Source organism: Miniopterus schreibersii, assembly GCF_964146895.1.
Source record: "Miniopterus schreibersii genome assembly, chromosome: 12".
In the NCBI taxonomy this organism is placed as follows: Eukaryota; Metazoa; Chordata; class Mammalia; order Chiroptera; family Miniopteridae; genus Miniopterus; species Miniopterus schreibersii.
In genome coordinates, this window is record NC_138112.1 from 3,364,513 (window position 1) to 3,467,031 (window position 102,519).

Genomic DNA, 102,519 nt, shown 5'->3' on the forward strand with positions numbered 1-102,519 from the left:
TAGCTGCTGCAATTGGGACTATTCTTTGTTTAAGTTTGCAGTAGTACACTCATGCTCAGTAATTCCTCATTTTTTGTAAAGACCAAATTAGTGAATTAAATGGGGGATATGTTAGGACCCTAATCCCTGCATCTTTTAAGCCTTTCAAAGTGACACAAGTGTCTACCATTCCCTTTAGGATGCGGTATTGTTTTTTATTTACACTCTTAGCTGGCCATCATAGAAAGTTTCAGGGGCTTCCGCTGGCTTTCCATAATAGGCCAAGGAACTGAGGTGAGGATTCCGCCAGTTGCCGTGTTCATGACTGTCCCCTGGGCCATTTGAAAGTCACGTGAGTTGTAAGACAGTGTACTTTGTCTTGCTGACCTGTCCTGGGCATTGCAAGATGCCAGTATTTGGTCGATTATATGCCTCCAGCATCCCACACAAACAACCTACATATTTCCAAAATACCCTCTGGGGAATGGTACCATCTCAGTTGAAAATCACTGTTCTAGAGCCTTCCTCCATCCTGGGCTCATAGAACCTAATCTCTAGTTTCTTCCCAAAATGAACAGAAGGAGGCAGCAACTGACTAGGAAATCAGCATTATGGGCACAAAAGTGCTGGCTGTGAGAGGACGGCTCCTCTGAACTTTGCCTTCAACCTGCCCCACAAGCCACTAGACCAGTCGGAAAGCTCACTCTCTTTGCTGCGAGTTATGCATGTTCTCCCCTCTGATTTCCTAAATGGTTCCCCTCTCCTCTCAGATTCTAGCAGACTTGCAGCCCCGAAAGCAGTGGCTCTATTTTTATTGAGGATTATCATTTAAAAAAAAATTGTGGTAAAATACACATAACATAAAATGTACTATCATAACCATTTTAAAGTGTACAGTTCAGTAGTGTTGAGTATATTCATATTTTTGTGCAGCTAATCTCCAGAAATCTTTTCCTCCTGGAAAACTGAAACTCTGTACCCATTACACACCAACTTCCCATTCTCCCCTCTTTTCAGCCCCTGGCAGCTACCATTCTACTTTCTGTCTCTCTGAATTTGACGATTCAGGGCACTTCATGTAAATGCAATCATACAGTATTTGCCTTTTGGTAACTGGCTTATGTCACTGAGCACAGTGTCTTCAAGATCAAGGCTGAACAATGTTGCATCGTATGTGCGTGCCCTCTTCGTTTACCTATTCATCTGTCCACAGACTCTTGCTTGCTTCCACTTTTGGCTATAAATAGTGCAGCTACAAACATGGGTGCACAGATTCCTCTTCAAGACCCTGCTTGCAATGCTCTGTGGGTAAATGCCCAGAGTGGAATTAGTGGATCAGGTGTTAGTTCTATGTTTAATTTTTGAGAAACTGCCATATTGCTTTTTAACATTTGACATTCCTCCCAGCAGTACACAAGTTCCACATTCTCCACAGCCTCACCAACACTTGTTTTCTTCTTTTTTTAAAATCCTCACCCAAGGATTGTTTATTGATATTTTAGAGGGAGAGGAGCGAGCGAGAGAGAAACATGGATGTGAAAGATAAACATGGGTCAGTTGCCTCTCGTAGGCGCCCTGACTGGGGATCGAACCGGCCACCTAGGTATGGGTCCTGACTGGGGATGGACCCTGCCTCCGTTTGGTGTCCACGACAACACTCCAACCAACTGGGCCACCGGCTAGGCTTGTCTTTTTTTTCATAGTAGACATCCCAATGGGTATGTTTCATTGTGGTTCTGATTTGAATTTCCATGAGGATTAGTGATGTTGAGCACCTTTTCCTGTGCTTGTGGGTCATTTTATAACTTCTTGGGAGAAACGTCTATTCAAGTCCTTTGTTCATTTTTAAATTGGGTTTCTTTCTTTTTTGTTTTTGTTAAGCTGTAGGAGTTCTATATATATTTTAGATATAGCCCCTTATCAGATATATGATTTGCAAATATTTTCTCCCATTCTGTAGGTTGCCTTTTCACTCTGTTGACTGTGTCCCTTGATGTACAGTTAAAAAAATTTTTTTTTAAAACATATCTTTATTGATTTCAGAGAGAGGAAAGGAGGGGGAGAGAGAGAGTTAGAAACATCAATGATGAGAGAGTCATTGATCGGCTGCAGCCCGCAACCGGGGCATGTGCCCTGACCGGGAATCGAACCCCGATCTCCTGGATCCTAGGTCGATCCTCAACCGCTGAGCCTCGCCCGGCCAGGCCAGTTTTAAATTTTGATGTAGCCCAACTTTATCTCTTTTTTCATCCTTTGTTGCCTGTGCTTTTAGCGTTAGGAAGTGAACCCATTTTATTGCCAGACTAGAGAGCGCCTCAGGCTGGGCAAGGGGGGAGGACGGGGTCAACCATTTGCCAACCATTTGCGTCTCACTTGGCTGTTGACATCACCTCTACATCTGAAATGTCAAACTTTCTCGCCTTTTATTTTTTCTTTGTATTGTCTGCAAAATATTTCATTGAATAGCAGTATCATTATTTATCCAACCAATCCTCTTCTGTGGTCATTTAGGTTGTATGTAGTTTTTTGTTTGTTTGTTTGTTTTTTAAATATATCTTTATTGATTTCAGAGAGAGGAAAGGAGAGAGAGAGAGAGAGGGAGAGAGAGAGAGAAACATCAATGATGAGAGAGTCATTGATCGAGCCCGCAACCCGGGCATGTGCCCTGACTGGGAATCGAACCCCGATCGCCTGCATCCTAGGTCGACGCTCAACCGCTGAGCCCCGCCCGGCCGGGCTTGTTGTTATTTTAAACTATGCTGCAACAAACATCCATGTACCTACTTCTTTCAGCAAGCATTCTGCAGGATAAACTCCAAGAGAGATTGCTGGACCAATGGATATGTGCAGTTAAAGTTTGACAGATATTTTCAAATTGCCTTCCCAAAACATGGTACCAATTTATAGTCAATTAGTATATGAATGTTATTGTTTCATCATAACTTTGTCAACACTGGGAATTTTTTTCTCTTAAAAAGTTTATTTAGGCCCTGGTCAGGTAGCTCAATACGCCAAGGTTGTGGGTTTGATCCCGTCAGGACACATACAGGAATCAACCAATGAATGCATAAATAACTGGAACAATAAATCAATGTTTCTCTCTCTCAAAATCAATAAAAATATTTATTTATATTTTTAGAATTAATTTATATTTTTAAATCAAAATACCATGACAAATAGTACTGCAGGCTTAAAATGAAAGCCAATAAGCTCCTGCCTGCCTCCTCCATTCCTTAAGCCATCTGCAGTTAATTTTTGTGTATGTATGATGTAAACAAGAGGCTAGATTACATGTTTTCCCCATACAGTATTTTTCTAAGCTCCATAATTAAAAAAAAAGTCTTTAGTGATTTCAGAGAGAAGAAGGGGGGGGGAGAGAGAGAGAGACATCAATGATGAGAGAGTCATTGATCAGCTGCCTCCTGGACGTCTCCTACTGGGGATCGAGCCCGCAACCCGGGCATGTGCCCTGACAGGGAATAGAACCCAGATCTCCTGGATCCTAGGTTGACGCTCAACCGCTGAGCCACACCCGGCTGGGCTATTTTGTTAGATTTTTGTTGGATATACTCTGATACTCTAGTAGGTGGTATCTTTTTTCTTTTTTTTTTTTAAGCTATGTTTTTAGTTGCTTATTGTTGGGGCATAGAAATATTTATAAATGTTATGTATTTATAAATGTTATGTATATTAATCTGATATCTTCACTGCTAAATTGTCCTATTATTTCTTATTTGTTTATTTGTTTATATTCTTTTGCTTTGGTAATGTGAAAAATCATGTCATCTGCAAACAATTACAGCTTTGTTTCCTCTTCTAGATCTATAAGCCTCTAATTTGTTTTCCTTCTTGTGTGCACGCGATAGGCCTCTGATCCAAAGCTGTTCTGAACAGAAGTGGAAACATGGCCATTCTTCTCAGTTCTGAAATTGGGAAGGAATCTGCTATCCCCCTTAGCATAATATGTGCGGAAGGATTTTAGTAGTTACTCTTCATCTGGCCAAGAAATCCCCTCTAGTTCCAGTTTACAAAGAGTTTCATCCTAGATAGGCCTGGGGTTTAGTCAGTGCTTTTCTACTTCTATTGAGATGGTCGTCATACGGCTTTTTTCTTAATCTGTTTACATAGTGACTTGCATTAGAGATTTTTCTGATACTAAACCTCTTTTGTATAATTGGATAAGTCCTACTTGGTGGTGACGATTCTTTGCTAGGTTGGATTCAATTAGCTAATATTTTGTTGAGAATTTTTGCCTCTATTTTCATTAGTAAAATAGGCTTAAAATTTCCTTGTTATAGTGTTTTTATCTGATTTTTGTATCAGGGTTTTATTAGGCTGTCCCAATGAGTGGTTGAACAGTATTTTATTTCTTCAATATTCTGGAAGAATTTAGCTTTTTCTGGCATGTTAATTCATTTACTACCTATTTACTTGTTTTGCAGCTTCTAAAGTTTTGTCCCATTAAAAAAATATGTTTTTATTGGCTTTAGAGAGAGAGGAGGGAAAAGGGAGAGAGAAAGATAGAAACATCGATGAGAGAGAAACATCCATCAGCTGCCTGACGGGGAATCGAACCGGCAACCTCTGGGTGCATGGGACCAACCAACTGAACCGCACTGGCCGGGTGACAACTTTTTTTATACTCACCCAAGGATGTGTTTTTTATTATTGATTTGTTTTAGAGAGAGAGGAAGAGAGAGAGGAAGAGAGAGAGAAAGAGGGAGAGAGACATCGATCAGTTACCTCCCACAGGCATCCAATGGGGAATTGAACCCGAAACCTTTTGGTGTGCAGGACGATGCTCTAACCAACCGAGCCACCCAGCCAGGGCTCTCCCATTTCTTATCTGCTGTTATCTTCATATTTTCCTTGTGTTTTATGGGTATATGCCAGTTTTGTAAGGTTTCAAGAGATAAAGGAGATAAATATGTATGTGTTCACCTTGTTATGTTTAACCCAAAATCTAGTATCTCTATTTCTTTTTCAACTTATGCATTTAGCTGTAAAGTTGGATAAACTGAGAGTTGATTTTATAAAGAGTAGATTCAGGTCTGAGACTGAATATTTAACTTTAAATTATTTATTTTAATGGAAGAGCCAAGAAGCCTATATAACATAAAACAGTACACAATTCAAAAAATAACTTACCAACCTAGCAGAAATACGCACCCCCAATGCCCAGATCGTGGCCTGAAATACAATACTGTTTCCCACTAAAAGTAATCAGGGATCCATGAAGAATTGTGGATGATTTCAGGTCTAGGGCAAGAAGTGTGCAAAATGAGCTTGGAACATCTTGTTGATGTGTCTAAAGGACTGCCGTGTGAGAAATTACCCTGGTGCTGTAATGGCCTCCTAATATACTATATAACAAGCAACCCCAGAGATCATAGAACACAATGGCTCACAGACAGAATTAAGATCCTTGTATCATGTGGTTTAATTAAATCAACTAAAAACTTTTAGTGAGGAGCAATGTAAAAGAGAACCTGTTAGGATAGGGTACAAACTGGTGGAAGACCCGCTTAATGTGAACCCTCTGTTATGTAATGTTTTCTTTTTTCTTTTTCTTTTTAACTTTTAAAAATTTATTGATTTGAGAGAGAAAGTGCGAAAGAGATTTGTTGCTCCACTTATTTATACATTCATGGTTGATTCTTGTATGTGTTCCAGCGGGGACTGAAACCGCAACTTTGGCGTATGGGGACAACACTCTCACCAACTGAGCTACCCGGCCAGCGCTGAATATTTTCTTCTTCTTCTTCTCCTTCTCCTTCTTCTTCTTTTTAAAATTATCTTTAATGTTGAAAGTATTACAGTTGTCCCCCTTTTTCCCCCCATTGATCCCCTCCACCCTGCATCCATCTCCCTCCCCCAGGCCTTCACCACACTAATGTCTGTGTCCATGGGTTATGCACATATGTATATAAGTTCTCTGATTAATCTCCCCCCCTACTCCCCCACCCCCGCCTCCCCACTGAGATCCCTGTCTGTTCCCTGCTTCTATGTCTTTGTATCTATTTTGTTCCTCAGTCTGTTTTGTTTATTAGATTCACATATGAGTGAGATCATGTAAAACTGAATCAGAAAACCTGAATAGGCCAATAACAATTGATGAAATCGAAGCAGTAATAAAAAATATCCCAGCAAACAAAAGCCCTGGTCCAGACGGCCTCACAGGGGAGCTTTCTAATTCTTTAAGTTGTAGGGTTAGATGGTTTACTAAAAGTTTTTCTTGCTTTTTGAGGGAAGCCTGCAGTGCTATGAATTTCCCCCTTAGGATTGCTTTCATTGTGTCCCATAGATTTTGGGTTGTTGTGTGTTCATTTTCATTTGTTTCCAGGAAGTTTTTGATTCCTTTCTTGATCTTATCGGTAACCCATTCATTGTTTAATAACATGTTATTTAGCCTCCATGTGTTGTTTGAATGTTTTTACTGTAGTTGACTTCTAATTTCATGCCCTTGTGATCTGAGATGCTTGATATGATTTCAATCTTGAATTTGTAGAGACTTGCTTTGTGTCCTAACATGTGGTCTATTTTTCAGAATGACCCATGTGCACTTGAGAGGAATGTATATTTTGCAGCTTTGGGATGAAATGTTCTGTAAATGTCAATTAAATCCATCTGATCTAGTGTGCCATTTCCAGCCACTGTTTCTGTGTTGACTTTTTGTCTGGATGATGTCCAGTGAAATCAGTGGGGTGTTAAAGTCCACAACTGTGACTGTATGGCTGTTGATCTCTCCCTTAAAGTCCTTTAGGTTATTATTCATAGGTCCTCATTTATTGCCATTTTAATTCTTGATGCCTATGTTTCTCTCTCTATTTCTTCTTCTTATTACAGCAGTCCCTTTAACATTCCCTGCAATGCTGGTTTGGTGGTGATAAACTCCTTTAACCTTTTTTTGTCTAGGAAGCTCTTTATTTCACCATCTATTTTGAATGATAGCCTTGCTGGATAGAGTAGTCTTGGTTTCAGATCCTTGTTTTGCATTACTTTGAATACTCCATGCCATTCCCTCTGGCCTGTAGAGTTTCTGATGAGAAATCAGCTGACAGCCTTATGGGAGCTCCTTTGTAGGAAACAGATTGCTTTTCTCTTGCTGCCTTTAATATTCTCTCTTTGTCTTGAATTTTTGGCATTTTAATTATGATGTGTCTGGGTGTGGGCCTCTTTGGGTTCTTCTTTCTTGGGATTCTCTGTGCCTCCTGAACTTGTGTGACTTTTTCCTTGACCAGGTTAGGGAAGTTTTCTGCCATTATTTCTTCAAACAGGTTCTCTAACCCTTGTTACTTTCAACCTTCTCTGTCACTATTCTGACACAAATATTGTTATGTTTCATGTTGTCTTACAGCTCCCTTAAACTGTCCTCCTATTTTTAATTGTTTTTTCTTTTTGGATCTCTGATTGAGTGAATTTTTCTACGCTGTCTTCTAATTCCTCAGCTTCCTCTAGTCTGCTGTTTATTCCTTCCAATGTATTCTTTATTTCTGCTATGTCATCCTTAATTTCCCTCATAGTTTCCATATATATTTTTCATGCTATTGAGCATCCTTACAATCAGTATTCTGAACTCTATATCTGATAGATTGCTTATCTCCACTTCATTTAGCTCTTTTTTTGAAGACTTCTCTTGTTCTTTCATTTGGGGCTTGTTTTTTTGTCTCCCCATTTTCGCTGCCTATTTGGGTTTGTTTCTATGTATTAGGTAGATGTGCTAGGACTCTCAGTCTTTTTGGAAGGTCTCTGGTGCAGGCCAATGCCAGATGCTGTTTGTGATTGGCCTTGTATATACCCTGTTTGGAGCTATCAACAACCCTAGGCCTGAGGTCTCTTCTGCTGGGACTGAATGCATTTGGACAGGACCAAGATGCACACCAAAGTCTGCTTTTCCAAGGCCTGGGTACAGAAACAGATCAGGCAAAGACTCAAAGCACTCTGAGGTCTGCTTCTGATTAATCTGATTCTCTTAATGAGCCTCAGGCTGCAGAAACTGCACAAGGTGAGGCAGCTGATTGTTATCAGTCTCTTAATGAGCCTTAGGCTCTAGAAACTCTAGGGTGTAGGGGGAGAGGTTTGGAATCCAGAGGTATGCCCTCTGAGCTCTATCTCCAGAGCCCACAACCCTAGATTCTCCTCTCACTTCTCTAGTATACTCTGCCCTCCCTCTGCTGGAGCCTGAGGTGAGTGGCTGCACATGAAACTTTATGCATTGGCACTTTAAGAGGGTGCCTGCATTTCCAGCCATCTCTCCCTGGCAGACAGAAACCCAGCTGTTTTTCACAGCCAGATGTTATGTGGGCACCTTACTCAGTTCTGGTACTCTGGGCTGGGGAGCCTAGCCTGGGATTTAGACCCCAGAGTTCTCAGTAGGAACCCCTCACAGCTGAGTTATCCCTCTGGACATTCAGCTGCTGCCTGTGGGAGCCCAGCCAGCCCTCTTGCGCCTCCATACTTCCTACCCATCTCTATGTGGTTTCCACTTTTCCTCCTTGGCTATGAGGGTGCTCTCTAGCTCGTCTTCATTTGCAATTGATTATTCAGGATGGTTTTTCCATATTTTAGTTGTAATTCCAGTTTGGTCCCAGGAGAGTGTCAGTGCAGCTTCCACTCAGTCCACTGCCATCTTTAATCTCTGAATATTCTTAAGTAATACAGCAAACACACCTTACAAGGATTCAAGAGCCAAGAGCCAGTTTGAAGAGGCTACCACTGGCCAAAGATGGTATACTCTTGAGAATCAGTAAGGATAATATCTGTAATGTTTGAAATGCATCAGATCTGTTTAATGTCAGGAATTTATAATGACACTATAAACTCAAACAAAAGTATCTCTAATTGGTAAACATTGGGCAATGCTAGTGAACCAACTCATTGTGTTCAAAACTGGTTTTTCCTATATCAACTATTCCACTGGTAATCATTTAGCAGATGAGGGAGTTCTTCTTCCTGGAAATAGTCATAATCTGGTAAATGAAGCAGGTGTTAAAGAACAAATTTAACCAAGTAAAACTGAAGATCTAATTGGCTTTATTAAGCAATTTATGAATCAGACAGCATCCCATATAGCAACTAGAAGGGCACTCCAATGAGTTGTACAAAATGGAAGGTTTTTTTTAGACAGAAAGAAGGTGGGGCTAGAAGTTAAGAGAGTGGATTATTTCAGGCAAGGGCACCTTCCCTTTAGGCAGCAGGCATTGGGAACATCCTGCCCAGGGGCCCTATATGGCCCAAGAAATCATCTGGTCTGGCCTTGCCAAGGCAACCACAGGCTGGACTCAAAATTCAATAAATCTAGGGGCTTTTTTCATAGCTAATTTTTAAGTTGATAATTTTGTATGGCCTAAGAATGATGTTATAAATATCTAAATGGCCCTTGGGAGAAAAAGGTTCCCCACCCCTGTAGGGAAAGGCAGGGAGTCTTATCAGTCAGGTGACCTCACTAATGTTGAATTGGAAATTCCCGATGGATTGATTTAAAATTTGATTTCTGGGAGAGGCTGACACTGCAATTAGGCTAGTTATTGAGTTTTGATTTGGTGACGTGCTTAGCAAAAGTGACTTCAATTTGGCCTGTTGTTTCTTTCTTTTTTTAAAAACAGGAACGATAGAATTAGAGCATCACCATTTTGCACCACCTAATGAATAAAGGTCTCTAGGCACTGGGCATCAAGACTGCTAACGTCACAAAAGAAGACAACCAGACATGTATCCCTGGAAGGAAGAACGCAATACCACCAGTAGGGAGTTTTGCTTACAAAAAGCCAACTCTGAATCTGATTGAGCCTTAGTTCAGACTACTTCAATGATTGTTTCAAGTTCTCGGCATCACCTGACACCTTGGTAGAAACTCAAATTTTCAGAACTCACCTCAGACTAGAATCAGAAACTTTGGAGATGGGGTCCAGGAATCTGTTTTAAGAAGCCATTCAGATGATTCTGGTGCCTACTGAGGGCTGAACACCACTACTCTAAGTCCAATACTAATTTATAGGAAACACAGAGGAAACACAGAGGAACACATTACACAACATCATGCGATACAGACAAAAATCCAGACTGGAAAACTCTGTCAGACATATGACCCAGTTTTCAAAATGAAAATTGCAGGGAAATAAAAGAGATAAAGGGGAACCTATAGATTAAAAAATACTTAGGAACTATATGGACCAATTGCCAATTTTGGACCTTGTTTGTACCCTAACTCAAATAAATAAACTGTAGCCTTGGCCGGGTAACTCAGTTGGTGGGAGCGTTATCCCGATATGCCAAGGTTCCAGGTTTGATTCCCAGTCAGGGCACCTACAAGAAGTGACCAATGATGCAGAAATAAGTGGAACAGCAAATCGATGTTTCTTTCTCTCCCACTCTCTCCCTCTCTAAAATCAGTTTAAAAAAATAAAAAAAATTCTAGGTTTCAGACCGTTAGGTTTCAGAGGTTTTGATCATTCATGCAATAATTAAGACTTATATCCCCGGCTCGGTAGCTCAGTTGGTCAGAGCGTCATCCCAATATACTAAGGTAATGGGTTGGATCCTAGGTCAGGGCACATATAAGAATCAACCAATGAATGCCTATAAGTAAAACAACAAGTCTTCTCTTTCTAAAATCAATAACAAAAAGACATAATGAATGAAAGTAGGAGACACACTTGGACTATTATTATTTAATATGTTACATTATACATATTCAAATAGAATTTTTTATACGTAGTAGACTCTATTTGCTCCTCTCCTTTCAGATGGCTCCCAGGGTGAAAAACAGAGAAAGGTGAGAAGCTCTTGTTCAGTGTAGATTTTTTTAATCACGGAGATGATCTTTACTTGGATACAAAAGTAAAGCAGAGTGAAAGCTGGGACTCAGGTTTAGGTCTTCACCCTTGGAGCTCTTTTGGGTCCCAGCAGAGGGCAGCCCACACTGCACAGCCTCAGTGGAAACTATTCAGTCAGTGTGCATTCACTCATTTAGCACGGAGCGACCACTATGTGCTTCACAGTTTTAAGTGCTGGGGATACAGAGATGAGTGAGAAACGGAGCCTGCCTTCAAGGGGCCCAGCCCAGCGTGGAGACAGACGTGTAGAGCAGTACCGGTGGCACAGCGCAGGAGGGACTGTTGCAAAGCTGTCATGGATGTACACTGTAAGGGAACTGTGGACTCTTGCTCCAGGGTCAGGGGAGCCTTCGCAGAAAACAAGCTTAATTGTGAAAGGCGAAGAATGCATAGGGTGGACAAAGCAGACCGAATGCTATGTACAGGTACATAGCTGGAGGTGAGGATGAGCATTGACCGGTTTGTGTGTGATTTTGCACGTGGTGAGTTTTGTAAGCTAAGAACAAGGGTCAAGGAACCTGGGCAGTGGGGAGAGGGGCTGGGTGGTTGGCAAGGGTCAGATCACGAAAGGCCTACTCCACGAAGAGGGGGCCATTTCAGATGCGAGTCCAACTCCACAACTGTATGGGAGTTCTTAAAGCAAATTTGGTAAGGAACTATTCCCCTATCATAATTATGCACAAACCGGTTTTTCGTTTTTTTAATGTTTTAAAGGATCCTCAGGGACCATTCACCTACTTTACAGGACCCTCATTTTCGTGATTTTACAACCAGTGCCCAGTGCTCAGTGTGGTCACTTACTTTCTCACTCTCTTCAGATTTGAGCTACATCACTTTAAAATGTGTGTCAAAAACTCACTCTCAAAAGCAGGAAGATCTGCCATCATTAGGAATCGCAAGAAAAATTGTGGTTCATGCTTCTAAGGCGATCCCAAAAGAATCGCTCAAGGATGTTTGGAAATGTGTTGGCATCATTAGGCTGAAATCTGGCCCTCAAGGTGACAGCTTTAAAGGTGAGTTTTAAAAGCAAAAATAAAAGAAGACGTTTCCTCTGGTTCCTGCTAGTGTGGTTCAGCAGGCATTGACACTCAGGGGATGCAACCCTGGGGCAGGTTGGAGAAAGGAGCAGTGGTGCTGAGACTCAGAGTCTCCCTCCCAAAGCCTGAAGCCCGAACCCCAAGCCCAGCAGCAGCACTGCCCGTCCTGCTCTGACTCGCCGTGAAGACTCACGTCCTGTTTGCCCGGACAGCAAACACCCTGCGCCAACAGGTCCAACCTGCTGGCTCCTGAAGGTGCAGCCTCAGTGGGGAGTGGAGGGCAGAGGCTGAGAGGCTGTAGCTGGCTTAGCACCCGCTTCTCAGTATCCGATGGATCAGTGATGAAAGAAAGTGGACCTGAGGCTGTGCAGGCTTTTTGGTGAAGAACAACCTGACTTTGGTTCTGTTTCTGAGGAAGACTGAGTTTTAAGGATGAAGCATTTTCAATCAGAACAGTAGACTCTTAGAATGCAAAGGGCTGGAAGGGTCCTTGGAGGCCACCTGGTCCAATCCCCTCATTTACAAACGTGGAATCTGAGGACCCAAGAGTTTAAGATAGGGAGCAGCAAGGATGGAAAAGACGACAACACAGGGTGAGCCAGCTCCGGTGTCCTGGGACAGTCCCGCTTCATGCCTGATTTTTCAGTGTAAATATCAACTCTCAAAAGCATCCCAGTTTGGACAATAAATTACATGGTCACCCATGCCCTACCTTAAGAGCAAAGAAGCGCTGTGAGGAGGCGGAGAGCAGTGAGAAGGCAAGTTAGAGGGAAGAAACTTTGAAAAAGGCACGGAGATGAAAATGAAGGAATTTAGAAATCAGATTTCTCTCTCAGCGATTCTGTTGCTAAACTACATTTTCTCTCATGAGTTTTTGCTTCTCAAGATAAACAGAGACTAATCAATCTAAACTTTAAAATCTTAGTTAATTTGGAGTTTCTTATTACTAGTGCTATGGTTAAGTTCTGTTTGGCTCTTACAGACAAATTACTACAAAGCATATAAAAATACTAAAGAAAAAACTAGATTAAGGAAAAAACTAAAAATTTTGGTGGTCTTATTTTAGTGAAAATAACAACCTGATTTTGGTTTTGTCAAGGGGGAATCCTAAACGTCTCATTTCTGCCATCTCAAGCTCGGGCTACTTGCTCACCAGTGTTGACTTAGCACCTGCTGTTTTAAGCCTTATGTTTGATCCCTGAGACCAGGCACTTTTTTCAAGAAGCTGATAAACTTGTAATGACCATACGTTACAGTATTTCATAAGAATGCCACGTCTGCCTGCGGTTCGCAATTCCGTGCTCCAGTGTTCCTTCATCCACACGCAAGGTCACTGGTGTAGAGAGGCCACCTTCTTTTAAGCTCAAGTCTTTATTTTCATACTTATGGAAACTGCTCAGTGGATTTTCATGAAGTGAACATGCTCACGTGACAAGCAGGTTGCGAAACAGCCGTTCAAGGATCCCAGAAACCAACCTCATGCCCCTTCTGGTTACTGTCCTCACACAAGGATAACCACTAGGCCACCTTTACTGCTGTAGGTTAGTTTGGCCATTTGTTGAACCCAATATAAATGACATCATATAATGAATATTCATAGAGTTTCAAAACATGTAAATTCATTGACAACATTAACAGAGTGGATTATTTCACCAAAAGTCCAGACTTTCTGCTTCTTTTTAAAAAGTTGCACCCTGGAGAGAAACAAGCTGGCTGCGTAGGTAACAGCTGCACCTGCCGCCTCCCACAACCACATCAAAATTGCAACTAAAATACAGAACCACCATCACTCAGAGCCTCCTGAACCTGGCTGCACAGAAGCCCTACAACCAGGGAGCTGAAGGGGCACCGAGACCGGGAGGAGGGGCGGAGATGCGGCCCCAGGCCCACAGCCAGTGCCGCGGGTTAAACCAGGGAGGTTTCCCGGAGGAGCGAGGGGTCCAAGCTCCACAGCAGGCCCCCAGCCCAGAGCTCCAGGGCCGGGAAGAGACATCCCCACAACTTCGGGCTATGAGAAACAGCGGGGACTGTCCCTGAGGGTCAAAGAGGCTGCGGGAGCCCCAGCAGCTCCTCTTAAGGGCTCGAGCACGGACTCACTCGGACGCTCCCTCTGAGCCCAGTGCCCCGCAGCAGCTTGAAAGGACCCAGGACACTTGGGGAGGAGCTAACCTGCCTGAGATCCGGGTGAGAAGTGGAGGGGCAGCTTTCTCCCAAGCAGAGGAGCTGGCAGAGGCCCTGGCTCCTTTGGCGAGCCCTCCCCGCAAACAGCCGGCAGGCAGGCCCCATATTTGAATCCCCAGGACCTGACTCACACCTTTGGCCCTGCCCCTTGATTCCCAGAGGCCCCGCCCCTCCCACCTGCAAGCTCATCCAGGCCATTTCCAGTGGCTTGTCTATGCAAGTGGCCTCTTGAGCCCCATGCTTAGGACTTTCCTAAAATCTCTCTAACAAGCAGCAGCATGCCCTATACAGCTTGATAAGTGGCCCCAGGCCTGGCACTAGCGGCAGCCTGCATTGGTTCATAGTTTGGCCTCTCCTGGACACCTCCAAGCCCAGCACAAGTAGCAGCCAACTACGGTTTGCTGTGTAGCTCATGCTGGGTGGCCCTGGGCAAGGCACTGTCAGAGGCTGACTTTGCACCTCCTGGGAGGCCCCAGAGACAGTGCACCTGATGGTCAGACTCAGCCACACTGGATTACAACCTCATCGCATCCACGAGTGACACACTCTAGGGGTGCACTTGGTGAACACCAAAGCTCCACTGAAGTAAATCCTGCTCCATAGGGGTGTCTCCAAGCACAGCAGCTCTTTGGTTGTAGTTGCAGCTGGTCTTCATAGCCGATTGACCTGGGGGTCAATTCCTCCTAGTGATGCCCACAGCAACCAAAGCTCAACTACAGCAGGACAGTGCACACAGCACACACAGGGAAGCACCTAGAAGGCCCAGCTCAGGTGACTGGGGAGGCTGAGCCACTGGGCCCTATAGGACACCTGCTACACAAAGCCACTCTACAAATTCCAGGAGACATAACACCTCTACCTAATACATAGAAACAAACACCTGGAAGCAGCCAAAATGCAGAGGCAAAGAAACATGTCACAAACGAAAGAACAGAAGAAATCTCTAGAAGAGGAACTAAATGAAATAGAACCAAACAAACAGATACAGAGTTCAGAATTTTGGTTACAAGGATGCTCAAGGATATTAGTAAGACTATTACGATAACAAGTGAGACCATCGATGACCTAATAAAATACCTATCAGAAATGAAGGCTACGTGAACTGAATTGAAGAATAATTTACAGGGAATCAACAGTAGAGTAGAAGATGCTGAGAATCAAATCAGCAATTTGGAACATGAGGAAACAAAAAGCACCCAACCAGAAGAGCAAAAAGAAAAAAGAATCCAAAAATAGTGTAAGGAGTCTTTGAGACTACTTCAAGTGGCCCAACATTCGTATTATTGGGGTACCAGAAGGAGAAGAAAGAAAGCAAGAAATGGAAAACCTATTAAAAAAAATAATTACAGAAAACTTTCCCTACCTAAGGAAAGAAATAGACGTACAAGTCCAGGAAGCACAGAGGGTCCCAAACAAGAGGAACCCAAAGAGGACCACAGCAAGACACACCATAATTAAAATGCCAAAGGTTAAAGACAAAGAGAGAATCTTAAAAGCAGCAAGAGAAAAGCAGTTAGTTACCTACAAGGGAGCTCCCATACAACTGTCAGCTGATTTCTCCACAGAAACCTTGCAGGCCAGAAGGGAGTGGCAAGAAATATTCAAAGTGATGAAAAGCAAGAACCTACAACCAAGATTACTCTACCCAGTTCTATCATTTAGAACTGAAGGTCAGATAAAGAGCTTCTCAGGCAAGGAAAAGCTAAAGAAGTTCATCATTACCAGACCAGTACTACGTGAAATGTTGAAGGATCTTCTTTAAGAAGAAGCTAATGAACAAAATAATATGACAAACTAAGTGGATGCAGAGACATTGACGCATACAACAGACGATCACATTTCAGAAGGAAGAGGGAAAGGGGGGTGGAGAGTGGGAGGGGATTGGCCAAAGAAGTTATATGCATATGTGCATAACCCATGGACACGGACAATGACGGGATGAGGGCCTGGGGAGGGGGTGAGAGTGAGGTGGATGGGTCATTTGGGGGGAAAAAATGGGACACCTATAGTGCTTTCAACAATAAAGATAAATAAAAAAAAAAAAAAGTTGCACCCTGGCAGCTCATTTGTTTAGAGCGACAGCAAGATACGCCAAGGTTTCAGGTTCAATCCCTGTTCAGGGCACAATCAATGAATGAATGCATAAATAAGTGGAACAAAAAATTGATGTTTCTCTGTCTCCTCTTTAAAAAAAAAAAAAGTGACAGGTTCCTTGTGGTGATGAAAACATTCTGTATTTTGACTGAGTTAATGACAGTATCCTGATATTGCACTAGAGTTGTGCAAAATGTTACCATTGGGGGATGCTGAGTGAAGGATATATGGGATCTCTCTGTGTTATTTCCTTAGCTGTACATAAATCTAGAAATATCTCAAAATAAAATGTTTAATTAAAAGTAAAAAATAATATATTAAGAAGTTTAAAAAAAAGTGACAATACTAGGCCTGCCTTTCTTTAAAAAAAAAAAAAGGTTTTTAAAATTGATTTTTAGAGAGAGAGGAAGGGGGAGAGAGAGAGAGAGAAAAAAACATTGATGTGAGAGGGAAACATCCACATGGCTGCCTCCTGCATGCCCTCTACTGGGGATCGAGCCGCTTGTGCCCTGACCAGGAATTGAACCAGTGACCTCTCAGTGCACAGGACAACACCCAACCAACTGAGCCACACTGGCCAGGGCTAGGCCTGCCTTTCTTGTGTCAATAGCTGGCTGGAGCTGGGGAGCAGATGCATCTGTGGATGGGGACACGTTCTCTCTTGTTTACCACGGTCCCCACTCACTTCTTCTTATTTCTTCACAGTTGGCCCAGTTTCACAATCTCCTGTCAACTTCCGGGTATGGGTCAATGCTAGACAGAGGGGAGAGCTAAAAACTCTTTTCCCACATTTTCCAGGCACGTACTAGTTCAAGATTGAAATTCTTCAGTTCAGCTGATGGAGATTCTTTCAGAGTTTGGCATAAGCTTTCCTCTATTTGATGTCTTTGTAAGAGTCCTGGGAGGAGCTGCATGGAGATCTGCTAGCCTGATGCCATTTAAAATCAGAATTACCATCATGTAATCATTATCAGTGACATTTTTCTATTTTTTATATCTCTAGTTTCTTAACTGTCTCTTCTTTCATCTGTTCCCCCACCCCCTCAATTGGCAACCCAAGGGTGATCCCTTTGCTACTGACCTTCATGACCTTGAACAAGTCACTTTATCTCTCTAGGATTCAACATGCCCATGTGTACAATATAGATTGGGCCTGTCAGTGTTTCCTAAACCAGTTCTCAGCAAGCTCTAATGCATGATCAATACTTGGTTCTAGTGTATGTGTTTAGCACAAGGCTCACACCATATGCCTCCTGCCATTCAATTTGCAGCTCCCGTTAGTGTTCTCTACCCCATACAATGAGTCTTTCGATCATGGCCTTGGATATTGCAGCAATGTCAAATTACTTATAATAATAGCTTTAAACAGTCTCAGGTTTTGTATTTATCTTCTTGAGGACAGTGTCAATTTCCAGATAATCTGCAGTCCACACTTTGAGAAGCACTGTCCCCAAGTTTTTCAGTGAAGAGAAAGTTCTAGAAAGATTAATAGGCGATGTGTAAACAACACCCCCCTCCCAGAGTTGTTTCATGTTAACATACTGTAGCTAAAAACAAAACAAAATTAAAAATCTGTTTAGTTTTATTTAACCTAACATTTCTTCTTGAGTATGGAGTCTTTTTTCATTCAACACCTACTCAAACCTTGAGGAGTGGTGTTTGTCTGAATGCCATTTAGGGCATGTTAGGGTCACAGGTCTTCACGATTTCTTGCAGCTCTGAGAGTGTGACGCCTGATCCTCACTCTCTTCCTGTCTCCCTTTATCCCTTGGGACAGACAGTTCCTTCTATTGAGTTGCAGACTCCACACTTTTCCCACTTGTGATGTCATCTCAAACCTAATGCATCTGCAGCCCCCTTTTCTCCCTGAGACAATTGCTGGAAAACAAGCAAACACGAAAAGGTGGAGTTGCAATATATCAAAGACCCTGGACAAAAAGTTGCTGAGGCTGAGGCCAGGAGAGAACAGAATTGCTGATTCAGATTTCAAGTCAGGTCTTGTCGCAGGCTGCTTTAGTAAGCCTGCACTTATTGCAAATTCATCCTGTAAGCAGGCTTATTGCAAGGTCAGCTTTCCTCCAGGGAGCTTAGGTCTGTTTTCAAAGGTAAGTGCACTGTCTCAGTGGTTATGGAGCAGCACACATGAAGGTGTTGGAAGGGGTGAAGCTCTTTTCCACCCAGCCTAGGGCAGGGTAGTTCATGTGGAGACTCCATCTTTTGATTAACCAGCAAATTATCCTCCATCCCGTTTGCTGTTCGACTTCAGTGAGTGCTGGATGCCACCACTTTTGTCTACGCTTAAATCCTTCAGTGTGTGTAGAGCTCCTTGATAATGTCTACTACTTTTAGAAAAAGGCAAAGCCTCCTTAGCATCTCTGACAAATCCCTATTGCCTTTCTCTTTTCCTCTCATTTAAAATTTCCATTACTTTCTATGGTAAAATTTCTCTTATATTAATAGAATTTAACCGAAAACCCTTGTAATACAATAGATACAAAAGAATCCAACCATCAATAGCTCCTTTCCTCCTGTTCTGCCTCTTACAACCTAAGTGTACTTTGTAGAAGAAGGATCGGAGATTTTAGAGTTAAAGCCCAGCTGTGCCATCTCCTACCTATGTGACCCTGGGCAAGTTACTAAATCTCCCAGCCTCATTTTTCTCCTCTGCAAAGTGGGAATATTAATAAAGTACTTTCTAAGGTTTTTGTTAGCTGTAAAGATATTAAAGGTAAGTTACGTAACAATTCTACCCCTACTCCCCAAGGGCAAACATTGTTATGATTTTCCACCAGAGATTAATTTTGCCTGTTTTAGAACTTCGTAAAAGCGGAATCGGAGTGTGCAGTGCTTTGCACCCGGCTAATTTTATTCGCCATCGTATTTTTGAGATTCACTCCTGTGATTGTGCGTGTTGTTTGTTCCTTCTCATTGCTGAGTTGTCTCCCATTTCACGAGTATTCCAGAGTGTTATCCATTTTTCTGCTGGTGGACCCCTGACTGTTCCCAGTTTGGGGATGCTATAAATAAAGCTTCTGCGAACCTTCCCATACAGGTTTTTTGTGGCTATATATACCTTCACTTCTCTTGGGTGAGTACCCAGGAGTGGAGCTGCTAAGGTGGTTAGCTTTATATTTCCATATAAACTGCCAGCCCTTTCCCAAAGTGCTCATGGGAACAGTTTTCAATACCTTAAGTATAACTACAAAGAGCTAGATTTACTTAGCATTTTCTAGGGGCACTGAGCTAGAGGTTTATTTAAACACAGTATTTCACCTGATTCTTATATGATGCCTATGGGGCAGATACTGTTTTTCTCATTTTACCTGTGAGGTAATTAAGGCACAGAGAACTAAATAACTGCCCAAGGTCACACAGCTAGTTAGTGGCCAAGCTTGGCTTTAGACCTAAGCAGGTCAAACTCCAGCTTCTGTGCCTCATGCCTCTTAGTATGTGGTAGCAAAAAAAAAAAAGAAAAAAAAAAAGAAAAAAAGAAATGGCTATTTCTTTTCTCAGAAAACAAATTACTTTCCTAAGAATGAAAAGTGGTCATGGTAACCAAAAGATGCTGTGTTCATCAATAAGCACAATATAAGTGTAAACACTCAGTTGTTATTAAGATATGGTACGGATGCTGAAGAGAAAGGTAGGCGAACGCTGCCATCGAGGCCCCTTGCTCGCCCTCGCAGGGGAGGTTCAAAGCTGTCTTCAAGGACGCACCACTGCTCCAGCCCTGTGCAAACCCATAGCTTCTCTTTAGGATAAGAGGAGCTATTAATGAGAGAAGCTGCTTAATACGAGCACTGTCTCTCCTCTGTAATTAGGAAAGGAGCCTAAGGCCTTCCTGGACAGGCGTAGGAGCTGCAGTGAGGCGGGAGATAGGATGGCCCGGGGCGCCCAGGGCTCTTCTGCGCTATTAGGGCTCAGCCTCGGATCCAGACCTACTGGGAGGATCCCTAGGGAGCTTGAGGCAAGGCGGAGGGCCAGCGGGAACACACCTCCTTTCCTGGGGCCAAGAGCCACCTCTCATCTGGGACTCTGACATCCTCAGCTCCCTCTCTCATGTTTAAAGAGCTCTCTAAACCAGAGGAAGGCTTTTTGTTTGTTTTTTTTGTTAAAAAGAGGTATAGATAGGAATTGTTGGTAAGGGAAGACTGGGAGCCCCTGAGTGTTTTGAAAGCTCAAGTTAAGTTTCTGCCTTTATTCTGGCTCCTAGGCCAGGGCTTTATGAGAAAGCTGGTAGTGTGTGGTGGCTGAGGTCCCGAGGTTTCTCTCCTTGTTTCCCCTCATGGATAGTGAGGACCCGCAACACCTGAGCCCTGCCTCCCTCTTCAGCCCCCTGGCCTGCCACCCCTCCAGAGCTGAGGGCTGGCTGGCAGGTCCAGTGGATGCCACAGTCCCACCCATTTGTCCCAGCAGCAATACCTTTTCCTCCTCTCTTTCCAGAATTCCTATTGGTCCTTTAAGGGTTCAGTCCAAAAGTCACAAATACGCTAATTATTTACTTACATACACACGTCACTTCTCTTCAGATTCTGATTCCCCCTACCCCCGGGCAGAAATGTCTCATTTACTTTCTATGTCTAGCCCAGCATATAACAAAAATTTAATAACATTTTTACTAGTCAGAAAGACATGCACAGAAACTTTTGAGTAAACACATACTCTATTTGAACTACCCAGAGAGCTACACTGTTTACCTTGCCTCACAGAATGCTGATTTCATCTTGTGGCGAGAAAACCATTTTTCCTAGGATGTTAAGACAAGAGTTTTTACAAAGATTGCTCAGGCCAGTGTCCTTTGTCTCCTGAGTTCCCCCCTGGCCAGGGTCGAGGTACCCGGTAGACACATGTTTGGGACATGTGCAGGGTGTGGGGACAGGTGGGGAGCTTTCTGAACCGCTGGTGAGTCACAGACTCCCCGACAGCATTTTCCCCGGGAAACTTGAGAACCAAGTGATGTCTCTGAAGACTTCACTTTTTTTTCCTTTTAGTCTCTAGAATTCCTCTTCCTTTTCTCTCATTTGCCTCAACACTCACTTATAACTTAGGCCTTACCAGAGGCCTCTGGTTTTGTTTTTTACGATTTTTACAAATATTTGGTTTATTTTAATAAAGCTGGTACAGACATGGCCATTGAAAACCCATATCCTAGGCCAAAAAGTAGAAATAAAATTAAAAGAGCGTGTTCTGCCACACACACTTCTGCACGAGCAACTATTAACTGCTAACGAAAACGGGCACTCCTCCGGGGGGTTCTCCCGAAGCGCCCTTGGAGTTCCTCTGCACAGTCGCCTCGCCTGCCATCCTGGCTCCAACCAGGCACCCCTCTTCCCTGGCGCAGACCTTCAGCTTTGAAAAGCGCTCACGTTGAGGACAGTCGCTTTCCACAGCTCAGTTCTCTGAAAACTCCGGCCTCCCGCTGACAGTCGAGTGGGCGGTGGGGGGGAAGCAGCCGTGTGCTGGGCGTCCAGCCGTCGGAGGTCTGTGCCCACACTCGCAGTGGCCACCTGGTTGCCACAGCCTGAAAGGACAGTCCTGGGAAAGGCGGCGCTGTGCAAAAGGAGGGGCCGTGGGAAGGGGCTGGGCTGGACCACCCCAGTCAGCACAGTGAAAACACAGCGATGCACAGTGGGCACTGGAAACCAAACGACCAGGTGTTTCAGAGAGAGGGGTCAGTTTTCTAGTCCATTTTGAACATCTCATCACAAAAGAACTATTTTTAAAAATAAAAAAGGATTGAGGGAAAATAAAATAAAAAGAATGTCTAAAGCGTTGAAGGGCCGTGCTCATCCCCGACGAACTCGCTCGTGTCTTCTGCCCGCCTTCCCGGCTCTTCTGGAGCGCGACCCTCAGCAGCCCCCTGACCTTCAGGAGCAGCCCGAGTGAAGTTGCTGGCACGCCCCGCCTTGGGCGGTGCGGTGGAGTTTCCTGAGCTGTGCTGTCATTTCCACTTTGAAGTGAATCTCACTGCTGTGCTGTCCGGTGACTGAGTTTAATGTTCCTTCTTTCCTTCTTGCCCCCCAAGTCCTCAGGTGGAGCCTTTGCCTCCTTGTCAGACAGGGTGATGGTGGCTTCACTGGGCCTCCACACAGCGGCCTCGGGGGCAGAACCTGCCAGAGCCTCCAGCTGTGATCACAGTCCTGCGGACTGGCATCTGGGGACTCTTAGGGGCAAACACCAGTTTATTTATTTATTTATTTATATTTATTTATTTAAAATATTACAAATGTCCCTTTATCTCCCCAATGACCCGTTCCACCCTGTCCCTTCCCCCTCCCCAGTCCCTCTCTCTACCATTGTCCGTGTCCTTGGGTTGTGCATATATGCATATAAATTCTTTGGTTACTCTCTCCCCCTCCCCCCACCCACCCTCCTCCGTCCCTCTGAGATTCGTCAGTCTCATCTATGCTTCCATGTCATTGAATCTATTCTGTTCATCAGTTTATCCAGTTCTTTAGATTCCACGTATAAGTGAGATCATGTGATGTTTGTCTTTCGCTGCCTGGTTTATTTCACTCAGCATAATATTCTCCAGGTCCATCCATACTGACCCAAAGGGTACAAGATCCTTCTTCTTTACAGCTGCGTAGTATTCCATGGTGTGAATGTCCCACAGCTTTTTTATCTGCTCATCTACTGGTGGGCACTTGGGCTGTTTCCATATCTTAGCTACTGTAAACTGCACTGCTATGATCATATGATTTGTGTCCTTCATTTTGTTTATGTGATGTATCACGTTTATCAATTTGCGGATGTTGTACCAGCCTTGCATCCCTGGAATAAATCCCACTTGGTCGTGGTGTATGATCTTTTTAATGTGTTGCTGGATCGGTTTGCTAGTATTTTAGTGAGGATTTTAGCATCTGTGTTCATCAGGGATATTGGCCTGTAATTTTTTTTCTTTGTAGTGTCTTTATCTGTTTTGGGGATTAGGGTGATGCTGGCTTCATAAAAAGAGTTTGGGGGTTTTCCCTCCTCTTGAGTTTTCTGGAATAGTTTGAATAGAATAGGTGTTAATTCTTCTTTGAATGCAAATGTCCTCTTTACCTAGTGTTTCCTCTACTTAATCCAGCCCTTGGCCTCCTCCCTCCCCGCGCAGGGAGGGAAACTGGATGACTGAAGCCACTCTAACTGGAAGGAATTGGGTGTTGCTGGGCAGAAGGCCAGGAACTTGACTCCGCGGAGGAGAGGTCCGGGGCAGCTGCTGACCCTCTCAGCGGGGCGGCGGCCTGCACACAGGGCGTCGGGCTACCTGGGGGACATTCTTCTGCTCCTGACAACAGGCAGTTTGTTCAGTTCTTCTTGCCCTGATTCCTCTCCTGCTGCTTTTCACTGTATCCCTGAGCGTTTCGGTAACTCTACCTCTCACCACATTTTGCAATATGCTGCAGACTTCAAAACTCAGGCCCTCCCTCTCTCCTTAGAGCTGCGTTTCCCTGCAAGCTGAAAGCCAACAAAGAGGATCGCGTTTCCTTAACTCCTCTCTTTCAGGCTCCTGCAGCTGAACTTTTCGGACTATACACCAGAAAAGCTCTATTTTATCCTATCTCCACTTCAAAGGTTCCCCAAGCTTTCTGATTTTAGGCTGATCGCAAACCTAGAAGCTGACACAGGAGCCAAACACTCTATTTTCAGAAACACTCGTAGCCATACGTTCATGCTGGAACGTATTTTTGTTGCTTTGACCTTGTTTTTCTCCATGACTGTGATGTCTTTCTCCCTCCAGTTTGCTTTTCTCTTCAGCTTTTCCTTTTCTTCACCTCTGTCATCATCCTCTCAGTAGAATTTTCTCTTTTCTTCCTGGTGCTTCAGCTTTCCTACTCAGGCTGCCCCTTCCCCCCCCTCCTGGCAACCTATCTGTTAACTTGCAGAATTTTATGAATCACGAAAGAGTTTCCAGATTGCTAGTGGGGATAAGGGCAATTTGCTTCTGCTCAGGGTTGGGCGCCTGGGCGAGCCCACTTCTTAAGGGCGGCTGTAACCTTTCTTTATCTCCCTTCTGCCGCGGGCGCCTCGCTGCCGCATCAACCTTTGCCTCACCCTTTTTCTGGAGAGGAGGCACCGTTTCTCATTAAATTGCTCTACTCTAGATTTCTCAGACCCCTGGCTGCCCTAAAAATGGCCCCTGAACACAAGCCAGCTAAGTATTACGAAAACCTATTCCTTGAGAGTCCTCTGCGTTCACTGTTCATATTAGCTGCTATTTTGTAAAAAGAGCACTTAGATTCGGAAGTCAGGACAGCTCCAGTTTTGCTGCCTATTGGCTTGGAAGCCTGGGCAAAACACTCACCTCCCGGGGGCTTGGCGTCCTCACTGGCGAGCCGGGGGCCCTGTGCTGGAGCACCCCGGGGTGGGAAGCAGGCGGGGTGAGTGGCAGACTGTGGAGACGGCTGGTGAATGCGCAGGGAGGAGAGCCCGATGGCCTTTAAATCCTTCAAAGTTGAAGGCTCATTAAACACTGAGGTTTGCTTTGGTCAGTTTATTTTAGGTGGGCCTCTGGGAAAGAAAACGGGCTGGAAAAGGTTCAGAAGTCCTCGGGTTAACATCTGGCTAAAACTGAGGTAAACTGCAGGACTTTTTGTCCACAGAGGGTGCTAAGGAATTCTGCCGGGAGCCGTGAGTGGCGCCGCTAACCAGCCCCAGGGAGGTGCTTGGGAAAGTCACTCACTGCAAGTCAGCTCCGCCGCTCACCTCGCGGGCAGCCCGGGGCCTGCTTCGGGGAGCGAGCCAGGGCCCAACCCAGGGCAGCCTGGCACCGCCTCCTGGCTGCTTCTCGGCCACCCGCAGGCCGGAGCCCAGAGCAGCCGGGAAGCAGAGGACTGCGCTTGGGGACTTTGTGCAGACTTGCTCCTAGCGTAGAGGGCGGAGGGTGGAAGGAGGGGAGGAAGGAAGGAGGGCAGGAGGGCGTTGGAGCTGAGGCCCCACCTTTCATTCCAGCAAAGCGCACCCGCCGAGCAGGGATGAGTCACAGGCGCCCGCGCACCGAGTCCCTTAGGTGAGGGACTGCCTCGGCTCTGGGAACACGCAGGTGCTCGCGCTCGCTCCCAGGAGGGGCCCGGCAGGGCGCTGGAGCCCTCGGTTGGCCGGTCTGGTCTCGGGGGCCAGGGCTGGGTGTCCTCATGTATGGCAAGAGCCTTTCGCGTGCTGCGCTGCTCCTCCTTGGCATTCAGCTCGCAGGTAAGAGCTGGTGGGCTTCGCCCCGTTTCCTCCCTCCCTGCCTGCCCTGTAAAGTTAGCTGATTGTCCAGGAAGCAGCAAGAAGTTTCTTTGGAGCCTGAGCCATAGTTGAATTCACTTTAGTTTCGACTTTACTGAAACCAAAGTCGGTGGGTCGTTTTTGGAAGAACTGCTTTTGGACAAACAGGTTTAGGTGTGTTTCGGCTGCCAGCGATTCAGGCACAGAGAGGGCTTTCAAATCTCAGGTTACAAAGCATTTCTCTGTGGCTGCTTTCAATCTCTCAGCACAGGCAGGACTTGGTACTTGGATCATTGTGTGGGTCTTGTCTGGGACTCTCAGCAGCACCGGAAAAGCCAAAATCGTTAAGGAGAGAGGCCCACCGTGGTTTTGAAACTGCCCCAACACGCACCTTCTAAACATAAATATCATGGTAAAAAGTGCCGCGTGGTGTGAGGCCCAGGGGCGCAGGCGAGCGTGGACTGTCTGGGGCTGACCTAATGTCTGCAGAGGGGAATTGTGAAAGCCCACATAACAAGGACCGCTCCGGAGAGCTCACCTGCCGAAAGACCATTACACACCATACATAATGCTTAACTCGATCACACGTCTAACTCGTGTTCTGATTCGTTTAGATCTTTTGTTTCTGCTTTCATTTGTATTTGCCACTGTTTGTAGTTTCTTATAACAGCTTTGAAGTGGGTACCGTTCGGTGGAGAAAGTGAGAGTGCCCTGAAGGCTCCCTGAGGTGTGCCTAGTGTCACACAGAAGGGGAGGGCCGGGCTTGCGGGGCCACGGCAGGCAGGGCGGTGAGGAGAGGTTGAGCGCGGGTCATCTCAGTGCTGTTCTGCGCCTACGCAGACCCTTACTCTGGTCGATCCCGCGGTCCCTGTGCTCCCTCTGTTAACCCTCCTTTCTCCTTCGCCTTATTGCAGCTCTTCGGCCTATTGCAGCTGTGGAGATTTACACCTCCCGAGTGCTGGAGGCTGTTAACGGGACAGATGTTCGGTTAAAATGCACTTTTTCCAGCTTTGCCCCTGTGGGTGATGCTCTGACAGTGACCTGGAATTTCCGTCCCCAAGACGGGGGGTCTGAACAGTTTGTAAGTACATTATTGTCATTTTCTAGGGGATCCTCGATTAGAAAAATAAGCGTCTATTTCTCCTTGCTCTTCCTGTTTGCTTGTTGTTTTTAGCAACAAGCACGGGATAAAGCTGGGGAACGATTCTTGCGTCAGAGGCTGACAGAGCTGAGAGGCCAGGGAAAGGGAGGGCAAGGAGTTCTTGCAAGAGAGCGGCAGATGGGGCAGTGGGCTTGCTGGAGCCCCCACTGCCCCCGCCCGAGCCCAGGCACTGAAGCAGACCTTGTGCCACCTCTCCTTTCTAGGTGTTCTACTACCACATAGATCCCTTCAAACCCATGAGTGGGCGGTTCAAGGACCGGGTCGTCTGGGACGGGAACCCCGAGCGCTATGATGCCTCCATCATCCTCTGGAAGCTGCAGTTCGATGACAATGGGACGTACACCTGCCAGGTGAAGAACCCGCCTGATGTTGATGGGCTGATAGGGGAGATCCGGCTCAGCGTGGTGCAGACTGGTAGGTTGCCAGGGGAAACGGTTTGGGGAAGTGTTGGAGCCTGTGGGAAGGAGGGGCGACTTTTGTGATGATTGAGAGCAGAGAGAAGGAGCCCTTCAAATCTGGAAACTGTGGAGGGAGTGTGAAGAATCCTCGGATAGAAAGAGAAAGGCTTTGACTGTGGAAAGAAAAAGTGAAGCAAAGGGATCCAGGAATCTGTTACAAAAATGGCACTGAGACAGTGAAAGGGAGAGGAAACAACTCCGATAAAGGGTAACAATAGTTCCGGTCATGCAGCCACTTCCTTGCAGGCCCCCCCTGGGCGTCGGCACCTCGCTGACCTGGCAGCCACGCTCGCAGCAGAAACCAGCCGTGGCCCTGGCTCACTGAGTTGTGTCAGGGCTTTGCACGTCTTATTTAATCTTTCCATTTCATATCAGTGTCTTGTGCTCTTAGTACCCCGCTTCTTACTAATGAGGAAACTGAGGCGCATAGGGGGTAAGTCACTTGTCCAAGGCCATGCAGCTGAGAAGCGGAGCACCTCGGCTCCAGAACTGTGCTCCCGGTGACCGCAGTGTGCGGCCTGCAGCACCCGGCAGGACAGCCGGACAGCTGTGCCGGTCACAGAAAGCAAGACCTCACGACCTCAGCTGCCAACTTGGGTCTGTAAATGCCACCATTTAGCAGCTGTAAATTGATGTGTTTCCCCTCCAGCAAAGAGAATAATGTGGCAAGGACTCCAATGAGGATGAAACGAGACGATGAACGTCAAAGTCCCCCAAACTCCGAGTTGTACTGAAAATTATAACAGTGACCGTATACTGAGTGCTTGCTATGTGGAGGCACAGCATGGAACAATTTAAGTGAATAATTTTATTTTTTATAAGAACTCAAGAAATAGATATTATTATTTCTGTTTTATACATTGAGGAAACTGACGCTCAGAGAAGTTAATGACCTCAAATCACACAGCTAGTAAGTGGTGGAGCTGGTATTTTAACCGAGCTTTCTCTGGTGTGTGCTCTTAACCGACCCACACTGTAAAGCAGTTTGATTTCCTCCATTCATTCCTAGTACCAGCCTTCAAGGCTCCATCAACAGAGAGCTGTGCGACCTTGGAGAAGTCATCTGAGTGTCGAAAGAAGTAATATCCTATCTTCGGACCTCAGTGTCTTCATCTGCAAAATGGACAGATTACACAAGACACATGATTCTTAAACATACTGGGATCACTGCTCTGAGATCTAACGAAAGCCATGGCCCTACTTCCCACAAACTATGTGCACACACATGGATTTTGTGGGCTTGTGGTCTCCTCCCCCCTCCTTCATGGACTCCAGGCTGGGAGCTCCTGAGCTAGACATCTCCAATGTCTTTTGTGGTTCTGAGGGTTTATTGAAGTTTAAATCAGAAATCAAGCTAAAAGACAGGAGACCCAGGCTTCACAAACTCTAGCCTGGTTTAGGGACCCTTACCTCTGGGTTCTCTCCTGCATCATTTACCCACTAGACTATACAGTCCTGTGCCACATAATGACATTTCGGTCAACGATGGACCACATACGCAGTGCTGAGCTTATACAATTATAATGGAGCTGAAAAGTTCCTATCACCCAGTGACGTAGCCATCCTCACCTCATAGCACAAAGGTTGCAAAAAGCAAGGATGTGGGTGAGCTGGGGAACAAGTTGGCCTCAGTGTGGATGAGAATGACCAGAGGAGCCCCCGGCCCTGGCTCTGGAGGAGTGGACCGGTGAGGGGCTGTTGGGGCTGGAGCAGCAACGCGTGGCCGAGGAGGCTGCAAGGGGAGGAAACTGCAGGCGAGAGTGAGAACCTCAAGCAGATGCACAGTGAAGGCTTGTCAGAAGCTCTGTAGACCTCAGCAAGCTCCTTGAAAGGCTGGAAAATATGGGCCTGGCTGGTGTGGCTCAGCCGCATGGGTGTCATCCCAGGCATCAAAGGGTTGCCTGTTTGATTCCAGGTCAGGGGGGATGTTTCTCTCCCTTCCTCTCTTTCTAAAAAAAAATCAATGAACTGTTCTTTTTTAAAAAAGTTAGAAAACATGGATCCCAACACTGAAAGGTTTTCATTAAGAGAGAGGATTGTTCATGGTGCATTATCTGCTTACAAGCAGATTTATGATGAGAAAAAACAAACGAACCAACCAAGCAAACCGCCATGAATATGTTTCTGAGAACGGTGACACGTCCTCAAGGCGAGGCATCCAGACAGAGGCCTTGTCATCACAGGAGACAGCTCCGTGAGAGTTACTGTCCCTGAAGACCTTATGGTGGGGCAGGATGTGGAGGTGGAAGGTGGTGGTGTTGATGATCCTGCCCTGAGTAGGCCTAGGCTAATGTGTGTGTATCTTAGTTTTTAGCAAAAACGTTTAAAAAGTAGAAAAGTAAAAAAAATTTTAAATAGAAAAAGCCTTAGAGAGTAAGGATATAAAGAAAATATTTTTGTACAGTTGTATAATGTGTTATTACAAAAGAATTGAAAAGTTAAAAACATAAATAAGTTTATAAAGTGAAAAATTTACAGTAAGCTAAGGTTAATTTGTTATTGAAAAAAGCATTTAAAAATAAATTGAGTGCAGCCTATGTCCAGTGTTATAGTCTACGGCAGGGGACAGTAACGGCCTCGGCCGCCACACTCTCTCCTGCTCACTCCCCGCCTCACCCACAGCAACTTCTAGTGCTGTGAGCTCCACTCATGGTGATCGCCCACATAGGTGTGATGTTTTTTATCTTTTATACTGGATTTTTACTGTCCCTTTTCTATATTTAGATGTGTCTAGGCACACAAAACTTGCCATTGTGTTATAATTGCCTGCCGGATTCAGTAACAGGGTGTGCAGGTTTGTAGCCTCGGAGCAGTAGCTACACCATTCAGCCTAGGTATGCAGTAGGCTCTCCCGTGGAGGTCTGTGTAAGCGCACTCTGCGATGTGTGCACAGTGACAGCTGGCTAACGGCGCCTTTCTCAGAACTTATCCCTGTAGTTAGTGATGCACAACTGTAGTTATTGATTTCCTCGCCTGTCCTCCCAGTGGGCATGAGTTCCTCGAAGGTGATGTCTTTTTTTGGCTTGGTATTTCCATGAGTGCCTTAACATACCAGGCCCTTAATAAATCTGAATAAATGACTGACTGAATGGCAGAGAAGTTAAGGAGAAAGAGTTTGAGCTCTGGATTTGGTTAGGTTGGCAGTAACCTTACTCAACCAGCCCAGTGGCTCTCACAAGTCCAGCTGGCATCAGGATCTCCTGGAGGATCTATTAAAACAAATTGCCCCGCCCCACCTGTAATTCAGTAGGTCTGGGGTAGGGCCTGATAAGTTGTGTTTCAAAGTTCTGTTGCTGCTACTCCTAGGACACAGTCTGAGAACTACCCAAGTAGTCTGCATGGCTTTCCTGCTGCTCCTGGAGTTTACAAGGTAACATGGTAGGAGAAAGAAGAATTCCATTTACTGATAAAAGTGCATCCCCATTGCATCTTTAGGTTGCATCGTAACCCCGTTTTGCAGAGTGCTGACTTGACCTTCTCTCTTTACAGTGCGCTTCTCTGAGATCTACTTCCTGGCTCTGGCCATTGGCTTGGCCTGCGTACTGATGGTCATAATAGTAATTGTGGTGGTCCTCTTTCAGCATTTCCGCAAAAGGCGATGGGCCGAGAGAGCTCACAAAGTGGTGGAGATAAAATCGTAAGCCGGGGCAGTTCTGGGAAAACCTAATTCTCTTTCATGGTGACGCTTGGTACTTTACAATGAGGCTAAATCGCTGTTGAACAGGCATACTTCCCTTTGAGTAAGTCTTAGGAGAAAGAATTCAGAGTCACAGGGTGAGTGAATTAGGGTGTGAATTAGTGACTTCCCAAAAGGATTCTTAATTTTACAGAAGATTTCAGTATAGCCTTTCTTTATTATGGAGGATTTGATAGTATTAACATCTGTTATGTCAGATGGATATGAGGTTTATTGGGATGATCACTGAGCAAGTTATATAATGTCTGATCACCGGGGTGCACACCTGAAGCTAATATAATATTGTATAAAAAAATTAAAATCTGTTATGTAAGCTTTTCTAGAATACTCCTGCCCTGGCTAGTGTTTCTCAGTGGTTAGAGCATCGGCCCGTGCACCAAAGGGCCCCGGGTTTGGTTCCTGGTCAAGGGCATGTACTTGGGTTGCAGGTCTGATCCCCGGCTCCGGTCGGGGTGCGTGCGGGAGGCAGCCACTTGATGTGTCTCTCTAACACTGATGTTTCTCTTTCTCCCCCAACTCTTCCACTCTCTCTAAAAAGTCAATGAAAAAATTATCCTTGGCTGAGGATTAACCAAAAAAGAAAAAAAGAATACTCCTACTTTTAATGTAAAGCATACATTTCTAAGAACCCTGGGCAGTCAGCAGGGGCACTGTGAATCCGTACCTAGGAAAGTCAGTCATGTTGGTATAAGGTGCTCAATAAACATTTTTTTACTGAGATAAAATTTACATACTATAAAATTCACCCTTTTAATATTTCATAGTCACCACTAATTCCGGAATATCTGTATCACCCTCTAAAGGAACTCCATACCCTTTTGCTGTCACTTCCTCTTTCCCCTCCCCCCTGCCCCTGCCGACTACTAATCTGCTTTCTGTCTCTGTGGATTGGCCTGTTCTGGACACTGCATGTAAATAGAACCATAGGATATATGGCCTTTTTTTCTGGCTTTTTTGACATACTATGTTTTCAAAGTTCATCCATGTTATAGCATGTAGTGGTACTTAATTCCTTTTTATGGCTGCACAATATTCCACTGTATGCATATATCACATTTTGTTTATCCATTCAATTGATGGACATTTAGGTGGGACATAGGCCCCACTTTTTGGCTATTATGATTAATGCTGCTATGAACATATCTATAAGTTTTTGTGTAGGCATGTGTTTTCAGTTCTCCAGGGTATATACCTAGGAGTGAAATTGCTGGAATATATGGTAACTCTATGTTTACCCTTGTTAGGTATTGCCAGACTGTTTTCCAAAAACAGTTGTACCATGTTACATCCTCACCAGCAATGTCTGAGGATTCCTATTTGTCCACATCATTGACAACACTTATTATTGTCTGTCCTTTTGATTATAGCCAATGGATGTAAAGTGGCTTCTCACTGAGGTGGTTTTTAAATATTTTTAAAAATTTATTGGTTTGTGTGTGAGAGAGATCAATTTGTTGTTCCACTTATTTATGCATTCATTGGTTGCTTCTTGTATGTGCCCTGATTGGAGATCGAACCGGCAACCTTGGTATATTGGGAAGATGCTCTAACCAACTGAGCTACCCAGCCAGGGCTTGTTGAGGTTTCGATTTGTATTTTCCTAATGACTAATGATGTCAGACATCTTTCCATGTTTTTATTGGTTATTTGTATCTTTTTGGAGATGTATCTATTAAAATGTCTTGTCTTTAAAAGTTGGGTTGTCTTTTTATTGTTGAGTTGTATGAGTTCCATATATATTTTTGAGTATCTAAAAGTGCCTTGTTAGCCTTAGCCAGTTTGACTCAGTGTTTAGCGAATCAGCCCAAGGACTGAAGGGTCCTGGGTTCAATTTTGGCCAAGGGCACATACCATGGTTGCAGGCTCTATGCCTGGTTGTTTCCGGGCCTGGGAGTGTTTGGGAGGCAACCAATCCATGTGTCTCTCTCACATCAATGTTCTCTCTCTCTCTCTCTCTCCTTTCCACTCTTTCTGAAAAGCAATGGAAAAAATATCCTTGGATGAGGATTGATAATAATGATAATAAGTGCCTTATTAGATATAGGATTTGCAGTGATTTTCTCCCATTCTGTGGGTTGTCTTTTCACTTTCTTTTTTAAAAAAAGTATATCTTTATTGATTTCAGAAGAGGAAGGGAGAGGGAAAGAGAGATAGAAACATCAATTATGAGTCGTCATTGATTGGCTGCCTCCTGCATGCCCCACACGCCCTACGCTGGGGATCGTGCCCACAACCCGGGCATGTGCCCTGCCCGGGAATCAAACCGTGATCTTCTGCATCCTAGGTCGATGCTCATCTGCTGAGCCAGGCCTGGCTGGGCTCTTTTCACTTTCTTGATAGTGTCCTTTGAAGAACTAAAGTTTAAAAGTTTTGATGAAGTACAATTTATCTTTTTTTTCTTTTGTTGCTTGTATTATTGGTGTCATATCTAAGATATCATTGCTTAACTCAAGGTCATGAAGATTTATGTTTATGTTTTCTTCTAAGACTTTTAAGTTTTAGTTCTTACATTTAGGTTTTTGAATCATTTTGAGTTAATTTTTTTTTTTAATATCTTTATTGATTTCAGAGAGAGGAAAGGAGAGGGAGAAAGAGAGAGATAGAAACATCAGTGATGAGTCATTGATCGAGCCCACAACCCCAGCACGTGCCCTGACCAGGAATCGAACCCTGATTGCCTGGATCCTCGGTTGATGCTCAACCGCTGAGCCACGCCCGGCCGGGCTTGAGTTAATTTTTGTATATGGTGTGAAGCAGGAGTCCAAGTTCATTCTTTTGCACAAGTTGCAGTTTTTTGGTGCTCCAGCACCGTTTGTTTCTTTTCCTCAAGAAATATTTACTGAAATAATAGAATTGATTTTAAGGAGCCTAATGAACCCAACTCTGAGGTTCTGGTTTAAATGGAATATAATCAATGATGATGACTTCTAGGTCAACACAAAACTTTTTCTTTCTTTTTAAAACTTTTCAGTTACAATGTACTTTCAATATCATTTTGTATTGGTTTCTGGTATACAACACAGTGATTAGACAATCATTTACTTTACGAAGTGTTCCCCTCGATATTTGCAGTACCCATCTGACACCATACATAGTTATCACAATGTTATTGACTATATTCCCTGTGGTTTGCTTTACACTCCCTTATTTTGTTAACTACCAATTTGTACTTAATCCCTTCACTTCTTTCTCCCAGTCCCCCAGCCTCCCTCCCCTCAAAACTTTTTCTTTTTTGAATAAAGAGTAGAATTAGAGGTAAGATACTAGTGGTAAACGAAGGTGCCTGCTTCAAATTCCTGGAGTCCCCTAATTGTACTATTTATTCCCTCCTAAAAATATTCTGCAATGTGTGTGAGTTCAGATGCCCGGGGCCCCGTGAAGGCACGAGCGTTAGCGGTTCGATGCACTGGGGACACGGCTCCCCAGGTGCAGGCCCTTCTCCCCAGGGCGTGGGAGAGAACCCTCGCCCGGGCCAGCTGAGAGGTGCCTCCCTTGCTTCCGCTCGTGTTCACTTGACATCCGTCTCCGCTTTTCTGTTACAGAAAAGAAGAGGAAAGACTCAACCAAGAGAAAAAGGTTGCTGACTATTTAGAAGACACAGACTGACATTCTTAGATGGTGAGGCTCACAAATGGGTTCATGTCTTCCTTTAGCTCTCTTGTCTGGCTCATCTCTAACGTGGGTCTCCCAGATTACATGACTGTTAGGTGTGTCCTGTATGAAATTAGGGGAGCTGGGTCAGGGAGGGAAAAGTCTGTACGTATTATGGATGGCCTCCCCCTTGAGTGTGATTTGTGCAAAGTATTAGGAAGCTAGACCATTAAAGCTGAGAGAATTCTAAGATTATTTGAGGCTTTAGGGCTATATATTTCACCTGGAATAATAAATTAACTTTCAACATGTAATTAAATATATTTTTTATTGATTGATTGTAGAGAGAGAGAAGGGAGAGAGATAGAGGTGGGGGGGGAGAGGGAGAGAGAGAGACATGGATTTGCTGCTCCGCTTACTTATGCATCATTGGCTGATTCTTGTGTGTGTCCTGACCAGGGATGGAACCTGAAACCTTGGCACGTTGGGACAATGCTCTAACCAACTAAGCTACTAGGCCAGGGCCTAATAAAATTTTTTTTAAAAAAAGAATTAATATCTGTTTGTTTTGTTTTATTGTAAATCATTTATGGCATTAAGAGAGTGACTCAATAGATATGTTTGACATTTTGACAGAACTATTGTACTATGTGGAATGAATTTCAATTCCTCTCGTTTAGTTATTGGGACCATTAATCCAATTTTAGTATGTGTAACTTTGTTTTTCCAGTTTTCAGGTTTATCAGGCTTAAACGGTAGGATGATTCATTTTTTTATATGATCAGAATTTCTTCTGTTCTCTGAAGTAGGCCCACTATCATTATTTGCAAAAAGAATGACATTTTTGTAGCCTAAAACTCCAGTGAAAGATTGTAAGGATTTATATAATAGACTATGGAGAGAGTTGATTCTATTGTAAACCCAGAAAGACAAATTTGGTATCAGAGAGAATTTACCAAGGGCTATTTCTTTTTAATATCAAGCAGATTCTTCAACATGTGGGTCATGGAAAAAAAGATGGGGACTCCTTTACATTCAAAGTAAGTTAGTGAACTAATGCAATCAAGTGCAATGTGTGGTCCCTGACTGGGCAGAAACCAGTCTGAACAAACAGCTGTAAAAAGATTTGGGGGGATAACTGGGAAAGGCTTGAGTATGAAAAGTCTGAATATGGATAATATTAGGAAATTATTTTAAATTTTTATTAGGTAATAAGGGCATTGTGGTTATACAGGAAAATATTCCTACTTTCAAAATGCATATTGGAGTATTTAGGGATAAAATGCCAGTAATTTGTCAGTCAAAAAAAAAAGGCAAAATGCTTTAAAATTGTGATGGGTGAATTCCTGTCATCTCTACTTCTCTGTATCTTTGGTTTCGCTTATAATAGAAGGAAGAGAGGAAGGGAAAGAGAAGAAATGTGTGTGTGAGTGAGCTATGGACCATCCAGGTGTCCACAGGAGGCAGAGGCTATAATTAAGGACACCGACTCTGACAATAAGGATCAGGAAACTTCTTTTAAAAGTTAAATTAGCCCTGCCTGGCGCGGCTCAGTGGTTAGAGCGTCGGCTCCGCAGACTGAAGGTTCTGGGTTCGATTCCAGCCAAGGGCATGTACCTCGGTTGCAGGCTTGATCCCTGGCCCGGTTGGGGCACGTTTGGGAGGCACCAATAGATGAGTCTCTCACATCAATGTTTCTCTCTCTCCTTTCCACTCTCTCTGAAAAAGCAATGGAAAAAATATCCTCAGGTGAGGACTTTAAAAAAAAAAAAAAGTGAAGTTAGCCCTGGCCAGCATGACTGTGGTTAGCGGGCTGGCTTGTGCACGGGAGGGTCCAGGGCATGTACTGGGTTGCAGCCCGGTCACAGCGCATGTGGGAGGCCACCAATCCGCGTGTCTGTCATCAATGTTTCTCTCTGCCCCCCACTTCCCCTCTCTAGAATCAATGGAAAAAATATCCTCACTTCTTGGGTGAGGATTAAAGATAAAAAGTTAAATTAGGGGGAGAATAAATACATATAAGAATATTTTCATTCACAATGGAGAACAGATATAATAAGATGTGTGCACAATAAAACCTCGATGTAACAGACTAATTCAGGTGAGGGGTGTCTGTTATAGCCAAAAGTCCGTTATATAATAAGTAGGTTTTCCAAATGCGTACGTTAAGAAATTGACAAGTTAGTTAACCTGTTTTTACTTATATAAACACGTTTGTGTAATTAAATTATGTATAAGTTGAATTTCACAGAAGTTTTCTCTGTGTTGCTGTAATTTTATGTTTATACTGAATAGGTCTAGTAAATGCGGGCACTCGGGAGTCGCTGAGTGACAAACGCACCGGCCGGGTGGGCTCAGCACCGTGGGAACGGGGCGGGCGGCGTTAGAACTGCTGCGAAGCCCCCGCGCAGCACCCGACCCATTACCACGCGCCGCGTGGGTGAGCGCGCGCTAATCACTCATCAAACGCTGTTTACAAGAGGCGACTCTTGGATTTAGGTACTTAGACTATAGTTGTAAATATGTAATATTTATTTATGTTGGCGAAATTACTAGTGTTTTTTCCAACATATGGCCTGTTCACTAAAATTTGTTAAAAATAACAGTTGAATTAATAACAAAAAAATAACCTGTTTAATTGTAAGCAAATCTTGGTTAAAAACATTTTATTATTATTATTATTAAATATATCTTTATTAATTTCAGAGAGAGTAAGGGAGAGGGAGAGAGAGACAGAAACATCAATGATGAGAGTCATTGATCGGCTGCAGCCCGCAACCCAGGCATGTGCCCTGACCCGGAATCAAACCCCAATCTCCTGGATCCTAGGTCGATGTTCAACCGCTGAGCCACGCCCGGCTGGGCGGTTAAAAACATTTAAAAATTAACAGGGTGTTAATTTTCACATATATGTGGACTGAAAATTTTGTCCATTAAATCCAAAGTCCGTTAAACCGAGGTCTGCAAATTTGAGGATTCACTGTACTTCATAATGCGAGGTATTCCTACACACTCTTCCCAAATGCATTATCCATTTAAACTTTTGTATTTCAGGAAGCTGAAGATTTCCAAGAAGCCTAGGATAAGTTGAAGTCAACGGAAGCGTTTCTTTGGCTCTTTTCAGTTGTGACCTGTCTTCCAACCAGCCCTGCAGTACATAACCACCAAAATAAGCAATATCCCTCTGGGGCCAGCACAGGGCCCTCCTTGAGCAGATACCACCAGAAAACACAGCCCCATTACTAAGGATTCATTTACTTATAGAATGCAAATATTTTTCAAATTTAGAGTGCAAATAATTTCAAATGAGCTTTTGTATACTATGAAGCAACATTTTTGTCCTTAAATATCCCTTTGTGAATGACTTATATACATTATTGGCAGCAAATGGGATGAAGTCAACTTGTCTATCACAACATTTCCTTTAACATATTAGTTTTTTTAGAGCCACACTCTTGCTACTACAGGTAATGTGTTTACTTTTCCCTTCTCACACGGCTAATTCTACCAGCTGTTTTTGATGAACAGGAAATCCTGTACTTAAACTGTTCAAGAGCAGTTTGATTTTTATGGCTCTCCTTAAATCTGGGACACAACTTATTTTATTAAATTTCTTTCAATATCCTAGATGATAGTTTTTGTTGTTGTTTTTGTCAGTTGATCTAAGGTCTACCATAATTCAGAGAGTAACTAAGAAAAGGTTACCTTAATGCTGACAGACTGACAAATGCCACCCTCAAGAAGAATGGCTGTCACCTTTTTTCTGTATTGTAAAAAACAATCCACAGTGCAGGTCATTTATGAGAGTGAGTGACTGCTAAGCTTACTGCCCCCCCCCCCCCCAGCCCCATTTCAGTGATCTGTAAGAACAGAGCAAAGTGCATGCTCATTCATTTGTAGACTGGAATCATTAAGCAGTTAAATAGAAGAATTCTGAAATAGTATTTTATGACTTTAAAAATTTAGGGCTGGTGAAAACACTCAACCCTAAATGATGGGAATTTTGTACAGTGTTATACAAAGCTCTGAGCACTGGAATAGATTATTTAATTTTTTTCTTTCTTTTTTAAAATTTACTTGTTTTGGGGGAGAATTTGGTATGGGGCAAAGAAATACCAAAACTAATAGAATGAAATCAACTTTATTCTTTTTTCTCTTATACTAGTAGATAAAAGAAACTTTATAAGTGGGCTATGAGAAGAAGAGAGCTTTTAAAAAGTGTCTAGTTTCCTATAGGAGCATTTATTCAAAAGACAGAAAAACATCTAAAAGTTTGGGCTTCCTCCAAGTCTTTAAAAAACATGATATTTTCAGTTTTCAATGACTGGGCTAAAGATGTTATTTCCTTTAATAAACTGGAGTTTTCAAATAGGTTATCTGTATTTAAAGATGATGAACTTAGATATTTTTCCAATAGTTTTTAAAAAATCAGTATACTTTACACACAAACCTTGGTTCTCAAGTACAGTCCATACCTGTCTCATTTTGCTTATACTGCCTGAAAAAGTAGTTTCAATGCCCAGTTTTAAAACTAAAAGTTAGATTTAAAGTCTATATTACTTTTAATTTACATTTTCTATTTTTCTCCATAATTCACCCTTTTAAAATATAAAAACTGGATGTTTCTTCAAACAGATAGTTTGGTTGATATTTAACTCATGGAATGTCTTTCCAGCAAAACTTGTAGCTGGGTCTTGGCTAAACACCTAAGGATGAATATGGCCCTGCTGTTCAGTGTCTTCTTCCTAAAAGGAATACTGTAATTTCTCATTTTATCTGCCTTAAACATTTATGTAAATAACATTTACCAGTAAAGACTTATCAGTTATATAACTAACCTTATATACAAATCTAAATTTTAAATAGCAGGTAACAGAAAACAGATGGGTATGTATTTTATGTTCACTGAAAATTTTTCTTAATGGCAGCCTGGAAGTTAATAATGGGTAGAATTAATTTCTTCTGGATAAATAAACCTATCTGGAGTTTCACAGAATTTTCACATGGCTTTGGATAACTCAGAATCCAGCACAACAAACTTTCTAGTTTGGGGATTCTTTCAAGAGAACAGTATCATCTGTTCCAGTTGGTACTCTTACATTACCTTCTCCACGGTGAAAACTACCAGCTCTCAAGTCTAGTAAAGGAGCGACAGAGTTATTAAACTTTCCCAAAAGCTGAAGCAGAGCCTTGTTCCCCTCTTGCTGTCATTAAATATCCTGAGATGCTAGGTTGACTAGTGATTAAAGCAGGCCACCATTCCTTTTCAGAAGAGCATGACACCCTCTCTTCATTTCATTTGAAGCACTGTGAAAACATTCCTTTCTCACTTTTCCAAATAAAAGATACACAGATATCAGTTTTCTTTCCCCTCTATTATATGCTGTAATGATTTAATCATTGCCACTGTCAACAGCAATTTAATAAACACATGTAAGGAAATAATCTTTTCTATCAAAGGAATTAGAATCGGCAAACTGCATAACCGTCCACCTCAGCGTCCTCCATTCTGCACTCAGTACGTAGGTGCCCAACTGTCCGACCCAAGGGTCAGCCCTGCACGTGTGTTTTCTAAATGAGCCAATCAGTTTAGATTGTGAAGCCTCACCCTAATCAATAGGGTATGGCACAGTGGCACTCGCCTTAGGGTAAAAGCCCAACAGACTTTGTGTTGGGTGTGCTTGCTCGCCTGATTTGGGTAGCTCTGCACTCTTCTGCAGAAGTCAAGTTTGCCTTGCTGAGTTACTTTCGATTTCTTGTGTCTTTCTTTGTGTCAGGGTCGAAACCTATTCCCAACAATTTGGGGGGTTCTGGGATCTCAAACCATTCAGGTGAGTGCCCCGAACTCCTCACATGGCGGGGAGACACATCTTACTCCCTTGTTGCTGTAGCCTCCGAGTGTTTGGGCAACTGGGCAACTCCTGAACTGGCAGAGACCCGGTGGTGAAGGTCTCTCGGCAACGCAGGAGAGGGCCCGAGCAAGCACCTCTGCCACCAGGTAACTCGGTGCACGGACGAAGGTAAGAAACACCACAGAGGGTGGCAAAGTACTTCCTTGGTGGTCAGGTCATTCTGGAGGCTGCATGCGTGTGAATGAGATGTGTCTGGGACACGAAGCGAATGTGAAGTCCCGATCCACAGTTCTGTTGGTATCTTGGTGACTTCATAAGGCTTAAGGCAGTCCTTCGGGACCTACTTGGGGGCTTATACCAACCTGCCAACTGCTAAGGAGCACCAGGCTAGAGATATCATCCTGCGAGGGAAATGGCCGGAGATGGAGGAAGCAAGTCTGGAGAGTGCAAGAAACCTCCAATGGGGGGGTGGTAAGCCTCCACAGCACTCAGAGCCAAGGATCCAGAATGGGAAACCGAGTAGAAGTACTGATCAGAAAAAGAGAAATGAGGATAAGATCCCCTCAGACAGTCCCCTAGGAAGAATGCTTAATTATTGGAATGATCACCCTCGAACTGAGGGTCAAAAGCAGCAGCAAATGATTAAATTCTGTTGTTTTATCTGGACTCAGGGACCCATCTTAAAGCTGACTGTATTCTGGCCCCAATTCGGGTCAGTTGAAGACTGGGTCTGCCAATTGTTAATTGAATAAGTTGATGATAAGAGTCCAGGAAGAAATAGATTATGCTTCACGCTGGAGGAAGGGAGCGGTTGCATTGTTCCCTTTACAAACAGGAGTAGGTGAGACGAAGGAAGGGGAGGGGGAAGACAGACGCTGGGACCCCTTGGCTTGCTCACCTCCTCCCTGTAACTTAGGGAGAGCACCGCCAGGTCCGCCTTAGGAAGTTGGGGAGGGAGAAAGAGAAGTGGGAACAAAAGAAAGGGAGTTTGGGTTGGCCGCAGGGGCCTCGGCACCTCCCCCACCACTTTATCCCTCCCTCCCCTGACTACGGAGAGAAGTGGAACTATGCAAGAAGGACGTTCAGAATTTACCTTTCCCCCCTGAAAAAGAGAAGCCTCAGACACTCTACCCCCTTCGAGAAGTTCCCCTAGGAGGAGGAGGAACTGGATTTGTAAATGCCCTCTTCACTAGTTCTGAGGTTAGAAAATTGAAGAAGGAACTGAAACCTCTCCTAGAGGACCCCCATGGGGTAGCAGACCAATTAGACCAAAGAAAGAGCAATGATCAGGAGGGCAGCTGTGGCGGCTTGGGAGCAAGAACACCCAGCAGGCCAAGGCGTTGCCTCCGTGGAAATGAAATTCCCTAACCAAGAGCCTCAGGGGACAATAATGAGATCCACAGGGGCCACATGAGGGACCTGCGAGACCTAGTTATAAGGGGAATAAAGGAATCAGTGCCCTGCTCCCAGAACATGAGTAAAGCCTTTGATATACAGCAGGGAAAGGAGGAAGGACCAGCTGAGTTTCTCAGCAGACTTAAAGATCAGTTGAGAAAACATTCTGGGTTAAACTTAGATGATCCACTAGGACAAGGAATGCTAAAACTCCATTTTGTAACAAATAGTTGGCCTGACATAGCAAAGAAGTTACAAAAACTAGAGGATTGGAAGGATAGGTGTTTAGAGGAACTACTAAGAGAGGCCCAGAAAGTATGTGTGAGAAAGGGTGAGGAAAAGCAAAAGCAAAAGCAAAAGGCCAAGGTAATGCCCTCCACTACCGAGCAAGCCTCACGAGGAAGGGCCCGGGAGCCTAAGGGGCAGCCGCGGGGGCAAGGCCCCAAGGCAATCCCAAAGCTCGGAATAAGCGCTCTAACTGCGGCAGGGAGGGCCATTTTAAGAGGGACTGTGCTGACTTGAGGAAGGAAGAAAAAGTCATACCTCTTATGACTTTTGAAGAAGACTAGGGAGATCAGGGGCTCTTTTACAGCCAGGGTCCTACCAAGAGCCCTTGATAAATTGAGAAGTAGGACCCAATAGAGAGGAACTCATCTTTCTAGTTGATTCAGGAGCAGCCTGTTCCTCTCTAGCTACACCCCTCTGGCTTGAACTTATCTGAGACCCACTTGCCAGTCTCAGGGGTAAAGGGGGAGGAATTTGCGGTCCCCATTTTTAAAGAGACTTGGGTTAGGTATCAGAATAGGCAGACACAGGCAGAATTTCTCTTTGTCCCTGAGGCAGGGAATAACCTCCTCGGCCAAGATCTAATGCCTGAACTGGGAATAGGACTTAGCATCATACAGGAGCAAATTCAGGTTTCCCTCAACCTTCTGTCCACAACGGATGAGGAGAGGATACTCCCTGAAGTCTGGACAAGGGAAAGTAATCAAGGTGGGTTAAAAATTTCCCCTATCTGGATTGAACTTAAAAATAGAGAGGAGGCAGTTAGAAGAAAACAATATCCCATACCCCTACAAGGAAGGTTAGGGTTAAAACCAATCATAGAAGAATTAGTTAAGGATGGCCTCCTTGAACCTTGTATGTCCCCCTTTAACACCCCAATCCTGCCAGTGAAGAAGCCTGATGGATCCTACCACCTTGTCCAAGATTTGAGGGCAGTAAATCAGATGGTTCTAGATGATTTACTACTCTCGGGTAGTCAGAAGGAAGAAATGGTAGATATAACTATAAACTTACTAAATTTTCTTGGTCAACAGGGCTTGAGAGTCTCCAAAACCAATTTAAAGAGGTTAAGTACTTAGGAATCTCAGTAATAATCAACACACCCTTACCAAGCATGAAGAGGGAACTTCAGAAACTCTTAGGGCTAATTGGATACTGTAGGTTATGGATAGACTTGTATGCCCTCAACACCAAGGATTTATACCTCAAACTGTTAGATGAGGAGCCTGACCCCCTCTTCTGGAAGCCTGGAGCAAGAGAGTCAGTAGAAGTCCTCAAACGAGCCCTTATCACTGCCCCTGTACTAGCGCTACCATAGTTAGAAAAGCCCTTCCATCTATTTGTTAATATTGACAAGGGGACCGCTCTCGGAGTTCTAACCCAGGAGCATGGGGGTCAAAGACAGCCAGTAGTCCATCTATCTCAGCTTCTCAACCCAGTAACAAGGGGATGGCCAGAGTGTGTTCAGTCAGTACCAGCCACTGCAGTACTAGCTGAGGAGAGTAGAAAAATAACCTTTGGGGGGCAACTGATTATTAGCAGCTCCCATCAGGTCAGGGTAATTCTTCATCAGAAAGTAGGAAGATGGCTGACAGATTCTAGAATCCTCAAGTACGAAGCCATTCTGTTAGAAAGGGATGACCTAACTCTAAAACAGATTGCCCTGGACAAAATGTCTTCTGCTTGCACTCCTCAGGATTCGAATAGCGCCCCGTAGAGATATTGGGTTGTCCCCATATGAGCTACTATATGGGTTGCCATACTTAGGTTGGACTATGGACCTACCCACCTTTGAAACCAAAGACCAATTTCTTAGAAATTATACACTTGGTCTGTCCTCTACTCTGTCTTCCCTTAGACAATGGGGCTTATTTGCCCAGACTCCACCTCTCGAGTTCCTGGTACACCCAAATGACCTGGAGACATGTGATAATCAAGTCCTGGAAGGAGGACAAGCTAGAACCAGCCTGGGAGGGCCCGCACCAAGGGCTGCTCACAACCGAGAGAGGCTGGACCCAAGAGCGGCCCTGCCCCACTGGCAGCTGCACCATGGACCATAGTCCCAGGTCCCGATCCTACCAAATTAACCCTAAAATGGTCATAATGGGAATCCTTACCTTAGCCCAGGCTACCACTACTGCCAGTAATTGGAACCTAGCGCCCTGGAAGAGAGAGGAAGATACCCGGTCCAGCTAAAGGTAAATGTCTCAGATGGAGACTCACTAGTAACCTTTAGATTTGACTCCTGTTTAGCCCTCCCTGTGGGAATCTCCTCTCACAATGTCAGCTCCAGTAGGCAGATATATATGTGTCCAGACCTAGTCCGTCACAAGGGCCCAAGTGATAGCAAACCCTCGCCCAGACTGGCAGGATGTTTGGTGGACCGCTCAGCATAGAGGCCGGACCTCCTCTGTGAGGCGGCAATCTAGGGAATACCCCTTCAAGGACAAAGTCCAGTTACTCAGGGGAACTGCTCCCCTGAACTGTCAACAGTTCCGGTGCAATCCTTTATCAGCCACCCCTGCCCCAAGTATTGGAACCCCTAGTTTGGGCCTTATCCCAAGCACCCTCTTGACACCCCCTAACGATTCAACCAAGGCGACAGTTGTAGAAGTTAAGGACCTACACCAGACCATAGCTATTGAGACTGGATACGGGGAAAGGAATGCCTGGCTGGAATGGATCAATATTCTGCCCGCACCTTAAATGAAAGCAATAGTTACACTTGTGCGGCAGGCAGGCCGGAGGCTCCAGTGGTATCCTCCCCTAGGATGGACCTCGGACTCCACAGGCATGGGGTGCATGATAGCTCTCTTTCAGGACAATACGGCCTGGGGTAACCAGTCTTGTAGGACCCTACTGCTACTCTTCCCAACTGTGAAGACAAAAAACCCCGAAGACTGTCAGGCCCCCGCCCCTTGAAGCTAATTACACCTCGTGCCTTTCTAGGTGGGGGGAGCAATTAGAATTCTTGGGTAACATGTCTGGGTGCGGTGCAAGCTGGTCCTTTACAGAGATGAGCCATCAATCTACCTTAGCGGTGGCCCATGCTGATGTCTGGTGGTACTGTGGGGGCCACTACTACAGACCTTACTGGCTCATTGGAGCGGCATCTGTACTTTGGTCTAATTGGCTATCCCTTTCATTCTGGCACATCAGCACCCCGAACCAACTCATAAAGGAGGCCGACACGGAGCTAGGAGGGCAGCCGCCATCCCTGGTGGCTCATTTGACCCTCACATTTACATTGACTCCTTTGGGGGCCCAAGGGGAGTTCCTAATGAATTCAAGGCCAGGAATCAGATAGCAGCGGGGTTGGAATCAGTATTTTTTTGGTGGTCCACTGTTATATTAGGGAGGCCAGCAAGGAAATAGCTGAACAACTAGACGCCGCCAGCAGAATGGCATGGGAAAACTGGTTAGCCTTGGATATGATTCCAGCAGAAAAAGGAGGGGTGTGCCTTATGGTAGGGGGACAACGCTGTACTTTCATCCTGAATAACACTGCCTCGGATGGGGCCGTGCGTAGCTAAGGCCTTACAGGGTTTAACTGCCTTGGCCAAAGCGCTAGCTGAGAATTCAGGAAGAGATGACCCTTTCACCAGTCTCGTGGAGCGGGGTCGGGAAGTGGAAGGGGATAATGACTCCGTCCTGACCCCGTGTCCTTGTCGCGGGAGTAATGACCCCTGTGGGTGCTGTAGCAATCTCTGTAGAAGGCGGCTACTTCAATGGCTTATCGAAAAAGCTGTTACTAAACAATCCCAGTCACCTGCCAGAATAGCCTCTTTTTGTGAGAAACCTCTGACCTTGAAAGTCAGTTTATGTTAACTGAGTTTGCAGAAAAGAGTGAACACGCATAACAAAAGAGGAGGGGATTGTAAGAAGGACACACACTCTTCTGTCAAAGGGATTAGAATCGGCACCCGCCTAACCGCCCCCCGCAGCACCCTCCCTTCTGCCCTCGGCGCGCAGGCGCCACCTGTGCAGCCCGAGGGGCCGCTCTGCCCGCGTGTTCTAAGCGTGTTCACCGCGGGTCTAGGCGGTGAAGCCCGACCCTAGCCAAGCGGCGTGGCGCCGCGGGGCCGCCCGGGGTGAAGCCCGCACCCTCGGCCCGCCGCTCGCGCCCGCCGGCGCCGCGCCCTCCTGCCGCCTAGGTCGCCCGCCGAGCGGCCTCCGACCTGTGTCCCGCGCGCTCGGTCGGACCCCGCTCCCCCCCGGCTCCCGTGGGTGCTGAGCTGGCCACGTGGCAGCTGTGCGAGGGAAGGGCGCGGGGCGTGAGGCACAGCGTCCCCGCGAAGGCCCAATACCCGTGCGCTCACCCGCTGGCTGGTCCTGTGCTACCTCCTGGGTCCCCCTGAACTCTGAACTTACAGGCATCCGTCCTGGGAACATCCAAACAAATAACCTGCAGGCAGGAAGGCAATTTTCAGGAAGAGTCAGGTGAGGCTATTTTGTGCTGCAGGACCCCACGTGATGAAACAGCGAATTGCCCAAACTCCGCAGCCGCGCTCACTCCTTGGGAATCGAGGAGCCGCCGGGCGGCGAACGCGTCCAGGTGCGGCTCTGGAGAAGCCGTTCCCATGGCAATCGCCGCGCCGAGCGTTTCCGCCGCCTCCCGCCGTCACTTCCGGTGTCACCTGCGCCGTCCGGGAGCGGTAAACAGGTGCGCGCGTCGGAGCCGACGGGATGCGGCGGAGCGGGGCGGCTCGGGGCGCGGGCGCCGGGCTCGGGCTGCTGGGCGTCCTGCTCCTGCAGGGTGAGCGGCGCCGCTTCCGGTGGGGGCGGCCATTTCCGGGGGTCGCGGGCGCCCCCCGCACCTGCGCGGGGGGGGAAGGAAGCGGGGGCGGGGGACGCGCGCTCGCCGTCATCGCGGCTCCGGCGCTGGGGGCCGCCCGGGGCTTTCCCGCGCCGCGGGCGGGGGGCCGGGCGCCGCGGGGCCGGGCCGCGGGCGGGGGAGCGCGGTGGGCGCGGGGTCCGGGCGGCGGCGGGCGGGGGAGCGCGGTGGGCGCGGGCGCGGCGGGCTGGGCGGCCCGGGGCGGGCGCGGCGGCCGGGAGTTCGGTCTTCGCTGGGGGTTGGCCGAGCCTTGAAGCGGAGCGTGTTTGGTTACAGGAGAGCCGTGCTGTGATTTGTCTTTACAATAGAGGCGCGTTTTGTTGAGGAAAAGGCAACTGCTTCAGCATTTTAACAGCACATGTATTTAAATACAAGAAAGGGCACGTCAGTTCTGTTAACATTTTAATGTGTAGTAGTAACTAACATCAGGACAGTGGTCACACTACGACATGGTCTTAAAATTTGGATGAGTTTTGCTTTCATGCAGTTTTCAAATAGAAGTTCCAATGTGGCCTAATTACCTAATTTTAGGGTGCAATTATTTGTTGGGCTTTTAACACATGTCTGTGTGTGTGTCCTCCTGGGAAATCTTGTTCCTGGAGCTAGCACTGGAATGAACTGTTAGCATCATAGAATTTCCATGCGGATAATGGGAGTTTCCGAAGGGGACATTTAACGTGAAGTCTTAAGGTCTCCAGACCTCAGCAGGGAAGGCCGGGACGTTTTTCTCTGCTCGATGAGTAATATTCATGCTGCCAGCACACTCCCTGATCCCTCCCAGCTGCCTGTGTCATTACAAGTGTCCAGTTTTTCAGCTAAATTATTTTGCAACAGAATATTTAGGTTGACCAGCTGTCACTCCCGAATAATCCTAGACCTCCTCTGCCCCTCACAGCAACCTTCAGATATTGTCCCATTGAGGGAAAAAAATTTAGAAGTGGTGGGTGGGCTCTTAAACTTGATGTCATTTCACACCTAGAGTGCATCAAATCCGGCAGACCAGAGAATTCAAACAGTAAAGGTTGATTTTATGATCTATGTATTTGTTGAATTGATTTATCCTTTGCCTTTTAAAAATAAGTTTTTTTGAGATGTAATTCACATGTCATGCAGTTTATCTCTTTAAAGTGTACAATTTGGTGGTTTTTAGTATGCTCACGGAGTTGTGCAGTCACTACCACAATCAATTTTGGGGTCATTTTCATCACCCCAGAGAGAAACTCCATACCCATGACCAGTTACTCCCTTTCACCCCGTCCCCTAACGATCTACTTTCTGTTGCTATGGATTTGCCTATTCTGGACATTTCATATACATGAACTCTGTAATATGTGGGGGTTTTTTGTGTGTGTGAGACTAGCTTCTTTTAATTAGCATGTTTTCAAGGTTCAGCCTATTTTTTTTCTTCAGTCTTTTGAATTTGTTAGGCGATACCTTTGTTTTATACCAGTGTTTGTCTTTACTCTTCAGAGATAGGACCCATTAAATTACTAGCTTGTTTGAATTCTCCCTAAGTTATAAATGTGGTCCCACTGTATCGGTTGTCTGAGTACTAGAAACAGTAGATCAGGCACATAAGGTTCTTACATTTTTCTCTTTTTCATTTAAGTGGGAAATTTATGAATTAAAGGCTGACAAATTTACATTTTGGAAAACTGAGTATACAGAATTGGGAGTTTTGTCATTTAAAAAATTTCTTCCATGTCTAAAAATCACTTATGTTTAAATGTGATTTTCCTGTTTTCCTCCCAAATTAAAAATTAAGAAAAAAATTATTGATTTTAGAGAGAGAGGAAGTGTGTGTGGGGGAGGAACATTGAGCTGTTCCACTTATTTATGCATCATTGGTTGATTCTTGTGTGTGCCCTGACCAGGGATCAAACCCATAACCTTAATGTATTTGGATGACGCTTTAACCAATTGAGCTACCTGGCCAGGGCTAAAAATTTTGTTAAGTATCATGAGTATTTCTATATTAGCTGTTTTCATCTGGCAAGAATGGTGTTTTTTTTTTTTTTTGGTTGTTGTTTTTTTACTGAGGTGAAAAGATAAATATTCATAAGCACATTAGGCCTAGGATAGAAATTTCTGAACTAATGTAACATTGGATTGATATCTTTTCTTACTTTTTAAATGGAGACAAATTATTTTATATCCATTGATTTTAAAACACTTAATTTTAGTATAATATGTATAGAGAAAAGTGCACCTATCATTAGAGTACAGCTCAATGAATTATCAGAAACTGAACACAACTGGTAACCAGCACCTAAAACAGGATATAGTGTTACTGGCACTCCAGAGCCTTCCTGGGCTTCCTTCCAGTCTCTGCCTCTTCTCCCCAATGGAGTACCAATATCCTGATGGGTAGATTAGAAATGTAGACTAGTTCGGGTCATTCATGGATCTTACTTTTTTGTAACTCTGTATTTAAGACCCACTTAACTAGTGCTTTAATTTCAGTGACTTGGCATATTGATAACTTTATGGCAAATCATGTTCATGAACATGGAGTTCAGACACCAGCAAGGAGGATCTGGATAGGTAGGTGGGTAGCTCTATTAAGGGTGTATGTACTACAGCTTAGTAACCAGATTTGCTCAGAATATGTAATTTTTATGTTTATTTTGTAATAATTTTTGTTTTATAAAAAGGGAACTGTGTTGGTTCAGTTGAAGAAATATTACTGAGCATCCACAATGTGCTAAGTTCTGTTTTGTTGAGCTCAGGGTCTATTGCAGAATACAGACAAGTCAACAGATTTTAGAATTTGGTACTGAGAAATGTACTAGAAACCATAGGAGCACAGAAGAGGTGCCCTTTATCTGTCATGAGGATACAAGGAAGACTTCCTGAAGGTGTCATCAAAATTAAATTGGTTTATTTATTTATTTATTTGAGAGAGAGAAACATCGATTTGTTGTTCCACTTATTTATGTGTTCATTGGTTGCTTCTTGTATGTGCCCTGACCAAGGATCGAACCCTCAACCTTGGTGTACTGGGATGATGCTTTAACCAACCGAGCTCGTTGGGCAGGGCAAAGTTACATCTTAAAAATGAAAGTTACTTAGAGATAGGGAGTGAGGAAAATTTCAGATATACAGAGGAATGTAAACAAGACATGGAAGCATTAAATAGCTCTCCAAGCACATTTTCTGAAAGGTACTTTGGGGTAGCTGAAAGCACATATGGCGACCTTCACGCACAGCTCTGATCAAGAGGATGGTGTGCTGGAGTCAGCTCCTGCAGGCTCTCGGGCCAGCTATGCACGTCTCTTCCTGACTCAGGATTCGGAGACTTCCCCTTTGTAGCTTGAAATTAGCCACGGTGGAAATACTTTATCACAGAAGTTGTCAAACCCTACATATTTGAATTTTTTTCCTTTTAACTGTCTACCAGCACACCTCTGGATGTAATGATTGGTTTAGTCCTATCTGGGCCCCTCCCCCATCTTCCCCAGCTGGGAGTAGGGTCAGTTGCTAGTTATTCTTAGTTTGCTCCTCTCTTACCAGATCCATTCAGTTCTCTGTTCTCTACTCTCTGGAAAGCTGGCCCTTTAGTGCATCAGCCAGTCCTTTGGGCTTCATCTTGGGTCTGGTCAATGGGAGGCTTTGGCAGGAGGTTAGAGGGCAGGGGGTGAAAGACATCAGGGTATTCCCTGCTCCCTCCTTGTGCTAGTGCCTGGTCTGTAGTGGCTGTGTCCCTCTGTGACGACAGCTTCTATCAGGTGGCCAGAGCTCCATCTCTTGCCAGGCTCTGGTAGCACCATTTTCTCCTTTGTTCCTTCAGGCTTGGGGGTGGCAAAGGCCTTGTGCCTTCCTTGGCTTCCTTGACCCTGAGAAAAGTCCCTTTGAGAAGTGGGCCATACACTTTTCAGAATCTCAGCTGATTGTGCCTATTTCCTGCCTGGGCCCTGTCTGATAGAGGCATTTCCCCCCAAGCTCTTGGGCTACATTGGAAAGGGTAGGTATCCAAAGAAAATCTGTGTATTGTTAGGAAAGGAGATAAGGGGAATGGATAGAACTGGCGACAAAAGAAGTTGCACTGCATTCAATTTGAGATCTGTGGTGGTGTTATTCAAGGGTATACTCACTAACCCTTGGACACTCAGAGGCAAGTCATGACTAGAAATAAAGATTGGGGAACCACTAGCCAATTAGCAGTTGTTAAATCTATAAAAGCAGATAGGATTGTCCAAGGAGAATGTTAAATGAAGGGCCATGGGCTCAGGGTGGACCTCTAAGGCAACCGTTGTTTAAGGGATGGGTAGGAGAGGAGGAGCCTTAGGAAGAGACTTGATAAAAACTATCGGAGATGTGGAGTGTGCGTGCGTGTGTAACAGTGTGGAGAGCTGGTTGGAGGGAGACTAATGAGATTCTGATTTATAGCTTGATTTATTCTTTGCTCTAAACCAAGGTTGGCAAACTTTTGTAAAGGGCCAGAGAATAAATATTTTAGGCTTTGTGGTCTTTTGCTGGAGTAGCACAAAAGCATGCTGAGTCAGCGTGGCTGTGTGCTGATGAAGCTTTTTGTAGATGTTGTGGGCTAGATTTGGCCTATGAGCCGTAGTTTGCTGGCCCTGCCCTAAACCAGCTACCCCCTTGACATCAACCCTTGCGTATCTCAAAGGCACCTTAAACTTATCCAAAATAAAACTCCCATTCTTTCCCTCCAAGCTTGGTACTTTTCTAGTCTTCCCTGTGTGTCAGTGAATGGTAACACCAAGTCAGTGACCTGGGAGTCCTCCTTGACACCCGGTTCTCCAGCATTCCACATCTGATCTGTCACCAGCTCTTCCTCATTTTACCTTGTAAGTATTGTCTCCCTAGTTCTCTCCATGCCCACTGCCACCACCTTAGTTCAGGCTCCCCTTACTTCTCACTTGACTGGTATGTGGCCTCCTAAGTAATCTTGGCTCCTCCTAAGTGTCTTCCCTAGAATAATCTTTTAAAAATGCAAACTTGATCATGTCCCTTATCACTCAGTCCCACATTTAAGTATTTTCCATGGCTTCCCATTACTCTAAGAATAAGGACCCACATTTCTAAGGTGCTGCGTGGCCCCCTTCCTGCTTACCTCCTAGCCACGCCGCATTCCTCCCCCCATGCCCCTCGTGCTCTTTGTGTTGTGGCCATACTGCCTCATTTCAGTTCCCTAACTCTACTTGGTGCAGGACCTTTGCATATGTTGTGCCTTCTGCCTGGAATACTCTCCCTCTCAGCACTTTATTACCCTTTAGAACTCATCTCAAAAGTAACTTTTTCAAGGACACCTGCGCTAACCACTCCCCGCTCCTCTACCACAGCAGGTGCAGTTTTCACAGCCGCTCCCTTATCTTTTCTTCATAGTGCTTATCAGAGCTTGTCATACATTTGTCTTTAAGATTTGATTAATGTATTGAACTTCTGTATTTTAAGTTCTAAAACGGGGTGTGTATTTATTTTGTTCACATTTAATTTCATGCTGAGAAGGTGGCACAAAACAGGTGCTCAATAAAATATGTTTGAAGATTGAATGAATGAACGAGAGAATTTGTCATGGAACCTTGGGATAGAGAAGGTCAAATAGTCACTGCTGCAGAGAGAGGCAGTAAAATCAGGATAGAAAAGTACCTATTGGACTTCTTAATTCCTTGTATCTTGCAGTGCCCTTTACCAGTGGTAGTGGAGTCCAGCTTGTGCTGTAGGGGTCCAGAAGTGGATGGGATAGGAGGAAATGGAGATGTCAGGTGTAGAACTTGGCTTAGAAAGGAAGGAGCAGCAGTTGATAATGAATAGTATTTCAGGGTTAAGGAAAGATTATTGTTTGTTGTCATTTATTGTTAGCTTGTTTTTAAGGATGAGAGAGACTTTTGTGTGTTTATAGGTTGGGAGTAGAGAGCCTCTCTTGAAAGGGAGAGGCTGGAGATAGTAGAGAGGGTTTTTCTGCTGGAGTAGGGCTTGTGGGGGAGGCTCTAGGCTGAGCAGAGGAATTGACCTTGCACCACACCCTTTGAGACTGGAAGTAAGATGACTTTCGGTGCAGGAAGGTGTGTGGCTGGGCAGTCGTATGGCCTTACTTGAAGAAGTAAGAGGAGACATTTTCTTCTGTGAATGAGGGAGTTATAGGTACTTAGGATGAAAGGGAATGGCCAAGTTTGAGGAATCAAAAAGAGGAGCTGACCAAGGCTGGCTGGATGGCCACCAGTCCTCCTTAAGGGCTCAGCTGTGGGAGGAATTCGTGAATTTCTGTGGTAGATACCTGTGCAGTTGTGTGATTTCTCCTTCAGTGTACACCAGCCACAGTCCAGGAGTGGCCCTCAGGAGTGCAGGGGACTTAAAAATGTTGAAAATACTGTAAAACCGGAGATAGGAAGAGGGTGGGTGACTAATGAGCACACTTTATTCCTATACTAGAATTGTTGGCGACCTGTCCACTTCTGTCTCCCAGTCTCTCTGCCTGCTCCCCAGAGGAAGTCTTTTGAAACTGAGTGTAATCAGTGGTATATGTACTTGAGCAGCATTATGTGCTAAATGTAATGAGAACATTTAGAAAGAACGAACCGCATCAGGGAATTTGGGCAGGCAGCACAGGGCCGATACTTGAGCTGGGCTTTGAAGATATGTGACATTGGGGGTGTGTGGGGGAGACAACCCAGACGGGATTGGTAGGGACTGGGAGATCCTTCCAGACAAAGTCATATTCAAAGAAGGGCACAGTGGTGTGAAAGGACATAGTAAATTTAGGAAATGGCAGGACATTCAGGGCACGGTGAAGGGGATGGGATGGGTGGGTGGAGAAGCAAAAGTTTGGGGCCAGACTGTCACGATTTGGATTTTATTCTATAGCCCAATAGAGAATTATTGAAGGGCGCTGAATGTTTGTGGTGTTTATTTTAATGATAATAATGAACATTTATTGAAAGTTTCTGTTTCAGGTGCTATGCTAAGCATTCTGTGGTTATCTTATTTGATCTTATTAGATCCTCACAGTGATCCAATGAGAAAGGTCTTATTTTTCCCATTTGCCAAGTGAAGAAATGGAAGGTAACTGTGATCAAGGCCTTAGAGCTAGAAAGTAACTGGGCTAGAAATCGAAGTCCAGGTCTGTCTAATTCTAACCCACACTTTAAACTCTCTACTGTATTTATGTTTTAGAGTGAAGGAATGGGGAATAGGGAGAGTGCAGCTGTTCCATTCACCCCACCTCCCATTTCTTAGAACTGCCTTGAGTGCTGAGAAGGCAGCTCAGGAGTGAGGTCTCAGGAGGGAGTGGGAACTGAGGGATGGAGGCTTTCCATGCCAGCAGGCAGCATGGCAAAGGCATGAAAGGAAAGACAAGATTAGCCTGGCAAAGTCAGAGGATGCTGTGGATGAACCAGAAGTAATTGCCATCGTTGGGAGGGTCAGGTTCTCTCAGAGTTGTGAGCTCAGTCTCCGTCTCCTCCTGCAAGAGGAATGTGGACAGACAAGATTGTCTGGGGAGGAGCAGGAAAAATGACTGGAGCAGCCGAAGTAAAGGCAGTGGGGTGGATGACTCACGCTGAGGAAAGACCCAGCACAGGCGGGTCTGGAGAGGTGGCTGTGATGACGCCTCCTGACATGCATTGAGCATTCGCTCTGGGTTGGTGAGGCTTCTCAGTGTAGTGCGTGTCTTAACTCATTTATTCCTCACACTGGGCTCCTGGAATGAGCGCTTTTATTATCCCCCCCCCCCCCAGAGCTGGGGAGTAACTTGCTAAGACCACGGAGCCAGCAGTGGGGCGGGGACATGCCCCTGCCTCTGCCAGGGCAGCGCTGGTCTTCCAGTCGTGTGTGGGGTGCCGTCTCCTGAAACCTGCTGCTGTGTGTGCCAGGGCGTCCTGGCCTAGTGCCCAGAGAAGGAGCCAGGGGAACAGTGCTGGGGGCTCACCTCCTAAAAAATGGCTCCCTTGTGGGAGATAAAGTTCTACTCACTGTCCCCTAAAGCAGAGGGGATTAGGCAGAAGAAAGTGCCAGCTCTTTTGGGGAGGTGGGCTTTCAAGTTGGATATATGAGGTGGTTTTGGAAAGAGTAGATCTCTAGAGAATTAAAAAATGGTATCTTATTTTTACATTTTAGAGTGCATCACATTGTTCTGTTTTCCTCCCCCAATTTACTTTTTTTTTTTTTTAAATATATCTTTATTGATTTCAGAGAGAGGAAAGGAGAGGCAGAGAGAGAGAGAGAAACATCAGTGATGAGAGAGTCACTGATCGGCTGCCTCCTGCACGCCCTCCACTGGGGATCAAGCCCACAACCTGGGCATGTGCCCTGACCAGGAATCGAACCCCGATCGCCTGGATCCTAGGTCGACTCTCAACTGCTGAGCCACACCCATCCGGGCCCCTGATTTACTTTTAATGGGTGTGTGATTCATTAACAAGCTTTAAGACAGAAAAAACCAAAACAAAACTAGATAGAACCTTTGGGCAGTTTTATAAAATTCTTTGAAAAAAATGTTCTATTTTCTCTTCTCATTCTGCTGGTGGCTGAGGCAGTGGTAGCTTCAGGTTGCAAGCATGCTGTACTGGGGTAAGTCCCTTAGACCACAACAGCTGGCATATTCCTGGAGTGTGTGTGTGTGTGTGGGGGAGTGGGTGGTTGGTGTCCTTTAGCCTGCTGTGGGCTGACCCACTTGTTTGTGCCTAATTTAACCACAAGTCTGTATTTGGAAAAATGCTGGTGCAACCAGCTTTTAAATTTTTACCCAAGCATTCATCCTATGATTTAATATCGTAAAGTGACAAAAATACTATCCTTGATTAATGCAGACACCCACTCCTTGTCCCTCTTGGGCGTGCATGAGAAGATATTTATTGCTATGGTTTTTATGAGAGTCCTAAAGACTATAAGTAGCATCTTTATATTGCTCAGTCAACTGTATATTGCACCCAAATGAAAACCTTTTAAATGTTGGGCTTGCTTTGCTTAGGCGTCCACATTGTCCTTCCCTTGGAGATTAAAGTGGACGCTCACGTCCGGGGTTATGTTGGCGAGAAGATCAAGTTGAAATGCATTTTCAAGTCGACTTCATCTGTCACTGACAAACTCACCGTAGATTGGACATACCGACCTCCCAGCAGCAGTCGCACGGAATCAGTAAGTGTGCACACAAAAAACATTTCTTCTGTCCTCTGTGGTCAGCAGCTCTGGAACCCTTTCACTCCAAGTCCAGGCACTCCCTCGGTCTTCTCACCTTAGAACAGAAGATGAGCTTCACCCTACCTGACATTTGTTCCATCACGTAAGGCTTTTTATTCTTTTATGTAAGAGTTTTGCAAATAAGCTATCGGAAAAAAATTGTCAGAAATTCAGAGGAAATGTGGTTTAATTTTGTTTCCCTTTTGTTGTTTCTCTTTGCATGGCTTCATAGTTCATTTTCAGATTCCATTACTAAAAAATGGAACCTCCAGGACTGTTGGATGGAAAAGTTCTCTCGGTCCCAGTTGCAGACATCCTTTCTCTGAAAGCTGCTCACTTCCTGCTGTGTGAAGTTGTCTGGGTGGATGTATCTGCTTCCGTATCTGTCCTCTGTAGGTTTACCTTGGCATCTCCCATTGTGTAAACATCTGCACTGATTTATATGGTTCCCTTTGAAGCAGATGGTGGCACCTTATGTTGATGACACATGCTGCTGGTGGCAGATAGTCTTGCAGTATTAGAAGCAATATACTTTAGTCACACATATAAAACATATTTATGGTTCAAATCCCACTGTGAATGCCTGATTGAAGATGGCAGTGCTATAAAAAGCCCTTTCTCATTATGCTTCCAGCAGGATCCTTAGCTCAGGATATATGCTATCAAGAATGTGAATGTCATAGCTGTATATAAGACTGTAGTTTTGAAAATACCTTTAATGTGTTTTTCCTGTTTCCTTCATTGGAAAAACTTTCTGTTGGATTTTGACGTATAGCTTTGCATTTTGTTTTAGGAGCCATTACAGAATGCCACGTAGCTTGGGGTTAGGTAGGTGGTCCCAGTGAAGGAAGCTAGGCTGTATTCATGGTCCTTTTTTTCTTTAGACCTAAAATAGTTCACTTTATTTTGAGTGGTTGGAAACTGTGGCTGGCCTTATTTGGCTCTGCCTCCTTGGCCAAAAGTAGGGCAGAGAAAGCAATGGGTATTTTCTTAGGTCAGAAGCCTCAGATGCAAACAGCAAGCTGCCCTCGTATGGTGCTTTCTCTGTGAGGCTGGTCAGAAAGTCCACTCACCCAGGCTGGAGTTAGTGGGCCTTTAAAGTCACATAACATGAGGTTGCAGTTATGAGGTCAGTTAGGGTTCTGTCAGACAGTCAGTTAGCAAGGATCTGAGCCTCACTAACAGAACTTGGAATTAGAGGCTGGGTTTATCTCGAAGGTACACAGCAGGCCTTGTTCTGTAAGTAAGGAATTTCAGATGCTTTTATGTTGATGCCGATAGTCTGCAGTAGGCACCCTTTATCTCCCTTTCTGGAACACACTTGCAGATATTATTAGTTCTTGATACCTGTTTTTCCCACCAGACTGTAAATTCCATGGGAGTAGGGACTGTGCTTGCTTGGCTCCCACTATATCCTTTTGCTTAACATATGCCTAGCGCATAGTAGGTGTGCAGTGCATATTTGTTGAATGAATGCATGAACAAATGAACCAATAAGTGATTCAACATCTTCTTTGGGAAGTTGCTCTTCAAAATTGGGTAATCGTTCCTAAGTGGGGCAGTAGCAAGTAAAGAAAGAGGAAGTCCTTGACTCTCGCGTGAGGGCAATCATGCTGTTGTACCTGCCGGGCCTACCAGTAGGTAAACTTAAGTGCTTTTGGTGATGAAGTGTCTGACCACCTATCTGAAGCAGCAATTGCAATTCAGCATATGTCACTGAGTGCTGATCTTGCACTGACTTGGAATTTTTGTTAATTGCCAAGGCAGATAACTTGAGAGAAGCTTGATTGTATTATACTCTCCTGGTGATTTTGAGAATATACAGAAATCTCCCCTTTCCCACTTACTAGCCATGTGCCTTTAGGTAACTCAGTTTTTGTTTTTGGCCTTGTTTTCCTTTCTGTACATTTGGAATAATTGTACTTGCCCCATATATAGTTATGAGGCTCAAATTAGTAAATGCATAGAAGTCATTTGTAAACCATACAGCAGTATACGAATATTAGGAATAGAGTTTCTCAACTTTTGCACTGTTGACATCTTGAACTGGATAATTTTTTGTTGTGGGAGTTGTTTTTTGCATTGTAGGATTTTTAGTAATATCCCTGGCCTCTACCCACAAGTGCCAGTAGCACTCCCCCCAGTTGTAACAACCAAAAATGTCTCCAGATATTGCCAAATGTCCCCTGGAGGGCAAAATTGACACCCCCCCCCCGTGGAGAACCACTGCTTTAGGGCTAGAGGGAAAACTGAGAGGAGGTTCCAGAGTCAGAATTCCACGATTCTTTCATCAGGCCTTTTTTCTGACGTTTCAATAACCTGTCTTTTAACCTGTGGGATGGAGGTGAACAAAGCATAAAACAAATGTTCAACTGAGAAAACCCATTATACGTTTGTATTTTATTTTAGACCTACTAAGCTTTACATTTTCATTGCATTTTCCAAATTAACTCCTTTTCTCATGTGTTGCTTTCTTAGATTTTCCATTATCAGTCCTTCCAGTACCCAAGCACCGCGGGCACATTTCGAGACCGGGTTTCCTGGGTTGGAGACGTATACAAAGGGGATGCCTCCATAAGCATTAGCAACCCCACTGTACAGGACAACGGGACATTCAGCTGTGCTGTGAAGAACCCCCCAGACGTGCACCATAATATTCCCACGACGGAGCTAATAGTCACAGAAAGGGGTAAGCCAACCGCCACCAACCTTATTCTGCTTGGTGACAGCTGTGGTGCTTTCTGGAGACACTAGTGGTAGGCAAAGCCACCCATCTTCATAAAGCCAGTTGTTCTTTGGCGCATTCTGCCCTCCTGAATTGTCTATTAGGATACATTTTTTAATCTTTATTCTGCAAACTGAAGTTTTTCTTCAAATATTGTCATAGTTTCTCCATTTTCCTTTTTTTTTTTTAGATTTCAGGTGCCCAGAGGTCTTGTGGAAATGTATGACAAGTCCTTGAATGAGTGGAGGGTTGTCATCTCTGAAGTAGAAATCATTCTGGTTTCCCCAGTATGTTCACACCCTCAGTAATGAGGCAGTGTTCTTGTCTGTGTTTTGAAAGTGACCCCCACCTCAGTGATGGAGGCAGCACATTTCTTTTATGTTGCAGAGACCAGCAGTTTCCTTTTAGTAAAACAGAAGGAGTGCAGGTTAAGGACTGACCTTTTTTATCTGCGTTATTCCTGGTGATTATTGAGTGGTCATTTTAGTCCTTAGTTGGATTTGAACCAAAGACTTCGAGATATGGGACTACATTATGTGTTTTTTTAAGACAATAGCTCATATCTTTCAGAGACATGAGCACATTTATACTGGTGGTGGGAGTAGAAACTGATACTGTTTCTCTGGGAGACAGTTGGTAGTGTGCATCAGAGGCCTTAAAAGTATACATCCTTTAATCTAGAATTCTATTTTAAAAATGTATCTTAAAGAAATAGAGCTAAACATGAAGATTTATGTACAAGGATGATCATACTATAATTCATGAATTCAGAGAATTGGAGATGACTTGAATGTTCAGCATCAGAGGACTGAGTCATTAAACTACTCAATGTGATAGAATACTATGCAGCCTTTAAAAAGGTCACACCTGGAAGGAACTTTTAATGACATGGAAAGTAATCATCACATAGTAAGTAAAATAGATTAGGAATAATATGTAAAATATGATTCATACTTTTAAAAATATTCACTGTCCTCCGTACTCGCAGACCCATGTGCATGTATGCTCAGGAGGGGGCTGAATGGGTAGATGCTACAGTGTTAACCCTAGGGAGTAGGATTGTGGGTAAATTTTTATTTGTGTGTGAGTATTTTCTACCTTTTCTGCATCGAATTTACTCCTTTTGTAACGAGAAGAAATGCAAGTGCAGACGTGAAACCTGCCCCGTGAGGGGAGCGTTTCTGCACGCCCCCTCACCGCCTTTCCCTCCAGGGTTTGGCACCATGCTCTCCTCGGTGGCCCTTCTGTCCATTCTCGTCTTCGTCCCCTCGGCCGTGGTGGCGGTGCTGCTGCTGGTGAGGATGGGGAGGAAGTCTGCGGGGCTGAAGAGGAGGAGCAAGTCCGGCTATAAGAAGTCGTCTATTGAGGTTTCAGATGAGTAAGTCCAGCTGGAGCCCTGACACTGGTCCCGGTTCGCTCCAGTCCCCGCCCCGAGGGTGGGCCAGCCCCTGCCTCGGTGCCTTTCTCACTCCCAGGCTGAGCTTGGCCCTGCTGGTGAAGTTGCCTTTGAAGGGAGTAGTTCTGCTGAGCAGTCCTAGGAAGGTTCGACGTAAAACCTGTGGGTGTTAACTTGGAGACAGATGGAGGGGCTGATAGTACCGTCCTAGTTTCCTGCTTTGGAAATAAGATTGTACGATTCTTTGGCTCTGACTATAAATTCCCAAGTGGGTACTTCCTTCCTTCAAAATGAGTAGGAAACTCCAACAGGGCACGTTATTTCCCACCGTCTCCTCACTTGCTCCACGTTCCAGCTGCAGTGAGCCCATTTTCTTTCAGCATGCGGTGCCCATCCAGGTCACCCCTGTCTCCGACCACACCCTTCTCTCACCTGGAATCCCCTCCCTCTTTCCCGCTTTGCCTGGATACTCTTCCTATCCTCCAAGCCCCAGTGGAAATGTCTCCCCTTGCATTTTCCTGATCCTGTGGGGAGACGAGTCACTCCCTCCTCTTTGCTGCCACAGCAGTTTGAGCTGAATTTCATTCAGATGTTTATCACCTTGTTTTATAATGTGCTTGCTGAGTGCCAGCAGGCCTCTCACCCCCATGGGACTGTGAACTTATCAAGGGCTGTGCATTATTTACCTCTCTATCCCAGCCCAGCCCCTCCAACATGCTTGGTGCTGAGCCATTTCTGAATGAATGACTATGGGTAGCTCCTACTTACTAAGCACTTACCATGTGCCAGGCACGGTGGTGTGTGTTTTACATGTGTATATTTTATTTACTCCTAATCACTATCCTTAAGCATAGCTGGTAATATTTGCATTTTATAAATGAGGAAACCGGCTCCTGAAACTTAAGTAATTTGCCCAGTCATCCTGCTAATGAGCGGCAGAACTGTATTTAGCACCAGGCCTGTCTGACTTCAGTGCCTGTGCTTCTAACTGCTCTGCTGTTGAGCTCTTGATTGTTTGACTTGGTTTGTCTTCTTTTGCAGCACTGACCAAGAGGAGGACGGTGACTGCATGGCCAGGCTTTGTGTCCGCTGTGCCGAGTGCTTGGTAAGCCTGTGCCATTTCCTCTGTTCCCTGCTCATGAGTCACTTCTTTGCTTACTTATGGGATCCTTTGCCCTCAGAGGCAGCAGAAGGTTATGTCTGCAGGTCCAAAGCATGGTATCAACCAAGGTCTTTTTGGTTTCAGGGGATCCCCCCCCCCAACTCTTATTGTTATTTCTTGTTTTCTGTCTCCTGGGTACGGAGTAGTGACGTTAGGTTGGGAAAGGGGACTGGGTAGAACAGTCTCTGCTGACGGACAAAGAACATGCTGAAAGAGGAGTGTCCCCTGCACCTGAGGTCATACTAGCAGACTTTGGCTGGATCCAGGGCCCTGAATTGAACTTTTCTGCATGCCCTCGGTTTTTTTCTCTTCTTCTTCAATACATGGCTTTTATTGCATCTTTAAAATATTGCAGATAAGTCTGAGGAATCACCTGACATCTTGCTGATTCCATAACTGGGCAACTTTGATCTCATTCATTAGCCTGATGAACTGTTCCTTTTTCAGAAACATAGTACTGTCCAAAATGTTCCAATAGCCTTGTTTTGACTGTGTGGCTTGCTGCATCAAAGCAGCTAAATTTAATACAAGTTCAATGGCATTTCCTTCAAGAATCAACTCATCTTTCTGGACTTGAGATACTGAACAAGCAATGTGTAACCTCATCCAAGCCCCGCGGATGCATTTTTTGCCCAAGAAATTTCTGATGTCAACAAGAGAACGATTCTCCTGAACAATGACATTGATGGGGAAGTGAGTGTACACAGACCTCATGTTGGAAGGGAAGCCCAGTGTGACACCCTTGGTCACATTCTGAACATCACTGCATGTGGTGCGAATGGTGGTCATTTCCTTTCTATTCCCCCACCATTTGTCCACCCAGAGCCGCCTCTTTTGTTTCCAAGGAGACTGAGCTGTACATTGATGTGACTGAAGTCCTCCGCAGGTGCCTCTGGGGCTCTTCACAGTAACTGTGCGTCCTTTCAGAGTGATGTCCATGTTTTCTGGGATGTTGACAGTCCGACTGCTGAGAATGGTCTTCATCCTCATAGTGGATGTGGCTCAGTTTTGTTTTTTTCCAGGGAATAGAGTGATGTAACTTTTTAGGTCTCTTGATGGCGTTTTCAATAAGAAATACTCAGGTTGGAAGGCCTGAGTTTTGATTTAAATTTCAAAAGGCACCCATCCCTCCCCTTTTGAGCACCTGCTGCAACTGGTAGGCTTCTGTGGCTATCCCAGGGTCCCAGGAAGAAGAAAGACTGTTGTGGTGCAGTTGGACACAGGTCAGAAGTCGCTTATGATCTAGTATGAAGCATGGCTGCCATTTCCAGGTTTAAACTTGGGCCCTCTTTGTATTTATTGCCAAGCTCAGCACCTATCCAGATGACCGCAGCCTGATTGCTCATTGCAGTGCTCTTTGTTTTCTTCCTCGATTGCACTTGAGTACAATAGGTAAGACAGGAGGAGGTCGACAGTGCCAGGGGAGAGGGTCTAATACCAACCCTTTAGGGTTTGGATGTTTTGATAACACAAAATAAGTTAATGTCTATAATATTATTACCCACATTTCAGGTATTAATTCATTCAACAGTTATTTATTAAACATCTGACATGTGACAGATATGATTCTAGGTACTTAGGAAATAGCAGTGAGCAAAACTGACAGAAATCTCTGCTGTTAAAGAACTTGCATTCCTTTTTTTTTTTTTTTTTACTTTAAATAATTTTTAAATTTTTAATCACAGTTGACATACAATATTATATTAGTTTCAGGTGTACAACCCAGTGATTAGATATTATATCACTTACTAAGTAATCATGCCAATAAATTTCCACCCATCTGACACCATACAGTTATTAGAACATTATTGACCATATTCCCTGTGCTGTACTTTATGTCCACGACTAATCTGTAACAACCGATTTGTACTTCTTAATCCCTTCACTTTTTTCTTCATTCCCCCAAACCCCTTCCCATGTGGCAACCATTAGAATGTTCTCTGTATCTATCAGTCTGTTTCTATTCTTTTTTATTTTGTTTTTAAATTCAGTTGTTGATAGATATATATTTATTGCAATTTTATTCTTCTGTGTGTGTGTGTTAATCTTCACCCAAGGATATTTTTTCTATTGATTTTTTTTTTTTTTTTTTAAATTAGAGGGTGGGAGGGAGGGAAGGAGGGGGAGAGGGAAAGAGAGAGAATAGGGAGGAAGAGAGAGGGAGAGGGTCGAGAATGGAACCTGCAACCCTTCGGTGCATCGGCCGACTCTCTAACCACTGACCCACACCAGCCCAGGCAGTGTGGGCCTCTTTGGGTTCATTTTGTGTGGGACTTGCTGTGCTTCCTGGACTTGTATGTGTATTTTCTTCACCAGATTAGGGAAATTTTCTGTCATTATCTTTTTAAATAGGCTTTCAAGTCCATGCTTGCTCTCTTCTCCTTCTGGCATCTCCATGATGTGAATGTTGGTAAGCTTGATGTCCCAGAAGCTCCTACCCTGTCCTCATTTTTTTGGATTCTTTTCTCTTTTTGCTGTTCTGATTGGGTGTTTTCTGCTTCCTTATCTCCCAAACCTCTGATTTGATCCTCTGCTTCATTACTACACTGTTGATTCCCTGTAATGTAGTCTTCATTTCAGTTAATGTATTATTTATTTCAGACAGGTTATTTTTTATGTTTTCTAGTTCCATTTTTATGTTTCTTGTCTCTTTGTTGAAGTTCAAAGTTCCTCTGCTCTTCCCCTAGGTTCATTGAGCATCCTTTTAACCAGTGTTTTGAACTCTGCATCTAGTAGGTTACTTGCCTCCATTTTGTTTCGTTTGTTTCCTGGAGTTTTGTTCTGTTCTTTCATTTGGGACATGTTTCTTTGTATCCTCATTTTGGCAGCCTCCCTGTGCTTGTTTCTATGTATTAGGTAGAGCTGCTACATCTCCTGCGCTTGGTAAAGTGGCCTAATGTAATAGGTGTCCTGTAGGTTCCAGTGACACAGCCTCCCTGTTCACCTGAGCTGGGCACTCCAGGTGACCCCCCTGTGTGGGCTGTGTGCATCCTCCAGTTGTAGTTGAGCCTTAATTGCTGTTGGCATGTCAGTGGGAGGGATTTATTCCTAGGCCAGTTGGCTGCAAGGATGGCTTTGACCACCAACCTTGGAGATTCAGCTGTGCTGGGGCCTACTCCACAGAACAGGACTTAGTTCAGCAGGACTCTGGTGCCTGATGAGTTCCCCCCTTGAGTATGTTACTTGTGGAGGTGGTTGGGTGGTGCTTTAGTGTTGTCTGAAGCTGCCTACTGGGTGCACTGGCTCTGGGGCCTCCCAGCATGTGCAGGCCAACGTCAGCCACTGTCTATTGTCTGCCTGGCTCCACCTGGTAGGAACTATAAAGTGATCTACTGATGGCTGCTGCTTGAACTGGGCTTGGAGGTGCCCAGGAGAGACCAAGCTGCAAACCAAGGCCAGCTGCCACTAGTGCTGGGCCTGGGGCCATCTAGCGAGACGTACAGGGCATGCTGAAGACAGATGCTGCTTGTTTGAGAAATTTTAGGAAAGTCTGAAGCATGAGCCAAGATAGACTGTTTGTGTGGAAAAGCCACTGGACACAGCTTGGGTGGGCCTGCAAGCTGGATGGGGCAGGACCTCGGAATCACCAGGGCTGGGCAAACATTGTGAGTCAGGTTGATAGAGACTCAGATATGTCACCCACCTGCTGGCTCTATGGGGTCAGGGGAGTCTCAGAAAAAGAACAGTGTCCTCTCTCAACACTTTTGTCTGGGCAAAAGCTGCCCCTCCAGCTCTCACCCTGATGCCAGACAATTTAGTTCCTCCTAGTATGTTCCTGGTGCCTTTCGAGCTGGTGCCCCAGTGCTGGAGCTGAGAAAGAGTGTGTCTGAGTAAACCTGTGTGTGGGCCCTTTTAGAGAAATGCCTGGAACTGCTGGTCTTTACAGCCGAAAGTTATGGAGACTTCTCTTCCTGGCACTGGAATTCTGGACTGGGGTGTGGGGCTGGGACCCCTCCACAGCTGAGACATCCCTCCCAATTTTTATCTGCCATACTTGGGTGTGGGACCAGCCCGTTTTGTGTCTCCACTCCTTCTACCAGTCTCAGTGTGGCTTCTTCTGTATATCCTTAGTTATAGGACTTCTGTTCTCAATCATAGTTGTTCTGTAGTTTAGTTGTATTTTTGATGTGGTTGTGGGAGGAGGCGAGCACTGAGTTTGTCTACACCAACAACTTGACTGCAGAACTTACCTTCTTTGCAGCCTGGAAAACTCACCTCCAACACACAACTGCAATGTCACCTACTCTTAATTAGGGGTACAAAAAGTAACTAAATTAAAAAAAAGTATGTCATATGCTGCTTAATGCTATAGAGAAAAATAAAATAGGAAAGGGAGATGTGATGGATGGATACAGGGTATGATATTAAATAAGATGGTTGGGGGTATCCCTCGTTGAAATGGTATTTGAGCAAACACCTAAAAGAAGTAGATAGTGAGCCATATGGCTAACGTGGAGCAGCGTTTCAGGCAGAGGAAAGAGTAGGTGCAAAGTCCCTGAAGAGGGGCCATGATTGGCATGTTCTGGGAACAGCGTGAAAGCAGTGTGGTGCGAATCAGTGAATAAGATCGAGAATAGTACAGGGGTAGGAGGGCAAACGCAGGTTTAAGTATCCACTTTTGTTGGTCGTCATTTAAATTACCAGCCATCATTACCTAACAGATAAATCATAAGTGAGAATACAGAATAACAACAATAATAATAAGACAAATAATAAATAATCATACAAGAATAAAGTCTGTTTAACACTTGTTAAACATCCAAGTGGAAATGTGGAGCAGGCAGTTGGTTATGTGGGTGTGGAGTTCAGAAGCGAGGCCTAGACTGATGATATAACTTTAGGAGTCATTAGCAGACAGACTGGTAGAGCTGCTTCCAACCTGGAGATGAGTATAAGGTAGAGAGGAGGTTAGAGGACTGAGCCCTGGAGTTCTGCAAGGTTGGTAGACTGGGGAGGTGAGGAGGAATTAGCAAGGAGGCTGGAAAGGACTGCCCAGAGAGGCAGGAGGAAAACCAGGAGAATTTGGTATCCTGGGAGCTGAGTGAAGCAGGTGTTTGAAAAGGGAAAAGAGAGCTATTGTGCCGATTGCTGCTGAGTCGGATGGAGTAAAATAAGCATTGATTTTTGGATGATCTGGTATTGCGGAGGTTATTGGTGACTTCACAAAAGCAGCTTCAGTGGAATAGTGGGCTGAAAGCTGGCCCGGGGATATTTACTGGTGAAACTGGGTGTAAACAACTCTTTCAAGGACTTTTTTGGTGGAGGGATGCATTGAAATAGGGCAGTAGGTGGAGTGAGGTGTATGTCAAGAGTTACTTTTCTTTTTAAGATGGGAGAAATTATAGCACATTTGTATGCGACAGTAGAGGAGCCAGTAGAGAAGGAAAAGTAGGTACTGCAGGAGAGAGGGGAGGATGGCTGAAGTGGGCCCAGGACCTAGTCCACAAGTGAAGATGTTGGCCTTAGATAAGGGCAGGGAGAGTATGTCCGTATGAAGCGTACGGAAGGCCAAGAGGTGGGCCCAGATGCAGGTGAGTAGGTAACTGTGGTGATGGGAGCTTGTGGAAGTTCACTACTGACTGCTTCTCTGCTCCCACGATGGGAGAAAGTAAGGTCATCATCTGAGAATGAAGTTAGGAGGAGATTTTGGAGGTTTGAGGGAAGAGGGAAAGGTATGAAATAGTCATCTAGGAGGATGGGAGAGGGAAGGGACTAGAGAGATGTGGTACGCGTCAGGCTAAAGGGCCCACTGCAGATTGGAAGCAACGAGTGTAAGATTGACTACGAGTGCTTACAGAGATCCAGGCACAGTGCTAAGTGGTTACGTAATTGCCTCATTCAGTTCTCATAGCCGTTCTGTGCAGTAGCAGTAATTTTATTACCCCCACTTTACAGATGAGGAAACTGAGGCTTAGAGATGTAAAATAATTTTACTCAAGGTCACACAGCCAGCAAGGGATTGAAACTCAGAGAGAGGTAGGCTGTAAAACTCCAAGCTATAATCCTGCATGTTCTGCAGCATACAGGCACCTTTTTTGAGTGTTGAGGTTGTAAAAAATATCCACCAAGAAAAGGGGAATGCTTACGGTTTCAAAGCAGAAATTTGCCAGTGGACACCACTTATACTTAGACCATGGGAATTTAGGTGTATTGATCCAGTGCCACCTCGCTGTTGATGTTGCCCCAAACTGGGTTCCATTAGGGAGTCCTAATGTGTGGCCGTTGGCTAAATTCAGACCCTGGTATTATACTTCATATACATATAGCTACTGTTCTTTCCTCTCCAGGATTCAGACTATGAGGAGACATATTGATGAGAGTCTGCATGATAGAAGAAGAATCGCCTAATGACAGAAAGGATCGCCTTCCACTGGCAGCGAGAGCCTCTCGGGGCAGTGGAGCTGACTGGACAGTGGTGGAGGAGTCTGGGACTCAGCAGCAAAGACTTTAGGAACCATTTATTTATTGACGAAATGTTCTTTTTGTATTTATAAACTGTTCAGAAACTTTCAGAAGAGACTCATAACGACGCCTTTAATAACTTATACTCTAATTGAATGAAGGAATTCTTTTCCTGAATAGAAAAATACTTTTTATTTCACCTTTGCTCTTGAATGTATTACATGCTTTCTCCCAGTTATTTGAGGGAGAATCCTAAATGTTGGCCAAACTGTTGATGCCAAAATATTTTATTTTTAATGAGATGGAGCTTGTAGCTTCCTGATGTGTGAGCAGACAAAATGTGTTTTTAGGATATAGGTATCCTTTGCTTTTTGCTCTGTGAACATTTTCAGCTGTGAGTTAACACACAGCCTATACCTGTTGGCTCAATGATCTCACCATCAGTTGTGTTGGGTGACGTGGAGTGTACAGCATTCATTTCCTTTGTTGGTCGGATCAGGAGTCTGTGCTTTGACTGGCTTTTTAAAGCATCATCAATTTACAATTAAGAAGAAGGAATGCTGAGGTAGAGGGAGTCCTCTCTTGTCTTGCTGGGTGCAGTTTGTCATTTTACTTTCTTACAGCTGGTTTCCGTTTCCTCCTTGTCTTTTAAGATCAGAGGCAAGAAAAACCCTTCAAAAAGTTTTGTGGACCTGTATAGAATAATTTTACCAGTTATTTACAATGAAATATTCTTTTAATCTGTGTTATTCTTCAGAATGTTTTTGATTTCTAAAAGGCACCAAATATGGGTGAACTGAGGTCTTACAAACTGTTTCTATGTAACATTTGAGATAAGGAAGTGGTGATGTGCATAACCTACCCTTCTCCCTTCTGATCTTGCGAAACCTTATGTCTGCTTCCCCCATTTTTCTACAGAAACCTATAGGAATTTTTATGAGCCATTAAGAAATATGTGAGACTTGTCAGGAAGGATTGCCAGTGTGGTCCTCTGCCCTAGTGATGGAGTTCACTTCTCAGTTGTGACAGATGAAAATGATCCCTCCTCCCGCCTGTTTTCCACAGGACAGTTCCTTCCCAGACTTCACCAGGTGGCTCAGGAGGTGTCCATAGTATAGCATTACACACTGGATGTTATTAAAAACCACTTTTCTATTTTTGCCAAGATCCATTTTTAACAAGCTGAGTTGTTGGCTCTGGCTCACAGACTTGCCCCACCCACTTTTGTTAATCAGCCCATAGATTAGAGAGTCTGGTTAGTAAGAGACATCATAATGTACCCCTGGCCATGCAAGGAAGTACAAGTGGCGAGGCAGGACGGGCAGTTCACATTTCCAGTGGTTAAACCTGGCTGTCTTGGGCTACTCGTTGAGTATGTGGTTGCTGAGGGCTGATCTAGTGGGCCCATCTGGCACCACGACAGAGAGGAAGATAGTTTGAGCAATAAGAATAAATAATTTGGGTACTAAGAGATTTGAAGATAGAGATCTGTGAGGCTGCCTTTTTGTGGGTCCTCATTTCTCTTTTAAACAGACGATATTACAGGAACCCAGTTAAAGCCACATCCCATTAAATGGGGAACCATGAAATGAGGTCGATTGTCATTTCCTTTCAGGCATGTTTTGAGGATTACTCCTGTGTGATAGGTTCATCATGCAGGCAAGTGGTGCTGTGTGAACCCTTAGTTGTGTTGCTTTGTAGCCTCGGTCATAGTCTGAAGCAGCCCCTTCCTTTAGAATGAAGGACAATAGTGGCCTTCACACGAGAGAGCAAGCGGGTAATTCGTCAGCGCCCGGCTCTGTTCGCCTCGCAGCCGCAGGGCTGCTGCCCGTTTCCTTCCGCGTCCCGTCTCTCGGGGCCTGGGTTCCAGCATTTCTCCCAGGAGCGCTGAGCAGTGTTGGGACACCTGCCGTGTGCGGCTGGGAGGACGGTGGAGAATTGTTCTTCGCCGCTGTTTAATACCTTCTAGGTGCTGGTCTTTCTCCTCCTTTCTGATGCTCCCTGAGTTTTTATCACACTACAGAGTCCAGTGTTGTCTAGAAAAGGAATTTAACTCTGAAATCTTCAGAAGGGGTTAAAAGCCTTTCAGAATTTTTCTTTGGCTGCTGAAGTCTTTACTTTTGGTTACATTACTTTATGAGTTTTGTACATCAAGCTCTTAATTCTGTTACCAAGTGTGAGCTTACAAAATGCTCAGTGTTCCCCACGTGGCCTGTTACTATAGGCTTTTTGGGGGACAGCTTAGTTCTCTGCAGCTCCCAAATTAGGCATGGGTGCTTCAAGGGGGACGTGGCATGTTCCTGCCTAAACAACTGGAGGCCACATCCCTACTCTGAATGTTCTGTTGTGTCACTGTGTCACAGTTCCAAAGGGGAGCCGTAGAAAGATCCACAGGGGTGGGTCAGGGCTAGCATTTACTCACACAACTCAAACTGTGCTGCCAGGAGAGGCAGCTCCATCCCTGTGGCCCAGTGCTGTACTGCCAGACTCTTCATTGCTGCGTGCTGCTGCGTTTCACTGCGTTCTTTGGTTCTGTGTTTTGTTAGGAGGATATGCACCATTGGGCTGTGTGCACACATTGTAACTCTTGATCTCTTTGCCACATCATGGTTAATAAACATCTCTGCACTCTGGTGTCTATCGACATGTGAGATAAAGACTGTCTTATGAAGGGGGCAGGTTGTAGTTTCCAGCAGCAAGCAGCCATGCGTCTCTAAACTGACCCCGAGCAAGACCTGCATAGACTCGGTGCTGTGCGGGATCCAGCTCACATAGCAAGAGCCGCTTCATAAATTTTTAGGGACTTTTCAAGTCCTCGTTGTTACACTGTTGGAAGCTTGAAATAGGCCGTGGTGGGTGTTTAGGAAAACTGCAGGCTGACCAGCACACCACTTCTCTAGAGCTACGGACACAGACCTTGAGAAGAGCAAGTCCTCAACTACTTTTCACATGGTATAGGAGAATTTGCAAAAAACAGGTGTGCCCATGTGTAGGTCCAGCCAGTCCAGCCTAGGCTGAAGGCGTGTCCACTGAGAACACTTACTTTGAAGTGGTGACTTAAAAGCAAAAGATCCCTTGAAGTGAAGAAGCCTTGAGTTCTTATCTAGGATACTCAAGTCACCCATGGGCTTCTCGGGGGAACAAAGTGCAGCCTGTGTTCTAAAAGGTTGCTCTCCCGTCAGGAAGTGGACGTGTTCGGTGTGAGTTGGAGACTAGGCAGGCACAGCTTTGGAAGCATTTGGGGGATGCCTGCCTCTGTTGCACCTCTGTTGAGAGGGGAAAATAAGAAAGGTTGCTATACTTGAAACACAGGGCACAATGTTTTGTGTTAATCTTAAATGTATTGTATTTTGTCTGCATGAGGCTGATTTCTTTCTCAGCAAATGTTTGCCTGATGCCAGTCAAGATCCCTCTCTCAGAGAGCTTGCAACCTTGCAGGAGAGGGGATATCTGCACAGGTCTGGGGTGTGGGCATCTCCTCAGTAAGTTGAATTTGTTACCTTTTTTACCCTGAAAGTATTAATAAAAATTGGATAATGGGCCAAATGACTAAAAGGAGAACCTGATTTAGAGGTTCCTGTTTATGACTCTGCAGCCACCTCAGAACTCACGCATTTGGTTTGCTCTGAGCCTGACCTTCTGTGCTAGCGACGTTTCTTCAGTCAGACTTGAGAACTGCAGCTGTGGGCGAGCTCGGCGCATCACTTCTCTTGGTGCTCTTCATCTTGGGTAAGCAGCTACTTTGTATTTCCTAAGCAGTGATGTGAGCTTTTGTCTCTCAGATGAAGACAGTTCTGAAGGTTTTAGCTGAGTGACAGCCCTTTGGGTTGTGAGGCCTCAATCACAGAACTCTCAAGCGCTGCAGGAGGAGTCATAGCCCAGGGGATGTGAGCAGTTTCCTTTCTGTAGTGGAGAGTAACTTAGTTAAGACCCCCAGAGAAAGGGGGAATAAGGTTTGCTCTTAATAAAAGAGTAAATGATGATGATAGGCTTTTAAGTTCAGCTTAATGCTGAAAACCACAAACCTGTGGCTTTAGGTAGAGCTATGACTGATTGTCTTTGGACTTATGGCAAGAGTCTTCCTTCACTCTTTTTCTTCTCAATTCTAGACAGACTAATATTTAACCTTAAGAAGTCAGGAACGTAAACCTCGCAAGAGAGCTAGGCTGTTGTCCATACTTGTCACAGCTTCTGTGTAGCCCTGGTCTCAGGAAAGACTGGTGGGTTAGGCAGTCTGGTCAGAAGGTGAGCAGGAGCAATGACTTTCAAGGCCCCCTTCTGTTACTGGACTGAGACCAGCTTGGAGCAGGTCTGTCTTGGCCGGCCAGTAGTGTGTGGGTTCTTGACTTCATGCAGGAAAGATTTCATGATTCGAATCAAGGTAATTTTGAGAGTACGTTTATTAAAACCAGGGACAGTGAAACAAGGAAGGGCTTAGGGTAGAAGAAGCAACAGAAGTGAGCCTGGGCGGTGCTCTGCTTTGGCCCCCTAGAAATGTTATAGGAAAGAAGGAGCCAAGGTGGGGCTGCTGTTAGCTCACTGGGAAGTCAGACAAAAAGGGGGCCTTGGAGACAGGATCAGGAGAAAGAAAGTAAAAAATTCATGCCTGAGAAAAGGCATGGGCATGCTCCATAGAGAGTCCACGCTGGATCTTTGTTTTTAGGGTTTTTATCTTTGTTCTGTATGCAGGAATCCTAGGGGAGATCTCAAGGGAAGGTCTTAACAAAATATTCATTAGTTTTCCAGGTGTGTCCTTCCATATGTTGATTCATCAAAATGCATGTATAGGGGAGTTTGGGATTATGCTGTGGTCAGTTTCACTGCCTTATTTTTATTTTGGGTCTGCTGGCTCTAATCGGGTTGTTTTGTTATTTGTTCGCCTGTCTTTATCAGTCCTTCGATTTGGCTGCCACAAATAGCACTAACTGGGTCTTTGTTACCTGTCTCCCTGACCAGGGTGATTTGAGCTATGCATTCTCTGGTTAGGGAGGAGGAGTATAAACCATTTGCTCTCAAGTGACCTTGTTGGGAAAGATAAAGTCTTGCGATCACTAGCTGGCTATAAATTGTTCAAATTGTTTGGCCTTGTTTAATTTTCTTGTCTCAGTTTCCCCATTCCACTTGCCCAGGGATTTTCCCAGCTTGTTACTCTCCTGCCTCACTTCTAGTAGAGGGTTGACTGATGTACCCAACACGGTTACAAGAAGCTTTGTGACCTATCAGCCTGCATTAGTTACATGGTCTCAGAAGGAAAAACGAGGACATGTTAAGAGGCTCATGCCTCAGAATTGCTATGTGGACTCATGTACCTAAAGCATCGGAGACCCCCCAGAAGCACACAGCTGTGTGTAAATTGAGGGCACATAGAAATGCAGGTGGAGCTGGCTATGTGAGTAAGGGAAGGCTGTGTATGTGTGTTTGCTCAGTGGTCAGTTGTCCTTACTAGGGGCAAGCACTTTGAGACAGCACCTCTCCCCATTTTGGCTTGTAATATTGTAATATGTGGAAGTCCTTTTCACATCTGTGTGGTAGTGTTATTATTGTGAGTCTCTTCTCTGAAGATTTTTTTTTTGTTATAATTGTTTCAAGGATAATAATTCCCCTACAGGATTAATAACTGGAAAGCAGACCCTGAGGGTCACAACTCCCCAGGAGTGATAGAAGATATCTGCCAAGTATTATACAGTGAAAGAGCCATGAGCTCAGGTCAGAACGTTTAGCCAAGATATGTGATAACTTACAAATTTTCTCAAGAATATCTGCTAAGAAGATAAATCATTCTCTGGAGAAGGAAGCAGGGTAGAAGCTGAGGATTCAGAAGGAGTCCATTATAATTAAGATGTGAAAGGTGCCTCGGAATGCTTTGCTGGATTTTTAAAGACTGAGATTTATTTTATATACCATATGTCCTTACTTAAGTCATCAGCAAGTTCTTGAAAACCATGCCTTTAAAGGAAACGACATGTACCGAAACTGATTACCATAGACTGATATAAGCATATAAGCAAGAGTTAAGTTCTTACAGCATATTTCTACTCACAGAAGCATCACCAAACTTCTAAATAAAGACCCAAATACTTCTAATATTAAACATTGAAATAAAAGTGAGCTATACATACATTTAGGAAAGATTAATAAAAACCAGTAAGATAATTATTTTCAAACTCACTTTTTCCAGTTCAGGGTTACAGGTGGCCAGAGCCTATTCCTGCAGCTCATGGGGCAAGGCAGGAAACCACCTTGGACAGGTCATCCTTCTATCACAGGGCCACTCCCACCTACACCCGTCTCAGCTTGGGACAATTGAAATGTGCCAGTTAACCTGACATGCACAGCTTTGGGATGTGGGAGGAAACTGGAATCCCACACAGACATGGGGAGAACATACAAACTCCACATAGACAGTCACCCTGGCTGGGAATCATATATATATATTAATCAACATTATAATGAAATGATGTTAGAAAAAAAACAAGGTTTTTGGTAAATACAGTTGACCCTTGAACAACATGGGTTTGGACTATGTGGGTTCACTTATATGCAGAGTTTTTTCAATAAGTATGTATAGAGCTGTAAATATATTTTCCTTACTATTTTTTATAGCATTTAAAAATAATGTACAAAGAAGGTGTTAATTGACTATGTTTTAGGTAGGCTATTAGTAAAGTTTTTGGGGAGTCAGAAGTTATACTTGGATTTTTGACTGTGCAGGGGTCAGCACCCTGAACCCACACATTACAGGTCAACAGTATTATATATAAAATTCAGAATTTATATATACATATATGTATATTCAGAAATTCCTGAGGTAGACTAAGATGGTGGTGGATTAGGTGGAAGCTACACTCATCTCCTCCCAGGACCAAACTGGAATTACAACTAAATTATAGAAAAATCATCCTGAATAATCAACTGAAGACTAGCTGGAAAGAAGCCTTATAACCAAGGACTTACAGAAGAAGCCATATCAAGACTGGTAGGAAGTGTGGTGGGGCAAGAGGGCTGGCCAGACTCTCATGGGTGGTAGCTGAAGTTTTGGAGGGATAGCTCAGCTGCGCAGAGGTGGGATTCCCCCTGAGAAGTGCAGGGTCTAAACCCTAAGCTGGGCTCCCCAGCCTAGAGCACCAGAACTGGGAAAGGAGCCCATATAACATCCATCTGTACAAAACAGCAGGGTTTCTGTCTACCAGGGAGAGACACAGGCACCCTCTTAAAGGACCAAACACAACATTTCATTTGTAACCACTCACCCTGGGCTCTAGCGGAGGGAGGGCTGAGCAGACTAGAGCTGTGTGAGGAGAGTCTGAGGTGGTTGGTGGCTCTATGTAGAGAGCTGAAGGGTCAGCCACCAGGATCCCTGTGCTGAGCCATTCCTCCATACTGTAGAAACCATCATTCTCTGGCAAGGCACTCCCATCATGTGGCATTGCCTGGTGGGGAAGCAATAGCCCCACCTACTGGAATGCCTCTTGCCCTACCCTGTGGAGCTTAAGCCTTGCTGAGGGGTATTGCTGGAGGCTCCTCCAGTGACTAAATCTAACAGGCGGAGGTGGATCTCTGGGTGCTTTCAGATATTTGCTGACCTGCCCCCAGGCCTGATGCTGGTAAAAGCTCACCTTGGAGCACAGTTTGGTACTTTCTTCACATATCCAGGCCCAGCAGAAGGAGCCACAAGCTGTGGATTACTGATAGCTCCAAACAGATTGCCCAGGGCCAGTCCCAGGCACTGTCTGAAATTGGCCTGCACCAGAGTGCCTCCAAAAAGGCCCAGAATCAATACACCCAGTGGCCAGCTTCAGACAACAACAGAACAGGAGCCAGTAAGCTTCACAAGCAGCATATCCACAGGGAGATCTCAGCAGACAAATTCCTGCTGAGGCAAATTCCACTTGGTGTGATCAGCACCTGCACAGCAGCTTGCACACCATGGTCAGGGTTGAGCATCACAGTCAGCCAGCCTGAGGGCCAATCCCATGCACAAATGGGCCAATAGCAATCAAGATTCAATTACAACAGGAGGGCCCACATTATGTACACAAGGGACATCCCTAGAGCACCCAGCTCAGGTGATCAGGGAGACTGTGCCACTGGGTCCCACAGGACACCTACATAAGGCCACCCTACCAAGACTGGGAGTCATCGCAGATCTATCTAATAAATAGAAACAAACAGAAGAGGCAGCCAAAATGGAGAGACAAATGGGCCCTAAATGAAAGAACAAGAGGACTCTCCAGAAGAAGAGCTAAAAGCAATTTATCAGAGAGTTCAAAGTCATGATTGTAAGGATGCTCAACAGCACAAAAAAAGACATAGATGCCATAATAAAGGACCAGTCAGAAATGAAGAATGCAATATCTGAGATCCAGAATACACTGGAAGGAATAAACAGTGGGTTGGATGAAGTGGAGGATCAAGTCAGTGATTTGGAAACAAGGTAGAAAAAAAACACCTGATCAGAGGAACAAAAAGAAAAGAAAATTTTAAAAAATGAGCACAGTTTAAGGGACCTTTGGGACAACATGACACATAACGTCTGCATCATAGGGATACCAGAAGGAGAAGAGAGAGAGCAAGGCATTGAAAACCTATTTGAAGAAATAATGGCTGAAAACTTCCCTAACCTGGTGAAGGAAAAGACACAAGTCCAAGAAGCACAGAGAGTTCCAAACAAGATGGATCCAAAGAGACCTACACCAAGACACATCATAATTAAAATGGCGAAAGTTAAAGACAAGGAGAGAATCTTAAGGCACAAGAGAAAGGCAGTTAGTTTCCTGCAAGGGAGCTCCCATAAGACTCTCAGCTGATTTCTCAACAGAAACATGTCATGCCAGAAGGGAGTGGCAGGAAATATTCAAAGTGATGAAAAGCAAGGACCTACAACCAAGACTACTTTACCCAGCAAGTCTATCATTTAAAATGGAAGGAGAAATAGTTTCCCAGATAAGAAAAGGTAAAGGAGTTTGTTACCACCACATTAGTATTACATGAAATGTTAAAGGGCTTGCTTTAATAAGAAGGAGGAGGGGTGGGAGGAGGGAGAAGGAGGGAGGAGGGAGGAAGAGGAAGGAGAAGAAGAGGAAAAATAAACAGGAACACAAAAAATGAAGTGCCAATAAATACATCCCGCTCAATAATCACTTTAAATGTAAATGACTTAAATGCTCTAATCAAAAGACATAGGGTAATTGAACAGATAAGAAAACAAGACCCACATATATGCTATCTTCAAGAGACCCAGGTCAGAACAAAAGAAACACACAGACTAAAAATAAAGGGATGGAAAAAGAGATTTCATGCAAATGGAAAGGAAATAAAAGCTAGGGTAGCAATCCTTATATCTGACAAAATAGACTTTAAAACCAAGACTATAGTAAGAGACAAAGAAGGAAACTACAGAATGATAAAGGGAGCATCCAACCAGGGGATATAACCCTTGTAAACATTTATTGACCCAACATATGAGCACCTAAGTATGTAAAGCAAATCTTGATGGACATAAAGGGAGAGACTGAGAGTAATACAGTCGTAGTAGGGGATTTTAACACCCCATTAACATCAGTGGATAGATCTTCCAGACAGAAAAGCAACAAGGAGACAGTGGCTTTAAATGACACACTAGATCAAATGGATTTAATTGATATCTTCAAAACATTTCACCCCAGAACAGCAGAATATACATTCTTTTCAAGTGCACATGTAACATTTCCTAGGATAGACCACATGTTAGGACATAAAACAAGTCTCAATATATTTAAGAAGATTGCAATCATATCAAGCATCTTCTCTGACTATAATGGTATGAAATGAGAAATCAATCACAAGAAGAAAACTGAAAAACATAAAGACACGGAGGTTAAATAACATGTTGCTAAACAGTGAATGGGTTAGCAATGAGAAAAAAGAAGAAATAAAAAGATACCTTGAAACAAATGAAAGTGAGAACACAACAACCTAAAATCTGTGAGAAACAGTGAAAACAGTCCTAAGAGGGAAATTCATAGCATTACAGGCCTATCTCAAGAAACAAGAAAAAGCTCAAATAAACAATCTAACTTGACATTTACAGGAACTTGAAAAAGAGCAACAAACAATCCCCAAAGTGAGTAGAAGGAAGGAAATAATAAAGATCAGAACAGAAATAAACAAAATAGAGTCTAAAAAGCAACAACAATACAAAAGATCAGTGAAACCAAGAGCTGGTTCTTTGACAAACCTTTAACCAGACTCATCAAGAAAAAAAAGAGAGAGGACCCATATAAGTAAAATCAGAAATGACTTCTTTACTGTGGACATTTTCTTAAAAGGAAAATAGATCCGGGGTGGTGGGGTGGTGGGGGGAATCTTATACATGTCTTTCCTGAGAATATGAGGTCTTATTCTTTACTCCCTCATAGTCAAAACCCATTTTTCTTCCATTACAGAATGATTTTACATTTAGTACAGTTGTCACAAATAATTCGTATGAAATATGGAACCATTATTTTATATATGAATGTAACATATGATATTTACCAGTGGAGGGGGCGAAGGAATAAATGCTTTATAAAGAATTAAAAAAATGAAAGGGAAATAACAACTAAGACCAAAGAAATACAAAGGATTGTAAGAAAATATGAAAAACTATATGCCAACAAATTTGACAATCTGGACAAAATGGATGAATTATTAGAAACATACTATCTTCTAAAACTGAATCAGGAAGAATCAGAGACTCTGAATAGACAGACTACAACTAGTGAAATTGAAATAGTCATCAAAAAACTCCCAACAAACAAAAGCCCTAGACCGATGGCTTCACAGGTGAATTTTACAAAATTCTTCCAAAAAATTTAAGAGGAGGGAACTCCCAAGTTCATTTTATGAGACCAGCTTATCCTAATTCCAAAACCAGATAAAGACACTACAAAAAAAGAAAATTGTAGGCCAATATCCCCGATGAACATAGATGCTAAAATCCTCAACAAGATATTAGCAAACCAGATCCAGCAATACATTAAAAAGATCATCCACTATGACCAAGTGGGATTTATTCTAGGGATGCAAGGTTGGTACTATATCCACAAATCAATAAATGTGATACATCACATAAACAAAATGAGGAATAAAAACCACATGATTATATGAATAGATGCAGAAAAAGCATTTCATAAAATCCAGCACCCCTTTATGGTAAAAACTCAGCAAAGTGGGAATAGAGGGAACATACCTCAACATAATAAAGGCCATATATGACAAACTTACAGCCAACATCATACTCAATGGGGAAAAATCTAAAAGTGTTTCCTTTAAGAACAGGAATAAGACGGGGGTATCCACTTTCACCACTCTTATTCACCATAGTACTGAAAGTCCTAGCCACAGCAATCAGACAAGACGAAGAAATAAAAGGCATCCAGCTTGGAAAGGAAGAAGTAAAACTGTCATTATTTGCAGATGACATGATACTGTATACAGAGAACCCCAAAGATTCCACCAAAAACCTACTAGAATAAGTGAATTCAGTAAAGTAACAGGATACAAAATAAATATCCAGAAGTTAGTTGCATTTTTATAACACCAAAAATGAACTATCAGAAAGGGAAACTAAGTAAACAATTCCATTCACAGTTGCTTCAAAAAGAATAAAATACCTAGGAATGAATTTAACCAGGGATGTAAAAGACCTGTACTCAGAAAATTTAAGACACTGGAAAAAGAAATTGAAGAAAATACAAATAAGTGGAAGCATATACCATGTTCATGGATAGAAAGAATTAACATTATTAAAATGTCCACACGACCCAAAGTAATCTACAGATTCAATGCAATTCCTATCAAGATACCAATGGCGTATTTCACAGAACTAAAACAAATATTCCAAAATTTATATGGACCATAAAAGACCCTGAATAGCAACAGCAATCTTGAGAAAGAACAAAGTTGGAGGACTCGCACTACCTGATATCAAACTCTACTACAAGGCCATAGTAATCAAAACAGCATGGTACTGGCATAAAAACAGACATATAGATCAATGGAACAGAATAGAGAGCCCAGAACAAAACCCACACCTATATGGCCAATATTTGACAAAGGAGGCAAAACATACAATGGGCTAAAGATAGTCTGTTTAGTGAAGTGTATTGGGAAAATTGGACAGATGTATGCAAAAAAATGAAATTATACTACCTTCTTATACCACACACAAGAATAAACTCAAAATGAAATGAATACTTAAGTGTTAGTCTCAAAACCATAAAAATCCTAGAAGAAAACACAGGCAGTAAAATCTCAGACATTTCTTGTAGCAATATTTTTTCTGGTACATCTCAGGCAAGGGAAACACATAAAAAATAAACAAATGGGAGTACATCAAACTAAGAAGTTTTTGCGCAGAAAAGGAAACCATCAACAAAATGAAAACACAACCCACTGAATGGGAGAACATATTCCAATACATCTGATAAGGAGTTAATATCTAAAATTTATAAAGAACTTATAAAATTCAACACCAAGTAAACAATCCAATTAAAAAAATGGGCAATGGACCTGAATAGATACTTCTCCAAAGAGGACATACAGATGCCAATAGACATATGAAAAGATATTGTATTTGTATTTGGAAAAATACAAAACAAAACCACAGTGAAATACCACTTCACACCTGCCAGAATGGCCACCATCAATAAGTCAACAAACAACAAATGCCAGTGAGGTGAGGAGAAAGGGGGCCCTCATGCACTTGCTGGTGGAAATGCAGACTTGTGCAGCCACTGTGGAAGCAGTATGGAGTTTCCTCAAAAAATTAAAAACAGAGCTGCCTTATGACCCAGCGATTCCACTTCTGGGTATATATCCCACGAAACCCAAAACACTAATTTAAAATGCACCCCTATGTTCATTGCAGTGTTATTTACAGTAGCCAAGCTCTGGGAACAGCCCAAGTGTCCATCAGTAGATGAGTGGATAAAACAGCTGTGGTACATTTGCACAACGGAATACTACTCAGCCATTAAAAAAGAAGAAAAATTTACCCTTTATGACAATATAGATGGACCTGGAGAGTAGCATTATGCTAAGTGAAATAAGCCAGTCAGAGAAAAACAAGTACCATATGATTTCACTCATATGTGGCATCTAATTGACAAAATGAACTAACATGCAAATCAGAGACAGACTCATAGATAGCAGGCTGACAGCTCTTGAGGTGGAGGGAGTGCAGGGGGTGTAGAGGGACTGAGCAAAAACGAAAACAGAAAGAACTCAAGGACACTGACAATAGTGTGGTGATTGTGGGGGCCTGATTGTGGTGATTGGCCTTATGGAGCTCATAGTCTTGGATGGGGAAGGTGGAGTGCAAGACTTTAATCAGACATCACACATGTAAATAGATAATTGGAAATTGTGACACATGCCCTAAGGGAAAGATCAACAATGGCACTGTTAAAACATGGGCCTGGGCTTCTGACCTAGGAAGGGCGGTTCAGGAGGGTTTCTCTGAGGAAAGGACATTTAACTTGAGATCTGAATGATGAACCGGAGTTAACTAGGTGAAGAGGGTGGGAACTGCATTTAAGCAGGAGGAGCAGATTAATCTTGTTTTGAGAGAAAAAGTTCAGAGGAGCTTTGCCCTGAAACTTTGGTTCTTTCACAGACATGGGGGTGCAGCGCACTGCAGTGAGGAGACGGCTCTGGCCCAGACGGCCTTCGTTTGAATCCTGGCTCTACCCCTTGGTATCTGTTATTAGGCAAGTCACTTGCCAGTCTGTCTTAGTTTTCTCACCTGTAAAACCTCAAAGGGTTGTTGTGAGAATTAAGTACCTGGCATATAACTGTCTCTGGTTTATTGCTTATCAACTAGTGATTTCTTGTGTGGTGCTTTATTAACTAGGGGAATAAAGGAGTCCGATCCTTTAATGTTAAGAAGGGACCTAGGTAGATTGAGTGATTTCCCAAAGATCAAAGAATTAGTTAATGGAAAGTCTGACCCGGGAAGATAATTTTTAAAAAATTCAATTAGCGCTTTTTTTTCCCCCCATTAAATCATTGTTTCTCTGTTCATTTACACAGTTCTAGTGGAACATTCAAGTGTTTAGAACTGAAAGTGGGTATCTTTTATTCATCATATTTTTTTCACATTCTTAGAATTTGTTTGAAAATGGCTTGGGTGTGGTTCTGAGTGGCTTGAGTTTGGTGATCAGATTAAGGGTCTTTTGGGGGTTGCTGGTTTCCTCTTAGAGCGGTGCAGTCACAGGATATCTAAGTCGATTTCAATTTGATGGCCCTTTTGGCAGCTAGCTGTCCGCACTTACCCGTTATGTGCCTGGCACTTTACTGGTACTGTAGCACCGGTATGGGACCCTCCTAAATAAGACACGTGTGGTTCTGCCCTCATGAGTGAGACTTAATGTGGTTTGGTGTTAGACATGTAAATCAAGTGTTACTTCTCCATGCAAATGGTGCACTGCTTTGGAGAATGTACAAGAGCTGTTTGCTGGGCAGAGGAGGGAGCACAGCCAACTAACTCCCTGGAGAAGGGTTCATCCAGAACTTGGCAGGGATCTTAGAGGTTGCAGGTATGACATGCTCTAAAGGGACCCCTTTATCAGGCTCAGCCATGTAGTGTAGGGGAGGTGGGTGCCAGGGAGCAGGAATAGGGCTCTGGCGATCTTGAGAGAGGTCTGTGTTTCCATGAGATACACTTATGCTCGGGGGAAACTCACTGTTACTTCTGGTATATCTGAGTCAGTGTAGTAATTACCTACATTGTTGTGATGGGATTCAGAAATGGAAACTTACAACTTGCCAGTTTGTTCTGATTAATTACTTGCCATTCTTACAAAGGTAGGTGCTCTGAACCCATACTCTTCCCCTGAAAGCTACACACTCTATTTCCTCTTTGACTTTTAGGTTATACAAAATAGGATCTGATGTGGTAATGCTTTATGTTTTCCAACACTGTTACCAACATTATCATATGTGATCCTTGCATTACTGTCCTCATGTTATAAGTGAGAAACTGAGGTGCAGCAGGGTGAACTGACTTCTCTGCATAAGCTGGGACCGAGGGTAGGGCCTTCTTGAAAGTTTGGCCCTGATTTTCCAAATGGAGGATTTTATTGATTAGAATACATGTAAGGACTCTTTTAGGAAATCATTTCTTTAAATTAAAATGGCCAGCATAAGTGCTGGACTTCCCACCAGAGCTGGGCAGAGTGCTGTGATGTTGATGCATGGAAAAGGCCACTCCTCCCAGCAGGTTCTGAGGGGATGCCTCCAGTGGCCAGAGTTAGAGGTGCCGGCATCGTGGCTGGTAGTAGGTAGGAGCGCAAGGCTGTTTGAAGTGTAACTCTTTGGAGTTAAGTCCTTCTGTTTCCCTAAGAAAATTCTGGGGCACAGTGTAAAACAGCAATTTCCTTCCCAGGAGCTGGTGGATGCAGTGAAATTAATACCACAGAGATAACACAGACATTTAAAAAATACTTTGGCTAATTCTTTTTTAAAATGTGTTTATTGATTTCAGAGAGGGAGGAAGAAGGGGAGAGAGAAATAACCGGGTGCCTCCTGCACATGCCCCGAGCATGATCAAACCTGCAACCTAGGCATGTACCCTGCTGGGCATTGAACCCGCGACCTTTTGGTTTATGGGATGACACTCCAACCAGCCGAGCCACCTGGCCAGGGCTGCCCTATTCTTATTCTGCACCTGCTGTGCTTCTAAAGAACTTAAAAAAGAAAATGGAAAACTTTCATGTGGCTTCTCTGTCCTAGAGCTTGGTGAATGCCTGAACTGAGTTAAGTTATCCCCTTATTTGTCTGTGTCCTTCCCACATGTCCTGGATAGTCTTCATATTTAAAAGTAGTAATTTTGCTTTCAGGCTGCGTGTCCTGTATTCGTTTGTTTGGGTGAAACACAGGTTGTGGACCGTCTAGGTTGTCATCTCAGGGATGTTCTGAAATCTTGTGCTTTTCTCTTGAAAAGCAGCTTTCATCTCATCTTCCTCACAGCTTATCTAGCCCCAGGGACTCTTCACTGCAGCTTTGCTTCATCGTAGCAGTTACCAGCACCTGCTGTTCTATTCGTTCATTCACTTCTTTCCCCCTCTGTCTCCCATGCACACAAACTGCATATGAGCAGTGGCCTTGTCTGTCTTGGTCACTGCTGCGTCCCAGAGCCTCTGACAGAGGCTGTCCCACGGAGGAACTCGCTATTGGTTTGTCAAATTAATGAACTTCTCTTGAAACAATTTTCTGATTTTTAAAATTTTTATCTTAAGGTTGAAAGTTGAGAGCAGCATGTTTTGCCTCCTGAAACGGATCCTGATGCCAGCGTTCCTGGGTGAGTAGAAGCCAAGGGACCACACAGCCATGGGCATGGGCAAGATGTGATTTCCCATAAGTCTCTGCATTCTCAAAACCCGGTTTTGGGTATTTTCATTTCCCCTTGGATTGTTGCAAATGGAAACCCTAACCTGGAACTTCATAGTTGTGTGGAAACAGCAGTTTTAGAAGCCATGCAATCTTCCTCTTTCTAGGAGAAACGCCTTTGGGTCCTCACTGGGTGTTCTAGGACCCTCCTATGTGATACAGAGAAAACCTCCCCCGGCATTCCTGCACTTTAAATTGTCATCTTTAAACTCATTAGTGTCAGATCAGGAGAAGAAATTACCAAAGAAAGTCCCAGCGTCTTTGTCATTGTCTCCCGCCATGGCCATGCCAGCCTTCGTGTGGCTTCTCCACTGCCCTGCGCCCTTTCCTGACTTGGGGTGATGTCTTTTGCCTGGAGCCTTCCCTCCCCACCTTCCCTAGCACGCCTGCCTAAGGCTCCCTGTCTCCCGGGCTTCCCCTTATGCTCCACGTCCTTCTAACACGCTGCTCTGGCTGCAGCCACCGACCAGGCTGGAGCCTCCTGTTCACAGGAACCTGGGTGCCCAGGGCTGCTGCTGGGTGCTCACTACTCATCCTCACTTCTCACTGTCGCACCACTTTCCCCTTGTCTTTCTTATGCCACAGACATATCTCACAGCCTTTTCTTTTTCTCTCTATTAGTTTTCTTCACTGTGATGGTGACCTAAACACTGACTCAGCAGAGTACACAAAAGAATTGCCTTTGCTCTAGTTCTGGGCAACATAGAGCGTGCACATGCACACACACACGCACACACACTGCGCACACACGCATGCGCATGCACACGCACACATGCACGGAAATGTATGAGAACTTTTCTCATGGATTTTTAAGTCATTTCAGAGGTTATTTAGTCATTTCCCAGAGGTCTGTGCAGCAGCCTGCAGAGTTAACAGTCCAGCCGGGGGGGGGCCTGCTGGCGCCCAGGTCTGTACCTCACGGAGAGGTTCCCCTTTTAGAAAGTCTCCTTTTTTCGGCCCATCCGGTCCGTTTCTCTCTGCTTTCTAACAACCTTCAGCTTATTCTACATACAGCACGCTTCCTGTTAAGTTACATTAGCTTCTTACACCTTTACCCACATGTAAGTTTGCTCAGTTGTTCCTGACAGGAAAATTCCAAATTGTTTTTTTAGCTCATTTTGATTTCTTTCAAGACAATCCCCTGCAGAGGGCCCAGAGTCCGTGTGTCCTGTTCCGTCCTTCCTGCTGAGTGCCTGCCGCTGGGCAGGGCGTCAGCGCTCGCTCTCGGGGCGACGGCGCCCGGGAAGAGAAGGCTCATCATTTGTTTTCCCATGTGCTGGCTCTTCTCTGATAGAAACTGGCCACTATCTAAACATGTCTTTCTTTTTCTTTTTAATTTAAATTTTATTTTTCAATTACAGTTTACAGAATAGTGGTCAATCATATATTTTAGAAATATCTTCTCTCCGATATTCCCAGTACCCATCTGGCACCATACGTAGTTACCACAACATTATTGACTATATTCCCTGTGCTGTCCTTTCCATCCCTGTGACTCTTCTGTAACTGCCACTTTGTACTTTTCAATCTGTCTCCTTTTTCACCCAGCCCCCCAACCCCCTCCCATCTGTCAACCATCAGCCTCTAAATGTGTCTTTCTTGATGTTGTTGTTTCTTTCTTGTGAACACAGAGCATATCTTCTGAAAACAGACATATCCATGTAATGGTTTCTCTTTTAGTGAAAAGAGAAATTGCTTGAGCAGGTACAGCGATAGTGGAGTGGCACCACGTGCGCAGACACCTCGAGGCTGAAAAGCCAGGGCTGTTGGCAAAGCTGGGGGTGTGGGATGTGGGAAGAAGGCAAACACAAAGGAAATTCTTGGGAGGGGCTGTGCTCTGTATTGGCCTACTTACAAGGACCTGCTCTACAGCCAGAATCAGCCTGCAAATTCAGAGAAAAGGGTTTGTAAAGAACCAAAGAAAGGGAAAAGAGGAAGGAAGCAGACATGCCTGTGAATTGTTTTTTCAGGTAGGGAACCAGTGATAAACCAAGAACAAGGGACATCCCCATTCCCATTTATGGGAGTTTAAAAACATGACCTGAAAGGAGGGATTTCATGGGTTCTCTTCTTTCTTTAGAAAGGAGATGTGGAGGAGGGATTCTGGAAAAGGGGAGGGGACTACATAGGAGAATGGGACCAGTTAGCATCTATGTTGTGTGAAGGTCACAGAACCTGAGCCATGTGGGCAACTAGAGGGTGTTTTTCTTCTCTTGGGAAGGCCATGCTGGTCTTAGTGAGGGGCCTTTGAATACTTTGTCTGTATCGGACATCTGGGGAGGGAAGGTGTATGCTACTTGATTAATACTGATTTTTGTTGTTGAGGCCATTTGTCTAAGTGATGTCTCCTCTTGCCTTTGACTTCTGTAGGTTATTTCTTGGGCCTGAATGACTTGATTGTTTCCTCCCTTGAGCTGACAGTCCACGTGGGTGACTCAGCCCTGCTGGGATGTGTTTTCCAGAGCACAGAAGAGAAACGTGTGACCAAGGTCGACTGGATGTTCTCATCAGGGGAGCACACCAAGGTAACAAGGACTTAGTGCAGTGTAGGAGAAGTCCCTGGCCGATTGTGTTCGGACAGTGTGGGAAGAGGGAGAATCAGGTCCTCTGGTGCATGAGGTGAGTGTTGCAAGAGCTTGGGCTCTGGAGCTTGTCAGCATTCTTCTCGGCCTGGACTCTTGACTGTGGTCAGCGGGGCAAGTTATTCAACTCGCTGAGCTTCCACCTCTCCATCTGTGCAAGTGAAGGTGATGTAATAATGGCAATACGTAACTTCCCAGGCCATTTAGAAGCTAGTGGGAGACATGCACATAAAATTCTTTTAGTTTGTTGTCTCAATTTCTGCCCTTTGTAGAGTAGCCTAGGTGTGTGGGGGCGAGGGGAGTGAGATGGTGAGAGAGCACTGGTCTAGGCAGAAGGGTTGTGGCCGAGGCATAAGAATGAAGTCACAGGACTAGTGTTTTCAGCATCTACTGCCTCATTTGTGTGCTGGAGAATCAGGGGATTAGCTGGTGCAGCATAGTCAATGCGGATGCTTCCTGGGAGCTCTTCAGAGCAGGAAACAGAGACTTTGTGGAGACACTTATATGTAGTACCGTTTGTGAAATATGTCCTAAGTATGTTATTAACAACAAGCTCCCAATGTTTGCGAGTGAAATATTATTTCTGTAGCTCAGAACATGTTATTCCTAGAATGCTGCTCTCAAGTTTTTATTACTATTTGTTATCCTGAGAGGGACATTCCCGTGGTGTGAGTAGAGATAAGAATTCCCCAGGCTCCCTCGCAGCCTGTGAACCACTTCCTGCTGACGACTCCTCGGGCCTCGTGAGCTGCCTGGAGGAGGGCGGAGGGGTGGCAGCAGTGCAGGTTCACGCGGCCTCCGAATGCCAGCTAAGCCTGCGGCCGTGGCAGAAGACGGCGTGAAGATGGGGCTGGTTTTCAGAAGCTGCGAGTTTGAACCCCAGAGTGAGCTTCAGAGTAGGAGCTACATTTTGCCTTGAACTGTCAGAGATGAAAATGTGTGGGCCTTACTTCTCCACCTGTCTTTGTATAAAAGACCACAGAGCCTAGAGTCGCTTCAGTAGATTACTGCCTGGGACGTTTTTAGTATTAAAAGGTCTTTTTGATCATGTGAAGATGGCTGTGCTGCCTCCACAGAGCAGGGGCTTTGCATCCATACTCCTGGGTCTTGCCCCTGACTCCAGGTTCCCCGATGTCATGTCGCCCTCCAGGATGATTACGTTCTGTACTATTACGCCAACCTCAGCGTGCCTGTGGGGCGCTTCCAGAGCCGTGTGCACTTGGTGGGGCACATCTCACACAACGACGGTTCTCTCCTGCTCCAAGACGTGGAAGAGGCTGACCAGGGAACCTATACCTGCGAAATCCGCCTTGAGATGGAGAGCCAGGTGTTCAAAAAAACAGTGGTGCTGCATGTACTGCCAGAGGAGCCCAGAGGTACGTGCCTGACCACTGGGGGAGGAGGAGGGACGGGAGAGCTGATGTGCCAACAGGGAAGGGCACCGATTCTGCAAGCCAGCGCCAGCCTTTGGGCTCCGTGCTTACGGCGGAGCCAGTGAGTCCTCAGTCAGTAGCGCTCTTTAAACTAAGACGATGGGGATTGTTATGTATGAGTACTTGAAACATATTTCATGCTTTTGAGAATGCTGAGAAGGAAGTGCTGTTAGGTGGCCAGGAGTAAGGACCCAGGCTTATTAAATGTCATCTCCAGCACCTGAACCTTGTCACCTCTGACAGCAAGGTCCATGTTCTTTTTACTATACCCCGTGCTTCCCGTCAGGTATCCACACGACGCCACATCCATGCGTCACAGGTACCCCTGTTCAGTGCTCAGGGGGATATAAAAGAAGTGAGCAGGTTCCCCTAACCCGTTGGGCCTCATTCCCCTTTGTCAGTGGAGGGAGGGGCTCGGTAGGCTGGCGGCACCTGCAGGCCACAGAAGGGGGAGGACAGGGAGGGCCGGTAAAGGCCGGTCCGTTGGCCTCAGGCTCCCACCCGCTGCCCCACAGCCCCTGTCCATTTCCTGCTTTCCTCCTGGGCCGCCAGGGGAGGTCTTGTTTGAAGAAAGAATTCTGCTGCTTTAAAAACACTTGAAACCCAGGATTTGACACATTCTTCGCAAGTGTGTGACGGAAGAAATAGTCTGGCCTCAGCGACGCCTGCGGTCTAGCCGGAGGCGGGGGCCTCCCCTCCCCAGCTGGTTCAGGGCCTCCTTCAGTGCTCCCCGGCACCCGGCCTCCTCTTCGGGGAGGCTCGTCACGCCCCTCAGCTGTGCCTTCCCGCTTCACCTGGGTCTGTGTCCTTTGTCCCCTGGCCAGCCCTGGGCACAGTGCCTGGCACAGAGTAAGTGATCAATAAACATTTATTGAGTGAATGAAATTCTTGAATTAGTGCCCCTCACTTGAGTTTGACCTCTAAGAAATGGAGCTGTGGAAGGTAGCTTCTGGCCTCTCTCCTATTTTATTTACTTTTCTTCAATTGTCCTTTTTCTTTTATTCCAAACTGTGGTTCTCTGGAAGAGGGAGTGAGTCATCGGCCCGTGTTCCCCGGGATGACCGGTGGCTGCATCTCTCTGCTTCGTCTTCTGACACTGTGCCCTCACCCTTGTCCATGCAGGTGTGGCCTGCAGAGTGGGCGCCTTTTCCTGCCTGGAAGAAACAGAGGCAACGAACCAAAAGGAGCTGATTTGAAGAGCTGAATCTAGGCCAGGGCAGTGTTAGGGTAGTTAGATATTTCCCCGGTAGTCTGCTGGGCAGCTTGTATGTATTTTTTTCTCCAGCCAAAGTGGGAATAGATCCAGCCCCTAGCAGTTGGTGTGGCCAGTGCACAGCTGTCCACCCTGCCTGGGGGAGGTGGTCTCCCCCGTGTGAAAACTCCACTTGTGCAGTGCTCTCTAATTTTCTCTACCAAGTCACCCTGATTCGTTTTTCCATAGTTCTTATTTAAATACTGTAGACAATGTTCTTACAAATAAAAATAATACTAGCTTCCTGTACTGTTGCTCTGGGCTCAGCTATGCTCCCGCTCTGAAGGTGGTGGAGTGGGGTGAGCGAGAAAGCTGGGGCTCGTTTGCACACAGGCCAGGTTCGGGTGCTGCCCTGTGTCTTACTGGCCATATGGCTTTGGTCTCTCACTTTCATCCTCTGTAAAATGGGAGGGTGATAGTGGATATCTCAGTGCTGTAATGAGTAGCTGACATGCTCCGCACAGGCGTCTAGCACATGCCTGCTGTGTGGAAAGGGCACAGAGGTTTAGTTATTACTGTTGCATTTAGAACATGGAGTTCAGGTTTTAATGTGTTGCTGGGATTCAAGGGTGTTTCCTGCTCTTTTGGAGTGAACTTTTACTACTTTCAAAATAATTCTCTCTCTAGAGTTTCGAGTTCGTAATATTTTCTTTTGCTCTCCTCCCATTATGCATTTTCCTGCTGGGCAGGAAGTTAATGTTCTCCCAGGAAAACAGTCGGAGAAAAGGTTGGCTTATGACCTGTTCCTTCATGAACTTCGCTTAATGCTCTTTTGAAGGGACTTTGTTCCATTAAGACCTAGGCCCATGTCTCCCTAAACACCTCCCTACCTTTCATTTCTTAATTGGCTTTGTGGTTGATTTGTGTAGAGCATCACTAAAAAAAATCAGAAACACCTTTTAATTGTCTTTTTCAAGGACCTCATATGCACTAAGCAATGGTGGGGTCAGCTTCTGGCAAAATAACCAGAAGGAGGGCCTAGGACTTGGAAAGCGGAGGCGGGGGAAAGGCGGCCGGGGGATGAGTGGGGCAGGGATGGAAACAGAAACAAAATTCAGAGGAAAACTGTCCATTGTCCCGGCCTAATTAGCAAGGAGTCCTGTGACCTGCTCTGTAGCCAGAACTGTCCTAAGCAAGTCCTAAGACAAGTTGTAAAAAGAGTAAAGGAAGCTGAGGGAAGTCCCCCGTGACTCACTTCTTCAGCCAAGAGATCCAGTGGGTAATATGTATGTGTATATATAAGAATGAGAATTATACAACTTCCCACGTCCTGTTTATGTTCAGCAGATGGGGGTATCTTTGTAGGTGGAGGGAAAGTGGTGGGCTTCAAGATTTTCTGGACTTTCTTTAGTATAAACTTGAAGTGGAATTGGGGCTCATGGGAAAATTTCTGCAGAGGGGAGGGAAAAGGGAATAAAAGAAAGTCAGCAAGCGTTTATTGTCGTATAAAGACAGCAGGACCCCAGGACTTGATGTATGTGGGTGGCTGGAGGGAACTCTTACCCTGGAAGCACCATGTGGTTTGAGGGAGGGGCTTCTGAATTCGTTGTCCATACGGGATCATCTGGGGCATCTGGAGAGGATGTGTGGAGTATTTGTTGGTAAAATTGATTTTACTCTTCAGGATCTTTGGCTAAACATGATCTCTTCCAGAAGTTCTTTGGCTTCCATAGATTATATCTTGGGTTTATAATTTTATCCCCAGAGCTCATGGTCCATGCGGGTGATTCAACTCCGATGAGATGTGTTTTGCAGAGCACAGAAGAGAAGCTCATGACCAAGGTTGACTGGATGTTCTCATCAGGGGAGCACGCCAAGGTAATGCAGAGGGACCATCACCATGGGGGTCAGGACAGTGGGAGAATCTAGGCGTCAGGTGCCACATGGTGGCATTGTTGGGACACTTGGCTGGGCAACTTCAGCTTTCTGGTGGGGAAAGTAACTCTAATGAAGATGAAGATGAGGAGGAGATGCCGAACTTGTGGCAGTGGAGACGCGTATGCCGGGACGTCCAGGTGAAGCATTTGTGCATGACTTGGCCCCTGCATTTTAGTTTCTTCCCTCCTCTCCCTTCTTTCTTTGTAGAGCTCATGGGAGAGTGAGGGGCGATTTTTGTGGCCTTGCCAGGAAAGCTATAGGCTAGACAGAAGAAAAATTACATCTTTCTCTTATTTAGGCCACTTTTGTGAGTTTTCTTCATGCTCCCTTGCCCCATTTATGTGGTGGAGGGAACTTCCTCTGTTGCAGGTGCTTCAGGTGTTGGGATTTGTAGACCAGGGTGAGGAGCATTTCATGAGAACTCCGAAGCAGCGAGCAGCGGGTTAGTTCACTGGACCAGGGATGCCCACTCCGGCGTGGGCATGTACTTATGGATTAAGCTGTTGTTGGGACATCCCAAATAACTTACTGTTTGTTAGTAAATGTTAAGGTGGGAAGTTTATAAAAGTTTTAGCTTTTATAAATTAAGACATATTTTAGATCATCCTTATAAAAAGTCACTTGAATTCACTTGATTCCTATATGCTGTCTGCATGGGTCAGAAATGGGGACAACATGGTGGGTTATGGAGAATTATGTGTCATCTCAGGCTCACCTCTGGAGCTTGTCATGCATTTAAATGTCATCCACCGGGTGAGTCACAGCAGAAAGTAGGTGAGAATTACATTTTGATCTGTGAATTTGAACCACAAGAGACAAGAGGTTAGGGGACAGGTCTTTGTATTCATCTTTGTGTCTGTACACCCATTCCCCTTCCTTAAAAGCTTTAAAAAATATATTTACATACCTTAATTAAAAAACTCCAACACTTACTCATTTAATAAGTTTTTTTTAAAGTGTCTGCTGTGCAGTGAAAGCCCCTGCCCTGGTGGGGGACTTACAAACTAGATGGAGGGAGATACACAGTAAAATGATGGGGAAATAAATACAGAATATGTTAGGTCATAGTAAGAGCAAGAAGGCAGAACCTTGCTGCTGCTTTATGAAGGTGGCCGGGGAGCGCACTGACACGGGCACATCAGAGCAGAGGCGTGAAGGAAGCGAGGGAACCAGCCCTGTGTGTGTCTGGGGGGAAGAGTGTTCCAGGTATAAAGAGCAGCAAGTGCAGAGGCCCTGAGGCCAGTACTCCAGGGTCAGCAAGAAGGTCCGTGTGGCTGGAGTGAGGTGACCCAAGTAGGTGAAAGAAGAACAAGTAGAAGGTGACATTGGAGAGGAAAGGGGCTGTCCCTTAGGAGAAATGGAGGTGCTATTGGAGGGCTTAAGCGGAGGAGTAACATGACTTAACTTATACTCCTAATGATGCATCTTCTGGGAACAGACTGTACTTGGGTGACACGTAAGGAAGCTCCTTGCAGGGATCCAGGTGAGAGATGGGGCTTGGACCCAAGTGGCAACTGTGGAGGAGGTGAGAAGTGGCTAGATTTGAGATATATTTTGAAGGGAGACGTGATAGGATTGCTGAGGGATTTTAGATGTGAGTTGCTCAAGAAAGAGAGGAGTTAAGGACGACCCCAAGATATTTAGCCCAAGCATTGGAAGAAGGCATTGCCCTTTACCAAGTGGGATGGGCTAGAAAGGGCTGGTTTGGGGGGAAACGTGGAGTTCAGTTTTAGTCACGTTCAGTTTCCTGTTGAAAATCCAGTTGGAAATGTCAGAGTAAAGGTGCACTTTGACGTCTTTCTTCTGGGGAAGGCTGAGGAGAGAAAAGCCCTCGTGCCCACTTCCTCGCCCCTTTTCAGATGGAACAGTTGTTCTTAATTTGGTGGCATCCTCCACCGCTGCACACGCCTGCACACGCGTGTTACACTGTCGTGCCGTCTGGTACTTTCTGGTGATGCCTGTGCGGCCTGCACATCCAGGCCCTCAACCTCCCCCGGCCCCACCCCACCTTGCAGTCTCGGACATTTTCCCTTTCCCTTCTAGGAGGTGATGTTGCGCTATTACCTCAAACTCGGCGTCCCTGAGGGGTCCTCCCAGGTCTGGGGCCGCTTCCGGAACCGTGTAACCCTGGTGGGGGACCTTGCTCACAATGACGGCTCCATCGTGCTCCAAGGAGTGAAGGAATCTGACAGAGGAAGCTACACCTGCAGCATCCACCTGGGGAGCCAGACGTTCAGGAAAACCTTTGTGCTGCACGTGATTCAGAAAGAGCCCCGAAGTATTTAACGTTTGGTTCGGGAGGGATGAGGGACCTTATAGCTGGGAGGCATGGCCAGGACTAGGGCGAGGCCCGAGAGGTTTTTAGGGTACAAAATTTAAGGAGGCATCACTCTCAGGTGCTGACCCTGTACTTGCACGACCTCGAGGCTGGTGTCCCCTTAAATTTGTTGCCCTGGGCACCTTGGTGGCCTCACCCTAGTTCTGGCCTTGCTGGTAGATCAGTTAAAAAGGAACTAATGTTTGGTGAACACCAGCCCAGTGCAGTCTCCCAGTTTAAAGCTACAGGACTCGGAAATGTGTTGGAGTTGAAGTTCAAAATCGTTTTTACTTAGCTTCAAACAGTAGGCTGTGCTTGGTAGTGGAGGGTGAAATGATCCTGAGCTGGTGAGAGGCAGCAGAGAACAGAGAAAACAGGAAGGGGCTGGAACCAAAGATAGAGGGGTTTTTTGGTCAAAGGCTCTGCATTCTGGGAAACGCTGTGCGTTGAGGCCAGTGTGTAGGAGAGTCAAGACTCAGTTGTGTTGACAGAGAGATTGCTAAGTGAGGGGTTCCAGTTAAACCATCACCCGGTTAGCAGCCAGGATGTGGCCTGTGGCGCTTGCCTTTTACTAGCCCTCAGGGCTGGGCTGTGGCTGGCTGCGGGCGGGGGGGGGGGGGGCAGGATGGAACATACCTGGGTGCCTCTGGCTGGCACCTAAGTCTGTGGGGGCACCTTCTTGTCAGTAGCAAAGGGTCCCAGCTGGAGAGGAAAGCAGGACAGATAGAATCACCCTCAGATATCTTATCTCCACTCCACAGAGAAAATACAAGCCATTAGTGGGAGGTGTAATGAGACCAGCATGTCTGTGTGCCCCCATCGTATCTCTGCCCTGCTGTCCTGAGCTCCTCCTCTTGGCTCATCCCAAGCCCTGTGCTCAGGTGCATTCTCTGCTCCTTCTCACTGACTTTCCAGTGGCTTCTACCATTCAGCATATAAATATACTCAGCCCTTCCTCTTACCTGCGTCCTTGCCTGCTTTAGCTCTCATCCTGTATCTTTCTCAGAACAGCTTTATTGAGATACAACTCACATACCATACAGTTCACCCATTTAAGTGCACAGCTCAGTGGTGCTTGGTACATTCACAGTTGTGCAGCCTTCACCACAATCAGCTTTATATTTCTTTCTTGACACAGCCGTATGCCTGCTACGGGCTCTGTGTGGTGTCTCGTCTATTTCCCAGTTCTCAGTGCGCCGCATTCTGGCTCTGCTCTGGCGTAGGCCACCGGGGACACTCCCTGCCCACCCCGGCCTTCCTTGCCCAATCATGCTGGACACTGCACTCTGTGTTGGACACAGTTTATCCGTCTCCGTAGGGCTGTATGCGCTGCACCCAAATGTCCCATGGGTACTTCAGATACAAGACATTCAGGCTCCCTGCACACCTCTTCCCAGCCCGTCCCCTGGACCCCAGTGATGCCACCACCATCTCTACGCCGCTACCTAACTGGGCACCTGGAGGTTTTGGTGCTCCCCTTCCCCAGACCCCGTCTAAGAGGAGCAGCTGTCATTTCTGCTCCTGACTTTGGGTCTGCCTTCTGTCCAGCCCATCGCCATCCCGAGTTCTAATGTCTTTAGCTCCGCTGGTCCCTCCCTCATTCTCAGCCACACACGTTCTCCCTGCCGCAGTCAGTCCATCTCTGAGTCACAAGTCCGAGCATTCATTTCCACTGCCTGACCCTTCCATGGTTTCTGATGGCCTGCGGGAGAAAAGCCGATTCCTGGTTGAGATAATCAGGGTCCTTCATGACTTGGGCCAGTTTTCTCTGCAGCCTCGCATCTCACTGCACCCACCAGTGCCACCTGCGCCAGATCGCTGGGTGATTTCTGGAAGCGCCTCCTGTGGGGCCTCCAGGCCTTGTGCGTGCTGTCCCCTCCGTCCTTCCCGAGTATCTGCCCAGCAGACTCGATGTTCCTTGAGGACGGTCTAAACTTCAGAACTGCTGACCAATTCTCACCTCCACATGGAATGGGGCGCCCTTTCCTCTGTGCCCCTCTGCACCCGTATAGACTGCAGCCTTGGGTTTCTTTTTACGCGGCTGCCCCGCTCCTTGGGTGGGCCATGCGTTACTCCCATTTGTATCTTCGAGCCCAGTGGTACCTGGTGCCCAGGTCTCTGGTGTGTGTGTGTAGCGTGAGCTGAGGAAGTGTGTGAAGGCACCGTCTGGGTGGGCGTGCTTCCGGAGGCCCCACTTGGTGCCGTGACCGTGGGCTGTGCTGTGGCAGAGCAGAGACCCTTAGAAAAGAGCCACTTTCCCGTAGGAAGAGCAGCAACCTCCACCAAGTGTGTTTCTGTGTCATTTGGTAAACCACAGTTGAAGATAGAGCTGTTAATGCACAAGGAAGCTCTGCTGTAGGTGAGGTGCTGGCCCCCTCTCCTACCCGCCTTAACCCGCATCTCAGGAGGAGGCAAGGGGCCGGACTTTGGTTCTCGGCCTAATGGGTCAGCTAGAGTCCTAGTGTTTGAACGTGGAGTGGGGCCTGGCCTCGCCCCACTCCTCACCTGACTGTTGCTACTTCATATCTAGCTGGTGGGGCTCTCAGCCCTTTTCTGGAACGTGAGGCCCTCATTGCTTTTCCCCCTTCCCAAGCACTGGTCACCCCGGAAGCTCGCAGACCGGATATCCTGGGCAGCCACCAGCTGGTGATCATTGTGGGGATTGTCTGTGCCACTGTCCTGCTGCTCCCCGTTCTGATACTGGCTGTGAAGAGAGCCCGCGGGGACTCGAGGTACAGGGGTGCTCTCGCCCTCGGGTGGGAGGCTGGAGGCGCAGGCTGCCCCTGGCCTGAAGGGGAGGGGCGGTAGGCCCTAACTGCCGTTTCTGCAGAAGGGCTGTTTCAGGATGGACCGTGTTCCACGGGGGATGTTGCACTAGATGTCCCCTGGGCAGCGGCCCGCCCCTTGGCTCCTGGGGCACCTGGCTCGGTCTCACTTCACCACATTCGCTCTGGTGTTTTACACAGATTACCACCTCTTCTACACAAGGTGGTCTAAGTAGGGCATAATTAAGGGTATAAATCTTAAGCACAAACTAATGGTGCCATTCAACACCTGAGAGAAATGATTGTTTGTTTGTTTGTTTGTTTGTTTGTTACCCTCACCTGAGGATATTTTTTCCATTGGTTTTTAGAGAGAGTGGAAAGGAGGGAGGGGGAGAGAGAGAGACATTGACGTGAGAGAGACACATCATTGATTCCCTCCTGCATGCGCCCCAGCTGGGGTGGGGAATGAGCTGGCAACCCAGGCACATGCCCTTTACCGGGAATCGAACCCACACCCCTCAGTGTGTGGGCCGATGCTCTAACCACGAGCAACACCGGCCAGGGAAAGAAATGATTTAAAAAATACATTTTTATTGATTTTTAGAGAGAGAGGGAGAGAGAAACACTGATGTGAGAGTGTAACAATTGATAGACCGCCTCCTACACACCTCCCATTGGGGATCGAGCCCACAACCCGGGCATGTGCCCTGACCAGGAATCAAACCGGCGACCTTCCGGTGCACAGGATGACACCCAACCGAGCCACACCGGCCAGGACTGAGACATGATTTTAAAATTTATCTACAATATAAACTTCATATAGAAGCTCAGATCTCGAGGGCTGTAAGTGGCTTTATTTAAAGGACCACATTCTAATTATGATAGGCTATTTTTGAAGGATGCCCTCAAGTCCTAAATTACTTATTGGTGAAATGTATTTTTAAAGGCTTGAATTTCATCAGGACTTCTCCCATTATCTCAAAAATGCCCAGATGCTCTGACATGGGCACTAGTGTTTCATCGGCTGTTGACGGGTACATTCCTCAGGTTACCAACTGCTGATTAAATATGTTGCTTGGGGCAGTTGACTCTTGTTGAAATCGTGTCAGTGGAAAAGGGCCTCATTAAGACTAAATAATGCTGACTTTCGAGTCTCCTTCCCCATTGAACGGGGACTCTACAGAAACTGAGCGTGCCTGCCATGTTTGCCCTTCCACCCCGCAGGGTCCTCTGACTGGGTTTGGATCTTGGTTGGCTCCTCTGAGGGCCTTTGCTCTGGGCAAGCTGGTCGCACTGAATTGAGAGTTAGATCACCTGGGTCCCATGTCTGCTCCCTCTCCCTCTGGGCCTCAGCTCTTCTCAAAACAAAGAGCAGCACTTCCATGGCCACTAGTTTATTCTAAAGAAATAATCAGACCGACATGCTATGTGCATAAATATGGCCCCTGTAACCTTGATTATAATTAAAAATTGGAATCATCCTCAGTGTCTGTCAGAAAGGTGATGGGTCAGAGCGCTGGTGTCCACTCAGTGAGAGAGCCCCTGGCCCGGACGTAATGGATGGCAGATGTCGGTCCTGTGACAGAGTGTGCAGTATGGCCTCGTGTATAAACAGAAAGTTCCACAGTGCTCGTTTTGGCAGCATCTGTTCTAATACAGTTTGTGTGAGTGAGCTTATGCTTGCATTGAGAGAGGTCTGGAAGGATAATTCTTAAATATTAAACCTTGCTGACCGTTTATTTCAAGCCAGAACTCGCCTGTGTGGCCGGCTACTTGGGTCAGCAAGGTGTTTAAAATTACTTAAATTAATGTAAGTGCCAACACGAGTTACCTTGTGACCGGTCAGCAACATTTGGACGCGGAGACACGTGTATATGAGTGACCGGTCAGCAAGGTGTTAAGTGGTGTTTGGGATAAGGAGAGGGTGGGTCCCTGAGGGTTAGGGGTTTACTGGAATTTCAGCCCCCGACTGTCTACATTTCTGTATTATTTTAATTATTTAACAGTGAGAATATACAACATTATAATCTTAGAATACAATTAAAATATTTTTATTTGATCCCTGGCCGGTGTGGCTCAGTTGGTTGGAGGTCGTCCTGTGCACAGAAAGGTCGTGGGTTCGATTTGGCTTGGCCCTCTGAGCCGGTGTCTCGCTGAGCGGCGTCCCCCGCTCGTCCAGCAGCGCAGCTTCCCCTCCCTAGTCCTCGGAGGCGATCGTGCCTGGCCCGTGGCCCGGCTCTGCTCATTCCCTTGACGTTGATCTAGACGGGAAGTTACTAGTGTGATAGTGGAGGAGTGGAAGCTGCTGTCCAGCTGCACTGCCTCCAGGATGCCCCCCCTTTCTCCCTCGCGGGAGGCGCACTTCACGGGTGTCTCGGTGAGCGGGGCAGGAGTCAGAACAGCCGGCTCTGCCAGCTCCCTCTTCCCAAAGCTTGTAGGCACCGCGGGTATACAGTGCTGGCCGGTTAATCTCACACGCGTTTCCTGCCTTGCAGTTCCCTAACGTCCACTGCCCTGGTAAAAAGCCTGGAGAACACGAAGAAGGCTCACCCCGAGGTAAGAGGAGCGTGCTCTGCTGTTTGCTGCTGTGCCCAGGGAGGGTGAGGTGAGCCCTGCGGCAGTGCCAGGGTGCTGTCATCATTCCTCCGCCTGTCTTACTGTTAGGTCTCAGCACGTAGGCCAGTGGCTGGCACAGGGCATGGGCTCATCACCACTGGAATAAAAGCCCCTGGGGAGTGTGTGGTGGGCAGGCGGGGCCAGTCCAGCACAGTCAGCGCATCCTGGTGGCGCCTGAGGAGAGAGCACCGGACTTGGAGTCAGAAAGCCCCAGTTCAAGCCCAGTTCTGCTACCTCCCTGAGCCTCAGTGTTCTCATCAGATGGAGGCAAATGCATTTGCCCCATTGTGTGGTTCAAACATCGCGACGATATACAAGTGCTTACTAGGCTCTGAGGCACTGTGTGAATGAAGGGAGACTTATGGTACATGTGGGAGTTAACCGAAGGAGCTAAGGGTTGCGATGAAATCGGGGCCTTTAGAAAGAGAGGCTCAGAGCACTTTTTCCCCGTGCCAGCGTCTGAAGCTGTGAGTGATGCTGCGAGGAGCTGGGAAGGGAGGCATTGCCTTGAGCTCCTTTTTGTTAGCTTTGCTTTTTTTTAACTTTTAAAACCCCCTTTTAGATTGTTTACCTTCCCATCTTTTGTCTGTCCGTGCCCCAGGAGGAGGGGTTTTCATAGTGCCGGGGCCTCTAGAGCCCCAGAATTTTCCACTGGCTGACAATGCTTCCCCATAATGACAAAAATGGGAGTCACCAAGTGCCCCAGCCTCACAGGTGTGAGGCTCAGAGGGGGCGATGCCTGCCACCTGGACCCTCCGAGAGAGTGGACAGAAAGTTAATGGCTGACCGGTGCCAGCCATCCAGTGTGGCTCTGATGAGGAAGGAACCGCAGAGTCGATGTCACGTGGCAAGATAAGGGTTCCTGCTGCCACCTGAATGGCTGTCAGACAAAGGCTGTTTGGCTTTTGAAGCAAAGAATTTGGTTCTTAACAGTGCTCTTTGCTGATGAGTTAATTTTCGGGAGCACTGAGGACTGAATTACCGTTATTGATAATGATTCCCTAGCTCTCAGTAACCCTGTGGACCTGCCAGTCTGGGTGGACTCGGGCCTGTGAATAGCAGCAGATGCCTTTTCTCTGTCCTGTAAGAGCCGCTGATTTTTAGGAACGTTTGTACCATGTTCCCCTCTAGAAGCATGTTTATTCCTCAATAACTACCCGGGAGGTGACCGAGGAAGAAGACTCAAGTGACAAATCAGAGGCCACCTACATGACCATGGTGAGGATGGTTTCAGGCCCAGGGAGGTGGGAGGACCTGGGAAGGACGCGGCAAACTCATGGGGGTGGGTATGGCTGGGTCACCTGGGGAGGTAACTGCTGAGGGCAGAGAGTTTTCTAAGTGGGAAAGTCAGAAGCTGCAACTCTGCCGGATAGAAGAGTAATATCAAACTTGCCCCCCCCCCCCGGCTCGAGTGTCAGGGGCATGGAGGCTAGAGGGGGTTGATTTTAGCACCCGCACTGGGGGGTAGGCAGAGGGCCGCTGCCTCATCAGTAGAACCGAATAGAGAGGGCACTGTAGATCCTCAGGTCCCGTCAGGTTAAACACCCTAATAAAGAGGGCGCCGTGGATCCTCAGGTCCTTTATGAGGTTAAACACCCTAATAAAGAGGGTGCCGTGGATCCTTGGACAAGCGTTATGTTCGGGGCAGACTCAGAGAGAGCAGGCACACAGTTCTGTTGCACGGGGGCAGCGGGGTATTGGGCTCGGAGTGGAGGGATTGAGAAAAAAAGAGAGAAATGGACATGGACAACAGTTGTGATTGTGGAAGAGGGGTTGGGTGGAGATGGAAGAGGGCAGAGAGGGGATAAATGGTGATGGGGAAAAAGAGATTGCTTTCCTTTCTATCAAAAGGTCCCTTCCAATGCTTAGATTTTTTGACCTGTGACATTTTGCTTTGACGTAATCTAACTGCCAGGAAGGCTGCAGCTGGGTTCCATGCAATGATGTGGAGTCTGAGTCTTTCTTTCCCTTTGCTCAGTTCCCCAGGGAAGTAGAGCCCCTAGAAGAGGCACCTGCAGTGTAGTGAGTAGGAGTAGGATAGAGGAGTGAGTTGGCAAGGGACACGGTCTGTTTGTAGACTGAGGACGGGCCCCAGCCTTGGAGAGCGCAGGGTGCTGCTGGGTTCAGGAAGGAGGCCCCCTCTGTGCAGGGGTGATGGCCTGTGTTTGTTCCTGTTGACCCCGCCCGAGGACACATGACTCCTGAGGACACGGCAGAGGAAGGCTCTGCCAGGGAAGTGTGAAGTAAGAGACCTGGCCTGGTGCCACCGAGTGAAACAGTAGCTCCACTCTAAAGTTGCAGTTGAATCTGGTCATTCTCCACGTGGCCTTCTGCCATTCTTGCCATGTGATGCTGCGTGACTTCCAGGCCTCAGCCTGCCTCCTGGAGACTTGCCGACTCAGCTGCCCTGTGGCTCCTGCTGGGTGTGCCACCCACCTGGGCCTGCAGAAAGGGTGAGGTAGAGATGATGGAGGTGTGAGTTGTCTTCAAAACCGCCTCCCCATGTTCAGTGTTAGGTGCCTGTAATTTAAACTCGGCAGAAAACACGTCTCTGTTCTCTTGAAATGGGCCCAATAATGCGAGTGTGGTGCCAGGGCTAGGAACCCAAAGACTTAGGGCTGGTTAAGTACACCAAATTCAATAAGCCCGTGGTGAATTCTGGCCTGCAGGCCACCTGTTTGAGACCTCAGGTATAGAGGTGCCATCTGGTAGGGAGCAAGGGTAACACAGAACCTTGATTTTGTTGTTACATTGATTAAATTTACTTAAATGAAGGGGCACCATGCTGTGTCCCTTTCTGAGTTTTTGCAGCACAGTGGCTAAGATCACAGGCTTTGGAGTTGGGCATACCTGAGTCCAAATCCTGACTCTGACTTAGAAGCCAGGTGATCTTGGGCAGGTAACTTAGCATCTCTGAGCCTCAGTTTTCTCATCCTTAAAATGGGAATAATAATACCTACCTTCCAGGCAGTGATGATCAAAAGAGATAGTACCTGTAAAATTTAGAATTGTGCCCGATAGATGGGAAGAGCTCAGTACAATAACTATTATGATTTAAATACTTTTTTTACAAATGTGCTTTGTGTTTCTTTCTTCCCTTTCCCTGCAGCACCCAGTTTGGCCTTCTCTGAGGTCAGCACCAAATAACCCACTTGAGAAAAAGTCAGCTGGAGGAATGCCAAAAGCAGAGCAAGCCTTTTAAGAAGAAAGGAGAGCTCCCTTCATCATTAGGAGGGCAGAGATCTCCCGTGCACCCTGAGTTGCTCTACCAGTTACCTCAGACCCCCACCTCCCAGTTGTCCCCCTGCCTCACTGGTTGGTCATGGACTGAAGATGGAGGATTTGGAGCCTGGCAGAAAGATGGGGCACCTCTGGAGGAATAGGCCCCACTGAGGGAGCATGGACTTGGTTCCTCTGGAGTGGACACTGGCCCTGGGGACCCTGGCTGAGCTGCCGTAGCAGCGTCTGGCACGCCATCCGACCAGACCCTCAGCTTGGGTGGCATTCTTTGTGGATGAGTTATGGGGAAGGGTCACAGGCATAAAAACCAACCCAGTGATTCCCTTAGCACATTATCTCTAAATAAATGTGGTTTGTGGAAATCATCCTGATTTTATTTATTTACTTTTTACTTTTTAGCCCTCACCTGAGGATATTTTTTCCATTGCTTTTCAGAGAGAGTGGCAGGGAGAGGGAAACATCAGTGTAAGAGAGACACATTGACTGGCTGCCTCCCACACGTGCCCTGACCAGGGCCTGGGATCGAGCCTGTAACCGAGGTAGGTGTCCTTGGCTGGAATCAAACCCAGGACCCTTCCTGAGAGTCCAAAATCATCCTGATTTTA

At 45.4% G+C, this 102,519-nt stretch overlaps 3 protein-coding genes and 1 pseudogene across 6 annotated transcripts; 3 read left to right on the forward strand and 1 right to left on the reverse strand.

Annotated features, from left to right (window-relative positions):
- The first annotated feature begins 24,713 nt into the window (after nt 1–24,713).
- Nucleotides 24,714–39,668, forward strand: MPZL2 (myelin protein zero like 2). Of its 2 annotated transcripts, none has more exons than XM_081153754.1 (6): nt 24,714–25,303; nt 26,236–26,402; nt 26,687–26,897; nt 30,431–30,578; nt 34,181–34,256; nt 37,284–39,668. In XM_081153754.1, the coding sequence occupies exons 1-5, from the start codon at nt 25,246–25,248 to the stop codon at nt 34,242–34,244; spliced, it is 648 nt and encodes a 215-aa protein (XP_081009880.1). In that variant the 5' UTR covers nt 24,714–25,245; the 3' UTR covers nt 34,245–34,256; nt 37,284–39,668. The 2 variants fall into 2 exon arrangements, with proteins under 2 accessions (XP_081009880.1, XP_081009881.1); XM_081153755.1 differs by having other exon boundaries at nt 24,913–25,303; nt 30,523–30,578; nt 37,284–38,603.
- A 6,713-nt stretch (nt 39,669–46,381) lies between these two features.
- On the forward strand, nt 46,382–70,064 carry MPZL3 (myelin protein zero like 3). Of its 2 annotated transcripts, XM_081153758.1 has the most exons (7): nt 46,401–46,517; nt 55,094–55,127; nt 55,528–55,694; nt 58,215–58,425; nt 59,674–59,839; nt 60,899–60,962; nt 67,307–70,064. In XM_081153758.1, the coding sequence occupies exons 2-7, from the start codon at nt 55,115–55,117 to the stop codon at nt 67,331–67,333; spliced, it is 648 nt and encodes a 215-aa protein (XP_081009884.1). In that variant the 5' UTR covers nt 46,401–46,517; nt 55,094–55,114; the 3' UTR covers nt 67,334–70,064. The 2 variants fall into 2 exon arrangements, with proteins under 2 accessions (XP_081009883.1, XP_081009884.1); XM_081153757.1 differs by lacking the exon at nt 55,094–55,127 and having other exon boundaries at nt 46,382–46,517.
- Nucleotides 61,432–62,003, reverse strand: LOC308564866 (large ribosomal subunit protein uL6 pseudogene; annotated as a pseudogene). Its single transcript has one exon. The product of its transcript is annotated as a large ribosomal subunit protein uL6 pseudogene (transcript).
- A 684-nt stretch (nt 70,065–70,748) lies between the features above and the next one.
- Nucleotides 70,749–102,280, forward strand: JAML (junction adhesion molecule like). The gene is made up of 10 exons (XM_081153756.1): nt 70,749–71,150; nt 83,681–83,742; nt 86,202–86,356; nt 87,564–87,789; nt 90,804–90,916; nt 93,020–93,254; nt 95,887–96,025; nt 98,554–98,614; nt 99,806–99,892; nt 101,784–102,280. Exons 1-10 carry the CDS (start codon nt 71,005–71,007, stop codon nt 101,874–101,876), a joined length of 1,317 nt encoding a protein of 438 aa, XP_081009882.1. The 5' UTR covers nt 70,749–71,004; the 3' UTR covers nt 101,877–102,280.
- The last annotated feature ends 239 nt before the right edge of the window (nt 102,281–102,519 follow it).

Excerpts from the sequence above, each read along its gene's own strand:
- MPZL3 (XM_081153757.1), top strand. The coding sequence starts at position 46,448 with ATGCGGCGGAGCGGGGCGGCTCGGGGCGCGGGCGCCGGGCTCGGGCTG. Across the intron at positions 55,695-58,214 it reads GCAGCAGTCGCACGGAATCA|ATTTTCCATTATCAGTCCTT; the intron begins GTAAGTGTGCAC and ends TTGCTTTCTTAG. Across the intron at positions 60,963-67,306 it reads TCCGCTGTGCCGAGTGCTTG|GATTCAGACTATGAGGAGAC; the intron begins GTAAGCCTGTGC and ends TTTCCTCTCCAG.
- MPZL2 (XM_081153754.1), top strand. The coding sequence starts at position 25,246 with ATGTATGGCAAGAGCCTTTCGCGTGCTGCGCTGCTCCTCCTTGGCATT. Across the intron at positions 26,898-30,430 it reads GCTCAGCGTGGTGCAGACTG|TGCGCTTCTCTGAGATCTAC; the intron begins GTAGGTTGCCAG and ends CTCTCTTTACAG. Across the intron at positions 30,579-34,180 it reads AAAGTGGTGGAGATAAAATC|AAAAGAAGAGGAAAGACTCA; the intron begins GTAAGCCGGGGC and ends TTTCTGTTACAG.
- JAML (XM_081153756.1), top strand. The coding sequence starts at position 71,005 with ATGACTCTGCAGCCACCTCAGAACTCACGCATTTGGTTTGCTCTGAGC. Across the intron at positions 96,026-98,553 it reads AGAGCCCGCGGGGACTCGAG|TTCCCTAACGTCCACTGCCC; the intron begins GTACAGGGGTGC and ends CCTGCCTTGCAG. Across the intron at positions 98,615-99,805 it reads CGAAGAAGGCTCACCCCGAG|AAGCATGTTTATTCCTCAAT; the intron begins GTAAGAGGAGCG and ends GTTCCCCTCTAG.